General features: G+C 40.8%; 2 protein-coding genes and 1 non-coding gene across 3 annotated transcripts; 2 read left to right on the forward strand and 1 right to left on the reverse strand.

Moving 5' to 3' along the window:
* The first annotated feature begins 39,457 nt into the window (after positions 1-39,457).
* LOC102176868 (TAF5-like RNA polymerase II p300/CBP-associated factor-associated factor 65 kDa subunit 5L) lies at positions 39,458-41,281 on the forward strand. Its single transcript, XM_018043727.1, has 2 exons — positions 39,458-40,094; positions 40,152-41,281. The coding sequence occupies exons 1-2, from the start codon at positions 39,458-39,460 to the stop codon at positions 41,279-41,281; spliced, it is 1,767 nt and encodes a 588-aa protein (XP_017899216.1).
* A 20,242-nt stretch (positions 41,282-61,523) lies between these two features.
* Positions 61,524-98,644, reverse strand: GRPR (gastrin releasing peptide receptor). Its single transcript, XM_005701060.2, has 3 exons — positions 97,834-98,644; positions 63,631-63,982; positions 61,524-62,058 (listed from the first exon to the last, which is right to left on the reverse strand). Exons 1-3 carry the CDS (start codon positions 98,244-98,246, stop codon positions 61,669-61,671), a joined length of 1,155 nt encoding a protein of 384 aa, XP_005701117.1. The 5' UTR covers positions 98,247-98,644; the 3' UTR covers positions 61,524-61,668.
* Positions 92,786-92,857, forward strand: TRNAE-UUC. The gene has a single exon. It is a non-coding gene; the product is annotated as a tRNA-Glu (tRNA).
* Positions 98,645-144,179: the final 45,535 nt, after the last annotated feature.

A 144,179-nucleotide genomic window follows, 5' to 3' on the forward strand; every position in this document is an offset into this window, starting at 1 on the left:
GCTAGTGGAGGTGATGGAATTCCAGTTGAGCTGTTTCAAATCCTGAAAGATGATGCTGTGAGAAAGCTGCATTCAGTATGCCAGCCAATTTGGAAAACTCAGCAGTGGCCACAGGACTGGAAAAGGTCAGTTTTCATCCAATCCCAAAAAGGCAATGCCAAGGAAGGCTGAAACTACCCCACAATTACACTCATCTCACATGCTAGTAAAGTAATGATCAAAATTCTCCAAGCCAGGCTTCAGCAATAGGTGAACCGCGAACTTCCAGATGTTCAAGCTGGTTTGAGAAAAGGCAGAGGAACCAGAGATCAAATTGCCAACATCTGCTGGATCATGGAAAAAGCAAGAGTTCCAGAAAAACATCTATTTCTGATTTATTGACAATGCCAAAGCCTTTGACAATGTGGGTCACAATAAACTGAAAATTCTGAAAGAGTTGGGAATACCAGACCACCTGACCTTCCTCTTGAGAAACCTATATGCAGATCAGGAAACAACAGTTAGAACTGGACATGGAACAACAGACTGGTTCCAAATCAGGAAAGGAGTATGTCAGGCTGTATATTGTCACTCTGCTTATTTAACTTCTATGCAGAGTACATCATGAGAAACGCTGGGCTGGAAGATGCACAAGCTGGAATCAGGATTTTGGGAGAAATATCAATAACCTCAGATATGCAGATGACACCACCCTTACGGCAGAAAGTGAACAGGAGCTAAAAAGTTTCTTGATGAAAGTGAAAGAGGAGAGTGAAAAAGTTGGCTTAAAGCTCAACATTCAGAACACGAATATCCTGGCATCTGGTCCCATCACTTCATGGGAAATAGATGGGGAAACAGTGGAAACAGTGTCAGACTTTATTTTTTTGGACTCCAAAATCACTGCAGATGGTAACTGCAGCCATGAAATTAAAACACGCTTACTCCTTGGAAGGAAAATTATGACCAACCTTGATAGCATATTGAAAAGGAGAGACATTCCATTGCCAACGTAGGTCCATGTAGTCAAGGCTATGATTTTTCCAGTGGTCATGTATGGATGTGAGAGTTGGACTCTGAAGAAAGCTGAGCACTGAAGAATTGATGTTTTTGAACTGCGGTGTTGGAGAAGACTCTTGAGAGTCCCTTGGACTGCAAGGAGATCCAAATCCAACCAATCCATCCTAAAGGAGGGTATTCATTGGAAAGACTGATGCTGAAGCTGAAATTCCAATACTTTGGCCCACTTCATGCGAAAGAGTTAACTCATTTGGAAAAGACCCCTGGATGCTGGTGAGGGATTGGGGGCAGGAGGAGAAGGGATGACAAGAGGATGAGATGGCTGGATGGCATCACCTGACTTGATGGACATGAGTTTAAGGGAAATCCCCGGGAGTTGATCGATGGAACAGGGAGGCCTGGCGTGCTGCGATTCATGGGGTTGCCAAGAGTCGGACACGACTGAGCGACTGAACTGAAGATCCCACATAGAGGGAAGTGGACACACTGGAGCTGAGGCTTATGTGAAATAATCTAAACACATTCTTGATTTTAGTTACAATCTACGTGTTTTATCAATACTGATGCACCCCCATCACCCCATTTTAATATTTCCAAAGTTGAGGCTTTGGCATAGTCAATAAAGCAGAACTAGATGTTTTTCTGGAACTCTCTTGCTTTTTCCATGATCCAGTGGATGTTGGCAATTTGATCTCTGGTTCCTCTGCCTTTTCTAAAACCAGCTTGAACATCTGGAAGTTCACAATTCACTTATTGCTGAAGCATGGCTTGGAGAATTTTGAGCATTCCTTTACTAACATGTGAGATGAGTGGTTGGTTGTATCTTACAAATATTGGCAGCCAGATAGGTGGTCATTATCATGTAGTTATTTATGGCACACCAGCTTCATCATTGTGTTTACACTGTTGTCATTTCAACTGATTTATGCTCTGTTATTACCACACATGTTAAACTTAACTGGCATTTAAAATATCTTCCACAGATTATTCTATGATTTGGTACTGAGAAATGAAGACATTGCAAATACAGTTTGGCAGAAAAGCAGCATTAGGGTGTAAGTCTGATATTAGAAAAAATAGCTGTCATCAAAAGAGTAATGACAATTCCTCCTTTTTTTTTTTTTTTTCAATGCGATGACCAAGTGCTTTATGGGATCTAGGAAAGAAAGATAATCATAGGTAGATGAAACACTGTTACATTTTGTTATTCACATATTTGCAGAAAACTTTACCTACATATCTCAAGAAAGACTTTACCAGCATCAGCATTTGGAGAATTTATTTTCCAAAGTGGCAGCTTGAAATAAAATCTTGAGAATAATAGTGAAGTGTCATTTTAAGAAATGCTGTATTACTAAAGCTCTCAACAGAACTAAGACAAGATCATACATTTTCTATGGTATAATGTAGATACAAAAGCAAAATATGGACACAGAAATTCGGTGTTGAAAATTAACTTAAGAGTTCAACAAAAGATACATGCACCCCAATGTTCACAGCAGCACTATTTACAACAGCCAAGACATGGAAGCAACCTGAATGTCCATAGACAGATAAATGGATAAAAAGAGGTGGTATGTATATACTGTAGAATATTCCTCAGCCATAAAAAGGAATGAAGTAATGCCACTTGCAGCAACATGGATGGATCTAGAGATTATCATATTAAGGGAAGTAAGTCAGAAAGAGAAAGGAAAATATCATATGATATCACTTATATGTATGTGGAGTCTAAAAAAATGATACAAATGAATTTATTTACAAAACAGAAATAGACTCAAAGACACTAAAAACAAACTTATGGTTACCAAAGAGGAAGATGGGGGAAGGAGGAATAATTCAGGAGGCTGGGATTAACAGATATACACTACTACATATAAAACAGATAGACAACAAGGACCTACTGTATAGCACAGGAAACTATATTCAATATCTTATAAATAATAGAAAAACTATGAAAAAGTATATACATACACTGATACATTTACACACACATATATATAACTAAATCACTTTGTTGTACACCTGAAACTAATACAACATTGTAAATCTATACACAATTTTAAAAAAGTTTGACAATTTGAAAAATCTCTATGAATTAAAAGTTTATTTTGTTTGTATGTCCCTTTTGATGTATGCATAAGAGCAAAGCATTCTTAAAATCTATGTTTAAAATCTAAGTCTAAAAGTTTCAAAGTAATTACGAAGTTTTATGTCATAATTTAATTTGAGCCATTTTTTCTTTCATAGTGTTAAATAAATAACTTACAATTGATTACATCTTGGATTCAGTGGCAAAGCCTGGAAAACTCCAGGTCCTCCAACTGTCAAATACTGTGCATTTTGTCCATTTATAGAATGCACCCAGTGAATAGAAGAGCGTTGATGAACAAAGAAGAGGAGGAACAATAACAGTTACAAAATGTGTCTGGCATAATTTTTAGGTAATAGCGCTATCTATCAGGGAAGGGAAGCTGTCCCTTGAGTCTATTTTCAAGTTACTTTGACATTTGCAACTCAAAACTAATCACTTTTTACCCGGTGTCTGAACTTCCGCTGAAAAATTATCAGAGGTATAAACCTGAATTATCTTGATTTGCTGGATGGGATAATTACCTATGATGATTTTTTAATCATACCTGTGAAGACTCTACAGGAGGCCAAATACAGTTATGAGGTTAACCTTCCAATTGCTTTGGTTGTTAAGCAGCAGGTAATCAGATAAAGTGTGGAGGGCAAAGTCAAATTTGCCCTTCTCAGGCACTGCAATCCACATGTGCCTCCCGGCCCAACAGATGGCTGCCAAGTGCTGAAGATTTGGGTCCTCTTACACTACATCCTAAAGGTACTGATACATGCCAGGCCTCCCTGTCCATCACCAACTCCCAGAGTTCACTCAGACTGAACTGAACTGAACACTACATCCTACAGGTACTGATTGTAGCACCTATGTGATCATAAATGGGGAAGATAATGTGCAGGCTTCTAGCGTGTAAATGACTGGTCAGTTAAGACTTTTCACCATAATGGCCTTATTCAGTTACACCACCATTAAGACAATTTCTTTCTTTTCTTTTTTAGAATTATGACTTTTAAAAAGCAAAACAACAATACGTGCAAGTCCAGTACTGCTGCTGCTGTTTAGTTGCTTCAGTTCAGTTCAGTTCAGTTCAGTCGCTCAGTCGTGTCCAACTCTTTGTGACCCAATGAATCACAGCACGCCAGGCCTCCCTGTCCATCACCAACTCCCGGAATTCACTCAGACTCACGCCCATCGAGTCAGTGATGCCATCCAGCCATCCTATCCTCGGTCGTCCCCTTCTCCTCCTGCCCCCAATCCCTCCCAGCATCAGAGTCTTTTCCAATGAGTCAACTCTTCGCATCAGGTGGCCAAAGTGCTGGAGCTTCAGCTTTAGCATCATTCCTTCCAAAGAAATCCCAGGGCTGATCTCCTTCAGAATGGACTGGTTGGATCTCCTTGCAATCCAAGGGACTCTCAAGAGTCTTCTCCAACACCACAGTTCAAAAACATCAAGACTTCAGTGCTCAGCCTTCTTCACACTCCAACTCTCACATCCATACATGACCACTGGAAAAACCATAGCCTTGACTAGACAGATCTTTGTTGGTAAAGTAATGTCTCTGCTTTTCAACATGCTATCTAGGTTGGTCATAACTTTTCTTCCAAGGAGTAAGCGTCTTTAAATTTCATGGCTGCAATCACCATCTGCAGTGATTTTGGAGCCCCCCAAAATAAAGTCTGACACTGTTTCCACTGTTTCCCCATCTATTTCCCATAGAGTGATGGGACCAGATGCCATGATCTTAGTTTTCTGAATGTTGAGCTTTAGGCCAACTTTTTCACTCTCCTCTTTCACTTTCATCAAGAGGCTTTTTAGTTCCTCTTCACTTTCTGCCATAAGGGTGGTGTCATCTGCATATCTGAGGTTATTGATATTTCTGCTGGCAATCTTGATTCCAGCTTGTGCTTCCTCCAGCCCAGCGTTTCTCATGATGTACTCTGCATAGAAGTTAAATAAAGAGGGTGACAATATACAGCCTTGATGTACTCCTTTTCCTATTTGGAACCAGGCTGTTGTTCCATGTCCAGTTCTAACTGTTGCTTCCTGACCTGCATACAGATTTCTCAAGGGACAAGTCAGGTGGTCTGGTATTCCCATCTCTTGAAGAATTTTCCACAGTTGATTGTGATCCACACAGTCAAAGGCTTTGGCATAGTCAATAAAGCAGAAATAGATGTTTTTCTGGAACTCTCTTGCTTTTTCCATGATCCAGCAGATGTTGGCAATTTGATCTCTGGTTCCTCTGCCTTTTCTAAAACCAGCTTGAACATCTGGAAGTTCACAGCTCACGTACTGTTGAAGCCTGGCTTGGAGAATTTTGAGCATTCCTTTACTAGCATGTGAGATGAGTGCAATTGTGCGGTAGTTGGAGCATTCTTTGGCATTCCCTTTCTTTGGGATTGGAAGGAAAACTGACCTTTTCCAGTCCTGTGGCCACTGCTGAGTTTTTCAAATTTGCTGGCATATTGAGTGCAGCACTTTCATAGCATCATCTTTCAGGATTTGAAACAATTCAATTGGAATGCCATCACCTCCACTAGCTTTGTTCGTAGTTATGCTTCCTAAGGCCCACTTGACTTCACATTCCAGGATGTCTGGCTCTAGGTGAGTGATCACACCATCGTGATTATCTGGGTCGTGAAGATCTTTTTTGTACAGTTCTTCCATGTATTCTTGCCACCTCTTCTTCATATCTTCTGCTTCTGTTAGGTCCATACCATTTCTGTCCTTTATCGAGCCGATCTTTGCATGAAATGTTCCCTTGGTATCTCTAATTTTCTTGAAGAGATCTCTAGTCTTTCCCATTCTGTTGTTTGCCTCTATTTCTTTGCATTGATCCCTGAGGAAGGCTTTCTTATCTCTTCTTGCTGTTCTTTGAAACTCTGGATTCAGATGCTTATATCTTTCCTTTTCTCCTTTGCTTTTTGCTTCTCTTCTTTTCACAGCTATTTTTAAGGCCTCCTCAGACAGCCATTCTGCTTCTTTGCATTTCTTTTCCATGGGGATGGTCTTGATCCCTGTCTCCTGTACATTGTCACAAACCTCCGTCCATAATTCAGCAGGCACTCTATCAGATCTAGTTGCTTCAGTTGTGTCCAATTCTTTTCAACCCCATGGACTGTAGCCCCCAAGCTCCACTGTCCATGGGGATTCTCCAGGCAAGAATACTGGAATGGGTCGTCATGCCCTCCTCCAGGGGATCTTCCCAACTTAGGGATAGTACCCAGGTCTCCCGCATTGTGGGCTGATTCTTTACCATCTGAGCCACTAGGGAAGCCCAAGAATACTGGAGTGGTTAGCCTATTCCTTCTCCAGGGGATCTTCCTGACCCAGGCATTAAACTGGGGTCTCCTGCATTGCAGATGGATTCTTTACCAGCTGAGCTACCAGGGAGGCCCCCAAAAGTCCATTAGAAGTAAATTTTCAGCATTACAATTTCAGACAAAAATGTGCCCACTAATTTTATTTGGCATTATAGTGCTTATAGTAAGAACAGGTATGAATATAGTTTCATTGATAACATACAAATTGCATAGTTTAAGTTTCAAATTGTTTTTGTTAGCTTTATAAAGTTGTTTCCATTATGGAATTGATATATATTTTCACCTGTGAAATTGTGTTTGAGTATCTTGATTGGGATGGAAGGCTTTATAATTCTCAATAAAATGAAAATAATTACAGATTTTTAATTTTAATAGCTTTTCATTTGGCAGCAGGTCTTTTGAGGGAACTAATGAAGGAATAGATATGTTGATACTTAAGAGTCCTGGGTTTAAAGAAGAAATAACTGGACTTCCCTAGTGGCACGGTGGTAAAGAATTTGCCTGCCCCATGCAGAAGACAAGGGTTTGATCCCTGATCTGGGAAGATCCCATATGCTATAGAGAAACTAAGCCCATGCGCTATAACTACTGAGCCCATGTACCACAATTACTGAAACCTGTGCACCCTAGAGCCCATGCAATGAGAAGCCTGCAGGAGAAGCCACTGCAATGAGAAGCCTGTGCACCGCAACTAGAAAGTAGGCCCTGCTCACTACAGCTAGAGAAAAGCATGTGCAGCAGTGAAGACCCAGCACAGCCAAAAATACATTTAAAAAATTATTTTTTTAAAAGAGCTCAAAAAAAAAAAAAAGAAAAAATAACCTTGCTATTGAGTATATGATACAAAGATATTTCCAGCTTTGAAGTTTCTGGAGATTCCTCAAGACAATCATGAAAGACTAGCCCCAGGCTTGGTCTTGGCTTGAAGCCCACAGGCTTAATACCAAAAGGCTCAAGTGTGAAAGGAAAGGTGTGCCAGGTTCACTGGGATGCTCTTCTAGACCGTTTGTTTTCTCTTTTGCCATGACTTAAACCTAACTCAGTGGTTTGTCTTCTCATCTTTGTATCCCCACTACCTATTTTAGGGTCTTCCACAGAGTCCACACTAAATAAGTGTTCACAGATTTTTTTTTAAGGCCAAATTTTCCTTAAGTTTTTAAATTATACTTTTTATGTGTAATTAGTAACTCCCAAATTTTCTGCAGAAGAAAACACTGCCAGCATTTGACATGAGAATTTTAGATCTTCAGCTTTAAACAAATTATGTTCATACTGAAGGGGAGCAGAATAACACCGCTAAATATGCCACTTTCGTTTAAGGATTATCTTGAGCCAGTTGTTTTTAAGAAACTGCAGACACAGGAGTTCAGTTCAGTTCAGTTCAGTCACTCAGTCGTGTCCGACTCTTTGTGACCCAATGAATCACAGCACGCCAGGCCTCCCTGTTCATCACCATCTCCCGGAGTTCACTCAGACTCACGTCCATCGAGTCCGTGATGCCATCCAGCCATCTCATCCTCTGTCGTCCCCTTCTCCTCCTGCCCCCAATCCCTCCCAGCATCAGAGTTTTTTCCAATGAGTCAACTCTTCTCATGAGCTGGCCAAAGTACTGGAGTTTCAGCTTTAGCATGATTGCTTCCAAAGAAATCCCAGGGTTGATCTTCAGAATGGACTGGTTGGATCTCCTTGCAGTCCAAGGGACTCTCAAGAGTCTTCTCTAACACCACAGTTCAAAAGTATCAATTCTTCGGTGCTCAGCCTTCTTCACACTCCAACTCTCACATCCATACATGACCACAGGAAAAACCATAGCCTTGACTGGACGGATCTTAGTCGGCAAAGTAATGTCTCTGCTTTTGAATATGCTCTCTAGGTTGGTCATAACTTTTCTTCCAAGGAGTAAGCGTCTTTTAATTTCATGGCTGCAATCACCATCTGCAGTGATTCTGGAGCCCCAAAATATAAAGTCTGACACTGTTTCCCCATCTATTTCCCATGAAGTGATGGGACCGGATGCCATGATCCTCGTTTTCTGAATGTTGAGCTTTAGGCCAACTTTTTCGCTCTCCTCTTTCACTTTCATCAAGAGGCTTTTTAGCTCCTCTTCACTTTCTGCCATAAGGGTGGTGTCATCTGCATATCTGAGGTTATTGATATTTCTCCCGGCAATCTTGATTCCAGCTTGTGTTTCTTCCAGTCCAGCGTTTCTCATGATGTACTCTGCATAGAAGTTAAATATGCAGGGTGACAATATACAGCCTTGACGTACTCCTTTTCCTATTTGGAACCAGTCTGTTGTTCCATGTCCAGTTCTAACAGAGGCTCTGAAAACCCAGCAAAAGTTACTCTTTTGTAAGAGACATTTACATTCCCCCAGGAAGAGGAAGATAAGGAAATCGCTAGAAACCCTTACCAATGGATAAGCCACTGACTTAAATCTGCATAACAACCATAACCTTGTTTACTATGCTTTTCCTGGTAATCTCCCATAAACATGCTGCACCTCCCCACTCCACACCCCCACTCCCTCCCCCACACCCCTCCATCTTTCTTCTGCCTTTAGCTAACAAAAGAAAGGTTTTGAAGGTGGTGGTGGTGGTTTGAGCCATTTCAGGAGTTACTCAGTTTTCCTGGGTCTCTCCCATGTATACAGGAGGTCTACATGTTATAAAACTTCAGTTTTTTTTTTCCTGTTAATATGTCTTTTATTAAAGGAGGTCTTAGCCAAGAAGCTAGAAGAGGAGAGGCAAAATTATTTTTCCTCCTTGTAATATAAACATAGGGGAATTTAATTATCTTTATTTGGTAATTTTTGCCTTCCTCTGGTCACATACACCCTTCTAGCTGGATGTAACTGAGCTTGTACAAAGTCAAGACTGAGAACCTTCAGAATAGAAGTATTCAAGGAAAAGAAAAGTTATCAGTGACACAGGTTAAACCAAAACAGAAAGAAAATTAGTATAAAGACTCATGAGCATATCTCTGAAGACAAATCTCCATATTAGATCAGTAAATAGCACATTAACTCATCAGAATATTTGAAAGTTTGCTACCAAAAAAAGATAATTTTTCATAAAGCAAAAGGAGACAGGTAGCACATGAGCATTTACAAAGCACATGCATTTACCATTACTAAGAGTTTCTAGGGCAGTAAACTGAGCAAGCTGAGGTTGACATGAGACATTTTGAGTAGACTGAAAGGCGTTCAGGTTTGGGATAACATTTTAGAATTTTTACATACCTAAGGTCACAGTCAACTCTAAAACTGTTTAAAGATGTATTTATTCTATAAAATCTGGACCTTCCTATAGTAACAATACCACAAAAGAGTAATATTGATATTTGAAACAAGTGATCTCAAGAGCTGAGTTACTTTATTTTTTTCATTTTTAATAAAATCTATTTTATCGAAGCATAGGTGATTTACAATGTTGTGTACAAAAGTGTGTGTTTTTCTGGTGTATACAAGTGTTTCTGACGTATAAAAGAGCTACTTTTTTCTTGGTTTTATTACGTGAAATGTTTAAATACTTTGGATATAAGCTGCTTTTTCGTTGGCCCCCAGATTTCTAGTTCAGTGATTCTTAACTTGGGGGGGGGGCGTTGACCTTCAGGGACACTTGGCAAGGTGTGAAAAATGTGTGAAGATGTTTTTGGTTACCTCAATTGTGAGAGTGAGGAGAGGGTTGCTACTAGCATCCATTGAAAAGAGACCAGGGAATTTATTTTATTCATTGTTTGATCTCTTGGACCTTTGAACATTGCCTGATAAATTGTTGTTTAGTTGGCTAAGCCTTGACAGAGTCTTTTGTGACCCCGTGGACTGTAGCCTGCTAGGCTCCTCTGCCCATGGGATTCTCCAAGCAAAGATACTGGAGTGGGTTGTCATTTCCTTCTCCAGGGGATCTTCTTGACCCAGAGACCAAATTTGCATATCTTGCATCCTTTACCACCAGGGAAGCCTTGCTTGATACACAGTAGATGCATAATAAGCTTTTGTTGAATAAGCACGGAAGTAACTGAATGAATAAGTGGATGAATAAAGAATGATACAGTTATTCTCTCTGAGCAATTTTCATTCACTTAGTTTATACTGTGGTGTTATTAGCCATCAAAGTTTCTGCAAATGGAATTCGAATCTTAGTTTTCCATAATTCTCTCTACTGCACGAGAAAGATGTGAATATTCCCCATGCACACACACACGCACGTGTCCCCACAATGACAAATCACATGGATAATTCATTCTATTGGAGGGAAAAATCAATCAAGAGTGTTTGTTTTCACTGTGAATATCACCAGGAACATGATTGTTGTTGTGCATTTACTGATGAAATGTTTAAGGAACAGCTATAGATCATCTGAGTCTGTGCCTTCAGATCACAGAAATCGGCAGTCACTTTAGAAACAGCAACTCTATTTTGTTTCTGTTTGCTTTAATTTCACACCTGCTGCACTATCATTTTAAAATTGTTTCCTTGCCAAGGTCAGCAGTTAAATCACTTGGTGCTTGGATCAAAGATTAATCATAGGCACAGCTTTCATTGGGATAGAGGCAAGTATGGCTACTGTTGACTCTGCAGGCATCAGCAAAATGCACTGATCTGGGCATTGGGAGTGTATTAACTATCTAGTGCTGCCTAACAAGATACCCCGAAACCAAGCAGCTTCATAAAACAAATATTTGCTACCCCATAATCTCTGTGAGTCATGGCTTACGGGCATGGCTTAGCTGGGTCTTCTGTCTCAGAGGTTCTCACAGGGTCAAAAACAAAGTCTGCCTGAGACTGAAATCCTCTAAAGCTTTGATGGTTTCTATTTTTTTTATTTTTATTTTTAAAATTTATTTATTTTACTTGGAAGCTAATTACTTTACAATATTGTGGTGGTTTTTGCCACACATTCACATGAATCAGCCATGGGTGTACACGTGTTCCCCATCCTGAACCCCCTCCCACCTCCTTCCCCATCCCACCCCTCAGGGTCATCCCAGTGCACCAGCCCTGAGCACCCTGTCTCATGCATCGAACCTGGACTGGCGATCTGTTTCACATATGATAATATACATGTTTCAATGCTATTGATGGCTTCTAAATTCACTCACAGTTGTGGGTAAGATTCAGTTCTCGGTGGACTGTTGGACTAAGGGCCTCAGTTCCTGCATGGCTGTTGATCAGAGGCAGCCCTCATTTCCTTGTCATGGAGGCCTCTCCACAGGGCAGTTCACAACATGGCCACTGGCTTCATCAAAGTCAGGGAGCAAGAAGAGCCAGGCAGAGAGTAAAAGCAAGACGGAAGCCATAATCCCTTACAACCTAATCACTGAGGGTGCCAGTGCATCTCTTTTACCATATTCTACTCATTAGGAGCAAGTCAGTAAATCTAGCTGACACTCAAGAAGGCAATCACACAAGGGCATGAATACCAGGAGGTAAGGATCTGAACTATGGCATTCTGACCTGCCCTCACTCCCCCGAAAGGTATACTGAGGAGAGAATTATCTAAATTACACTCCATAAGAAGGTTTTAATTTATTTCAGTAATGAAGACTTACGTTTGACTTCAAACTTTCCAATTGACTTTAGCGAAATTGAAACTTTTGCTAACTCTCTGTCGACTTCCTAGTTTGGAGTGGAAGTCACAGCAGACAATTCAGCTTAAGGATAATATGTTTACTCTGGAACGAGAATGGAGAGTGCCTCACACACATACAAATCTCCTCTCCAATTAGGAAGCAATGTTTCTACATTTCCCTACTTTTTCTAAAAATATAAGTTCTTGCTTACAACATAAAGCCTAGGATGTAGATGTGATTCCCATAGAAGACAACTCACTCTTGAATTTCTGCCCTCCAGCCAATCATGTGTTCTCCAGTCAGACATCTTAAGGAAAAAAGTGCCACAAGTCAGCTGTCAGAAGTCAAAGCAGAATGTATTTCTCAAATTTGCCCCTAGCTAATGAATATTTCGTCATTAGACCTTATATTATTTGTACAAATACCTGAGCTTATTGATTATGTATTGAAACTGCTTTGCTTAGTGTCACATTTACTCCAAAAGAAGGATTTACATGGTAAACTTGAGCAAACACTCTAATAAGAGCAGAATTAGCTGCCTTAGTGACAAGAAAATTTACATTTAAAAAAAGCTATTTTGAAATTTCATTATGCATGAAGAATTTATCTTGCCTTTAGCCTTTCCTCTATGGAAAACTGAAACTTATTCAAAGGCTCATGTTGATACTACAGTTGAGTGTCTACATATGAGTATTATTGCAATTTATAAGTCTTAATCCCTTGTCGGCAGTTTAGTCCCTCTAAAGGGCTTCTTGCTACTCCAATAAGATTTTGTTCCAGACTCTTCCTCTGACTGCCCCACCCCCCAAGGCAATATGTTTCTTTTGCATTTAGTATTAATGTAACGTAAGGGAAAGTGTATCCAATGATATTGAAGAAACAAGTAAAATATACTTTTTAAAATTTTTGGCTGCATGTTGTGGTATGTGAGACCTTAGTTCCCCAAACAGGGATTGAACTCACGTCCTCTGCAATTGAAGGGCTATAATCCAATATTGGAATATTAATGGCATGTAAGAGCTTCTTATCCTTCCAAATGAGGTCATGATATAACAGAACTAACAGACCATCTTGAAAAGATCCTACGAACTGGATCTCTAAGCAATGGTTTTCAAACTAGAAAGCATTCACTCAGGATAATTCCCCCCTCAACTTAGGGAACAAATAAATAATTATTTTGAGGGGCAATGATAACACAAGCATTCTGAGGGTTATTTTTTTTTTAAGGGACTAACTACTCACTACTTGTTTTTTAGTTTTCAAATATGTCTACTGTAATCTTGGCTGTTTTTTAAATATATTAAAGTATAACATACATTCAATAAAGTGCATTAATCATAAGTGTACAGCTGAATTAATTTTTATGACACCAGTCAAGACATAGAACGTTTCCAGAAACCCTGGAAGGTTGTCTTACACATGTTCTCAGTCAACACCACTCCCCAGAGCTAACCAGTATTCTGACAGCTATCAGTTGTAATGATCTTTGCCTATGCATGATATTCATATGAAAGAATACTAAACAGTATGTACAATTTGGGGTCTGGCTTCCTTTCACTCATCAAGTCTGTGAGAGCCATCCATATCATTGTGTGCTGTTGTAGTTCATTCTCTTTTGACTGTTGTATAGTATTCCACTGTATGAATATAACACAAGTTACATATCTTTCTCCTACTGATAGTCATTCAACTTGTTTGGACTTTTATGAATAAGGATATTATGAATGAATGTGCACATGTCTTTGGAAGACACATGCATTTATTTCTCTTGGTTCTATATCTAGGAGTTGAATTGCTGGCTCATACAATATATGCATGTTTAGCTTAAGTAAATACTGTCAGTGCTTCAAAATGACTTTGCCAACTTACACTCCCATTGATAATGTATATGAAAGTTCAGTTGCTCCACATCCTTGCCACCACTTGGTATTATCAATCTTACTAATTTGAGGCATTCTACTTTGTGTTTAGCAATATCTCATTGTGACTTAAGTTTGCCTGAAAAAAACTGTGCATGTTTCCATGTGCTAACGGACCATTTGAATATTTTCTTTGTAAAATGCCTCTGTAAATCTTTTGTCCAGTTATAAATTTAGTCACTTATCTTTTTTTGTATTGATTTGCAGGAGTTCTTTATATATTCTGGATATGAGTCATCTTTTGTATACATAAACTTTCTTCCTAACTTACCTTTTTATTATCTTAAAGGTGTCTTTTGATAAATTGTTCTTAATTTTACTGAAGTTCAGTTTATCAATCTTTTCTTTTATGGTTGGTATTTTCTGTACTATTTTAAAGAAAAAAGTTGTACCTTCTCTAGTTTCACTCATAAAACATAAGGATTGAAAACTATAAAAATAGAAGCAAAAAAAGATAAGAATTGAATCCAACATTTTTATTGATGTGGACAATCAGAAAACTTTAAAGTGTTATAAAACCCACTAGAACAGCGAAAAGTTCAATGACTAACAACATACAATGTTGGTGGATGTGAAGCAACTAGAAGTCTCACTGTTGGTTGGAGTGTAAAGTAGTACAGTAATTTTGGAAATCTTATTTGTCAATTTCTTATGAAGTTAAACAAACATTCACCCAACCTATGACCCAAAATTTCTGCTTCTAGGCAGAAAGAAATGGAATACTTAAGAGAAATGAAAACATGTTCATAAAAAAGTGTTGTGCAAAATGTTTATAATAACCTTATCTGTAATAGACTTCAATTAGAAATAACTCAAATACTCATCAACAAACAAGATAAGCAAATTGTGGCATATTCATACAAGAGAATACTACTGAGAAAAAAATTACTACAAGCAATAACCTGGATGAGTCTTGCAAACATTATAAGTGAAAGAAGACACAAAGAACGCATATTGTATTGCATCATTTTACTTTTATAAAGTTGCAGAACTTGCAAATTAATATGGGGGTAACAAATCAGAACAAGCTGACAAGTTTAAGTTCTAGCAAATATTTTTCTTGTAGGGAAAACTCTACAGAGGATATGAACAGTGCCAGGAGAAACACCGTATTGTCGGAAACACAAACCCAAATTCTACTGGCAAACAGCTTCAGTGTCTATTTCAGAGTATCAGGACGGTGATTATTATTATTAGCAGCCCTGCTGCTCCTGCTGATGCCAAGTCACTTCAGTCGTGTCCGACTCTGTGCGACCCCAAGGACAGCAGCCCACCAGGCTCCCCCATCCCTGGGATTCTTCAGGCAAGAACACTGGAGTGGGTTGCCATTTCCTTCTCCAATGCATGAAAGTGAAAGTGAAGTCGCCCAGTCATGTCCGACTCTCAGTGACCCCATGGACTGCAGCCCACCAGCCTCCTCCGTCCATTGTATTTTCCAGGCAGGAGTACTAGGGAACATAAATCAAGTGTCCAGGTCAGACACTTTATTCCCCAGCACAGAGGGCATCTGGAAACTTATGGCTCGAAGGAAACCTGTCTGTGTGGCTACAGTGGGGATAAAGCTATGGGCAAGAGGTGATAGTCAAGAGGATAAAAAGGCTGAAGAGGAGACAAAGCTCAAGTTAAGAGAAGGAGGAGGGTCCCCTCTACTAGTCAAAGGAGAGGCAAGTTATAAAGGGCTTCCAAAGCCAGAATGCAAACTCTGAGAACTGTCCTAAGCAGGCTTCTGCGTTCTCCCTGACCACTTAGCTACAATCAGTGCTATGACACTTACTGATTATTGTTTTTTTTTTAATTTTTAATTAGTTTATTTTTTTACTTACTGATTATTGTAAGTGTGTGCCATCATGTGACCTTTAAACTGTTGCATTTCAGCTTTTACCTTACATTGATCATTACTTCTAATTCTTTAATCTATTTTACTTAGACCCCAGGCCTTGGTGCACCATCACCTGGTCTGTTCAAGGTATGGCTCCAGATGGAATTATTTCTATGTTATGAGGAAATGAAAAACTAAGGAAAGGAAAACAAAGTACCAGTGTTTTCTGTTGCAATGTGGAAAGATCTCTTTTGGAAGACCTAAGCCCCATTATTCAGAGAAGGCAATGGCACCCCACTCCAGTACTCTTGCCTGGAAAATCCCATGGACAGAGGAGCCTGGTGGGCTGCCGTCTATGGGGTCGCTCAGAGTTGGCCACGACTGAAGCGACTTAGCAGCAGCAGAAGCAGCAGCAGCAAGGCCCATTATTAGCATCTTTGAAATACTTTGTCTTTCCCTGAGAGGTCTATGTGCAGGAGAGGTATGCATGGAGATGCATCCAAAAGATGAGACTCAGAAATACCAGCTTAAGGATAAGAAAATGGAGAAAGAGTAAAGTACCCCTAATGGCAGAAGTTGACCTAGAACTGTCAGCTAAGCCTGAGTGTTGCTCGGAGCTCGGCCACGGTGCTCTCCTGGTGAACATAAGCCATCTCAGAAACACCAACATCACATAAGCCCATTCTGAAACTACAACAGATCAAGGTAAAAACAAGACCACCTTATAATCATGTCTGAACAGAGACAAAAGCATGAATAGTGTTCAAATGACAAAAATGACTTCACCCTGGTCTCCCCTCCTTTGTTGTTGTTCAGTCACTAAGACGTATCCCAACTCTTTGTGACCTCATGGACTGCAGCACACTAGCCTTCCCTGTTCTTCACCATCTCCCAGAGTTTGCTCGAATTTATATCCATTGAGTTGGTGATGCCATCCCACCATCTTATCCTCTGTCACCCTCTTCTCCTGCCCTCAACCTTTCCCAGCATCAGGGTGTTTTCCAAAGAGTCAGTTCTTCACATCAGGTGGGCAAAGTATTGGAGTTTCAGCATCAGTCCTTCCAATGAATATTCAGGGTTGATTTCCTTTAGGATTGACTGGTTTGATCTCCTTGCAGTCCAAGGGACCCTCAAGAGTCTTCTCCAGCACCACAGTTTGAAAGCATCAATTATTTGGGACTCAGCCTTCTTTATGGTCTAACTCTTACATCCACGCATAATTACTGGAAAAACCATAGCTTTGACTAGATGGACCTTTGTTGGCAAAGACCCAGGGATCAACCTGTGTCTCCTGTGTCTCTTGCATTGGCAGATGGATTCTTTACCACTGTGCCACCCTGGAAGCCCCTTCCCCTCTTTTAGATAAGATTTATTAAAGTACCCCAGGGGTTCCCTGGTGGTTCAGCAGTAAAGAACCCATATGCTATTGCAGGAGACAGGAGTTTGATCCTTGGGTTGTGACGATCCCCTGGAGGAGGCGATGGCTACGCACGCCAGTATTCTTGCCTGAAAAACCCCATGGACAGAGGAACCTGGAGGGCTACAGTCCATGGGGTCGCAACAATAACTAAATTGTTAAACTAAATAACTAAACAATAACTAAATGACTAAACAATAACAAAATTAAAGTACCCAATCATAGAACTACTCCCATTTCCCGATAGCACCTAAACTAGAATAAAGCCCTATTTCCTGATGTTTGTCAATAACCTCAGATATGCAGATGACACCACCCTTATGGCAGAAAGTGAAGAACTAAAGAGCCTCTTGATGAAAGTGAAAGAGGAGAGTGAAAAAGTTGGCTTAAAGCTCAACATCCAGAAAACTAAGATCATGGCATCTGGTCCCATCACTTCATGGCAAATAGATGGGGAAACAATGGAAACAGTGTCAGACTTTATTTTTCTGGGCTCCAAAATCACTGTGGATGGTGACTGCAGCCATGAAATTAAAAGACACTTACTCCTTGGAAGAAAAGCTATGACCAACCCAGACAGCATATTAAAAAGCAGAGATATTACTTTGCCAACAAAGGTCCACCTAGTCAAGGCTATGGTTTTTCCAGTGGTCATGTATGGATGTAAGAGTTGGACTATGAAGAAAGGTGAGCACCAAAGAATTGATGTTTTTGAACTGTGGTGTTGGAGAAGACTCTTGAGAGTCCCTTGGACTGCAAGGAGATCCAGTCAGTCCATCCTAAGGGAGATCGGTCCTGGGTGTTCATTGGAGGGACTGATGTTGAAGCTGAAACTCCGATACTTTGGCCACCTGATATGAAGAGCTGACTCATTTGAAAAGACCCTGATGATGGGAAAGATTGAGGGCAGGAGGAGAAGGGGATGACAGAGGATGAGATGGTTGGATGGCATCACCGACTCAATGAACATGGGTTTGGGTGAACTCCAGGAGTTGGTGGTGGACAGGGAGGCCTGGTGTGCTGCGGTTCATGGGGTTGCAAAGAGTCGGACATGACTGAGCGACTAAATGGAACTGAACTGTCCCAAGTCACTATTACAAGTCCAAATACTATAATAAATCCTTTTTAACCCCCTCACTGAGATGCTCTATGATTCCCCAACATGTACCTTCATCCTCATTATAATAAATCAATAAATCAACTTTGACTCTAGGTGTGTTTCTCATGGTCTTTAGCTAGAGGACATTAAAAAAACTATAAAGAAATCGAGTGGACTTGCTAAGACAACATGACCAAGAAAAACTGCACCTTGTGTATAACCCTCATATAGGTCAGTATCAAAAGCCAATTATGTACCCCTTAATGAGATGTCTTGCACCTCAATCATTTTTAACCTGAGCTCTTTGCTACTAGAAGCAGAATAAAACCTGTTTACCTCATATATGGCTTCTCAGGTGGTGCTAGTGGTAAAGAACCCGCCTGCAATGCAGGATACATAACAAGATGTGAGTTCGATCCCTGGGTCAGGAAGATCCCCTGGAGGCGGGCCTGACAACCCACTCCAGTATTCTTGTCTGGAGAATCCCCACGGACAGAGGAGCCTGGCAGGCTACAGCGCATAGTGTTGCAAAGAGTCAGATGGGACTGAAGCGACTTAGCATGCAGCACGCACTTCGTATAGAAACCTTGCATAGATTTGTGACCATTCTTGATAAAGATGTCCAGGGGAGAAGTATGAGGTACCTACCAATCTTTAATGGATCTGAGTGCACAGAAATTCTTGCCAGAAGCTGAGGCTCACAGAAGCTGGAAAAGTACAGGAAGCCCAAGCCTGGGGTGATCGCCTTAGCAGAAAAAGCGTAGGAGAAAGGCAGAGTGACACTGAATCCTGGAATGCCCCCTGGTGTTTACTCCAAAGAACTGTTATCTGTGACAGAAAGTTGCCCCAGCAAATTGTCATACAATTGTCAATTTCCTGCTCACTCTTGGTGAACAGCTACATGCCCAAGGCAGTTTTACTAAGACCTTGTCCTTTTGACAGGATATTTATATTTAAAACTACTATGTGGTAGTTAAAAATCAGGTTCTGGAGTCAGAAATGCTCGATTTTAAATCACTTACAAATTGATCCTGGGAAAGTTCCTTAACATTTTGTCCTTAACATTTTTGTTATTCAGACACACAAAATTGTGTCTGAATAACAGACACAATAATAACTGAAGCTAGTTTGTGGGGTTTTGTGGATTTAAGGGGCTTGCATAGTGCCTGCCACATGGTAAGCTTCCGATGAATGGTAGTCATTGTTTATGCTATTAGTCCGTATTCGGAAACACAATGATGTTGACTATTACTAATACTTGAATTTTTATTTTTGGAGAGTTTTACAGAGATGTCACGCATACTCACATAGTTACATGTGTATGTGTACACTCAAATACATATGTATCTGTACCATACATGGGGTTTTTCATGGATATTTGTCCTGGAATGGGCAAATACTATCAAATACAGGGGCCATGTTAGCTCAGGGATGAATATAAACCGGTCAAATGCTAAAAGCGGCTTCGTAAATTTCCAAATCTTAGTGATGATAAATTGTATTTGAATTTTCCCAAATTGTTTCCCTGAGCTTAGGAAGTTTTCTTCCTTAAAGAATTTGTCACCCCCCTCTTGTCATTTTATAATTTCCACTAGTTTCTGAACCAGAGTTATCATGACCATCAATACCAGCTCTCCCCAAAAGTACTCTGGTCCACAGGGACAGAAAAGAGCCGCAGTGAAAAATTATTTAACTATTGCTAATTACCACCTCTCCAACGAGGACCTGTTTTAAAGCAGTCCCAGTAGACCATAACTCCAAAGTCCAAATGGCGATAATGTTTTTCATTAAAAATAGTTTAGAATGACTATTCATCAGTTTACTGTGCCTTCTTAAAGGGGAGGATCAGAGAAGTCACTTAATGCAAAGGAAGTGTGAGGGAAGATTCCAGAGTGGAAAAAGATAGTGATGTCGACAAGCTGTGGTTGAATAGCTTGCATGTGTGAATTTGACAAAAACATATAATCATGAGAATCATATTCAGTTCAATTCAGTCGCTCAGTCGTGTCCGACTCTTTGCGACCCGATGAATCACAGCACGCCAGGCCTCCCTGTCCATCACCATCTTCCGGAGTTCACTCAGACTCATGTCCATCGAGTCCGTGATGCCATCCAGCCATCTCATCCTTGGTCATCCCCTTCTCCTCCTGCCCCCAATCCCTCCCAGCATCAGAGTTTTTTCCAATGAGTCAACTCTTCTCATGAGCTGGCCAAAGTACTGGAGTTTCAGCTTTAGCATCATTCCTCCCAAAGAAATCCCAGGGTTGATCTCCTTCAGAATGGACTGGTTGGATCTCCTTGCAGTCCAAGGGACTCTCAAGAGTCTTCTCCAACACCACAGTTCAGAAGCATCAATTCTTCGGTGCTCAGCCTTCTTCACACTCCAACTCTCATATCCATACATGACCACAGGAAAAACCATAGCCTTGACTAGACGGACCTTAGTCGGCAAAGTAATGTCTCTGCTTTTGAATATGCTCTCTAGGTTGGTCATAACTTTTCTTCCAAGGAGTAAGCGTCTTTTAATTTCATGGCTGCAATCACCATCTGCAGTGATTCTGGAGCCCAGAAAAATAAAGTCTGACACTGTTTCCACTGTTTCCCCATCTACTTCCCATGAAGTGATGGGACTGGATGCCATGATCCTCGTTTTCTAAATGTTGAGCTTCAGGCCAACTTTTTCGCTCTCCTCTTTCACTTTCATCAAGAGGCTTTTTAGCTCCTCTTCACTTTCTGCCATAAGGGTGGTGTCATCTGCATATCTGAGGTTATTGATATTTCTCCCAGCAATCTTGATTCCAGCTTGTGCTTCTTCCAGCCCACCGTTTCTCATCATGTACTCTGCATAGAAGTTAAATAAGCAGGGTGACAATATACAGCCTTGACGTACTCCTTTCCCTATTTGGAACCAGTCTGTTGTTTCATGTCCAGTTCTAACTGTTGCTTCCTGACCTGCATACAGATTTCTCAAGAGGCAGGTCAGGTGGTCTGGTATTCCCATCTCTTGAAGAATTTTCCACAGTTTGTTGTGATCCACACAGTCAAAGGCTTTGGCATAGTCAATAAAGCAGAAATAGATGTTTTTCTGGAACTCTCTTGCTTTTTCCATGATCCAGCAGATGTTGGCAATTTGATCTCTGGTTCCTCTGCCTTTTCTAAAACCAGCTTGAACATCAGGGAGTTCACAGTTCATGTGTTGCTGAAGCATGGCTTGGAGAATTTTGAGCATTACTTTACTAGCATGTGAGATGAGAGCAATTGTGCGTTAGTTTGAACATTCTTTGGCATTGCCTTTCTTTGGGATTGGAAGGAAAACTGACCTTTTCCAGTCCTGTGGCCACTGCCGAGTTTTCCAAATTTGCTGGCATATTGAGTGCAGCACTTTCACAGCATCATCTTTCAGGATTTGAAACAATTCAATTGGAATTCCATCACCTCCACTAGCTTTGCTCGTAGTGATGCTTTTACTACTTGTAAATCTATACTACCTGTAAATAAGCTCATGTTATGAAACTTGAGACAGGGGCAGTTTTCTCCCAGGAGCTGAGGAGTCTAAGTCTAAGTCTAAATCTAAGCCTCTGCTAAGGCTCCAGGCAAGTGCTGAAGGAAACTCACGCATCCCTCGGGCCTTACCACTTAGTCCACTCCAGCTAACTTCCAGCTGCCAGTGTCAACACTGCCTTAGGTGGAAGGCCACTTGGCTTATACACAGGCCAGGCTGGAATTTCCAGGAAAGAATGCCATCCAGGAACAGCTAACCACTGACAACTCTTAGTGTATAAATACCCCAGCTCCCAGGGCCCTTCAGTTAAATAACCTGGGGTATGGGTTTTACACCATTTCTCCAAGCTTTCCTGTAGGATTAAGCTCTCATTGTTCACAATGGAAGCTAGCTTGATAATGGCTTCATGCTTTGTCAGCTGCCTTCTCTCTCTTTTCACATTTCCCCACTCTCCTACCAGTGCTATCTGCACCTCCCAAATAAACTACTTGCTCTCTATGCTTTGCTCAGATTCTGCTTTTGGGGAAGCCCAAGCAAAGACAGGCTTGGATAAATGGAAGCACTCTTGGAGAAAGGCAAATATTTGGCTTCACGCTGATAACTGAACGTGCGGTTTCGAAGGAAGAGGATCAGTCATTCGGATGGGGTTAAGCACTTGTGGTTCATTCTATTAACCCAACTACTAGTTTGCTGATGAGGGCTCACTTTCCCTGCAGTCACTGGTCCTGGAATCACCCCATCTGCCATGTGGGGAGGAGGGGTGTTTGTGTTAGCCAAGACCTATGCAGCTGCTGCTAAAGCAGAAAATAGTGCAATGTCATCAATCAACACCTCGCACATGCTCTCAGCCGAAGTGCAATTAGTGTTACTCAGGACAAAAACTAATATAAGGCTGTGGCTGAATGTGTTATTGGAGAGACTATCAGATCAGCCTGGCTGTAAGAAGTGATCAGAGGCAGTGGGAGTGTTCCTTGCGTGTGCCAGGCAACAGCTAGTGGAGAGCAGCCTTCTGTCTCCAGCTTGGATGGGGTCATACCACTCACTGATAGGAAGATTAGTCATTTTCACTACTTCCATTCTTCTGGATTATCCCTTTAACAGGCTCAGTAAATAGGGCATATCTACTTCTATGGTTGTGGCCATGTTTTCTTTCCTAAAAGCAAGAAAATGAAATTCCTTCAATGTACTCAGGATATTTTTTGCAAGCTTTTTCCTTTTCTGTCTGGCTTCGGCTCTCTCACATTCTCTGTATTCCTCTCATCCTCTTCCTTCTGGCTCTTTCTCCCTGCAACCCGACCATCTCTCTCTCTCTGTCTCTTTCCTTCCTCTCCTCCTGCCCCTGTCTGTCTACTCTGCTTTTCTTTCTGCTTTCTTCTTTTCATCTCCTATATTCTTTCCCTCTCTATGACCCCTTCCTCTGCTCTGGTCCTTCATTTGGTTCTTGGAATATATTTTCATGTTCTGACATTCTTTAAAGTAGATTAATTTACTGAGTCCTTGATATATCTGCCAAGGAAAAGCAGTTATGCCTAAAATCTTTCTATGTCATGAGTAGTCAAATAACCCAACATAAAACCAGTTAGATTCATTTTTAAGTAAACTTCCCTCTTGGGCTTTAAAAATATGACTCCTACAGTTCCCCATCTGGACAGACTAGCTGTCTGCTTCTTTGCCTTTATTGAAGCCCTGCTGTACATGCTAAACATTACTCAGGCAGTGGGGCAGCACAAAGTTCAGTCACCTTTTCAAAACAGGTGCCAAGTGTCATCTCCTCCTGTTTGCCTAGAGAGGCAGAGGGGAAAGGTAGTAAAAGGGTGAAGGAAGCCATAAAGACATGCTGGTCACCGCCACCTAGGGCTATGGTTTACTGCCTGCAGTTCATAGGTGGGCCTGCGAGGGGAGCGAGGGTGGAGGCGGCCTTTACACCAGAATGGAGCCAAGATGTCCACAGGCTAATTCTGGCTGGATTTTGAGATGTCCCTGATATCGTCTGTCACAAGACTGAGAGCCCCCTGGAACCTCCAAATAACTCCTGGTTCAGCATCATCCATCAATCCAAAGGCAGAAGTACTAAAATCTTGCTGGAAAGCAGCGTGAGGAGAGAATTTCCTCTCTAAGTCTCAAAACTATCTTGGAAACTAAAATTCCAAAGAAAGTGAATAAATCGTATGCTAAGACAGACAGCTGAAAAAACCATTGATCAAAACACAAATGCACTCAGAACAAAAAGCTGAAATAAGAAAATAGCTTAAAAAGATTTGCACATAAGTATGCCTAAGATGGGGCTTCCAGGGTAGCTCAGCTGGTAAAGAATTAGCCTGCAATGCAGGAGACCCCAGTTTGATTCCTGGGTTGGGAAGTTCCCTTGGAGAAGGGATAGGCTACCCACTTCAGTATTCATGGGCTTCCCTGGTGGCTCAGACAGTAAAGAATCCGCCTGCAATGTGGGAGACCTGGGTTTGATCCCTGAGTTGGGAAGATCCCCTGGAGGAGGGCATGGCAACCCACTCCAGTATTCTTGCCTGGAGAATCCCCATGGACAGAGGAGCCTGGCGGGCTACGGTCCATGGGGTTGCAAAGAGTCAGACATGACTGAGCAACTGAGCACAGCACAGCAAAGCACAGCACATTCCTGAGACAGGTTAAAAAATAAATTTTCATAAATTAAATAGGAAACTATAAAACAAAGTAGATTAAATAAATAAATTTATTTTTAAAAAAAGAGTAAGAGTCAGGACATACAAAAGAAACCAAAGGGAAAACTTGGAATGAAAAATATGGTTACTGGGATTAAAAATAGGATAGGATAGTTCCTCAAAAGATAAGGTAAACTGAAAGCTAGACACATTTGAATAGAAACTTTGTAACTAGAAAATAGTCAGTCTTAAACAATTCATCCAGAATCTAGCACATAGATTCTGATACCAAATATAAAAGATCAATTATAAAGTAGAAAGATTGAGAAAAAAAAGACGTGGAAATTGAAGAATATTTAAGGAAATACTGATAAAAACTTTCCATAACTGAAGAAAGACTTGAACCTTTAAAACAAAGTTCACTTTGAAATTGAGCAGGACAAATAAAATTATACCTATCTTTAGGCATATTGTAGTGGAAATGAACAGCAAGGATAAAGAGAAAATATCATAAAAGCTGCTGCTAAGTCGCTTCAGTCTTGGCCGACTCTGTGCGACCCCCTAGATGGCAGCCCACCAGGCTCCCCTGTCCCTGGGATTCTCCAGGCAAGAACACTGGAGTGGGTTGCCATTTCCTTCTCCAATGCAGGAAAGTGAAAAGTGAAAGTGAAGTCGTTCAGTTGTGTCTGACTCTTCGCGACCCTATGGACTGCAGCCTACCAGGCTTCTCCATCCATGGGATTTTCCAGGCAAGAGTACTGGAGTGGGGTGCCATCGCCTTCTCCGAAGTTACATAGAAAGAAAGTGAAAGTGAAGTCGCTCAGTCGTGTCTGACTCTCTGTGACCCCATGGACTATAGCCTATCAGGCTCCTCCATCCATGGGATTTTCCAGGCAAGAGTGCTGGAGTGGACTGCCATTTCCTTCTCCAATCATAATTGCTACCAAATAGAAATGACAGGTATAATAGAACAATTAGAGAGTAGGCTTCTCATTAACAACAATACTTGCAAGTCAAGCTAGAAATTTATGTGCGTGTAAGTTCATATTCAAGAGTGAGGGAAAAATAAAAATATTTTCAGATTTACAAAGGCTGAATTTATGATTCATAGACCCTTTCTGAATGAAATATTAAAGTATATACTTTGAAAGAAGAAAAGTAATCACAGAGGGAGTGCTTAAGATGTGTGAAATGACAGTGAACAAGTAAGTTGATAAAACATGTCAGTAAATTTAATTAATGACTTAAAAAATAATCATTTTTTATAAACATGAGTGAAACTAAATCTCAAAATAACAATAAAATGGTGGGGGCTATTCAAGGCTTAGTTACAGAATGTTATCTTCACCTTAGGAAGGAGAATAAGCAAAATTGAGAATTTTTGCTTAGAAAAATTTATACTTAAATATGTTTTTAAAAGTTGATCAGTGACCTCCAAAAAATGAAAGAAAGATATGTCCAAATATAAAATAATAAAAATAAATTTCAATGAGTTAAACCCACCCAATAAAAGATATAAACTATCACATTGGATTAAAATTAAAAACCAAATCCGCTATCCTTAATTTATAAAAGAAACCCTTAAAGTCAAACTACACATAAAGGTTTAAAATAAAGATCTAAGAGAAATTCATCAGATTAATAGTAATCAAATTAAAATTTGGATAGTGGTAGCAATTTATGAAGCAGAATTTAAGAGTGTTGTTAGAAATAAAGAGAAATACGTTGTTGCTGTTCAGCTGCTAAGTCGTGTCTGACTCTTTGCAACCCCATGGACTGCAGAATGCTAGGCCTCTCTGTCCCTCAATATCTCCTGGAGTTTGCCCAAGTTCGTGTCCACTGAATCAGTGATGCCACCCAACACCTCATCTTCTGACACCCTCTTCTCCTCCTGTGCTCAATCTTTCCCAGCATCAGGGTCTTCTCCAATGAGTCAGTTGTTCGCATCAGGTGGCCAAAGCACTGGGCTTCAGCTTCAGCCTGAGTCTTTCCAACGAGTATTCAGGGTTGATTTCCTTTAGGATGGACTGGTGGTTAGGTTGTCTTGCTGTCCAAGGAACCCTCAAGAGTCTTCTCCAACACCATAGTTCAAAAGCATCAATTCTTTGGCGCTCTGCTTTCTTTATAGTCAAAGTCTCACACCTGTACATGACCACTGGAAATATCATATCTTAGGCTATATGGACCTTTGTCAGCAAAGTGATGTCTTTGCTTTTCAATACCCTGTCTAGGCTTGTCATAGCTTTTCTTCCAAGAAGCAAGCATCTTCTAATTTCATGGCTGCAGTCACTGGGGTTCTCTTTTCTTCCTCTTTTATTTTCTGTGTTGGATTTCTACTATTATTATAATAAAGGAGTACAATAAGGCTGTATATTGTCACCCTGCTTATTTAGCTTCTATGCAGAGTACACCATGCAAAATGCTGGGCTGGATGAGTTACAAGCTGGAATCAAGATTGCTGGCAGAAATATTAATAACCTCAGATACAGATAATATCACTCTAATGGCAGAAACCTAAGAGAAACTAAAGGGCCTCTTGATGAAGGTGAAAGAGGAGCATGAAAAAGCTGGCTTAAAACTCAATATTAAACTAAGATCATGGCATCTGGTCTCATCACTTCATGGCAAATAGAGGGGGAAGAAGTGGAAGCAGTGACAGATTTCCTCTTCTTGGGCTCTAAAACGACTGCAGATGGTGACTGCAGCCATGAAATTAGAAGACGCCTGCTCCTTGGAAGGAAAGCTATGACAAACCTGGACAGTGTGTTGAAAAGCAAAGATATCACTTTGCCGACAGAGGTCCATATAGTCAAAACTATGATCTTTCCAGTAGTCCTGCACAGATGTGAGAGTTTGACCATAAAGAAGGCAGAGCGCCAAAGAATTGATGCTTTTGAATTGTGGTGTTGGAGAAGATTCTTGAGAGATCAAACCAGTCAATCCTAGAGGAGATCAACCCTGAATATTCGTTGGAAGGACTGATGCTGAAGCTCACACCCCAATACTTTGGCCACCTGTTGCGAATGGTTGACTTATCAGAGAAGACCCTGATACTGGGAAAGATTGAGGGCAGGAGAAGAGGGTGACAGAGGATGAGATGGTGGGAATGGCATCATCGATTCAATGGACATGAACTTGGGCAAACTCTGGGAGATACTGAAGGGCAGACAGACTTGACGTGCTGCAGTCCATGGGGTCGCAAAGAGTTGGATATGACTTAGCAACTGAACAACAACAACAAATTTGATAAATATCTATTAAAAACCTACAAAAATATCTATTAATTTTTATTATTGTATAATACAACTCATAAACATTGTATATAAAACTCATATACAAAATATATGTACAAATCAAAGAATAAATTCTTAGAGCTTAACATGATTGTTAAATAGACTTCTGCTCTTTGTCAAAGTCAATATGACCTGGAAATATGGGTATTTTATTCATAGAGCTTTAGAACAGTGTTTGCATGCAGACAAGGTGTTTGATTTTCACAAAAACCAGGTAGTTCAAAACTAGTTCAAGGAAACATTTTTCACTTTGCAATCTCAACATCATACACTTTCCATATGGTTTTCTCCTGGCAAATGGATTTTTCCAATTATTTAAAAAACTAATTATCACCTAGTTGAAAGACTTTCTTATTTGTTTAAATCAAGATTTTTCTGGAATGAAAGACATTACATGTAAAATTAATACAAGTGGCTTAGTTGGGAGATTTTTGCAACATCAAAAACTAGAGTCAAAAGATTAGTATCTATAACATACAGGGAAATAATGTAATTAACAAAAAAAAAAGTCAGGAAAGATAAGAAAATGGATGAATTATAAGAAAAGACAAGTCACAGAAACAGAATTGTTACTGAGTAAACAAGAACAAGAAGAGATGTACAACCTCTCTGGTAATCAGAAAAATGCAAAGTAAATCATTTTATTATCATAAAATATGAAGTGTTTGTGAAGAGGTGAAGAAACAGAAAAACTCATGGACTTCCAGCAAGAGTTAAGACTGGAGCAGCTATTGTGGACAAAAATAGTGGTGTTTTAAGTGAAATTACACATATTCCCAAAGAAATGGAATTCCCACTCCTTTGTATAGAATGTAGATATAACTCTCACATGAATTCATGATGGTAACTGAATAGGCTTGCTCACTGGAGCTTCGTTTGGGAAAACAAGGAGTTGGAAGCAACCTAGCTGTTCATTAGTGGTGAAATGGATAAATAAAATGCATGCTAGTCTGGAATTAAAAGCAATTGCATTGTGGAAAGATTTTAAAAACACATTCTCAAGTGAGAAAAAGAAATAGATGAGATCTGTAAGACAATGCTGTGCTGTGCTGTGCTTAATCACTCAGTCGTGTCTGACTCTTTGCGACCCCATGGACTGTAGCCTGCCAGGCTCCTCTGTCCATGGGGATTCTCCAGGCAAGAATACTGGAGGGTAGCCATGCCCTCCTCCAGGGGATCTTCCCAATCCAGGGATTAAACCCAGGTCTCCCGCATTGCAGGCATATTCTTTACCGTCTGAGCCACCAGGGAAGCCCTTATAAGACAATATCATTGTATAAATTTAAAGATACATGGTTTTTAGCTTGCAAAGATGCAAATACATCACAAGAGAGATAACAAACATATTCAAGTGGGCCTGTGAGGGGTGAGAGGGTGCAGCCAGGCTTCACACCAGAATGGAGCCAAGAAGTCCACAGGCTAATTCTGACTGGATTTGGGATGTCCCTGATATCATCTGTCACAAGACTGAGTGGAGATGGAGCCATGGGATTAGTGACTGGTAATGAAGAAAATAAAAATAAAATAAAATAAAACAAGAAAGTGACCACGTACCATCGCAAGGTGATAGCATTCTCTGGTTTGGAGAACGAAAGAACTTAGATTTCTGTGTCTGGAATGAAAAGAAAAGGGATTGTGTTTTGTCTGGTTTAGTTATCACCCTTCATTATCATTGAATTCTTTTGTTAGTACTTTTAATTATACATTGTTTTGTCTTGACTTTTTAAGCAAACATTCATGTTAATTGAGGTTAACTTTAATTTTGCCCACTCTTTTCATGTATAACTTACTTTTCCTGTCTTATTAAAGTGTCTTGCACTTTTATAATGTTATATTTTAAAATATTTACATCCTGAGAGAATAAAAATTCTGTGCCAAAGAACTGTCTTTCGTGCTCAACGTAGTCTATGATTACAGGCTACATAGGGGATGACAGAGTTTTAACTTATAACCTATTATAAGCACATTATAATGACAACACACAGTTCATATTGCTTGTCTATTAAATGAGTCTCTGGATCCTCACTAATAGAACTGCAGGATATTTGAGTCTGAAGATATTGTTTGATCTAGTTTATTCATTCATTTCACAGAGAAGGAAGCTGAGGTCCAGAGAGGGTAAGTAACCTGCCTGACAATACACAGCTGGAGTTGTAGAGCTAAGACTAGACCTATGCAATGCTCTTTGTATTTATCCTCCTTGATCCGGCAGAAGTGCATATATCATGAAGCCAGTGAAGCTTAAGCTTCAGGGCCCCTAACTTGCAGAACCTGTTTCCACATGACTAGCAGTGCTGGGGAAATGCTTTAACAGGGTCACAGGTAAACTTTGCAAAAGCAAGAAGTCTGAAATGTAGTTATCTAAGACCACTGCCTCTTTCCATTCTGACTTCTCCATCACACCTCCCCCTTATGTTAGGGAACACTAGAGTGGCCAAGAACATTGTATATTTGTAAGTTCATATTATTTTTCTTAAGAGTGCCCTCACAATACCTGGATCCACCCAACCTTCATCTCTAATACCATTAATACCTGTTATTGTTTGTGACCGTCCATGAACATCCTACCCAATCCAGGGTTTTGGACATCACCAACAACTTAATTCTACCCTGTGTTCTGCTCCTCTCCCATCCTGCCTCTCTCTGATGGAGTCACTGTATTAATTTTGTGTTTATTGTTCCCTTGTCTTTTTCTTTTGTTTTGTTTCAGGTACTTTATATGCTTTACAATATACAATTATTTTTATTTGCAATGAACTTTGTGACAGGATCTTGTACTTTAGTCTTCACCCAGCATATTGTTGCAAGCAGCTGTGGTTCAATTATTTTCACTTCTGTTTAATGCTCTGTTGTACGAATGTATAAAACTTAGTTTACTCATTCTTTTGTCAATGGCATTTGGGTTGTTCCACATTTTTGCTGTTTTGAATAGTGCTGCTATAAACATTTTTGTACATATTTGTGGAAAACCACATGCAAGAATTTCCCTGGGGTATACATCTAGGAATAGAAACTCTAGTTCATAGAATTTAAGAATGTTTAAGTTTATGGTATAATGTTTTACCATTCTCCAAAGTATTTGGCCAAGATATAATGTATGAGAGATGTGTTATACAAGAGATTCATTGTTTCACCTTCTCAACACTTGGTATTGTCAGGCTTCCTACTTTTCACAGTCTTATGGGTATAAAATGGAATCTCCTTGCCGTCTTCCCATTTCTTCAGTTCAGTTCAGTCGCTCAGTTGTGTCCGACTCTTTGTGATCCATGGACTGCAGCACGCCAGGCTTCCTTGTCCATCACCAACTCCTGGAGCTTGCTCAAACTCATGTCCATCGAGTTGGTGATGCCATCCAACCATCTCATCCTCTGTCATCCCCTTCTCCTCCTGCCTTCAATCTTTCCCAGCATCAGGGTCTTTTTCTAATGAGTCGGCTCTTTGCATCAGATGCCCAAAGTATTGGAGCGTCAGCCTCAGTATCAGTCCTTCCAATGAACACCCAGGAGTGATCTCCTAGGATTAACTGGTTGGATCTCCTTGTAGTCGAAGGGACTCTCAAGAGTCTTCTCCAACATCAAAGTTTAAAAGCATCAATTCTTCAGTGCTCAGCTTTCTTCATAGTCCCACTCTCACATCCATACATGACTACTAGAAAAACCATAGCTTTGACTGGACGGACCTTTGCTGGCAAAGTAACATCTCTTCTTTTTAATATGCTATCTAGGTTGGTCATAGCTTTTCTTCCAAGGAGAAAGGGTCTTTTAATTTCATGGCTGTAGTCACCATCTGCAGTGATTTTGGAGCCCAAGAAAATAGTCTGTCCCATTTCTTGATTACTAGTGAAGTTGTGCATCTCTTCATGTCATTTTCAAATCTTACAGCCTTGTAAGGTAGGGATTATCATCATGACATCATAGAGAAAACCTGACACAGAGAGGTTATACTTAACCTCTCTTAACCTTATACCCATCCGAGGTCACCCAGCTACTAAGTGGTGGTTCAAGGATTCAAACCCAGGTCTGCCTAATCAAAACCCTCATGCTTATCAATCCTATTGTATTAACCACCCCATTTCTTTCCTACAGATTGTAAGAATCTTGGAGAAGTTGCTGTTTTAGGTCTCGTAAGACTGAGTACCCAATCACTGAAAAGGCTTTCTTTCTCAAAGTCTGAATTAGTAGCTGTTGACCCACCAAAGCTAATGTCTGTGCCCTTTCGGTATTAGCATTTATCAGAACAAGTCTTTGCACGCATGGAATGACCTATTCTATCTAGCCCTTTGGGTTTCTGAGGCAGATATATTATTCTGTTTGCTTGGTGATGAACTTTTAGAATAATACTTAAATCATTCCATAAATACAGAGTGAGGGTTAGGAACCAGGAAACAGAGCTGAGAAAAAGTTGGCTTTTAATTTTTGCCATGTAAACTATTACTCTGGCAGGAAAGAGGGGATATTGTATTTTATAGAGTTGCCAATTACAAAGATGTCCGGAATATGCAATTAACCTACTACAGTTTTTGTTGTTGTTGTTGTTGTTGTTTTAATCAGGACCTCTTCTCCCCTGAGCTCCAGTTACCTCACATAGGCCAAGGAGTGATCTGACCGAGGAGGGTGGTGTTGGCTCCAAGTGTTTAATTCCTGGGCTACTGCCAATGAGCCCAACTCCTGGCCCTCTACGAGACACCCTGAAAGGGAGCTGTCATGGGACAGCCAATTCTTATCTATGTCCTTGCCTCAGGGACAGGAGTAGAACAAACACATACTTACAAATGCTTACCTGGGCACTGATTTTTTTTTTATTTGGATGTGGACCATTTTAAAAGTCTTTATTGAATTTGCTACAATATTCTATCTGTTTTATGTTTTGGTTTTTTGGCTGTGAGGCACATAGGATCTTAGCTCCCAGACCAGGGATAGAACCCGCACTCCCTGCATTGCAGGTGAAGTCTTAACCACTAGACTGCCAGGGAAGTCCCCGGGCACTGATTTTTGGAGAGGAAAAAACAACCATAGCAACCTTGATATTTTAGATGCAAAAAAATCATAGCTTTAAGATGTCTAGCATCTCTTTAGTCCACCTAAATGATTTCAGCAACAAAACAAGGGATAAAGAATGGGTCCCCTTGCAGGAATTTTGAAAATAATGCTATCTATATCTTCACCTTGGAATCTCTAGGTAGAGGTGATCACAGGGTTCTTGTGATCTGGGTCCCTTCTACTTCCATTTGAATTTTAGAATCACCTGATCAATTTCTTCAAAAGAGGCAGTCAGAATTTTGATAGGGAATGTGGTGAATCTGTAGATCAATTTGGGGAGTGTTGTCATCTTAACAATATTAGATCTTCTAATTCATGAACATGATTATTTCCTTTTACTTAGGTCTTCTTTAAATTATTCAATGATGCTTTGTAGTTTTTAGTGTGCAGCAGGTCTTGTATTTCTTTTGTCAAATTTATTCTTAAGTATTTTTTTGACAGTATTGGAAATGAAATTGCTTTTTAAATTTCATTTTTGGATTGTTCATTGCTAGTTATATAAAAATACAACTGATATTTGTATATTGATCTTCTATTCAGCAACCATGCTGAACTTATTTTTTAGTTCTAAGTTTTTTGTGGATTCCTTAGGATTTTCAATATACAAAATCATGTCATCTACTAATAGAGATAGTTTTACTTGTTTCTAATCTTGATGCCTTTTATTCATTTTCCTTGCCTAACTGCCCTGGCTGAGACCTCCAGCACAAGGTTGACTGGAAGTGGGGACAGCAAATCCTTGCATTGTTCTTGATCTTAAGGAGAAATTGTTCAGTCTTTCACTATTAACTATGATATAACTTTCATGTTTTTGTAAATGCCCTTCAATAGCTTGAGGAAACTATCTTCTGCTAGTTTTCTGAGCATTTCTATTATGAAAGTGTTGAATTTTGTCAAACGCTTCATCAGCATCTATTGAGATGATCATGTAGTTACTGTCCTTCATTCTATCGATATAATCTATTTAAACTGATTTTCACATGTTAAACCAAGCTTTTACCACTGCTATCGATTACACTTGGTCATGGTATATAATCCTTTTAATATGTTGCTGGATTTAGTTTGCTACTATTTTGTGGAGATTTTTACATCTATTACATTTGGGATATTGGCCTGTAGTTTTCTTTTATTCTAATACTATTTGTCCAATAATGGTATCAAAGCCTCATAGAATGAGTTGTGAAGTATTCCCTCTTTCATTTTGTTAAAAAATTGGTGAAGGATTGGCTTGAAATTTTCCTTTAAATGCTTGGTAGTATTCACCAGTGAAAACATTTGAGCTTGAGATTTTCTTTCTAAAAAGTTTATGACTACTTCAATCTCTTCAGTTGTTAGAAGTCTACTAAAATTTTCCCTTGCTTCTGGAGTCAGTTTCGGTAATTTCTATCTTTCTAGAATTTGCCTATTTTATCTAGACCATCTAATATGTTGGCATATAATATCTCATGTGAAAGTGTTAGTCACTTAGTTGTGTCTAACTCTTTGCGACCCCATGAACTGTAGCCCTCCAGGTACCCTCATCCATGAAATTCTCCAGGCAAGAATACTGGAGTGGGTAGCCATTTCCTTCTCCAGGGGACCAAAGCTGGGTCTCCCTGTATTGCAGGCAGATTCTTTACCATCTGAGCCACCAGGGAATCCTCAAGAATACTGGAGTGGATAGCCATTCTCTTCTCCAGGGTATCTTCCCCACCCAGGGATTGAACCTGCAGGCAGATTCGTTACTATCTGAGTCACCAGGAAGCCCTATAATATCTCATAGAATTCCCTTATGATCCTTTTTACTCCTGCAAAGTTGGTAATAAAGTCTTCTCTTTCATTCCTGATTTTAGTTGAGTGTTCTTTTCTCAGTCAGTATAGCTAAAAGTTTGTCAATTTTATTGATCTTTGCCAATAATCTACATTTGGTTTCAATTTTCTTTACTGTTTTTCTATTTTGTTTCGTTTATTCCTGCTCTAATCTTCATTATTTCCTTCCTTCTGCTTGCTTTGGGTTTAGTTTGCTATTCTTTTGCTAATTTCCTAAGATTTAATATTAGGTCATTGAGATCTTCTTTCCTTTCCTCTTGAGTACTACTTTAGTTACATCTCATAATTTTGCTATGTTGTATTTTCATTTATTTTCTAATTTCCATTATGATTTTTTTCTTTGACTATTGGTTATTTAGGAATACACTGTTTAATTTCCACATATTTGGGAATCTCCTAAATCTTCTTCTGTTATTGATTTCTAATTTTTTTTCATTGTGGTTGATTAATACACTTTGTATGACTTCCAATTCTTTTACATGTGTGGAAATGTGTTTTTGCAGTCCAGTGTATGGCCTACCTTAAATGTTCCATGTGCACTTGACATGAATGTGTATTTTGCTCTTGTTGGGTAGAGTGTTCTATAGATGTATGATAGATCTAGTTGGTTTACAGTGTTGTTCAAGTCTTTTATGCAAGAGTGATTTTTTCAGAGGTCCTTATGCTACCAACTCTGGAAATAATTTTCCACTACAGTTACTTTAAGAGAAAATAGCTTTAGGATCATGCTCTCAAACAAAGAATTTTCTTTAGGTTGACAACATCAGTATTAATAAAACAACTTACTTAGTTTGTATTTGTCAGTCGAAGCTATAATCTTGTCTTTGGTTACTTCTACAAAATGATGTAGTTTGCAAATACTAGTGAAAAAGGTTTTTTTCTGGGCAATCTTTCAAACTATACTTAAGAAGTCAAATTATTTTCCTGGTAGTACTTACTACCAAAGGCTATGATTGAGTCTTTGAAAAAACCATGAAGAGAACAAAGTAATAAGAAAACATGAGAGGCTGAATTTTATTGGGATTTTGTTGTCCAGAGGATGTCTGGCAATTTCTGCAGAGATTTCTGTATGTCTTCACTGGATAGCACTACCAGTATCTAGTGGGTCGAGGCTAGGGATGCTGCTAAATATCCTATAATGCACAGGACAGGCCCCACAAGAGAAAAAGATTTGGTCTGGCATGCTAATGGTACTAAGACTGAGAAACCTTGCCCACAGATTAAATCCAATTTGTTGAGATCAAAATGAAGGAATTATTTAAATTATATTACTATGAAAATCATACTTTTTTTTCATCATGCACATTTTAAGTGCCTTGATTTTGTTTCATGGAGGAAAGGACACCAGAGACATAAGCTAGAATTACATTTTTTAAAGTTAATAGGTGACAAACTTGAAATTCAGGATGTATTACTGAAATCAACATAAGAGATTAGCATAAGATAAATAGCATTAATGGAAATCACCATTTGATAGGAAGTAATTTAGTTATTTCACACAGAAATTAATCATGGAGAGGTAGCATTTCCTTAAGGACTGAAAGGAACTAGAAAATTGATCAGCTACTCTTTCTCTGCAAAGTGGTAAGTACTTAGAATACCTTTAATAAAGTAATTTTGTTTTAGGTTTCATAGAGTTGGTAAAGGTATTTAGGATTTTAGATTTTTAATATATATATATATATATATATATGTATTTTCCTGGTAGCTATGTACAGCATGTGGGATCTTAATTCCCCCACCAAGGATTGAACCCACACTTCCTGCAGTGAAAGCCTGGAATCTTAACCACTGGACCACCAGGGAAGTCCTCTAGGATTTTAGATTTATTTTTTTGTCTAATAGGTAACTCTCATTTTCTAGAATCCATTGGTATATATGCTCCATGAGGGCAAAGATTGTTTAGTATTGTATCAGGTATTCTGCTTTCTAGTTCTTTCTTGTGATCTAGAATAGGAGTCAGCACCTTTTCTATAAATGGTAAGATAAGAGATATTTTCACCTTTGCAGAATATATAATTCACATTACAACTGCTCAGGTAGGGTCTTCAGTTGGTCTTCTAATTGGTTGTTGTCTATTTATATGAAAACTACTGCTGTCTATATTTGATTTTACCACCAAAAATGTACTAAAATTCCAGATCATTTGTAACAGTTTTTTAGTTCATGCTGTTAGGTTTTCTAGCAATAATTTATATTATTATATATACAAAAAATATATAAAATTATACATAAAATTTTATTCATAATAATAACTTTACCTCATCTTTCCCAATTTTTATGCCTTTTGATTTCTCTAGTCTAATTGTTTTGGCTAAAAATTTTAAAATAATAACAACAATGGTAATAAAAACTATCCTTTGTCCTGATTTTAATGGGAAAAGCTTCTTCCCATAAATCGTAATAGTGACTTTTTCGTTAAATTCCATCATGGTAAGAAAGTAAATTAATCAATTCCTATTTTATTAATAGTTCATTTAAAATTGTGAATATATGTTTCATTTATCAAATGCCTTCTCTATTAAAAAAATATGTCATTTTCTTTTGATTTGTTAACCTGCCAGTCTCCAGCTTATTTAGTCTTTCAAACAGATTTTTCAGTTCAGTTCAGTCACTCAGTCATGTCCAACTCTTTGCGACCCCATGAATTGCAGCACGCCAGGCCTCCCTGTCCATCACCAACTCCCAGAGTTCACTCAAACTCACATCCATCGAGTCGGTGATGTCATCCAGCCATCTCATCCTCTATCGTCCCCTTCTCCTCCTGCTCCCAATCCCTCCCAGCATCAGAGTCTTTTCCAATGAGTCAACTCTTTGCATGAGGGGGCCAAAGTACTGGAGTTTCAGCTTTAGCATCATTCCTTCCAAAGAACACCCAGGACCCATCTCCTCCCACAATTATAAGGTAGAGTCAAATATCATGTCTAAGGACCTAGCTTCCAGCCCTCACTGTTCTCTAGTCCCAATCACAGTTCTAGCTGCCAGCTTAAACAAGATGCTCATGGCCTCTTCCACAGGTTAGATCCTCTTGGACAGAGAGTTCCCTGAGAGAGACTCCCAGTGTCCTTTTGTCTTTATTTATTATCCTCTGGAATTATATTTTCTAACATCCACAATCCCAAGGCTATTGTCAGCCTTCCATACTGTCATCCACTCATTCATGGTGGGAAATGCTTATCTAAGAGTATTTACTCCTACTTTCACAAGCAGGATATTTGTGGTGTGTTTGTATTGTGTTTCCCCATTATTTCTTTCTCCAGCACTTCCAGGCTGGGGTTCAGTTCAGTTGCTCAGTTGTGTCCAACTCTTTGCGACCCCATTAATTGCAGCACGCCAGGCCTCCCCGTCCATCACCAACTCCCAGAGTTCATTCAAACTCACGTCCATCGAGTCAGTGATGCCATCCAGCCATCTCATCCTCTGTCGTCTCCTTCTCCTTCTGCCCCCAATCCCTCCCAGCATCAGAGTCTTTTCCAATGAGTCAACTCTTCACATAAGGTGGCCAAAGTACTGGAGTTTCAGCTTTAGCACCATTCCTTCCAAAGAACACCCAGGACTGATCTCCTTCAGAACAGACTAGTTGGATCTCCTTGCAGTCCAAGGCGCTCTCAAGAATCTTCTCCAATACCACAGTTCAAAAGCATCAGTTCTTCAGCGCTCAGCTTTCTTCACAGTCCAACTCTCACATCCATACATGACTATTGGAAAAACCATAGCCTTGAGTAGATGGACCTTAGTTGGCAAAGTAACATCTCTGCTTTTGAATATGCTATCTAGGTTGGTCATAACTTTCCTTCCAAGGAGCAAGTGTCTTTTAATTTCATGGCTGCAATCACCATCTGCAGTGATTTTAGAGCCCCCCAAAATAAAGTCTGACATTGTTTCCACTGTTTCCCCATCTATTTCCCATGAAGTGATGGGACCAGATGCCATGATCTTAGTAGGCTGGGGTTGGCCACAAGAGAAAGCCCCATGAGATTTAGAAGTTAAGAAGTTAAGCAGCACAGGGCAGCAAAGGAGACACAGACATAAAGAACCAACTTTTGCAATGAACATTTATAATAGCTAGGACATGGAAGCACCCTAGATATCCTTCAGCAGAGGAATGGATAAAGAAGCCATGGTACATGTACACAGTGGAATATTACTCAGCTATAAAAATGAACACATATTTTTAAAAATGAACACATTTGAATCAATTCTAATGAGGTGGATCAAATTGGAGCTTATTGTACAGAGTGAAGTAAGTCAGAAGGAGAAACACAAATACTGTATATTAATGTATATATATGGAATTTAGAAAGATGGTAATGATGAGCCTATATGCAGGGCAGCAAAAGAGAGACTTAAAGAACAGACTTTTGGACTCTGTTGGAGAAGGTGAGGGTGAGATGATTTGATAGTATAGCACTGAAACATCTATATCACCATATGTGAAACAGATGACCAGTGCAAGTTCGGTGCATGAAACAGGGCGCTCAAAACTGATGCTCTGGGACAACCAGGAGGAATAGGGTGGGAAGGGGGCGGGGCGTGGTTCAGGATGTTGGGACACATGTGTACCTGTCACTGATTCATGTAGATGTATGGCAAAAAAAAAATCCACAATATTGTAAACTAATTATCCTCCAATTGAAATAAATACATCAATTATATATAAAAACAACAACAGACTTTTGGGCCCCAGTGGGGCATTAGTGCGCATTAGTCAGGAGATGGCTGCCCAGAGCCACAACCTCGGGATGGGGGGTGTGGGGAAAGGCGGTGGGGGAGGAGAGGGATGGGTACGGAGGGACGGCCGGGGGTGGGGGAGAGGGAGGGGCGGCGTGGGATGGTGGCGGGGAGGGGGTGGCTGAGCCTGCCGGGAAAGACGGAAGTGGTTGTGGGGTAACCCCGGCGGCAGCGGCCGGCACAGGAAGCGGAAGCCGCCTGGGATCTTCAGTCATGGAGCAGTTTCGCGCCGAGGAGATGCAGATGGCCGTGTCCTGCTACCTCAAACGCCGGCAGTACCGGGGCGGGGACGGCCCACCGAGGCAAGGCCTGCGACTGTCACAGAGCATCCAGGATATGGCTACCAGCCTCGCAGTCCAGTCAGAATCTGGTTGTGCCAACACAGTGTCTGCAGCCCCTTGCCAGGCAGACCCCCAGCAATATGAAGTACAGTTCGGACGGCTGCGGGATTTTCTCATGGACTCTGACTCCCAGCATAGCGACGAACTGATGCCTCTCCTCTACCCTCTCTTTGTCTACCTCCATCTCGACCTGGTCCAGAACAGTTCAAAGAGCACAGTGGAAAGCTTTTACAGCCGCTTCCATGGAATGTTTCTCCAGAATGCCAGCCAGAAGGTCGTCATTGAGCAGCTCCAGACCACCCAGACCATCCAAGACCTCCTGTCTAACTTCCAGCTGCGGGCCTTCCTGGACAACAAGTACGTGGTTCGTCTGCCAGAAGACGGCTACAACTACCTTCTCTGCTACCTCCAGAGTGACAACAACACCGCGCTGTGCAGAGTCCTCACCTGGCACATCCACCTGGACGTGCAGCCCGCCGAGAGGATGGACTACCAGCTCTATGCCAGCGGTGGCTCCTCCACCGGCGAGGGCGGCTCCTCCAGTGGTGAGGGCAGCTCCTCCAGAGGCCAGGGCAGCTCCTCCAGAGGCCAGGGCAGTGGCCTGGAGCCCACCGACCTGCCCATGTACATCCTGCAGAAAGAGGAGGATCTGGACATCCTTCAGGAGACCATCAAGCGCGTCCAGGATGGCCCCCCCTCCCTCACCACCATCTACACCTACACCTTCTACAACACTGAGCAGCTGCTGAACACGGCGGAGGCCTCCCCCGACAACAAGCTGCTCGCCTCGGGCTTTAACAACTCCCGTATAAAACTGTGGAGTCTGACTTCCAAGTTTAAATCCAAGCCCCATCAAGTAGACGTGTCCCGCATTCACTTGACTTATGATACACTGGAGGTCGACGAGGAGGACAGGACAGCCAAGGAGATGAAGGTTCTGCAAGGACACTGTGGGCCGGTGTACAGCACCAGGTTCCTCCCGGACAGCTCGGCGCTGCTCTCCTGCTCTGAAGACACGTCCATCAGGTACTGGGACCTGGAGAGCTTCACTAACACTGTGCTGTACCAGGGCCATGCCTACCCCGTGTGGGACCTGGACATCAGCCCGCACAGCCTGTTCTTTGCCAGTGCGTCCTACGACCGCACAGCGCGGCTGTGGTCGTTTGATCGGACTTACCCACTGCGAATCTACGCCGGGCACCTGGCGGATGTGGACTGTGTCAAGTTCCACCCCAATTCAAACTATTTAGCCACGGGCTCGACAGACAAGACGGTGCGGCTGTGGAGTGCCCAGCAGGGGAACTCGCTGAGACTCTTCACAGGCCACTGTGGCCCCGTGCGCTGTCTGGCCTTTTCCCCCAACGGTCAGTACCTGGTGTCGGCAGGCGAGGACCAGCTGCTGAAGCTGTGGGACCTGGCATCTGGGACCCTCTACAAAGAGCTACAGGGCCACATGGATGACATCACCAGCGTCACCTTCAGCCTGGACAGCAGCCTGATTGCATCAGCATCCATGGATAACTCCGTGCGTATCTGGGACATCAAGAGCAAGCACAACAGCATGCCCACCGATGGCTCGTCCAGTGAGCTCCTGGGCGTCTACACCAGCCAGATGAGCAATGTGCTGAATGTGCAGTTCATGGCCGGCAACCGCCTGCTGGTGACCGGAATCAGAGAAGAAAATCAGGAACACTGATTTATACTTTTGAGGTAACGGACTGGGCAGTGCGAAGGGTTCCAGACAGCAAGTCTTGGCACAGACAGATGGAATCACTGACTGTAAGACTCCCCTTGTCCCCTCTTGCCCCGCAGATGTCCCGAGGCCACCACCCTCCATTCAGCCCCCAGGTGTGGAAGGACAGGGGGAGGCAGGGTGGTAACGGGGAACAAACAGGAGATCAGAAATCCCGGAGATGCTGCTGTGTCCTCGAGCGGCCCCTTCCTGTCTTTGGTGCCAAGGTGTCCTCGCCTTGCCAGGGCTGCACTTGGCTGGAGGATGTTTGCCAGATGCCCTGGCCAGGAGCAGTGCTGCAGGGTTACTGGGTGGAAGGGACTCCATCCTGGTAGGCATGCAGGGGTGGGATGTAGGAAAGGGGCAGGGTTATCCTGGCAAATGCCTTTCCTTTTCCCTTTTCCTTAATTACAGAGAACCAGGGCTTTTTTTTATGATTACTGTTATAATTATTCTTGAGAAGAAAGCTAGCACTGGCAGAGGGGGCCTTTGCTGCTCTCATCTTTCAGTTTTTACTCCTGGCACTGGTTGTGATACTTGGAATTTAGAGGTGCAGGGAAGTCACAGAACTTGGTCGCATAGTGTATTGGGAGAAAGGGAAAATTTCTGGGTGACAGATTACTCCGGATGACATGTTTCAGGAAGGGGGTGGGTGGGTTTGATTGAGAAAGTCGGGCTCTTGCAGCAGGGGTGGGAAAGATTCTTTTCGTGTCTGCACTTCTATTAACAATTCTCTCTCTTGCAAGGACAGATTGTAGTAAAGAAATGAAAATACTTAGAAATGAGAAGTCAAAAGATAAAATTAGAAAATGTCAAATTTCCAAATGATTCCGAGGTGTGGCTTTTCCAACATCTTTCCTCCTGAGATGGTCCCGCCCACCTTCTGCTTTGCAATAGCAGTTTAATGAACAGTCTGTGAAACACATGCATACAAATACATGCATCGAAAACTATGTTCTGGGGCTGAAGTGACTTCTAATTTGTAGGAAAAGGATTAAATATTTCTGTTTTCTGAAAATATTTTGTATTTTGTTTTTTATTAAAATATATTTAGTTTCTAAAAATGAACAGACTTGGACTCTGGGAGAAGGCAAGGGTGGGATGATTTGAGAGAATAGCATTGAAACATGTATATTACCATATGTAAAATAGATGACCAGTGCAAGTTCAATGCATGAAGCAGGGCACTCAAAGCCAGTACTCTGGGACAACCCAGAGGGATGGGGTAGGGAGGGAAGTGGGAGGGGGGTTCAGGATGGAGGGACACATATATACCTGTGGCCCATTCATGTCGATGTATGGCAAAAACCATCACAATATTATAAAGCAATTATCCTCCAATTTAAATAAACTAATCTTTTTAAAAAAGAAGATAAGCAGCAGCTATTTTAGCTGCTATATTTACAGCCCAGCTGTAGAGTACCAGGAGAGCTGCCACTGATCTGCTGGTTCACCTTGTTGGCCAGGGGCAGTACTCAGTGCTTTGGGTAGCCTTCAGAAGCTGGTTTTGCCATGGCACTGCATCTCCTGACAGCTTCCCTCCTTAGCTTCTCTGGGATAAGCACACATGCAGTGCCATGGCAAAACCAGCTTCTCCTGAAGGCTACCCACAGCACTGAGGCTGGAGGTTGAAAGAGACAGATCCAGCTTCTCATTTGTCTTTGGTCTCATCTATGCCCAGCTCACCTCCAACTGCTGGTCTGGCTAAACTGCCAGCTCAACACTAGATGCAGAGAAAATAGCCTTATGTGACCTGCTCTACCATCCCCACAATAAGCCCCATAATAAACCCTTTACGTTATACATGGTGTTTTTACTTCTCTATTGAACTCTGATTATTCTCCTAGAAATTATTTCACCTGTTCTCATTAATGACTTCAGCAAGTCTGCTGGTACAATCTTATTTGGTACAGAATCATTGAAATTTTATATATTTTATGTCCTAAGTTATACATCAATTTTAAAATGTGACTGAATCAACTTGAAGAATATCTCTTTGTTTCTCAAGTGCTAGTGAATTATATTTTTCTGAGGGAAAATGGTCTCCTGAATGGAAGCCACTGAAATTGTTCATGATGTATACTGACTCAGCAATTCTAATAATCAGATTTCAGTCAAATCACTACATGGGTGTCCTGGGAGACCTTTGGTCAATGTGGAAGTTTTAATTGTTCTGGACTGGACAGAGGAGCCTGGTGGGCTGCGGTCCATAGTGTCACAAAGAGTCAAGACACTGCTGAAGTGACTTAGCTCACATGCCCTGACTTAACCATTTAACAATGGTTAAGTGATTTTTCAACTCTTATGGGAAACAATTAGTGATTTTTCCACTCTTATGGGAAACAGGACTGGAAATTGGGACTTTTTCTTTTTTACTTAAGTAAGTCACACTGTGTCCATGTTCCTAAAGACAGTTTTATGCACTGCAATGACTGAAACATGTACTGCTTAAATATTTCTGTGAACGATTTCTCTCAGCCCAGAGGTGATGCCAGCTTGCTATGTCATATTTTTGCTTTTGGCTGATGATGTATTTTCTGTCACCTACAATTTGAGGAATTCATCCTCTTATGGGAAGAACCTGGGTTCATCAATTCCCAGCATGTCTCAAGCTCAGCACGATACAGATTTGGAGCCAGATAATTCTTTGTTGGGTGGACTGTTTAGTAATATCCCAGGCATCTGCCCACTAGATCCCAGTAGCAGCTCCACCTTGAGTCACCCTAAGTTCTGACAACCAAAACTATCTTCATACTTTGTTCCATATGCCCTAGCAGGGAGTGGGGAGGAGGAGAATCACCCTGTCTGATTACCACTGAGCATTTTGATTCAGACACACCTGGACATGGGTTAGGGAGAGAAGAAATCTCACAAGTGGAAGCTATAAGTCATGGCAGGCACCATATGAATACATTTATCCCTCTGTATTCAAGGGGGATGGGTTCTAGGACCCTTGAAGATACCAAAAATCCATGGATGCTCAATCCCTTACATGAACAGTGTAGTATTTGTAGAATTTGGGCTTCCCTGGTGGCTCAGATGGTAAAGCGCCTGTCTGCAATGCAGGAGACCTGGGTTTGATCCCTGGGTTGGGACGATCCCCTGGAGAAGGAAATGGCAGCCCACTCCAGTACTTGTGCTTAGAAAATCCCATGGACGGAGGAGCCTGGCAGGCTACAGTACATGGGGTCACAAAGAGTTGGACACAACTGAGCGACTTCATTTCACTTACACAATCCTCTCGTATACTACTTTTAATTTTAATTTTTAATTAGAGGATAATTACTTTACAATACTGTGATGGTTTCTGCCATACATCACCATGAATTGGCCAGCCATATACTTTAAATCATGTCTAGATTACTCATAATACCTAATACTATGTAAATACCATGTAAATAGTTGCTGGTGTGTGGCAAATTCCAGTTTTACTTTTCTGGAATTGGTTCTACTTTTCTTTTTTCTGAGTATTTTTGATCTGCAGTTAGTTGATTCTGCAAATGCAGGACCCAGGGATCCAGAGGGCTGAGTATAATGCTTAACACTGTTTGGGGAAGAGAATAAGAGATTCTCTAGGGACCCCTCTGCAAAGTCAAGGGTATGATCTTCATCACTGCCAAATGATGGGCCAGAATGGAGTAGGATACCATCTTGCTTAAGTAGCAGAATATATTAATATATGATTCTCTCTGTGGCTCTGTCTCAGCTTCCCTGGGGAAATAAGTAAATTTGAGCCTGTGCTGTGCTGTGCTTAGTCGTTCAGTTGTGTCCGACTCTTTATGACCCCATGGACTGTAGCCTGCCAGGCTCCTCTGTCCATGAGATTCTCCAGGCAAGAATCCTGGAGTGGGTTGCCATGCCCTCCTCCAGGGGATCTTCCCAACCCATGGATGGAACCCAGGTCTACCTGCATTGCAGGAGGATTCTTTACCATCTGAGCCACCAGGGAAACCCCAAGTTTGAGTCTAAGGGTTGCTAATTATATTCACTGACTTAATGATAGGTATCACAATAGAAAAGTAGTCAGTTGGTCAACTGAATGAAACTAGGACACTTTCTAACACCATACACAAAAATAAACTTGAAATGGATTAAAGACCTAAATGTAAGACCAGGAACTATAAAACTCTTAGAGGAAAATATAGGCAGAACACTCTCCGACATAAATCACAGCAAGATCCTCTATGACTCACCTCCCAGAATAATGGAAATATAAACAAAAATAAACAAATCAGACCTAATTAAACTTAAAAGCTTTTGCACAATGAAGGAAACTATAAGCAAAGTGAAAAGAGAACCCTCAGAATGAGAGAAAATAATAGCAAATGAAACAACTGACAAATAATTAATCTCCAAAATATACAAGCAGCTCATGCAGCTATCAATACCAGAAAAATGAACAGTCCAATCAAAAAGTGGGCAAAAGACCTAAACAGACATTTCTCCAAAGAAGACATATAGATGGCTAATAAACACATTGAAAGATGCTCAACATCACTCATTATTAGAGAAATGCAAATCAAAATGACGAGGTATTACCTCACACCAGTCAGAATGGCCATCATCAAAAAGTCTATAAACAATAAATGCTGGAGAGGGTGTAGAGAAAGGGGAACCCTCTCTTATATTGTTGGTGGGAATGCAAACTGGTACAGCCACTATGGAGAACAGTGTGGAGATTCCTTAAAAAAACTGGGAATAGAATTGCCGTACAACCCAGCAATCCCACTGCTGGACATACACCCTGAGGAAACCAGAATTGAAAGAGACACATGTACCCCAGTGTTCACTGCAGCACTGTTTACAATAGCCAGGACATGGAAGCAACCTAGATGTCCATCGGCAGATGAATGGATAAGGAAGTTGTGGTACATATATACAATGGAATGTCTCAGCTATAAAAAGGAACACATTTGAGTCAGTTGTAATGAGGTGTATGACCAGAGTGAAGTAAATCAGAAAGAGAAAGACAAATACTGTATATTAACAATGATGGTACTGACGATTCTACATGCAGGGCAGCAAAGGAGACACAGAGGTAAAGAACAGACTTTTGGACTCTGGAAAAGGAGAGAGTGGGATGATTTGAGAGAATAGCATTGGAACATATACATTACCATATGTAAAACATGACCAGTGCGAGATCAATGCATGAAGCAGAACACCCAAAGCTGGTGCTCTGGGACAACTTAGAGGGATAGGGTGAGGAGGGAGATGGGAAGGGGGTTCAGGATGCAGGGGACACATGTATACCTATGGCCCATTCATGTTGATGTACGGCAGAAACCATCACAATATTGTAAAGTAATTATCCTCCAATTAATTTAAAAAATTAAACCAGTTATACAATAAAAAAGCAAGAAATATTACCTCTGGACTTTAGTTTCCAGTAATACGGTAGGCAAAATATTTCAGATTGACCCTCCTGCTGAGAAAAATTTTAAATACTGGATTAAAAAAGTTATTAAAAGAGCTGATAGCAGGCAAGAAAGACAGGAAAACATAGGCAATAAGATGGAAACCCAGAGAGGTAAGTAGTGCACCAAAGCAGTCTTTGACATTGAGAGTAGCGGCCAAACTGATGTGAACTTGAACTTCAGTGTCACACTTCTCTGGGGCATGAATACAGGAGAAGAAACCAAGGGCCTGCCTAAAAGGCAGAGTCTACACAAAAGTCCTCATCATAACACTGGGAACCCAAAGGGTTATAGTCTCAAGGAACTGCAATGAAAATTACTCTCTAAATCTTTGTACTGAGAAGAGAGAGAGGAGATTCCCTCAGGAAGATGTAATAATAAGCTGCCCTTTTGGAGCCTGCTGCTGCTGCTGCTAAGTCGCTTCAGTCATGTCCGACCCTGTGCGACCCCATAGATGGCAGCCCACCAGGCTCCCCCGTCCCTGGGATTCTCCAGGCAAGAACACTGGAGTGGGTTGCCATTTCCTTCTCCAATGCATGAAAGTGAAAAGTGAAAGTGAAGTCGCTCAGTCGGGTCCGACTCTTCGCGACCCCATGGACTGTAGCCTACCAGGCTCCTCCATCCATGGGATTTTCCAGGCAAGAGTACTGGAGTGGGTTGCCATTGCCTTCCCCGCTGCTTTGGAACCTAGACAGCCCCAATTCACATTTCTTATAACACATATGGGTGTTCAACAAAACCTGAAACCAATAATCTAGTAGTTTTAGACAGGCTGGATAAGTATCCACAGCTGACAGATGAGAGCAAAAGTCAGTTCTCTACACTAGGAACTCTACTCCAAATCTCCAAGAACTCCAGCACATAAAATTTTTTAAGGAATACAAGCAAGAGACAAAAGAAATCATGAAAAAGAAGGTAGGAAAGTACAGTACCATGAGTGAGAATTTGTAGAAAAAAATAAGAGCAAGGAGAAACAGACCTATAAAGATTTCACATATTAGTTATAGACTAAAAACAGCTTATAAAAGTAAAATAAATAATGAATAACTTTAAACATGCATGCAGGGAACAATAAATTATGAAAAATAGCCATACAAATTTGAAACGGAACTTTTAGGAGTTAAAAATAAATAACTCAAAAGGGGACTTTGGAATATTTATCAGAAGAAATTAATCAGAATGCATGAGAGAGACAAAAGTAAGGAAAATGTGAAAGAGAGGTTATAAGATACATAGAATAGCAGGAGAAAACTAATCAGAATTATAGAGAGCAAAGAGAAAGCAAACAGGCACAGGTAACATCTGAACACACAGTACAATAAAATCCAGTCACAGGACACAGTTCAGTCAGCATGAATTCACAGGACATGCTCATTGCAGAATATAAATACAAAATATCGAATAAGAAACACTGAATTTAATCCAGAAACATAAGACTGTTCTAGTGTTTAGAAATCAAACAATAACAAGAAACATGGAAATATGTCAACTCAGTAACTGCAAAAAAAGCATTTGAAAAAAACCCCCACACCATTCATAATATAAAAAAAAGTATTCCAAATCTTTAAGAAACATCAGAATAGGAGGGAACTACCTTAACCTGATAAGAGCAACTATTATGTTAAAATATATGAAACTGCTGTTTTTGTAAGTCAGAAATGGTCAAATGCCACCAATTTTTATATTTTTCAATCTAATATGAAATGTTATAACAAACATCATAGTCAATGAGGACATCCTAAAAGCCCTGTCTCTGATGTTCAGATACAAGGTGAGGGGCTCACTCATCACTTTCATTTAATACTGTGCTGATGTCTTGGTCAAGGCAATAGGGCATGAAAGAGAAACATAAGGCAAATTGGAAAAAAAGAGATCAAGTATCATTATTTACAGGGGATATGATTTATGTTTCTAAAAAAAGCCTAAACTATGCATGTATAAACCAAAACCAATAAAAGAGTTTAATAACATTGCATGCTAAGTTACTTCAGTTGTGTCCGACTCTCTGTGATCCTGCCTGGCTCCTTTGTCCATGGGATTCTCCAGGTAAGAATACTGGAGTGGGCTGCCATGCCCTCTTCCAGGGAATCTTCTGACCCAGGGATCAAACCCGCGTCTCTTAAATCTCCTGCATTGGCATGCAGGTTCTTTACCACTAGTGGCACCTGGGAAGTCCATTAATAAGATTACTAGACTATATGTACATACACATATATCTCACATATTTTTTTATCAATTAAAAAATGGTTGGGATGGGGAACTTCCCTGGTGGTCCAGTGGTTATGACTTCCCCTTCCAAAGCAGAGGGTGCAGGTTCAATCCCTGGTCAGGAAGCTACAATCCCTCAAGCCTCACGGCCAAAAAAACAAAAAACATAAAACAGAAGCAATACTGTAACAAATTCAATAAAGACTTTAAAAATGATTCACTTCAAAAAATCTTTTTAAAAAATTTGGAGGGCATGAGAGTCCCGTGTATGTGCTTAATCGTTCAGTTGTGTTCGACTCTTTGCGACCCCATGGACTGTAGCCCACCAGGCTCCCCTGTCCATGGGGATTTTCATGATGTGCCCTGCATATAAGTCAAATAAGCAGGGAGACAATATAGAGCCTTGACATACTCCTTTTCCTATTTGGAACCAGTCTGTTGTTTCATGTCCAGTTCTAACTGTTGCTTCCTGACCTGCATACAGATTTCTCAAGAGACAGGTCAGGTGGTCTGGTATTCCCATCTCTTGAAGAATTTTCCACAGTTTGTTGTGGTCCACACAAAGGCTTTGGCATAGTCAATAAAGCAGAAATAGATGTTTTTCTGGAACTCTCTTGCTTTTTCCATGATCCAGCAGATGTTGGCAATTTGATCTCTGGTACCTCTGCCTTTTCTAAAACCAGCTTGAACATCTGGAAGTTCACGGTTCATGTATTGCTGAAGCCTGGCTTGGAGAATTTTGAGCATTCCTTTACTAGCGTGTGAGATGAGTGCAATTGTGTGGTAGTTGGAGCATTCTTTGGCATTGCCTTTCTTTGGGATTGGAAGGAAAACTGACCTTTTCCAGTCCTGTGGCCACTGCTGAGTTTTCCAAATTTGCTGGCATATTGAGTGCAGCACTTTCACAGCATCATCTTTCAGGATTTGAAATAGCTCTACCGGAATGCCATCACCTCCACTAGCTTGGTTCGTAGTGATGCTTCCTAAGGCCCACTTGACTTCGTATTCTAGGATGTCTGGCTCTAGGTGAGTGATCACACCATCACGATTATCTGGGTCTTGAAGATCTTTTTTGTATAGTTCTTCTGTGTATTCTTGCCACCTCTTCTTAATAGCTTCTCCTTCTGTTAGGTCCATACCATTTCTGTCCTTTATCGAGCCCATCTTTGCATGAAATGTTCCCTTGGTATCTCTAATATTTTTGAAGAGATCTCTAGTCTTTCCCATTCTATTATTTTCCTCAATTCCTTCGCACTGATCACTGAGGAAGTCTTTCTTATCTCTCCTTGCTATTCTTTGGAACTCTGCATTCAAATGGGCATATCTTTCCTTCTCCCCTTTGCCTTTCACTTCTCTTTCTTTCACAGCTATTTGTAAGGCCTCCTGAGACAACCATTTTGCCTTTTGCATTTCTTTTTCTTGGGGATGGTCTTGACCACGGCCTCCTGAACAATGTTACAAACCTCCGTCCATAGTTCTTCAGGCACTCTATCAGATCTAATTCTCTGGATCTCTTTGTCACTTCCACTGTATAATCGTAAGGGATTTGATTTATGCCATACCTGAATAGTCTAGTGGTTTTCCCTACTTTCTTCAATTTAAGTCTGAATTTGGCCACCTGATGCGAAGAACTGACTCACTGGAAAAGACCCTGGTGCTGGGAAAGATTGAAGGTGGGAAGAGAAGGGGATGACAAAGGATGAGATGGTTCGATGGCATCACTGACTCAATGGATGTGAGCTTGAGTAAACTCCATGAGTTGATGATGGACCGGGAGGCCTGGCGTGCTGCAGTCCATGGGGTCGCAAAGAGCTGGACACGACTGAGCGACTGAACTGAACTGAACCCCAAAGAGGACTATCTTGAATAAATACATCACCAGCCAAACCCTGTTTCCACCCCTCCGGGTTCCTTTGTTTTAGAGATCTTGGTTGATTTCAATAACTGACCATTTGTACTCTTGTCTTCCTGTGCTTTAAATTCCCCCTTTTATGTTTTAAATTCACCACTAACGAGTGAGCCCTCAAAACCCCAGGCCCCCAACCTCAACCCCAATAAAAGCAGGTATTCTGTGTAATTTCCAGGTCCTGTAAGTAATAAAACTTAATTTTTTCAGCATTTTCTGATGGTTATTGCTGAAGGGCCTCTTGATGGCATAATAAAACCCCCAAGGGCCAGTCCACCCACAGCACTGGTTATTGATAGGCTGAGACTGGCACAAAACAAAATGCTCTACAGCAATGAAGATGAACAAACTCGAAGTGCATGCTTCAACACAGGTGAATATCACAAACATAGTAGAGGGCAAAGAAAGAGAGTCACAGATGATTACCTACAATATTTGGCCAGCTTAAGTCAGGAAGTTTGTTTGACTTTTTCTGTAACATGGAAAAACCCAAGCAAACTTTCTGGCCAACCCAATAGTTCCACTCGGACTTCAAAAGCAGGCAAAAGTGGGCAAAGGATTAAATTCTTCAGGAACACATTCAAAGTTGGGAAAAAGAAAAGTAAGAAAACAAGTAACACAAGATTCAAAATAGCGGTTACCTCTGGGGTGGTGTCTTAGCTTAAAAAACAAAACCTCTATCACTCACTGTTCTGGAGGCTGCGAGGTCTGAGATCAAGGTGCAAGAAGAGGTGGTTCTTGGTGAGGGCTGTTTTCTCATCAAGTCCTCACAAAGTGGAGAGAGGGCCAGTTCTCCTCCTCTTCTTTTAAGGCTACCAATCCCATTAAGAGACTTCCCAGGTGGCACAGTGGTAAAGAACCTGCCTGCCAATGCAAGAGACTCAGGTTCGATCCCTGGGTTGGGAAGATTCCCTGGAGAAGGAACTAGCAACCCACTTCAGTATTCTTGCCTGGAGAATCCCATGGACAGAGGAGCCTGGTGGGCTTCAGTCCATGGGGTCGCAGAGAGTTGGACACAACTGAGGCAACTTAGCACACATCACATAATAACCATCATGAGGGCTCTACCCTCAAGACCTAATTACTTTCCCTAAGGCCTCACCTCCAAATACCATGACTTTCGGTCTTCAACATATGAATTTTGAGGGCACAGTTATTCAGTCCACAGCATGTAGGAAGGGCTATGCCATCAGGAAAGGACCACTGGGGGTTGCCGAAATATTGGCAATGTTTTATATCTTAAGCTACAAGTGGGCACACTGGTGTTCATGTAATTATTCTTTAAATTCTACATACATATTTTATATGCTTTTCTATATGAAATATAGATTTCAGAGTTAAAAAAAGGAGTGATATCAAAGTCCCTCTCGCTAATCTCAATCAATGCATTGATGTCTTGAAATTTATGACTCTGTTTAATAATATTAACCGAGAAAAGAAAGGCACTCCTGATTTTCTCAAGCTCCCATTTTCCCCTGCTAGTGTTATGATTAAGAGTTCTTAATCCTCGGAGAACCTAAAGGCCAAAAGATACTAAGAGGGCTGACAGCAGGGGCAGGTCTGGTTAGGACCCCACAGATATGTATTCTGTCTCTACTGATCTGGATTCTCAATAAGGGTGAGCAGTCCTGCAAGGGTGATATCCTCAACTCATACTTCCAGCTGTTAGAGAGCAGGGGTGGTTCACTGGGGGACCGTGCCAGTCTATACGAACAGAGTTTAGGTCCAAATGACTAAGGTGGTGAACACAGGCCACAGAAGGAAAGGGATTCCAAGGCTCTCAACCCAGATGCTTTGGAGAAATGTGTAGACATCATCAGATGGCACAGAAAAAATATAAAGCCCAATATGGGTTTCTTCACAGTAAACAATATCCTCTGCCAGTCACCATGGGCTTCCCAGGTGGCATTAGTGGTAAAGAACCTGCCTGCCAATGTAGGGGACATAAGAGATGCAGGTTCGATCCCTGGGTGGGGAAGATCCCCTGGAGGAGGGCATAGCAACCCATTCCAGTATTCTTGCCTGGAGAATCCCACTGACAGAGGATGGGTGGGCTACAGTCCACTGGGGCACAAAGAGTGAGATACAACTGGAGCAACTTAGCCACGAGTGCACACCAATGACCACAAGTTGAATATGCATAGGATTCCCTAGGGGTATCTGGTAAAATTCTGGCACAGCAGATGTGAGGCCCAGCATAAGAGTCTGCATTTTCAACTAGCTACCATTTGAGGGCGACAGGGCTGGCCCACTGAGCATACTTTAAGTAGCAATATCCTGGAAACCACCCCCCAAGAGTGGACACAGCAACAGACTGTTCTAGCAAACAGCACACTGGTGAGTCAGAGCTAGTCTAATCCCTCTGACAGGCTCTGAGGTGGGAAGGACACCCTGAGAGACACAGTGGGTAGGTGTCAAGGTTGACAAGTGACCTCAGCTCTGGGAAGGGGGCTGTGCTTTTATAAATTCATCTCTATAATACTGAACAGAGTTCAGTCCATATTCAAGAGACATGACTCCTGCTTTTGTGAGTCTTCTTGACAACACATAATCCCATTTCTCTTGTATTAGAAAGCATTGTTTCTCAATATTGAACCCAATGAACAGTAAGCTTCTCTGCATCATGTGTTACAGGATATGCCTGTGTGAGTCACCTGCCCTCCAGTAGAAGGGCATGATGAACCTCTCCTCATTCACGTCATCTCTGAGATAATTAGTTTTCATTTTCTCAAAGCCTGATGACTGTGTAGGAACACAAGTCATGACACTTTGCTTTAACTTCCTCATTCGTGGGATGTGGGGTTGTGTCTGGGCATTCTCTGGGGTATCTTCCAACTCCAATAATCCACGACTCTAAGAGAATATTAAATTCTTCATACTACAATCTGTGCATGCAACAGAGCTTTCTTTTCTAACATGGTAGGCAGCATGCTTACAAAGACACATTTCAGAGTTTCTAATAGGAAGAATCACCTGGGCTTTGGGTGGAGCCCTGAGCAATTAGCATGGACAGATCTGAAATGTGCCATGTAATCCAAGGAAACTAGAGACACAGAGTCTACTTCAGGCACAAAAGTGAATCATGACTTTCAGCAATTTAAAGCACTGACTCTTTCAGAGAGCACTTACAATTTTACAGGGAGTTGCAAGTGCTATACTTCGTGGTGGTTGGGTGCATGGTAGGGGAAATGGTGTGCCTTCCTCCAGGATGGTCCCATGGTTACACATCCCCTGCAGTCCACAGCCCCCTGGACCTGGGTGTCAATGCACCCCTCCAGGAACTGGCTGACTATACCTGGTGGGCATGCCTGGTTACCCCTTCTCACCTAGGGTGCAGGGAGCATGGAAAGGCCCCACTTGCTGCCAGCTGTTTTGCCGTTTCTTTGCTGCTTTCCTGGTCTCTGATGGTTAGGATTATCCCAGAAAACAGAGGCTCTCAAACTTTGGTATTCAAGCCCTAAAGAGAAAAATTTGGAATAACTGTCAAAATTATTAAGGTACATTGGTCTCTGATTCCATGATTCTACATTTAGGATTTTTTTTTTTGAAGTAACAGTTGTCCATACATGAAATTATATATGTTATTCACTGTAGCAATGTTCATAACAGCAAAATAATGGAAACAACTTCAATGTTCATCAATGATAGACTGGACAAATAAATTAGAAGATACTCTATAGGTGTAAGAAAGAAGGAGGAAGAACTTTATATAATGATATGGAAAGATTGCCAAGATACGGTGTGAGGTGAAGTAAGCAAGGGACCAAACAATGCCTATAATATGAAAGTAAAGTGAAAGTGAAAGTCGCTCAGTCATGTCCGACTCTTTGTGACCCCATGGACTATACAGTCCATGGAATTCTCCAGGCCAGAATACTGGAGTGGGTAGCTATTCCCTTCTCCAGGGAATCTTCCCAACCCTGGGATCAAACCCAGGTCTCCCACACCGCAGGCGATTCTTTACCAGCTGAGCCACCAGGGAAGCCCAAATATAATATGCTATGAAAGAAAGAAAGAAAGTGAAGTCGCTCAGTCGTGTCTGACTCTTTGCGACCCCATGGACTGTAGACTACCAGGCTGCTCTGTCCGTGGGATTCTCCAGGCAAGAGTAATGGAGTGGGTTGCCATTTCCTTCTCCAGGAGATCTTCCCAACCCAGGGATCGAACCCGGGTCTCCCGCACCGCAGGCAGATGCTTTACCATCTGAGCCACCAGGGAAGATTTCTCTAAAATGTAAAATAGTGGTGGGATGCTGGAAAACACACATTTGTATTTATTTTCATATGCATACATAATGTCCTGGAGTATACACATGTAAGAAACTAATACCAGTGGCCACCCTTTGGAGGAAGGTGATGATGGATGCTGACCGTGAGGATAGCGGACTGCGGTAGCCTAGCGTCTTCTCACTGAATACCTTTCTGTGCTTTCAATTTTGAATCATGAGACCAGCTTACTTCTTCAAAAGTTAAATATATATATTTTAGACATTTAATGAAACAAAACTCTTAGGTTCTAAGGAATCCCCTAGGGTGTTTTAAAATGCTGATTTTTAGGCCACATCCTCAGATGTTCCAAAGTCAATATGAGTTGATTTCAGTGCTTCTGATGTAGATAGTTCTGGAACCAAGGAACTCTGGGGCGTATAGCCACAGACTACACTCATGCAACAGCTATGTTTTTATTGAACACTGCATACATGCATCTGTCTATTTCATAAATTATGCTTTATTATATTAAGAAATAAAACACATTTCTTATCTTCTGTGACTTGAATATTCAGCTTATTACATTGGATATGACTTAATGTTATACAGGCCAGGTACAATATAATAGAAGAACTGGGAACATTTCTTGAAAAATAAGAGTACAATTAATGAGCACGCTTCATAGATAGAATTTTACAAGGTCACACAGTTAAGTTTGCACATTTAAAAGGATCTGAATCATTTATATTATTATTGTGAATTTCTTATAAATAATTCATTACTCTTAGGAGTCTAGGCAAAGCCAAGCCATGACATTATTTATACTTGTTCCAAGTTATTTAATACAGTGCACGTTTTTAATGCAATAAATATTTACAGATAAGAGTAACAAGTACAATTATAATTTACAAAATATGAATCTAATATTTAAAACAAAACAGAAAATGACATTAAATAAGTTTGTGCCAGATAGTTTTACAACTCACTGAATTGACCATTTAAACAAATTTTATTACCAAAACCCTGTTGACTCAGATGCAAAAAAGTCATATTTTAATCAGTTAAGCCAAAATTACAGGAAAAACTTTTTCTTTAAGAAAATCAGTTTAACTTTCTTAATGTTGTCAATATCAATAGCTAAAATTGAAGTAAAGTGATGAAAAATTTGGATTCACTACAGGCCCAATTATATAATGCAGTCTGAACACTGAAATCCTGGATTATACCAAAATTTTCAAGCTTGTCTGGGAATTAATCAGGTGTTGAATGTGTGAGGTTTTACTGTCCATTAAAATGGTCCTTTTAAAAGACCATAAAATTATGTGAGTCCTTCCATGGCACTATATGGCTCTGGGAATGAAATTTAAATTTGAGGGGGAAAGGAAAATAATCTTATCTTCTAGAACATGAGCTGAGAGAGAGCAGAGACACAGAGGCATCTGAGATTATAACAGGGCCCTTAAGGTCAGGCACCCAGACACCCCAGGTCCACATCTGAGCCCATGACGTGGTCTCTTAGTCCAGGAGATAGTTTTGTATTCAAGGCTATTCATGTGGCCAGTGTCTCCAGACTTCAGGAAACCATCCACTGTCATGTTTTACTCTTTCTTGGGGGAAGTAAGTGGTTCTTCCTCTTCCTAACACCTTTTCCTCAACTAACCCTGATTTGAAGAAGGATGCCTGGACTGACTACTCTCACTGGGGTCCTCTCTGTGAACATGGCCCTTTGCCAAGGTTTTTCTCCTCCTCAGTAAGTCACAGAACCAGGGCCACCAACTGCAACTGAATTGTGTCTCTGGGGGCAACTGAGCTAACGGACTTCCTTGCCCACTTACTTTGTGCCGCACTTCAGCTTCTATCCTTAACTTACGTGTTTACAAACATCTTTGATGCCCTTATTGTATATTACTTGACATTATCACTATTTCAGGCCTTTAGACAAAATGCAGAGTAGGTCTATGAGGTTCCATGAATGAACTTCTCATGTGGGCTGGATTTGCGGAGCAACACTGAGCAGTTGAATGGATGAGGACATAAGAGAGAAGCAGGCCCAGGTTAATGCTCTGTCATTCAGTTGTGCCATGTGGCCCTGGAACTGTGAATCAATCTCCCCACACCTTGGCTTCATCTTCTGAATGTTCTTCAAGGTGCTGGTGAGGATGAACAGCAATGTGCTCAGCACTGCATGTGACAGATCCTTGGGGCCCGGGGAAGATGAGCCCCTTCCTTCCAGCATGTCTAGAATGGCAGAACTCCATTCAGATGGAGAATGCTGTTCCAAACAGTATGCCTCTCTTGAGGCAACCAGTGATGAAACCACTCACTCCCTTGTGCCAACTTAAATAGACTCACTTGGGCAAGAGACTGTCCTATAAACTAGGTGGCAATGATCAGCTCTGTTCTTCAATAGGCACAGAAAGGGCCGTGAGAATGAATGAGATCACATTACATCGAACCACATGAAATCACCTTTTTGAACATCAGTGTGGTCCAATAGCCAGGTTCATGCTTCAGCCTCATAGTTCCCTAGGCCTTTTAATCTAATAGTGGACGGTCACTAGTCAATGTCCTTTACAAATTCCCACAGGAAAGGATGTACAGCAGCTCTCTGGCCAGCAGCAAAGGCTTGGATAAGATGAGTCAATGAGTGTAAAAGTGCTTTACAGACCATGAACACTAGGTCACTGCAAAGCCTTTTTTGAATTAACTGTGGATATGTAATACTTCAACTGAGGATTTCTGAAACTTTTTAGAAATTTAGATAAATTCCACCGAATGCATTTCTGATGTCAACTTTCACATGAGAAAAGTTTGTTCTCAGTGTGCAATCTGTTGACTGTTGGAGTTAATGCTTAGCCTTCACTTAAAAATGGGTGTTTTTGAAGGCCAAGATCATGGTAAGAGATTGCTTGATATGACGACTGTGTTTGTGTTGGGCCTGTGGGGCAGGGGGTGGTTGCTGAGGTGGGGGCTGAGAGAAATGACCATCTAGATTCAGAATGAAGTAGAGTTTGTTAGGGCTTGGTTTCATTGACTAGCTCACACAAAGTTTGGTCCCACTGGAGTGACTAATTCCTTTGTTTTCATCTGTTAATCCATTTTATGAAAATTCAGTCAAATATTAGACAAATGTGCCAAATGTGTTTCATTCTGCCCAACAACCCAGGGTTAATTCTAAACTACTCTGTGATGACAGCTCCTGCCTGGTGTGGGTGTGAAGGTCACAAATGGCAAGAAAGTTTGCACCTCCCCATCTAATCACAACACAGTTTGTACAATTATACCACTCTTATACAGTTAGGTCACCAGGATCATTGTTTCTATCTGGCTCCTGGGAAAAATGATTTAGCTACCTTGATTTAGCAGTCCATAGATTGAGGATGTCATCCTTGTAGTCCCCAAACAAAGCTAATCACTATTATCAAAAGCTACTTGGCACATGAATAGACTCCGAAAGCAATAACTGGCTGCCACTTTGGGCACAAATGAAGACTTTTAATTTAAGTGGGCCCTGTGGATAAGTTCATTTATTTCTATTCAACATATATTTTCATAACAAGCTGAACTTGGTTTGTGCGAAGGAGTCTCTAAACTTTATTTATCCAAGGTTTCTCCATCCTTCTAGAGGAAACCAAACTGTGGAGCAAAGCAGGGAAATCCAGGGCTTGTTAATGAGGCAGAAGATCATGTTCAGTGGGGGAGTGTGAGGGCAGCTAGAAGAAGAGGATTTGGCCATCCACATTTATGGGGAATCATCGTATCAACGACAAGGCAGGGCCTTGTCTGCGCAGGGCAGGGAGGACCATCTTGCTCTGGAAAATCCCTGCCTGCAGCAGCCTTTGGTGGGAAGATTGCTTTGTTTATTGCTTAATCTATCACTGTTGAGCTGCCTGCCTCAGGAAGGCTCAATTTAAGATAGATTGAAAGGTAGTGTCTGTCAATTGAATAAACACAGATGGTTTTCCACAGCCAAAATTGATTTTTTTTTTCCTCCTCACCAAAGACATAGGGCTAAACGTGATTATCTTTGGAAGCCAGGCGTGAAATGTCTTAGCTCCAGCCCCTGCCATGCTTAACCCTAACACAGACGTGATATCACATGGGGGCTTGGGTTTCTTACACTGTGATTTTAGGTTCTGGAGGTAAAATAAAAATTTGACTTCTCTAGAGAAGGGCCTGGCTAAGTTCATTCCACTGAGAAGGTTGAGGTCAATCAGTTGATTCACAAAATAATGTGACCAGTCCTATAGGTCACTGGCTGGCAAAGACCTCCTCCAACCTTTTCATTTGAGAGTCTCAAAGAGGTGATAAGATTTGCCTAAGAACACATAGCTAGAGCTAGATATCAATCTTCTGTTTATTCAGAAGCTAGAAAGGAGGCCGAAGTCTATGCTTATGATGTTAACTGGAGGCATTAAGATAAGATGCTTGAACAAGTCATGCTAGGAAGCCAGACACTTTAGCAACTAACTAGGTATGGAGTCACTTACACTCAACAGTTTTGAAGAAAGCTAAGGGTAAAACTGTGAGCAGCAGTTCAAGATAGCAGGTGCATGGAGGGTGAAGAACTATGAACAGGAAGAGTACTCTTTGCACAATGAGGAGATCAAGTAATGTGTTTTCTACTGTCTCTTTCAGCTCTAATTACGAAACACAACAAGCTAATGGGACGTCATTCATACAGATTATTCCAAGTGACGGAACTGGCTATCTCCTTCCACTCCACTAATGTGAACATGCATGTAGAATGGCACAGGGTTGGATTTCTCAAGAGGAGTTGTTGCAGAGGTGGCAGAGGTGGGACAAACGTGGGCAGGTGCTTACATAACTGCTTTACAGACAGACCTAGAGATGATGGGCGCAGAGGATCTTAGCAATAGGTGGAACTATCTTCTCATTCTAGAGATTTTAAAAAATGATACTCATATCTATATATATACACACACACATATGACTAGAGACAGAGCTGGGACATCAAGCTAAAAACCTTGGTTCTTTCAGCTACACTACCTGTCTTCTTTTCAAACGGCCCCATGTAATATGGAGTGCTAGGAAAGCAGGTGTGTACACTATATAAGTGCATGTGGCAAACAGAAGTGCAGAGGTTCATTCCAGCTAACACAATTATAGGTACAGATCTTGACAACAATCTTGGTCCCAACTCCTAAAGCTGAAAGAAAAATCTTATGAAATATGCCATGTGGAAAAGAGAGCTGGCTCTTCTATCTCACCTAGATAGAGAAAAACGGAACTAAAACTGTCTTAGTGTGTGAGGGCTACACATGAGGTCACATTTGCAGAATTTGGATTCATCTGAAAGTGGGTTAACACATTTGCAACCTAGCAGAATTGGCCTATTCTTGAGTAAAGAAAAACTTGATTCAGGGTTTCTAAAGTAAGAGAGTCAAATCCTTTTACTCAGTTGGAAAACAAAAGAGATTTAAATCCAGTATTTTCCTGTACATGGGCTGTTTTATAAATACTCTTCATAAGTAGAAACTTAATGTATATATATCTGTCTTTCAGTCAGTTCTTAAACCTGAGACCCCTACAACTTTCTCACACATACTGAGACTGAAACATATATTACTGACATTGAATTCATTTCCTGCCACAGACTTTACCTAAAACAGACATTAAATGTAAACATGTTTCTATTTCCACTCCAATATGATCCCTTTCGTCTCACATTCTTCAGCGTAGCAGACAAGGACAGCCAAACAGACGTCAATACAGTTGGCTGAAAACCTATATGCCTAAAATAAATACTTATTATGCATCTTTATAAATTTTTGATGAATAAATAACATAATCAATCCCACCCACCCTCCAGCCAAAGGATTTCTCTAATATGGTAGGATGGCACCATGGATGATTATAACTGGGTAATAGCAAAAAGGACCTGAATTGAGTTAGAACTGTCACTCCACAGGCACATGTGGATCTTGATATATGTGTCAGCGTGTTTGGTTGTGTTTTGCCTTAAAATGATGTGGTGAGTGTTTTTCCTATATCCTCAGCTATGTCTTTTAAAAACAATAGAAACTCAGGGATTTGTTTGAAATTGGCTTTCAGTGTTATCAATTTGGGGACTGTCCTTTATACACGGGACTCTCTGAGGGTTGGCTTTTCACATTACATGTGTAAAAATAAGTTCCTTGGTTTGTGATTATAAATATTCCTGAAAAATGACTCAAATCACATTCATAAAGCACTAGCTTCTGCTTAAAGAAATGGCAAGGGGCAGTTTTTCAGAAAGCAGTCAATGTGCAATTTCTCTGCTATATAAATCTGGTTGTTCAGACAGTTTCTCTGACTTAGTTGAGCACATCTGTATATCAGGGTTTAATGCTTAAAATAAAGATTTCCTATTTGTTCCCTTTTCTTAAAAAGGGAAAGTTTGTTCTACCTCCGAAGCAGCGTCCACAAGTTGAAATGGAAAATGCAAGCCGTGATAGGCCTTCCAAGTGACCTATTTGGGCCTCTCCCCTACCCACCCAGATCACTCACAAGCCTGCCAAAGCGTCTTCGGAGGGTACAGAGACAACCAGCGACACAAGGGTTCCTCACCAGCCATAAAGCAAAACCAGGGGGGCAGGGTCAAGGGTGAGTCTAGACGTACCCCTCGTGACAGATGTTTCCATTGATGAGGCTGAAGGTGGCGGCGGAGGGGTTGGTGCTCTTGAAGGAGGTCATGCAGCTGGTACTTCTGCCGGCACTGTGAGACCGGCTCATCAGGCCAGGCCGGCAACAGAGGAGCTGGGTGTTGAACTGCTTCCTGAAACTCTTGCTCAGCAGGTAGAGGGCAAAAGGGTTCACACAGGAGTTGGTGAAGGCCAGAAGGCGGGCGCAGATGCTGGTGATGAAGTGGAGCATGGAGGTGTCCACCTCGGAGTAGTGGTAGGAGCGGTACAGGTAGATGATGTGGTTGGGGAGCCAGCAGAAGGCGAAGAGCCCCACGAACACCAGCACTGTCTTGGCCAGGCGCTTCCTGGACTCGATCTGAGGACAGAGTCACAAGCAGAGAGACATAGGGACGGAGGGGCAGGGTGGGGGATGCAGAGACAAAGATCCACATGGGCAGAGAAAAAGAAGGGGAAAATGCATTAGGGAAATGCACGAGCTCACAAGGCCCAGAAAATGAGTTCCATAGGAGAGAGAAGAGGAGAGAAACAGAGGAGAGAAAAGCAATAGAAACAGACAGAAAAAGAAAGCAGTCAGAAACAGAAAGGAAAATGCCAGGAAGCAGAAATGGATGAGCAGAGTACAGTGAGAGCAGCACTTTAAACAAAGCTGATTACACGCTTGAGTGGACTGCACAATGAAATTCTAGTAAGTGCCCTCTTTTTCCTCAGGAGGGCATTGGTGCAGTTATCAGCCTTATGACTTCATGTCTTCCTTGGCTCCACAGTTAATAATTTCTTCTTCCCTCTGATGCTTAAAAAAGGACCCAGCTTTGTTCTTCCCCATTGGCAAAACTAAGATAACTCCCTGTTACTATTTTTTTTATCTCAAGTTATTTCTAGCCTATATAATATAGGAAGAGTCTCAAATAAAAGCGGGCTGAGCTTCTCCTTTTGTTCCCAACTCACTTTGCTACGGCAAGAGGAAACATCATTCTCCTTCAAGAATTTGGGATACAATGAATGTTCTCCACTGAGAGCTCTTTCAAGCAAGGAGAGAGTTTCACTGAGGACTGCTGCTTTCCCCCCATAATTGAGTGGAAAAAAAGAGAATTTTAGAGGTGAAGCCTCCAACTAAGTCGCCTATACATTTTAAATGAGGGGAGAGTCTTTCTGTGTTTTCATCATAAATACCACTCGATCTACATTTGGACTAGAAGGCCAAAATTGCCACAGAGGAGAAAGCCAGAGTCCCTGGTTTCTACCATTTATACCTCAGGATGAGATTATGGGGGTGATGGGGGGACTGGGGAAGAGAGGCTAACACAGATGGAGGGCATCCTGCATTCTGGACCACCTGGGGGTATATATGCTCCTCTTGTCATCCTCCAACAGCCTTCTAATATAAGGGTTATTACCCTCATCATGGGTAAGAAACTCAGAGAGGGTAAATGAGTATGTCAGGAAACCTGGATTTGAACTCAAATCAATGTGAACCCATCTTAATCAAACTACTTCTTTTTCTTCAACCAGCCTCATTTTCCAGCCCTTTCTGCCTTATCACATATGGTGACCCTCTTCCTACCCAAAGAATGCAACTGGAGTTTAAAGCAGGCACATCCCTCTGAGACACTACATTTTATCTTTTAAAAAACACTAACATGTTTTTCAGATTTTTCTCAGAAACAAACCCATACTCCAAAGCTTTCAGGTTCTCAGCACCTCACTAAACCTAGCCTTAAGTAAAAGAATAAGATTCTAAGGGACATCTGAATGCTGAGTCTTCGGCAGCTAGGAGTCTCTGTTTACCATCTGGCCACAGATCACTCACCTCTTCTACTGCAGAATCAGGCAGCAGGACCACCTAAATATGGAACTTGTCAGTGGAGTCCTACATATATGCAAGGGATTGAATCCACAAGGAGGAAATGAATTACTCCTAAGCACCCACCTGCTTCTTGACATGTATATTCCCTTCCACGGGGAGATTGTAGGCACTCTGGATCAGATTTCTGGCGATGAAATAGTAGTAAACAGAGATGATCGACAGTGGGATGATGTAGAAGACCAGGAAGGAAGCCATGGAGTGGATTTTGGGGTGCAGCTCATTAGAGTGTGGGTATGGGGCACAGCTAATGAAGGTCTGGTTGGTGCTTTCCTCATGGAAGGGATGTAGGTCAGAAAACACGGCCTCTGGGATGGCCAGCAGCATGGAGACAATCCAGATCAGTGCAGCTTTGAGGCAGATTTTCAGCAGGGCATGGGAGGCCTGGATATCCATTGGCCGCACGATGGCTTTGTACCTGGGTCAGGAAAGAGGGACGTTGCTTAATATTATTACCAACCGGAAGCCAGGGTCTGGACTAGGGCAAGGCCAGGGAGGCCCCTAAGGTGCAATACTTTAAGAAAGGTCATCCAAAGGCTGACTTTGAACTCATAGTGAGTGCCTCCTTAAATGCTGCCCCCCAAGCTCGTTGCTCACCTCATCCTAGCCCGGCTCTGAAGGATGTCCCCCTCTCCCCATTCTCTCTTGATATTAAGAATACTTCTCAGAAAAGCTGAGGCTTCTTTTATTTTCTTAAATCACAGAAATGAATAACAAAGCATGTTTAACAAAGGACACTGGAACAAGAAGGTTGGTTGTTTTTTGGGTTTTTTTGGCAAAGCCTTCATTTTGAGTATTTAAATGCAGTTTAGGAAACTTTAGTCACTGAGTATTTACAGACACCTCTTTTCTTTCTCAAAGGTTGAAGAACAAATAGTTCGCTGAAAAAGTTATACACAGACGCATCACTGTAATTATCAAACTAATCTTTCCCCTGCCCTCCTACTCTCTTTCAGCCTCATCTTCTCTTGCAGTATTCAGGTTGAGCTCTGGGAAGCAGACACTGAGATGAAGTCAGGAGGACAAGGAGTTTATTGTTGATGAACACGTGTGGGGAAAGGGGAGGAGGCAGGACTGGGCAAAGGGAGCTGTCAGACCCTGAGGCAGACCTGACAATGTGTACATGAGCCAAAGTGACCAACCATCCAAGTTTCCCTGGACATTTCCCAGTTTTAGCACTGGAAGTCCTACATCCTGGGAAATTTCTCAGTCCCAGTAACTGTGACAGCTGGTCACCCTGCACCAGCCCAATGGAAAGCTCAGGAGCAAGGATTGCCCAGTGGGGGAGTCCTATCTCAGTGGAAATGGCCAAGCCCTTGTAGCACTACCTTGCTTGGCTACTGGCTGGGACCACCCAAAAAGTGGGTGATCTCAATTGCTACCTGGTTCTATCACTGGGCAGGAACTGCCCAAGAAGAGCATGACCATAGCTTGAAAGCTGAAGTGGACCCGGAAGGAGCTGACATCTGGAGGTTGCCAGCTACCCATACAACACCTACCACAGTGAGCCCCACACCTATTTTGGGTCCACTTGTTTGAGAACCCACTAAAAGATGAGCCTCTGGTGGGCAAAGACTGGGTCTTTATCTATCTTGGTATCCATCAAGATCTGCACACACTGTACAAACATTTGTTCTACTGCACATGAGCTGCTATAGTGTAGACATTGCCATGAGCTGCTGCTGCTACTGTTAAGTCGCTTCAGTCGTGTCCGACTCTGTGCGACCCCATAGACAGCAGCCCACCAGGCTCCCCAGTCCCTGGGATTCTCCAGGCAAGAACACTGGAGTGGGTTGCCATTTCCTTCTCCAATACATGAAAGCGAAAAGTGAAAGTGAAGTCGCTCAGTCATGTCCGACTGTTAGTGACCCCATGGACTGCAGCCCACCAGGCTCCTCCATCCATGGGATTTTCCAGGCAAGAGTACTGGAGTAGGGTGCCATTGCCTTCTCCGATTACATGAGTTGGAACCATCTAAATGTGAGTGTTCAACGCTAAAAATGCTGTGTTAACACCAGGTTCTGCCTCTGATATTCTTTTGTATCATGGCCTTCAGTGAGAGAGGTACAGTTATCTCCACTTGTTTCCAAGTTGACTAAACCTCCACTGAGTTGCCATCCTTGGCTGCATCCTGACCGCTCACTCACTTTCTGCCTCCCTCCAGGGAAGGGGGTGTGAGTTTGAGAAAAGGAACCTGCCACTGGGCTCAGAGAGGCCTGTGCTTATTTAGGTGTCCTTGACTAGGTGAATGGCACCTCTAATACAGGCAGTCAGTGTCTGCAAGTCCATTATTGCTGTGGACCTAGGTCACAGTCTCCAAACAGCTGTATCAGATGGAGAAGCAATTATTTTTTATCATCATCTATCTCATTTTTATATCTAGTTCTCTGTTCCCACTTCAGGTAGGGAAGCAGAGGAGACTATTTATCAGATATCCCCAACACTCCAGAACAACACTATTGTCCTGCTTCAGTATACCTGTGAGTGATTTTCCATCCATAACTTGCATTACTGCACTTAAAACAATTAAAAAAAATAAACATTTCAAAAGGAGGTTCTACTGTCCTGTGGTGCTTTCTCTAGTCACTAATAATTTCAAACATTTTAATTTCTAGTTTAGAATGGAGGAAAGGAATTGATATTTTTAATGACAGATATGTGAACATCCTCAGCCAAAGATGTATATAATTAAAGATATCTTAGATAAATCAATTAGGGATAAATGGGCAGTCACAAGTACCATTAACTCTCCAAGGGAAGGTGATCCCCTCGTGCATGAAGCAGAAGCCAAAGGGAATGGCTTCCCTCCTTCTCTCTTGGGAATCTTGTATTCCTAAGTGCAAAATGCCATGAGACATTGAGCCACTATTTCAAATTCACAAGACAGCAAAAAAGACACAGATGTGTATAACGGACTTTTGGACTCAGAGGGAGAGGGAGAGGGAGAGGGTGGGATGATGTGGGAGAATGGCATTGAAACATGTATACTATCATATAAGAATCGAATCGCCAGTCTATGTCTGACGCAGGATACAGCATGCTTGGGGCTGGTGCACAGTGATGACCCAGAGAGATGTTATGGGGAGGGAGGTGGGAGGGGGGTTCATGTTTGGCAACGCATGTACACTCGTGGTGGATTCATGTCAATGTATGGCAAAACCAATACAGTATTGTAAATTAAAATAAAGTAAAAATATATATATATATAAGATAGTATAAAACACTTCTTGATTACTTTGTCGGAAAAATAATTTGAATCTAAATCTAAATTAGCCTCTGGATCTATGTACCAGTTTTCAAGAAATGTGGAGATAGAAGAACCAGCTAGATAATGCAGTCAGCCAAATCCTAAAACAGAAAATTCTACAGGAATAATGACCCCATTTTTTTTCAACAAATATATGGCATAACAAAGCAGAGAGAATGGTTACAGACTGACTGATATCAGTAGTGCAATGTGTAGACCCTTATGCATTATTTAAAATTTAGTTTATTTTTCGGCCATGCTGTGCAGCGTGCAGGATATTAGTTCCCTGACCAGGGATCAAACCCAGGCCCCTGGCAGTGAGAACGAGAAGTCCTAACTACTGGACAACCAGGGAAATCCCTTCTTTTGGATTCTGATCCAAATCAAACAACCATAAAAAGATATTTTTGAGCCTACTGAAGAAAATCAAATACAGATTTAGTACTGGTGATACCAAGGAATTATTTTTAATGTAATGGGTTTAATAGTGGTATTGTGATTCTGTGTTTTAAAAAATACTTTATTAAAAACACACCCTAAAATATTTACCAATGAAATAATATATCTATCTAGGGCTTGCTTTAAAATATTCAGATATATTCATATATCATTTGTATTATTTAAAAATAAGTAAAAATGCATTGCAAAAAATTTTGTCATGGAATATTAATAAAATTTCAGAGAAACTGAGGAAATCCCATTCACTAAGCTCTTGCCTTATGCCAGGCAGAGAATAGCATCTAAATGATCTCACTTACGTTTTAACAGGTAGGTGCTATTATCTCCACTCTACAGTGACAAACTGAATGAAATGCAGATGGTTTCAGAAGTGGTGAGGTCAATATTCAATTTAAACCAAGTCTGTTCAGGATACTACAGCTTTTTCAGAAGAATGCTCTGGGTAAATTCTTCCTAGAGATAAACAGATCAGCCATTTCACAAATGTGTATGGAACATACCAAATATTCCCTGGAAGTCGAATGGTTCTGTAGAGCATGGAACATATCAGTCTATATCTTCTGGTTTAGACTGCTCTGGCTGGAGCTCCCAGTGAAGGGAGATCCCCAAGGGGTGGTTCTTGTTTAAGAGTGATGGTCGGTTGGACTAGGGTGGATACTCAATATTGTAAACCAGAAAATAAACTGCCTGGCCAGCTACCAGAGAGTCTCTCTTTGCCTTAAGCATTTAAACTGAAAAATTGAGAGGATGTAATCAGTCATTGATGCTACAAAGAAAAGGTTATGATGTCAAAGAAGCAATCAGGGCAAGATGAATAACTAAAGTAGGCAGAATGAGAGAAAGAGAACGAAGGAAACATAAAAGAAGATGAGATGATGTGGCCCTGAGTCCTACAGAGGGTCCTTGGTTTCTGGCCCATGAACTACTTTTGAATGTGCAAGAGATATCCTGTTATAATCTTATAATTCTCCTGTTCCCTTTTCACTTGAGTTGGTTTAAGTGGCCACCATTCACTATCAACAAAAGAGCCTTATCTAGAACAATTAGACATGCTGGTCATTTAAAGCTATCATCAGATTTTATTTCCAGGATCATTTTGCATAAATTATCTCCTGCTTGCTGTCCTCTGAAAGAATGAGCTGTCAACTTTCGATTGTTCTCAAGACACAGACCAGTTCCTAAATCCACCATTACTTTCTTGCCTCCTTTCTTCATGCTCCATCCCAGAGGCTCCATTCATCTTAAGGCGATCTTTTCAAATTTCAGCTTATAAGTACCATCTTACAGCTTTTGCTGACCAATCAAGACATCGATGATTCCCTTTCCTTCTCCTAACCTGTCTGATTTTACTCTTCTCATTTTATGCTTCCTCTGCATTACCTTCAGTTGCTTCTGGCTTTCTAAGGGCATGTCTTTTCCACATGATTTTCTCATAAGTTCCTGAGGTCAAAAGTTTATATCTTCTCCTCTTCTTGTCTTCTGTATCATTGAAAATGCCCCAGGTCCCCTCTTCTGCATACCACTTATTTCAAAGTAGAGGCTCAGCAAAGACTTGCTAATCAATTAAGATTAATGATAGGTGACTCGCAGATATGTCTTTTATTTTCAACTTCACATAAGTGACAACAGATTCATTTTCGCACACCTAGTAAGAATCATTCTTCCACAGACTGACCAATTCACTCCTCTGATAAGAGGGGGCTGAAAGTGCTTCCCACTTCTGAAAATATCTGCACTTTGTTTTTCTTATGCAAACACTGGGAAGGTAAAAAATGTCCTCTGTGCCAGATTATTGTGTCAAAGGGGTTCTTGGCAAGTGGAAGTAGCGGGCTCCCACACCCATGGTTGGAAACTTTTGCCCACAGAAATGTATGTCTTTTATTCAAACACGGGCAGTTTGTTTATGTTTAAGGATCCAGCAATTCAGCCCTTATGTATTCATAATTACCTACCAAGGTCTGTAGGAATTGTTGAACGACAATATTTTAAAACCTCCATTACAATCCTAATGCACGCTATCTGGAGAGGGCAGAGGTGAAGAGAAAACAAAATGAACTAAAAGGTCTCTAGGGTAACTGACATAGTGTCGGCATTTAAATTAGAATCCTAATACCTAATAAGATTTGACAAGACTATTAAACCTTGGCTTTATTTTCTTAATGTGAGGCAATTATTAGCTGGTTGGTAAAATGACTATAATCCAGAGCAACAGAGTTGTACCTCCGTTGAGCTATTACTCTGCAAATGCAGAGCTTGCTGCTCCTTGGTGCCCATCCAACCGTTATCTTTAAGTATGTAACAGATTACAGTCATCCTTTTCTCTTCTTCTCCCTGGACCAAAAAACTCCAGTGCTTCTTTTCACTCGTTCTTAATATATTTCAGTTTCCTCAGGGCTCTACTGTGAATTGGGGAGCAGAGACCGAGTTCCTAATGGTGATTCTAGCCACTAGTTTTATGATCTCAGACAAATCACACTCTTGAAACCTCAGTATTCTCATCCCTGGATCGGGAAGATCCCTTGGAGAAGGAAACGGCAATCCATTCCAGTATTCTTGCCTAGCCAATTCCATGGACAGAGGACCCTGGGGGGCTACAGTCCATGGGGTCGCAAAGAGGTGGACATGACTGAGCGAATATACTTTCACTTTCACTATTCTCATCCCTGAATAGGATGTAACTCCTACAACCTCCAATGTAATAACTGATTTAGGCAAAAATGATAAAACCACTGAGGGAGAGGTTTTAGGAGGACAAGATACTCACATAGTCTCAAAGAGCTCCCCACACATTACTACTTAATTACAAAGGGAAAATGTACCTTTATGTAGGGCAGGTCTGGGGGTCACTCCTCTAATCAAGTGGTCAAACCACTTGACCACTTGATAAGACTAGACTCCACTTGATAAGACTAGATAAGGTAAGACTCTGTTGCTCTGGATTATAGTCATTATAGGGTGAACTCCATTAGGTGGAACAGGCATAAGTCTGGGGCCCATGATATTTTTAGAGGCTCAAGAGAATATCTTAATTTCTTTTACAATCAGAAGAAAAAATTTAATATAATCTACCTTGGATTATGGTTATCTTTGTGCCAATACAACTATAAAATAAAAATTTTTATGCTTTTTATGGAGAAAGGATCCCATGAAGGTAAAAATGCAAAGGGCCCAGGAAATTCATAATGTGGCCCTGATCAAACTTACTGTCACCAACAGTGGGTCAATCTGCGATTCTGTGCCTCCTGATACAATGCAACGGGAAGGACATGGCATTGCCTACACTTGTTCTTGCCTCCAATTTTTAACCTGAATCTACCATGAAGAAACAATCAGACAAATCCAATTCTGGCACATTCTACTAGATAACTAGCTTGGATTCACCAAAACAGTCAACGTTATTGTTTTAGAAGAATGTGGGGGAGCTACTATTCTACCTTAAAAGGAGGTGAAAGAGATATAACAAGTAATGTTTTTCCACAACATATAGAATACATATGTATAAACTTCTTCAGGAGTTGGTGATGGACAGGGAAGCTTGGTGTGCTGCTGTCCATGGGGTTGCAAAGAGTCGGACATGACTGAGCGACTGAACTGAACTGAAGGAATTATTGTTAATTTCACTGGGTATGATAACAGCACTGAGGTTATATAGAAGAGTGTCCTTGTTCTTAGGAAATATACAACCATACTTAGCAGTGAAAGGTCAGAATGTTTGTACCTTACTTTCTAGAGTTCAGCAAAGTAAAACAAAACAAACAAACAAAATATATATAGTAGATATATATTATTATTATATACTTTACATATATATATATGCTACAAAGAGCAAGAATGAAATCTAGGAAATGTTCATTGTGGAATGTGGGTAGGTATTATACAGGAATTCATAAACAGCTTGGGGAGAAAACTTACATTAAAATGTAGAGTTTTTAAAAGATGAGCTAAGAGTAAAGTAGCAATCTTAAAATATTGTGTTATATATTTTATTAATAGTCCTTTTGTCATTGGAAAGACTTTATTATAATTTTAATGTAATTGATGCATCATATCTAATTAGAGTCTCCACCAGGAATGAAGGAAGCATCTACTCTGTTATGTTCATATTGTTCTCTTGGACTTGCGGTTTTAGTATCATCTACAATCTATTGGATTTTATTTTGCTCTGCTTTGTTTTGGCAGTATTATTTTTAAGCTACATGCTCATTTAGGGAGGTTAATTAAAACTAGGTCATGCACAAGCAGATGTCAGTCTGCCGTTCCTCACCATTATCTGCAAAGTGCCGGGAAGAGTCACGTTGCTGTAGAGACTTGTACACAGTGGCACCCACTCCTGCTGCCTCAGCTGCACATGACAAGGGATCCTCTGATGTGAATTCAGTGACAGGGTGAGCTATTAACTTTTAATTCATCCTTATTTTTAAATAAAAATAAGAGTAGAAGTGAACTCCACTGCGGGGTCCAATGTCCCCAAACACACTTTCCAGAAGCTTTAGCTAAGGTTTCAGGAGATTTTCTAAGGTCCTAATAAGCTAAGATTTTCTAAGTCTGCAGTGAAGACTATCTTGTCTCTGGAGGAAGTGAGCTTTAAACTCAGACCAAGACAGAGGATCAAGATCCATGCAACAAAGTGTAATCACAATTTTTCTTTTTCTCATTTTCTTCCCAGAGACCAAGACACAGATCGTGGATCCACGCAGGACCACCTCTGAGTAAAATCCTGAAGTTACTTCTCTGTGAATCAAAATTTCCCCTCTACTGTGTTCACCCACTGTAGAAGGCCACTGTCTGCCTGACATTAAGCCCTGCTTTGAGGAAGGGAGTGTACATCAGTCATTTGCTCTTTAGTATGGGCTGAAGTCAGTGAGATCACCTCCCTGCATGTAGAGTTCTACCTCTGATTATGGAAGGAAAGCTCTGTTTCCCAATAAAGGTATTTTTGTTTATTCCTCCAGCAGATGGAAGAGATATCTGGGGTGCAAGGGCTGTAGGTAGTTAGACTTCTACATATTCACTTCCTTCAAAGGCTTACTCTGCAACTACCACGTGGGGATTTCTTTCTAGTAAGACTGCAGAGGAACAAGACCATTTTGTACCTGGTTTTCAGTTAGATCAATTATGTTAAAAACAATAATAATAGCTAAAATTTATTAGAGATTTCCTATGGATCAGGTAACTATGCTACGAGTTTTGTTTAAAATGTTGCTTTTTATCTTCACAGCAGTTCTATGTGGCAGGTACTAACATTATTGCTCTTTTACAGATGAGAGAACTGACATGAAGTAAGTTTTCCAAGGCTATCAGTGCTAAGCATTGGATACAAGATTGGAGCCCATGCCTGTCCCCTAAGCCTCTACCACCAGGCCCTACTGCTTCCTATAATGATGGTCCTGTGATTAACCACACAACGTGGGCTTTCAAGTGTGGGAAAGGAAAAATCATCTTCCCTCTACCCTTCTAGGTTTTTGACTAAGAACCTCGTAATAAAAGACAGCTTAACAAGACAAAAACAAACAAGTTTAACAATATGTATACCTCTTTGGGGGCTTCCCAGGTGCCGCAGTGGTAAAGAATCTGACTGCCAGTGTAGCAGATGCAAGAGACACGGGTTCGATCCCTGGGTCGGGAAGATCCCCTGGAGGAGGAAATGGCAACCCACTCCAGTATTCTTGCCTAGGAAATGCCATGGACAAAGGAGCCTGGTGGGCTACTGTCTATGAGGTTGCAAAGATTCGGGCATGACTGAGCAACTAAGCATGCATATCTCCTTGACAACATGGCAGAGACCCAAGAAAACTGAGTAACTCCCTGAAAAGGCCCAAGCGATCGCCTTAAATACCATCTCCACCTAAAGACAAAAAGATGTGGATAGGGGAGCCAGTTATAGGAGGTTATCAGGCAGAGCACAGTAAATAAGAATAAACTCATTATACAGATTTAAATCCATACCTTCTACATTGATAAGTTTCTACAGATTCAGAGTCATCCTCTTTTTCCTGGTACCAAGAGAAAGATCCCCTTAGAATGGAGATTTCCCTCATAAATGTAAATATCTTCTATAACAGGGTAACTTCTACTCAGTTTTTTAGAGCTTCTCCTATATGTGCTATTTCTTAAAAAAAAAAAAAGTCTAAAATTATTTTTATGCCAATGAGGCACATTTGGGGGCAAATTTTGCTCCCCTTCACTGGTACTGGAAATAAGGAAGAAAGGATCAGGGTGTCTGTTCCCTGCCTGCTGTAGCCATGGGGAAAATAGTGTCTTTCTAGACAGACACAAATTTCTTATTCTTCCTCTTCAAGTTGGCTATACCTAATTGCCCGCATTTTCACCCTTATATGTATACCCTGACGTTCTCCACGGCCTGAGGCCAGAGTGAGGCCTGGACTCTTCATATATTGAGAGTCCTCAGGGCCTAAAGAGGCCATCCTAGTGAGATACTGGAGCAGAGGTGAAAAGGCATCAGGGAAACACTAAAAACCAAAGGCTGGAAGGAGGCTACAGAAAGAGCCACGGACATGGGAAGGTTTCAGAAGTGCAGGGTTCTGAGGGATGTAGAAGCTGAGGTATAAAATTGGAAGAGAGACGCAAGTGACTGTTGGATATCTGATGGTGTTTTGGCAGAAAGAGTTGAGCAACTATAGACCTCTGGGCCCAAAAACAAGTTTCAGCGGGATGATCTAATTCCAAAGCTAGGTGCTAATCCTGTAAGGGAGCCCATCGGAAGGGGTATAAACAGGATGAAACATTACAGTTGCCAGTGGGTATGTTTAAAATGACAAAGGAAAGCAGTAACCCAGTTAAATTTCAGTAAGTTTGCAAACATCCTGGCACAAGTTGTTCGAAGGCCATTCCTCAAAAATGTTATGGAGAGAGGAACATATATTTATAACTTGTAAGACTTTTTCCAGCAATTTATGAGCCAAAAAGTTTGAAGAACATTTATAAGTCCCATCTGTAAATTATTCTTAGACATGGCCTGCATTTACTCTACTGTGTGGCATAGAAGATACACAGAGAATTCAGAAAAAAAAATCACCCATGCTCTATGGTAGAGGGTATAATAGGCTCTGGGTCATAAATTACCTGTATAAATTGTCATTCATCCCCAAACAGACCCTGGGACAAGGATTTGGGTTCATGTCGTTTATTTGGGAGGGGGTCCCTGGTAGCATGGGGACGGGGTGGGGAAGTGGCACAGGGAGGGGATGAAAGGCAATGAAGGCACTGAAGGCAACTGAATCACAGGCCAGCTGGGGACCCCCTGAGAGACTATGGTGAGCACATTCCAGAACTTGCCACCAAGGTGTGAGGAGGTTGGGGTGTTTACCCCTCGACTCCTGTCCATCTTTGGTAGAGAACTGTCCTGCAATATTAATTTGGGGACACTCTGGCCTGCCCTAAATCTTACCTTGGACAGGATCACCCTCTGTCAGAGAAACACAGGAAGCCCAGATCTGTAAGTGACCTCCAGGGACCACTAACAGCATTTACTATGTTAATTCTTCCCCTGATCCAGTCAAATCAAATATATATACAAAAAATGAAACAGTTTCAGTTTTTAACTATATTTCAAATTATTGAGAATAAAAATAGAATTTCTACATTTCTAAATTATCTCAATAAACACATTATCATTTTTTTTCTTCTTCAAATAAGAATCATTAAAGCTCAAAAATACCATCATGGCATATGAGTCATTGTGTATAATTACAAAAATATGAGTACTATATTTAAATAACCTTTTGTGAGAGGTTTTATACAGGGGGAAATGGTGGGCCAACTTTGTAGATTAATCTTTTAATTTTTATTCAACCCAAACTTATTAGCCCTGTGTGCCTGGTACAGATCCCAACACTTTTCAAGTGACTGTCCACTAGAACATCAATCAGTTGCAATTTCAACCACATCCTCTCAGCTCCCTTATGAACATGAATGACAATCATGCTAATGGTACACTCACTTTTTTGACTGGGAATTCTAACATTTCATAAAGAAGTCAACACATTATTTCATTTCACTCTTACAAAAATTAGAAGTCTTATGAAATATGAAAAGTAAATACCCTATCCCCTTTTAACAGATCAGAAAACGGAGGCCTATAATTTGCCCAAAGTCACACAGCTGATCATTAGAAAAATCAGGGCTCAAATTCAGACATCTCTTCAACCAAATTCAGTGCTTTTGAATTTATCCTTACTATAAATTGGGCTTCCCTGAGAGCTAAGTTGGTAAAGAATCTGCCTGCAATGCAGGAGACCCCGGTTCAATTCCTGGGTTGAGAAGATCTGCTGGAGAAGGGATAGGCTACCCACTCCAGCATTCTTGGGCTTCCCTTGTGGCTCAGCTGGTAAAGAATCCGCCTGCAATGCGGGAGACCTGGGTTTGATCCTTGGGTTGGGATGATCCCCTGGAGAAGGGAAAGGCTACCCACTCCAGGATTCTGGCCTAGATAATTCCATGGACTGTATAGTCATGGGGTCACAAAGAGTTGGACATGATTGAGCGATTTTCACTTTCACTTTACTAAATAGTGCTCTATTAAATGTAAACCTCCAAAACATAATAAATGAAAAGGAGAGAGGGAGGACAAAAGAGTTTGTAAGTTTGTCACCATGAAATTTTGGGGGTATCATAAAAACCGATTGGAAATTTGCTTTGATTCAACAAAGAAAATGTCAAGGAAGGTGGCCAAGAGGCAGTTAGCTCATTTGAACAACATTTTTCATTTAAAAATTTAATACATGTTTGTAACATGTATGAAAAATGTTGTTCAAATGAGCTAACTGCCTCTTGACCACCTTCCTTGACATTTTCTTTGTTGAATCAAAGCACATGTACACCCGTGGTGGATTCATGCCAATGTATGGCAAAACCAATACAGTATTGTAAAGTAAAATAAAGTAAAAATAAAAATTAAAAAAATAAAAATAAAAATGAAATAAAAATTTAATACAAAAGCACTAACAGCTCATTGTAGACATTTAGTCAGAGAATTCTTTAAAAAAAAAAGGAGGAAAATCATCCATAAATCTTACATGTGATGTTTTGGTATATTTCTTTCCAATTTTCCTTTGTCTTTTGTACAGAGCATACACTTTTGTATCTTTCATTAGGGTCTAATAGCCTTGAGATGCCCATGACCCCTCTAGCCAGCAGGCAGCACTTTGCAGATGCCAGCTGGCCTCTCTGGGTACCATGTCTGTTCAGCTCTGAGGAGCCCTGGGGGTCACTAGAGGACAGTGCTCCAGTCTTCACAGATCCCTCCTAGGGCTAGCTGCAGTGGAACACACCCCATCTAAATGAAGCAAAGCATCCTGACTCCTCAAGCACCAGCACTTTTAATAGTCAAAAGTGTATCTTAAGCATCTACTTTTGCACGGTCCTGTACTAGGTATAGATGGGGTGAAGAAAAGCACAAGCCCTGGACACTCAGTGACATTTTCTCTCACTCCATCTTGGAAATTAAAAAGGCTCATACACCCTGGATCACAGGACTATGAGCTTTCTAAGGGTTGGGTCTATGTCTTATTCATTTTATGCCTATTTTATTTATTTATTTTTTAAAATGTTATTTTTACTTTATTTTGCTTTACAATACTGTATTGGTTTTGCCATACATTGACACGAATCAGCCACGGGTGTACATGAATTTCCAATCCTGAACCCCCCTCCCACCTCCCACCTCCCACCCCATACCATCTCTCTGGATCATCCCCGTGCACCAGCCCCAAGCATCCTGTATCCTGTATTGAACATAGACTGGCGATTCATTCCTTACATGATAGTATACATGTTTCAATACCATTCTCCCAAATCATCCTACACTCTCCCTCTCCCACAGAGCCCAAAAGCCCATTCTAAACATCTGTGTCTCTTTTGCTGTCTCGCATACAGGGTTATCATTACCATCTTTCTAAATTCCATATATATGTGTTAGTATACTGTACTGGTGTTTTTCTTTCTGGCTTACTTCACTCTGTATAATAGGCTCCATTTTATGCCTATTTTATTTATCGAGCAAATATATAATTAAAACTTAAAATCTTGAACTGTGCACCCAATTTGTCTGGCCTGTACTGTCTTACTTTCAGATAAGGAAATGGGTTCACGATGCTCAAAATAACCCACTCCTCCACTGCCATGCTCCCAGCCAAATCTTCCTCTAAAGTTCACTTATCCCCAAACCACTCTGGAAGCCATCTTATTAGGCTTTTGCCAAGATATCTCTTATGACCCAAACACTTCCTATTTCTCTAACCATTTCAAGCCCAGAAGAATCCCTGGGGGTACTGAGGCAATGATTCTCCCTGAGTACAATTTCCCTTTGTAACAATTTTAAGGTGACTTGCTTACATGAGGCTATCATGAGAAGATCTTGGAAGAGGCAGTGCCAAGCATGATGGTAGAATATTAGGAGGAAGTAGTGAGAGGCACAGTGTATGTTTCTATCTTTACTTTCCCCCAAGGAAGGCTCTGCCCCCATGCCCACCTCCCATGTGAGCTGGAACTGACTAAGCCTGGATTTAAAACTCTCATTTTCGCCATTTAAATAACTTTTAGCATCACAGAGGACTCAGGACTTGCTGGAAAAGACACATGGCTTAAAGACGTTGGCTTGATGCTCAAGTTTTTGATGATCCAAAAGCTACTGTGTCTGACATGACGGTGTCTCATAAAGTAAAGCATCACACAGCTGTATGATCTGTCTGTATGATATCCCCTAGGAAATCTATCCTGGCTAACTGGACAAGGGTCATGGATTCCCCAAGGTCCTATTCCATTTAAATTGAAAACTCTCTATTAAATGACCACTTTGGCAAGCATGTATATGTCTCTGTATCAGGAACAGAAAACTAAAGTCAGCTGGCCAAACCTGGCTTTCTGCCTATTTCATATGGCTGACGAGCTAAGAGTGATTTTGACATTTTAAATGGTTAGAGAAAAAAAAATCAAAAGAAAAAGAATACTCCATGATGTGAAAATTACACGAAATTCCCATTTCAGTGTCCATAAATAAGGTTGTACTGAAATTCAACCATGACCATTCGCTGACATCATGTTGATGGCTGCTGCATCATAAAAGCAGAGGTGAGTGGTTGCAACAGGGCCCTGGACATCATGGTCCACAAAGCCGAAAATATCCACTACACAGCCCTTTACAGAAAGTTTCCTGGTCCCTGGCCTGTGTGCGTTGCATGTGTGATCCAGGCTCACATTTCTGTTGCTCTCTGCCTGTCCACATCAGAGCTGTTGGTTCCTTCTTTAGACGGAGGAAAGCCCATCTTCCATTACATGCAGCACTGCCTGTTAGGCTTTATTAATTTGTGATAATTAAAATGACAGACCACTAACCTCTGCCACAGTGGCAGAGGCTCAAGATGCTTAGTCAATTTATCAGCACATTTAAATACTAATTTAGTATCTCAGGCTCTCCTTGGCACTATGGATATAAAAGTCCCTGGCCACTAAGGATTTAAAATTTGCTTGAGGGAGTGAGATATATCCAGGGGAGGCTCTTGTAGAACAAGAGAATGGTACTCACAGGTATACTCCCCTTCATGGAACACTCAGAACAGATGATGTTAGGTCAGTATACAAAGTGTTGTCACCATGGTACAGACATAAGAGAACATGTTTGATTATAGTGATTATACATTTCCCCCCTATTTCTTTACTATATAACCTTTAGCTATCACCACTGGCCAATCGGTCTGAGTACAATACAAAAAAAAGTAATAAAGAAGAGAACTTTAAAGAAGTGTATCTTAGCAACACTTTGGTGCTGTCTTTCCCATGAAATTTCAGCTGTTATTAACCACTGCATAACTACATGTCAGCTCTAGCTCCTGCTTATTGGGGCTAAGAGACCTGGCCTAGTTGAAAGATCCCAGAGGCTTTGATGTTCCTATAATACTTGGCAGTGTCCACTGCTGAGGGCCTCAGTTGAGATTCCTGACTTACTCACTTTGAGGTTAGCCAGAGCTCATTTCTCTGAATCTAAGTTGCTGATTTAATATGAGGCTCTGAAGGCTGATCCCATAGGTCTGACTTGGTAGTTCTGGACTCCTCTTTAGAGAAGCTGGATTGTGGACAGCTTGGTGGGGAGCACATCAGGTCTTTAAGAGAGGGAGTATAGGATTTTCTGTTTCTGATATTAGCAACCTAGCTTGTTGCTGACCAACTCTCCAGAAATGAAAAACTAGAAAATCCCTTTGAAAACATCTGAGAAATACCAAGACAGTAAGGATCTGAGGGACCAGGGTCCTGGAGAGAAGGGAAGTGTAAAGAGATGAAGCTGTTATTCAGCATCATTTTTCAACTGACCAAATTTCAAACAGCAGCAGAGAAACTGAAAGCTAAGAAGAGCTTCTAGCAGTTTCAGGATGAAGGGGAGTAATAAATGGAGTTCAGGGCCCACTAAGGAAGAGAAGCTGAGGTAAATACCCCAGGTTTATAGTTGAGATGTCCAAAGAGGTACATCCTAGGAGTAGGGGTGAATCAGAAATGGACCAGTTCTCACAAAGATCGAAGCCCAGCCTTCAATCTGTTCAATCTTTGATTGGGTCAGACACACCGCCACCTCTACCTGCCCACAAGAAGCAAAAGCTCATCTTTTCTGGAAGATAATACCATCCAGAGCCCCAAATTATCTACACTTCTTCATATACAAAATCAGGTAGTGAAACAAAAATTGCCTTGTATACCAGAAGAGAAAACAAAATGGTCAAAAAACAAGAGGATATATAATAGAGACAGACTTATAGAGTTCCACAAGTTAGAGTTACCAAAGAGGGATCTTATAATATATTGGGATGAATTCAAAAAATTATGTGATGAGATGGAACAAAATGGAAATTCCACAACTGCAATAAACAGTAACTGAAATTAAGAATTAAATGAAAGCTTCAGAAGCAGATTAGACACAGTTGAAGAGAGAATTTGTGAACTAAAAATGGCCAGACTGAAGTACAGTGAGAAAAAAGGATGGAAAATACAGAAAATTTAATAGAAATATATAGGTGAAATGAAATTGTGTTTAAAATAGTTCCCAATCACAGAGGCCTGAGCCAAGTATGAAACTGTTTGCCTCAGTAAAACCAAAACAACCAAAAGGAGAAAAAAATCATGAAGAAGCTTTAAGTAAACCTGCAGTTATTCTAATTATATGTAGATAGCACACAGAAGGAGAGAAAAGAGAGAATATGGCAGAAACAATCTTTGAAGTTGTCATGCTGAGAACTTTCCAAATGTTACTGAAATCACTAAGTCAGAGATTTAAGAAAAAAAGCTATGAATCTCAAGAAGGAAGAATACAAAGAAAACCATACCTAAGTGCATCATAGTAATGCTGTTGAAAACCAGAGATAAAGAGAAACATCTTAAAATGAGTCAGAGAGAAATAAATCAATAATTTTAAATTATTTCTAAAATGAATGAAACTGACATCTGAATTCACAGTGGAAGTCAGGACAGTGAATGGCAACTTCTAAGTGGGAAAGATAAGAATGGCCAGCCTAGAATTTTATGCCCAGTGACAATATCCTCTTCCAATTACATTAAAAAAAGACATTTTTTGGACAAATGAAACCAGCAAGAGAGTTCCAGAAAAACATCCATTTCTGCTTTATTGACTATGCCAAAGCCTCTGACTGTGTGGATCACAATAAACTGTGGAAAATTCTGAAAGAGATGGGAATACCAGACCACCTGACCTGCCTCTTGAGAAATCTATATGCAGGTCAGGAAGCAACAGTTAGAACTGGACATGGAACAACAGCCTGGTTCCAAATCGGGAAAGGAGTACATCAAGGCTGTATATTGTCACCCTGCTTATCTAACTTACATGCAGAGTACATCATGAGAAACACTGGGCTGGAAGATGCATAAGCTGGAATCAAGTTTGCCGGGAGAAATATCAATAACCTCAGATATGCAGATGACACCACCCTTGTGGCAGAAAGTGAGGGTGAAGAGAAACTAAAAAGCCTCTTGGTGAAAGCGAAAGAGGAGAGTGAAAAAGTTGGCTTAAAGCTCAACATTCAGAAAATGAAGATCACGGCATCCGGTCCCATCACTTCTTGGCAAATAGATGGGCAAACAGTGGAAACAGTGACAGGCTTTATTTTTGGGGGCTCCAAAATCACTGCAGATGGTGATTGCAGCCATGAAATTAAAAGATGCTTACTCCTTGGAAGGAAGGTTATGACCAACCTAGATAGCATATTCAAAAGCAGAGACATTTCTTTGCCAACAAAGGTCCACCTAGTCAAGGCTATGGTTTTTCCAGTAGTCATGTAGGGATGTGAGAGTTGGACTATAAAGAAAGCTGAGTGCCAAAGAATTGATGCTTTTGAACTGTGGTGTTGGAGAAGACTCTTGAGAGTCCCTTGGATTGCAAGGAGATCCAACCAGTCCATCCTAAAGGAGATCAGTCCTGGGTGTTCATTGGAAGGACTGATGCTGAAGCTGAAACTCTAATATTTTGGCCACCTGATGTGAAGAGGTGACTCATTAGAAAAGACTCTGATGCTGGGAAAGATTGAGGGCAGGAGGAGAAGGGGATAACAGAGGATAAGATAGTTGGATGGCATCACCAACACAATGGACATGGGTTTGGGTGGACTCCGAGAGTTGGTTTTGGACAGGGAGGCCTGGTGTGCTGAGGTTCACGGGGTCACAAAGAGTCAGACACTATCGAGCTACTGAACTGAACTGAAATGAAATACTGACCGATATTCTTTGGGCAGAAGTAAAATAATCTAAGACGATGTCACAGAGATGCAGTAAGGAATGGTGAATACAGGAATAAGTCTAAAGGTAAACATGTGAGCAAATATAAAAATAATTAACATAATGTCTTATGGGTTTTAAAGTATGGAGAGAATTGAAATATAGAATAACAAGACTCCCCCCCTCCAAAGAAAAAGACAGGAGTGAATTAGAGTGAAGTTAAAGTTCCTATTACCCTTGTCTGGGAAGCAGGAAAGGTCTAATTTATAGTAAATTTAAATAATTCAAGGATACCTGTTGTAAACACAAGGGTAACCCTTAAAAGAACACTGAGTTTGTATACTTTACAAATTCATGCCAGGGGTGGGGGGAAGGATAGAATAATTTATATGTTTAATTAATTTAAAAGAAGGAAAGAAGGGAGGGAAAAGGATTATGAAACAGGTGAAACCAACAAAAACCAAATAATAAAATGGTAAATCTAAACCCAAACATATCAGCAAATTGATGTTATCAGAGTGTCTGACTTTATAGGGCAGAAATCTATAGCCAAGTTACAAATAGCAAAGACATTTCTGTTTAGTCACTCATTTTATGCATACCCACAAATACCAACATTGATGAAAGTAACTTAACATCCATAATGCAAAGACATCCATGGCAAATAGGTTAATGGGCATCATAAAATAAAGAGTATTTAAGATTACACAATGCACAAAAAAACTTGAAAAGCTTTGAAATTTTACAGCCCTTATAGGAAAGAAACTTGACAGTGGCTTTCTCTGATAATCTTAAACATTTGATAATAATCCTAAACACTTATATGACATTACCAGTAATGAGTTATGGAGCTGAAACTTTTCTAGCCTCTCATTAATAAGTCAATTTGAATCAACCATGCTAGAAGACTGAAGTATCTTTCTAATTTCTCTATAGAAAAACATATCACCCAACAGGTACCTGAAAAGATGCTCAACATTGCTAAGCATCAGGTAAATGCAAATCAAAACTGCAATGCCTGTCAGAGTGACTATCATCAAAAAGAACACAAATAACAAATGTTGGTGAGGATGTAGAGGAAAGGGAACCCTTGTACACTGTTGGTGGGAATGTAAATTGATGCAGCCACTGTGAGAACAGTATGAAGGTTTCTCGAAAAGCTAAAAACAGAACTATCATAGGACCCAGCAATTCCACTCCTGGGTATATATCCAAACAAACAAACAAACAAACAAACAAACAAAAACTAATTTTAAAAGACACACGCATCCCAATGTTCATAGTAGCTTTATTTAAAATTGCCAAGATATGGTAGTATCCCAAGTATCCATCACCAGATGGATGAATAAAGAAGATATGTTTTTCTCTGAATATATGCCCAGGAGTGGGATTGCAGGGTCATATGGTAGCTTTATTTTTAGTTTTTTAAAGAATCTTCATACTGTTCTCCATAGTGGCTAAACCAATTTACATTCCCACCAACAGGGTTCCCTTCTCTCCACAACTCTCCAGAACTTGTTGTTTGTGGATTTTTGGATCACAGCCATTCTGACTGGTGTGAGGTGATACTGCATCGTAGTTTTGACTTGCATTTCTCTAATAACTAGCGATGTTGAACAACTTTTCATGTGCCTATTGGTCATCTGTAGTCCTCTTTGAAGAAGAGGTCTTCTGCCCATTTTTTGAGTGAGTTGTTTGTTTTGATGTTTTTAAGTGTAATAAGCTGTTTGTTTCCAAGGTAAACCATTCAATATCACAGTAATCCAAGTTTATGCTCCAACCACTAATGCTGAAGAAGCTGAAGTTGATGGTTCTATGAAGACCTACAAGACCTTCTAGAACTAACACCCCAAAAGATGTCCTTTTCATTACAGGGGACTGGAATGCAAAAGTAGGATGTCAAGAAATACCTGGAATAACAGGCAAATTTGGCCTTGGAGTACAGAATAAAGCAGGGCAAAGGCTAACAGTTTTGCCAAGAGAACGTAGTGGTCATAGCAAACACCCTCTTCCAACAACACAAGAGAAGACTCTATACACGGACATCACCAGTAGGTCAATACTGAAATCAGATTGATTATATTCTTTGCAGCCAAAGATGGAGAAGCTCTATACAGTCAGCAAAAACAAGACCTGGAACTTACTGTGGCACAGATCATGAACTCCTTATTGCCAAACTCAGACTTAAATTGAAGAAAGTAGGGAAAACCACTAGACCATTCAGGTATGACCTAATCAAATCCCTTACGATTATACAGTGGAAGTGACAAATAGATTCAAGGGATTAGATCTGATAGACAGAGTGCCTGAAGAACTATGGAATGAGGTTTGGGACATTGTACAGGAGGCAGGGATCAAGACCATCCCCAAGGAAAAGAAATGCAAAAAGGCAAAATGGTTGTCTCAGGAGGCCTTACAAATAGCTGTGAATAGAAGAGACATGAAAGACAAAGGAGAAAAGGAAAGATATACCCATTTGAATGCAGAGGTCCAAAGAATAGCAAGGAGAGATAATTTTATTTTAATTTTTATTTATATTTTGGCTGCTCCACAAGGCATGTGGGATCTTAGTTCCCTGACCAGGGATTGATCCTGTGCTCCCAGCAATGGAAGTGCATATTCTTAACCACTGGACTGCCAGGGAAGTCCTGCAAGGATAGATAAGAGAGCCTTCCTCAGTAATCAGTGCAAAGAAATTGAGAAAAACAATAGAATGGGAAAGACTAGAGATCTCTTCAAGAAAATTAGAGATACCAAGGGAAAATTTCATGCAAAGATGGGCACAATAAAGGACAGAAATGGTAAGAACCTAACAGAAGCAGAAGATATTAAGAAGAGGTGGCAACAGTACACAGAAGAGCTATACAACAAAGATCTTCATGACCCAGATAATCACAATGGTGTGATCACTCACCTAGAGCCAGACATCCGAGAATCTGAAGTCAGGTGGACCTTAGGAAGTATCACTACAAACCAAGCTAGTGGAGGTGATGGAATTCCAGTTGAGCTATTTCAAATCCTAAAAGATGATGCTGTGAAAGTGCTGCACTCAATTTGCCAGCAAATTTGGAAAACTCGGCAGTGGCCACAGGACTGGAAATGGTCAGTTTTCATTCCAATCCCAAAGAAAGGCAGTGTCAAAGAATACACAAACTACCTCACAATTGCACTCATCTCACATGCTTGAGAAGTAATGCTCAAAATTCTCCAAGCCAGGCTTCAGCAGTATGTGAACCATGAACTTCCAGATGTTCAAGCTGGATTTAGAAAAGGCAGAGGAACCAGAGATCAAATTGCAAACATCAGTTGGATCATCAAAAAAGCATGAGAGTTCCAGAAAAACATCTACTTCTGCTTTATTGACTATGCCAAAGCCCTTGACTGTGTGGACCAAACAAACTGTGGAAAATTCTTCAAGAGATGGGAATACCAGACCACCTGACCTGCCTCTTGAGAAATATGTATGGAAGTCAGGAAGCAATAGTTAGAACTGGACATGGAAAAACAGACTGGTTCCAAATCGCAAAAGGAATATGTCAAGGCTGTATATTGTCACCCTGCTTATTTAACTTATATGCAGAGCACATCATGAGAAACACTGGGCTGGAGGAAGCACAAGCTGGAATCAAGATTGCTGGGAGAAATATCAATAACCTCAGATATGCAGATGACACCACCCTTATGGCAGAAAGTGAAGAACTAAAGAGCCTCTTGATGAAAGGGAAAGAGGAGAATGAAAAAGTTTGCTTAAAGCTCAACATTCAGAAAATTAAGATCATGGCATCCGGTCCCATCACTTCTCGGCAAATAGATGGGGAAACAGTGGAAACAGTGGCTGACTATTTTTCTGGGCTCCAAAATCACTGCAGATGGTGACTGCAGCCATGAAATTAAAAGACACTTACTCCTTGGAAGGAAAGTTATGACCAACCTAGATAGCATATGAAAAAGCAGAGACATTTCTTTGCCAACAAAAGTCCGTCTACTCAAAGCTGTGGTTTTTCCAGTAGTCATGTATGGATGTGAGAGTTGGACTATAAAGAAAGCTGAGTGCCAAAGAACTGATGCTTTTGAACTGTGGTGTTGGAGAAGACTCTTGAGAGTCCCTTGGACTGCATGGAGATCCAACCAGTCCATCCTAAAGGAGATCAGTCCTGAGTGTTCATTGGAAGGACTGATGCTGAAGCTGAAACTCTCATACTTTGGCCACCTGATGCAAAGAGCTGACTCATTAGAAAATACCCTGATGCTGGGAAAGATTGAGGGCAGGAGGAGAAAGGGACAACGGAGGATGAGATGGTTGGATGGCATCACCGACTCAATGGACATGAGTTTGGGTAGGCTCTGGGAGTTGGTGATGGACAGGGAGGCCTGGCGTGTTGTGGTTCATAGGGTCGCAAAGAGTCGGACACAACTGAGAGACTGAACTGAACTGAATGGGAGGAACTGATTCATTGGAAAGACCGTGATGCTGGGAAAGGTTGAGGGCAGGAGAAGAAGGGGACAACAGAGGATGAGATGACTGGATGGCATCACTGACTCTTTGGACATGAGTTTGAGTAAAGTCCAGGAGTTGGCAATGGACAGGAAGCCTGGCGTGCTGCAGTCCATGGGGTTGCAGAGAGTCAGACATGACTGAGTGACTGAAGTGAACTGAAATTTTGAAGACTAATCCCTTATCTGTCACATCATTTGCAAATATTTTGTCCCAATCTGTGGGTTGTCTTTTCATTTTATTATTTCCTTTGCTGTGCAAAAGCTTTTGAGATTAAGTAGGTCTCGTTTGTTTATGTTTGTTTTTATTTCCATTATTCTGGGAGATGGATCGAAAAATATGTTGCTGTAATTTATGTCATAGAGTGTTCTGCCTATGTTTTCCTCTAGCAGTTTTATAGTGTCTGGTCTCACATTTAGGTCTTTAATCAGTTTTGAGCTTATTTTTGTGTATGGAGTTAAGGAATGATCTAAACATGATTCAGAGAAAAACATGATCTGAAAGAATACATGTATGCCAATGTTTACGGCAGCAGTGTTTACAACAGCCAAGACACAGAAGCAACCTAAATGTCCATTGATAGAGGAATGGATAAAGAAGATGTGGTACATATACACAATAGAATATTACTCAGCCATTAAAAGGAATGAAATAATGCCATCTGCAGCAACATGGATGGACCTAGAGAGTGTCACACTGAATGAAGTAAGTCAGACAGAGAAGGAGAAATATCGTATGACATCCTTTATATGTGGAATCTAAAAAGAAATGATATAAATGAAGTTAGTTACAAAACAGAAAGAGACTGACAGACTTAGGAAATGAACTTACAGATGCTAGGAGGAAGGGACAGTTAGGGACTTTGGGAAGGTCACATACCACTGCTATATTTAAAATGGATAACCAACAAAGACCTATGGTACAGCACAGGGAACTCTGCTCAATGTTATGTACCAGGCTGGTTGGGAGAGTGCTTGAGGGAGAATAGATACATGTAGATATATGGCAGAGTCCTTTCGCTGTTCACCTGAAACTACCACCACACTGTTAATCACTTATACTCCAATACAAAATAAGAAGTTTAAGTTTTTTTAAAAAATAAGATATGGTATATGTATATATAATGGAATATTACTCAGCTATAAAAAAGTGAAAATTTGCCATTTGCATGGATAGTAGAACCTACTGGAATTCATTCATTCCTTGCTTCATGGATCCATTTATTCATGTAGTCAGCAAACACTTATCAAGCATCTACTACAGGCTAGAGACTGTCCTAGTGTCAGATAATATACTAATGAATGCCATAGCCTCCCCCGCCCCCCCTTTTGTTTTTTTTGAGCTTATATTCTAATGATAGGAGACAGAGAGTAAGCAAGTAAACCAAGAAATGAACAAAATAATTCTCAAAAAAAAAATAGTGGATGATATTTACCCAAGAAAAATGAAGATATACATCCATACAAAAACTGTATGAGACAGCTTGATTTATAATCACCAACACTGAGAACAAATCTAATACCCATTAACTGAAGAATGAATAAACAAACTGCAGTCTAGCCACACAATGGACTACTACTCAGCAATAGAAAGGAAGAGATTACTGATACATGCAACAACATGAATTGAAAGAAGCCAGACTCAAATAGCTTACACACTGTATGATGTCATTCATATGATATTTTGGAAAAGATTAGTGGCTGCCAGGAGCTTTGTTTTCTTTCTTTCCTTTTTCTAGGAGCTTTATTTTCTGTAAGAACAACTTAGTGTGTAAGGGAGGTTATAAACTAAAGAAAGTTTGGATCTGGAAAAAAATCCCCTCCTGGGTGGAAGAAGAGAATAGACTACAAAGGGACATAAAAGAATTGGGGGCTGATGGAAATGTTCTATATCTTGATTGTGCTATGCTGTGCTCTGCGTGCGTGCTAAGTCGCTTCAGTCATGTTCGACTCTGCGACCCTATGGACTGTAGCCCACCAGGCTCCTCTGTCCATGGGATTCTCCAGGCAAGAATACCGGAGTCAGTTGCCATGCCCTCCTCCAGGGGATCTTCCCAATCCAGGGATCAAACTTGCATCTCTTACATCTTCTGCATTAGCAGGCAAGTTCTTTACCACTAGCGCCACCTGGGAAGCAGGTGATTGTGCTGGTGATGGTTATATGACTGTGTAAGTTTGTCAAAATTCATAGAATGCACACTTAAAAATTTACCGTATATGAGTTACACCTCAATCAACCTGAAAGAAAAAACTGGATGATGGAATAAAGTTAGTCATTCCTTTAGATTGAGTGATCAATGAAGACCTCCTACAGAAGGTGACATTTAATACGTAAAATGAATCTGCAATCTCTACTCGTTCCTAGGCAAATCACTTCATGTAGCAGCAAATACCAGGTATTAGTCCAATACTCAATAATCAGAATTTCAAAGATGACTGTAACAAACAAGATCTCTTGATCTTGATCTACAGGGAAGTAGAAAAAGGAATGGAGAAAAAATTTTTCTTTTATTCTGCAAACCATGTGTTTAATTAAGAGAGAATTTATGCAAACCCCACACATCAGGAGGATTTACAAGTGCAAAAATGCAAATTCAGTCTACTTTCAAAAGGCGGTATTGACAAGCACAGTTCAAAAAACCTCACCAGGGAGCCCTTTCAGTCTATACTCTATGTTTCATGATTAAGTATGCGTCTTTTTTTTTTTTTGCCTCCATGCATTTTAAGTTGCCAGAAATGATAATTAATCATATAAAGGTCTACGACTTTAAAAGATAGTGTGTGAGAGACAAGGTCAGAGTTCTTTGCTGCCCTTATCTCCACAGCACTCCAACTCAAAGAGTCTTGCTGGGAACCACCCCCCCTCCCCCGCCCCCAACCCTTTCCCTTGCAGCTGCCCTCTGAGCACTCCCACAGCCAGCAGCTATGACAGATCCCTCACTGTGGGGAGACACGAGCTGAGTTTCCTTCAGGAGAGGCAGCATATGCTTCAGAAAAATCATACTCTATAGAAGTTTTGGACTGGTGACTCATGTAAACTCCTCCAACAGAGACTTTCTAGGAAAGATGCTTACAAGAGATTAAATTGTCCTCCCTTTTGAGAAAAGGCCAATCCCCTGGGAACCAGTGAAGCTGAGCCTCTAGAACAGTAGAGGAGCTCTGTAATCACTGGGGTGATCCCCTCAGAAGGGGACCAACTTGGAATCACTCAGGACATCTTCCCTCAGAACAGTAGGGTTTTAACTCCCACTGCCCAGAGAAGGGAAATGGAATCAGACTTTGGATGGTTTTTCCAGTTTCCCTGAAGGCATTGGGACCTGAATGTGGAAAGCAGGGTTCTAGTGCGCTTCTATTTTGAATTTGTTGTGACAAGGCCAAATTCCAGCACCTCTTTTGGTCTCTGTGTCAAACAAGGTAAGATATTGTGATTTATAAGAAATACATATTTGGTCATTCAGAAATATATTTCTCATATGCATTCGGTTTTCCTCTAGTCCCTGGCTCACACTCCTAAAACCCTTGGAATTTCCTAAGTGTGTTGAGAGTGATAAAGGCATCTTTTGTTATGTTAATAAGGTGACTTTTGGAAAGCAGCTAAGGATGGGGGCTGGTTTCCAAGTGATTCTAGGCCTGATTAGAAGGCTGGAACTTTCAGTCCTAGCTCCAGACCTCTGGGGAGAAGCTGTATGTTCAATCAGCTGTCAATGGTCAATGGTTTAATCAATCATGCCTGTGTAATGAAGCCTGCATAAAAATCCAAAAGGACAGTGCTTGCTTCAGCAGCATATATACTAAGACTGGAACAATACAGAGATTAGCTTGGCTCCTGCCCAAGGATGATATGTGAATTCATGAAGTGTTCCATGATTTTTGATGTAACCACTATGGAGAACAGTATGGAGATTCCTTAAAAAAAACTAGAAATAAAAATACCATTTGACCTAATAATCCCACTACTGTGCATATAGCCTAAGAAAACCAGAATTCAAAATGATACATGTATCCCCATGTTCATTGCAGCACTATTTACAATAGCTAGGACATGGAAGCAACCTAGATGTCTGTCGATAGATGAATGGATAAATAAGTTTGGTTCATATATACAATAGAATATTATTCAGTCATAAAAAGGAATTTGAGTCAGTTCTAGTGAGGTGTATGAAACTAAAAAGGCTGATATACAGTGTGAAGTAAGTCAGAAAAACAAATATTGTGTATTAACGCATATATATGAAACCTAGAAAGATGGTACTGATGAACCTGTTTGCAAGGCAGGAATAGAGATGCAGACATAGAGAACACATTTGTGGACAGAGCAAGAGAAGGAGAGGGTGGGACAAATTGAGAGAGTAGCACTGAAATATATACATTACCATATGCAAAATAGACAGCTAATGGGAATTTGCTGTATGATGCAGGGAGCTCAATCTGATACTCTGACAACCTAGAGGTGGGGCATGAGGGGAGGTTCAAGAGGGAGAGGACATACGTATACTTATGGCTGATTCACGGTGTTGTAACCAACACAATGTTGTAAAGCAATCCTCCAATTTTTAATAAATACCTTTTTTAAAAAGGACAGGATTCAGAGAGTTCTTGGGTTAGAGAACACGTGAAGATGCAGGGTTTGTGGTGCCTGGAGAGGGCATGGAAGGTCCCTTTCTTCATACCTTGCCTTCTGTATCTCTTCCACCTGGCTGTTCCTGAGGATAAAAGCATTATATCCTTTTACAATAAACTGGTGATTTAATAAATAACGTGTTTTTCCGAGTTTTGTGAGTCATTCTAGCCAATTAATGGAACCTGAGGACAGGGGGTCATGGGGACCTCTGATTTTTAGCCAGTTGGTCAGAAGTACAGGTTTGTGACTGGCATCTAAAATGGGAGTGGCGGGTGGTACAGTCTTATAGGACTGAACCGTCAATGTGTGGAATCCAATGCTGTCTCTGGTTTGATAGTGTCAGAATTGAGTTGAATTCTCAGGCACCTAGCTGGTGTTCCGAGAATTGCTTGTTTGATGTGTGGAAATTCCCCCCGTGTTGGAAATTGAGCCTCAGAACACCATATAGGGGTATGAACTTGTAGCTGCTGCACTTTATTGTTGTGTCACTGCTCAAACATCAACCAAGCTGTAGGTACTGTCCTCATTAGATGGAAGGTGGGCCTTGGTGTTGTAGCAGCTATAGACCCCATGGAACTTCCCATAGGACGAAGGAAGTAAAAAACACATCAAGAGTAACATGGAAACTTACATTACCATATGTAAAATAGATGGACTACAGGAATTTGCTGTATGGCTCAAGAAACTCAAACAGGGGCTCTGTATCCACCTAGAGGGGTGGGATGGGGAGGGAGATGGGAGTTTCAAAACGGAGGGGATATATGTATACCTATGGCTGGTTCATGTTGAGGTTTGACAGAAAACAGCAAAATTCTGTGAAGCAAGTATCCTTCAATAAAAAATAATTTTTTTTTTAAAAAGGACCCAGTAATACAAGGTAGGATAAATTCGATATTTAATTAACAGTACAAGCGAAAGCCTCTTAGGAAGGAGGGAAAAAAATCAATGAAAGCAAAAGGGGAATGCTTCATAAAAGAGAAGGGCTTTAATTGTGCCTTGAAAGATTGGTAGCATTTGGCTAGATGGAGGGAAGAGCCTAGTCATCAGGGAGGGGGGAGTGAAGTCACGAGCAGAGAAGTCAGGTGGCAGGTGCAGGAGGCGATAAGAGTGTAAATAGAGCAGTGTTTGCTCTGGTGAGTTTTGAGATAAGGTAAAAAGATAGGCTGGTAGATGGAAGAGGGCCTGGCAAAACAGAATGGAAGGATCAGACAGAAGTTCACAGCACATACCCGGGAAGTGAATCCCATAGGTATTCTTCAGAAAGTCTCAAAACCTCATAAGTGGGATGCCTGAATTCCCCAAGCCTGTGACTAGTGATTGTATTGGGTTGCCTGTATTCTTTCCTCTTCATCTTTGAGTATCTTCCAACAGAAGATACTTTATAGACAGGAAGAGCCCATGCAGCTTGGAGCATTTGATATTTGCCTGAAGAATTCCTGATACCCTCAACGAACGAGAGCAGCTAACATGAATCCTGGAAAGAGATTTGGACTCCAACGCACACAGCTAATGCTCTTCTGTATTTTTGTCCAACAGAACTTTCTCCAATGATTAAAATGTTTTGTATCTGTGCTGTCCAGTAGAATCACACGTGGCACTGAGCACTTGACATGTGGCTGGTTTGACCAGGGACTTAATTTTTAGTTTTATTTAAATCAAATCTTGAGAGTTCCCTGATGGCCTAGTGGTTAGGATTCAGGGCTTTCACTGCTGTGGCCCAGGTTCAATCCCTGGTTGGGGAACTGAGATTCCACAAGCCATGTGGCACAGCTAAAATAATAATAATAAAAAATTAAATCTAAATTTAAATAACCACATGTGGTTAGTGGCTCCCATGTTGGCTATACAGCTCTAGATGTAAGGAAAACTACATTATCTACATTATCTCATAAATTCCTTGTAATGATTTAAAAGAACCTGCACTTCAAAAAGCTTGCACTTACACATTCCAAATCACAAGGGTGGGAAAAACTTAGGAAAGGTCTTTTCCATGGAATCAAAGAAGAATCACATTACGGTGCTGCACATCAGTCCTTGGGATTTAATCTGTCAGCCCCATTCTAGTGGAAATAAAACTGAATAACAATACTGAAACAGAAACAATATAACTTGGGCATATAATATAAATGCTATTAACCTTAAATTCAGCTTTATTCTTTGCACTTAGCTAGAAAAGAAAACATAAACTCTCCTTACCCATTTCCCGTTAGGTTTTAAAATCCATTTACATAATACTGAGGCACCTAGTACAGATGGACATCTTGTAGGAAAGAGCAGTATGTAAAAAATATATCCATCCATCCCAACAATTCACCTGTCTCTCCAATCATCTGTCCATCTGCCTATCCACTCATCCGTCCATCCACCTGTCTTTCCATCCATCCATCCATCTACCCATCTACCCACTGTATCCCTTTGTGATTTCCTGACGCACAAAGAATAGATTTTCTCTCATTTGCCCAAATAATGAGAGCTTAATAGAGAGGAATAGAGAAGAAATAGGTGATGGAGTGACAGGTTTTTAAGAGTATGCTTTCAGATGATTAATCATACTTAACACTCTTAATAGTATGTTGTTTACAAAGTCAAAGTAATGAATATATGAGAGACTAAAAAATGACAAATGACTAATGCTTCAAAACAGTAAGATGAAAGGCATCACGAGATAATTCATGTCTCAGATAATAAGCCTCATGTTTAGAAGAGGGTCAAAAATCTGGGCTAGAATGGTCCAACTTAGGGCTTTAAGATGGAGGCTTGAACCAGAATCCGAGTGATGGGCAAGATGACAGATGAAAATCATGGTTAAAATTTGGAGGGACCTTAGAAATAATCTAGCTCAAGCATATTATACTAGAGATGATTCAACTAAGGTCAGAAAGTTAAGGGACTTGGTCCAATTCCTTTATATGGGTAGCAATGGCAGGAAACAAAAATGTAGGGCTCTTGATGCTCATTCAACTTTCATGCATCACATGAGATGGGGAGAAGGAATTAGGAAAGGAGAAAGCATTCTGGAGAATGGGAGTGACAGAGCATGAGCAAGGAAGCAGAGCCAGGAACTTGTCGGTGTAACGACTGTGTATGAGGATGTCAATATATGTGAGGAGGGGAAGACAGCTTGGTGGGGGAGCAGGACCAATAGGGAAGGGGCTTGAATATAAATCTGCAGTTGGTCAGTGGTGTGAAACGTAGAATCCTGGGACTGCCTTGAAGTCTCCCTTTCGTGCCCCAGTATAAACATTTCCAGAAAAAATGCTTTGCTTTTCATATAAACAAAGACAAATTCACCTGGGGAGGGAAAGCTGAAGAAAGGTGGCTGGGATGAGTACTTGCATATCTGATCAACCCACAGTGGGCTGATAAACATCCATCCTGAGTCAGGAGATTTACGATGGGAACTAAGAATCTGCATATTTTTAAGCTCCCCAGTGACTGCAATGATTACCAAGTTTGGAGGGTCTTCTGGTTCACCCTTTTACCAGTCCATCAGATACAGACTACCACTTTGGAAAACCCTTTGACAATACTTACGAAATACCTGGCCCCTATGATCCAGCAATTCCTCTCTCAGGCATATACTCACTTATGTTGCCCAACAGGCATGAATAATACCCAGAGCAGGTTATTATCAACCCCGAACTGGAAACAATTCAATATCTATCAGTATTAAAATGAATAAATTAACTGAGGTATATTCATACAAGTCTTCCCTGCTGGCTCAGAGGTTAAAGTGTCTGCCTGCAATGTCGGAGACCTGGGTTCGATCTCTGCATCAGGAAGATCTCCTGGAGAAGGAAATGGCAACCCACTCCAGTATTCTTGCCTGGATAATCCCATGGACAGAGGAGCCTGGTAGGCTACAGTCCACGGGGTCGCAAGAGTTGGACACGACTGAGCAACTTCACTTTCACTTTCTTTCACTTTCATATTCATACAATGGAACACTACACAACAATTGAAAAGAATAAACCATTGCTATCTGCACCAACATGGATGACTATTTCTAACATAATGATAAGCATTAAGAAGTATGACTCTATTTACATAAGATTGAAGAACTGGCAAAAATAATACATGGTAATTGAACTCAGAATAATGATTGCCTCTCTTCAAGAGTGAGGATTAACTGTAAAGGGACATAAAACAAACTCCTAGGGTGCTGGAATTGTTCTGTATCTCTATTTGGGTGGTGGTTATATTGTTATATAGAATATGTGAAAAATACTGAGCTCTATACTTGTTCAGTTTACTGTATAGATTAACCTTGTTGACAAGAAAAAATACAGGTATTGTGTGTGTGTGTATGTATATTTCCTTACCAACCTTATGAGGTTGTTATAAAACTCCAAAAGCCTTTCTTTTTTATTTTTTTATTGGAGTATAATTGCTTTACAATGCTGTATTAGTTTCTGCTGTACAATGAAGTGAATCAGCTATATGTATACATATATTCCCTCCTTGGACCTCCCTCCTTCCCCACCCTTCCAGGTTATCTGGAAGTACTGAGTACTGAGCTGAGCTTCCTCTGCTTTATAGCAGGTTCCCACTACCTATCTGTTATACACATGGTAGTGCATACATGTCACTCCTAATCTCCCAATTCACCCCACCATCCCCTTTCCCACCCTGTGTCTACATGTCCGTTCTCTATGTCTCTGTGTCTATTCCTGCCCTGGAGATAGGTTCATCTGTACCATTTTTCTAGATTCCATATATATGTGTTAAAGATGAGACATATAATAAGTACAGTCATACATTTTAACTAGCTCAATACTGATTCTTATTGAAGTTGGTTACAAGCACTACTTGTGATATAGGTAATCTGTCAGTTTTTTTAAGCCTTAGCAAAACACAAAAAGTTAGTTATATGTAAGCTTACAAGTAATTTCTGAATTTGGAAAAGACATGCAGTAACTGTAAACTTAATGGTGCAGCCCAGCTTTGGAGAGAGCCTTCCTGCTGATCGTGAATTTGGTCTGCTTTGAAACCCTGAGAAGAGTTCCCTGCAGCTGTATCTTTTGTTGCACGCCCTCACTTTCCTTTCCCCCCATTCCCGATTCCACCCTAGGAAGACAGGAAACACTATCTGTAGCACTGCATTCACCAACCCAGAAACCAAAATCTCATCTCACTTCCCATTGCGAAAATGATCGTCATCCTGAGGTACCCTTGGCCACTGGTAACAAGCCACCTACCTGCTGCCACTCCACAGCTTGCCTGCCCTCGCCCAACAGTGAGACTGCCTGTGGTCATGAGGCCCTGGTGGGTACATGCTCAGGGTTACAGCAAGCTGAGGATGAGTGGTGGGAAGTGAAAAACCCTGTGCAGTGGGTGCCATGTGTAAACCTCATTCCTGGGCTATTATTTTTCAGTCTGTGAAAAAGTTGTGTGTACTGAGCAGTGTATTTCAGGCAGCTAAGTATAAACACATGTCTACAAATACTGATAACACTATCTTTATTTGTCCATTACTTCCCAAAGCCACATCACCTGGGGACTGTTTGTTCCTCTACAAAGTGAGAATCCAGCGCCATATGTATTAAAATGTGGGACATTCTTCAGGGTATACGTTTTCAAGAGCTGCTTCTATGCCTTTCTTGGTACACTCTTACATCCCCATGTATCTTTAACACCACAACATACAGTAGACTTTAAAATAAAAGTTGATTATTTCTGGTTCCTTGCACTAGTTTTTCTTAATTTGACCATATGGTCAACTATGTGTCTGGAGCCTATCCATTACTGTGTCCAAGTTCTAGAGCCCAGAAGTATATAAGTTATGTTCAGCAATTTATGTGAACCTGCAGATATTTCCTGACTGGTTATTTCAAGCAAGGGTTTTTTATGTGACAGACATCTGATAAATGCTTAAAGAATAAATATGAATGTTTAAGAATGGATAAATGTGAATTTTTAAGCACTATGTTCACACAAGAAATGCAGTTCACAAGTGTGTATATTTCCAAGAGTAAAACACTGTACTGGCTTCCCTACCCACTCCCCCCCAAAAAAGCCCTAAAGGGATTACATATGAAAGTACATCAATAAACATACTAAAATCTGAAATCAACCTTGAATGGAGCTTTCTCATGAAAAAAAAAAAAAAATCCTAATAATGGTTGATTTCACTTAAGAGATATTTGGAAAAACCAGCACACAAACTGTTCAGTTCCAGAGAACCAAATACAACATCAGCTGTGAGAAACATTAAACTGTCTGAAGAGAATGGATTTCAAGGAAATGCTGCTTATTTTCTCCTCTTGGTTATTTCTGAAAGAATATTTAATGAAGAAATGCAGTGGGACTTTTCTGTTCTTTGAAGACTTTGCTTCCAAGAAACATTTGCCTGGGGTTTAAATTCTATTAGGTGTGATTTTTTTTTTTCTCACCAGTCAATTAATTTTGCAGGGAACAAGAAGTTAGGAAGAGCCAAGGCTAAATCAATTGTCTTCAGAAAATGCACCTCAATCTTATTCTCAGAGATTATTTTCCCCTTTCCCCACCCCTACCCCCCCGCCATGCACTGACTTTTCTTTCTTAAACCAATATATCAAACTCAAGAAGTAATCCCTAGCATAGAAACATGCCCAGAAGGGAACTGGAGTTTGAGAAGAACTCCCTGTGCACAAACAGCCCCATCTCTCCCAATGTGGTAGCTCACCTACTGAGGCATCTACCACCCTCAGAGAGAATGTCACTGTCCTCCAGGACTTACCTGTCTGCCGAGAGAGCCGTGAGTGTGAAGACAGACACCCCTACCGAGGTAAGCTGGATAAAGGGGATCAGTTTGCAGCCAATCCTGCCAAACAGCCATTTGTCAGCCAGGTACCTGCTGGCATCCACGGGCGCACAGGTTACCAGGAGGAGCAGGTCTCCCAAAGCCAGGCTGGAGATGAACAGGTTCGGCACGTTTCGCATGGACTTCACAGTACAGAAGATCTTGATCAGGGTGATGTTGCCAACGAGGCCTATCAGAATGATGACTCCATAAATTGCAGGGATGACATAGAGGATCCCGGGGTGGAACCAGTCGTCATTCATGGGGAGCTCCACACTATGATTAGAAATGTTGCAGTGCACGAAATGGTCCACTTCCAAGTTCAGAAGCAAACAGTCATTCAGAGCCATCCTCTGGATTCCTTCCCACCTAAAAAAGTGCCCTGAATTGCTGTTTCTTAACTTTTGACTTTGCAATTGGGTAAAGATGAGAACAGAATCTATGCTGGGCTCTTTATCTTCTTGAATAAAAATATAGATACTGTGGCATTCAAAACTGTCTGGCACTATTTTGATGCTGGTGCTGCTCTGCTCTTTACCTGACCAGTGTAATACACCTCTAAATTGAGTAAGTTAACAACAAAACAAACACAAAAACTCAGCCCCCAAAAGGCTTAGAATCAGACCCACTCTGTACCAACACCTTTACCTCCGGTCTAGTCCGAGTCCCCCTGGCTGTAGTTTACTAAGAACTTTGGGCCTGCTATTTTCACACGGCATTTGCTGTCTTTCCTGATATTTAAAACCTGAAGGTTTAAAGTGGGTAGAAAAAAACTGCACTGAGAAAGCCTCAAATACTATAGGCGGGAATGCTTTATACGTCACCAACTTCACCAGCAAACGGCAGCTCTGCTGAGCAGAGGCTCTGAAGAGGAACCAGGGCTACTTACAGACAGACAATGCCAGCCCCCTGCTGGACACTTCAATCACTGCCCTGATGCCTGCTCTGCCCAGATGAGACTCGCACAGCAGTCTGTGGGTCCTAGTCGACAACTTTAGCAGGTAAATTTGGGCTTCACTTTTCAGACGCAGCACCTCTGGCAGGTATTTCCTAAGTGTTGCCGGCACTCTGCAAAGCACTGGAAATCCTTCTGATACTAGAAAGATTTTCCATATCCAGATTCACAGCTCATTCTCTCATCTTTTCCAGTACATTAGAATATAACATGTTAAGGTTGCTATAAAATGAGGTCTGTCCCTGAATCAAACTGCACACAGATGTGCAGGGCGTCCACATGTGAGTGGTCCCATACAGCCTTCCCGCTGCCTATTTGAATGGGGATCGTTTCTGAGAGCAAACGCTTAGGACTCCTGCCTTAAACCTTCAGCACCTGACATCTGGGAAAAGTAGAAAGCAGGACACACACACGCTCTGTCCTGTAGATCGGCCAGGCCATCCCTGTTCCCTTTACCAGAGAGAAAAAAAAAATCAAAAGCCAGCTGTTTTTTAACCGTCACAGATAAGCAGTCTTTTCCAGAAGAATGGGTATTTTCTCATTGGATCTAAAAAATACATGAATTGGCATTCTGATGCAGTTCTTTGCAATTTTTAATTAATGCTTGCTGTATTTTCTAGCAAATTCCTCATAAGCTCTGAGTGGGAAATGAACTATGAAGGAGTTACAGATAACATACTGAGGATTTGGGGAGTGAAAGAATAACTTAGAGTTAACATGTGCCAGGAAAGGCTTTACTGAGGAGGTACTATTAGATGTCAACTTTGATCTTTAGCAACAATGTATAAATACAGTACAAGGGTGACTCTTTAAGACTTATGTGCAGCCAACTCTTCCAGATACATCGCAGGAAGCCAGTTACTAGTGGGCACCGTTACCAAAAGTTAGGTTTTTTTAGGATTCATAAGAAAGCCTCCAAGTGTGTTGTCATGGAAATTTCCACAGGCAGGTTACAAAACCAAGGTGGCTACCATGTTCCTTCTATAAACCCAAGGGCTTTTGCTCCTCTCAACCAGTAGTAGAATCTGATGCTACGTGCCCAGAGTGCGGAGAGCTTCTCAGTGGAGATCAATTGAGCTGTTGGCAACAGAGGTTAATAATGCTGTACATGGACTCTGTGCTTAAGTCCTGGCTCCTTCACTCATTACCTTGGCAAGTTAGACTAGTCACTCGGTGTCTTAAGCATCTCCTCATGAGATTAAGTTCCTCATCTGTAAAGTGGGGATAATTTGTGAAGTTAAATGAAATTATCCATGTTAAGACTTCATAGAATTTGGCACATAGTAAGTGCTCAAGTAATATCAGCTGCTATTACTATAACTATTATTATCACTGTGATTGAAAGAGACCATTTTTGTGATTTTACTTTCAGTTCAGTTCAGTTCAGTTCAGTCGCTCAGTCGTGTCCGACTCTGTGACCCCATGAATCGCAGCACGCCAGGCCTCCCTGTCCATCACCATTTCCCGGAGTTCACTCAGACTCACGTCCATCAAGTCCATGATGCCATCCAGCCATCTCATCCTCGGTCATCCCCTTTTCCTCCTGCCCCCAATCTCTCCCAGCATCAGAGTCTTTTCCAATGAGTCAACTCTTCTCATGAGGTGGCCAAAGTACTGGAGTTTCAGCTTTAGCATCATTCCTTCCAAAGAAATCCCAGGGTTGATCTCCTTCAGAATGGACTGGTTGGATCTCCTTGCAGTCCAAGGGACCCTCAAGAGTCTTCTCCAAAACCACAGTTCAAACGCATCAATTCTTCGGCGCTCAGCTTTCTTCACAGTCCAACTGTCACATCCATACATGACCACAGGAAAAACCATAGCCTTGACTAGATGGACCTTAGTCGGCAAAGTAATGTCTCTGCTTTTTAATATGCTGTCTAGGTTGGTCATAACTTTTCTTCCAAGGAGTAAGTGTCTTTTAATTTCATGGCTGCAGCCACCATCTGCAGTGATTTTGGAGCCCCCCAAAATAAAGTCTGACACTGTTTCCACTGTTTCCCAAGAAGTGATGGGACCAGATGCCATGATCTTAGTTTTATGAATGTTGAGCTTTAAGCCAACTTTTTCACTCTCCTCTTTCACTTTCATCAAGAGGCTTTTTAGTTCCTCTTCACTTTCTGCCATAAGGGTGGTGTCATCTGCATATCTGAGGTTATTGATATTTCTCCCTGCAATCTTGATTCTAGCTTGCGTTTCTTCCAGTTCAGCGTTTCTCATGATGCACTCTGCATGTAAGTTAAATAAGCAGGGTGACAATATACAGCCTTGACATACTCCTTTTCCTATTTGGAACCAGTCTGTTGTTCCATGTCCAGTTCTAACTGTTGCTTCCTGACCTGCATACAGATTTCTCAAGAGGCAGGTTAGGTGGTCTGGTATTCCCATCTCTTTCAGAATTTTCCACAGTTTCTTGTGATCCACATAGTCAAAGGCTTTGGCATAGGCAATAAAGCAGAAATAGATGTTTTTCTGGAACTCTCTTGCTTTTTCCATGATCCAGTGGATGTTGGCAATTTGATCTCTGGTTCCTCTGCCTTTTCTGAAACCAGCTTGAACATCAGGGAGTTCACAGTTCACGTATTGCTGAAGTCTGGCTTGGAGAATTTTGAGCATTACTTTACTAGCATGTGAGATGAGTGCAATTGTGCGGTAGTTTGAACATTCTTTTGCATTGTCTTTCTTTGGAATTGGAATGAAAACTGACCTTTTCCAGTCCTATGGCCACTGCTGAGTTTTCCAAACTTGCTGACATATTGAGTGCAGCACTTTCACAGCATCATCTTTCAGGATTTGAAACAGCTCAACTGGAACTCCATCACCTCCACTAGCTTTGTTCGTAGTGATGCTTTCTTTTACTTTGGAAAAGCCCAATAAAGTCAGAATAGCAACTAACATCAAGATCAATAGGCAAAATGTCCTATCATATACGTGAATCAGCTAGTCCTCCATTTACTTGAAAGACATCAAACATTTGTCAGTTTCCAGGCACTGTGTAAGAGCTAAGGGATTGAGGAAAAAAAAGATGAAGATACATGTTATTATGGGTTTCCCAGATGGCTCAGTGGTAAAGAATCCACCTGCAATGCAGGAGACATGGGTAGACTCGGGTTCGATCCCTGAGTCAGGAAGATCCCCTGGAGAAGGGAATGGCTACTCACTCCAGTATTCTTGCCTGGAGAATCCCATGGACGGAGGAGCCTGGCAGGCTGTGGTCCATGGGATTGCACAGTCAGACATGACTAAGCGACTGAGCACATATGCACATGTTATTATAAGATCCGTCATGACCCCAATTATTCAAGCTTAGACTTAGAGGACCTGGTTTCAAAGAATAACTCAAGAAGGGTTTTCACGTAGATACTGCAAATGCTTCTGTTCATTCTATACTATATTAACAATTCTGCTTCTTGAACTTCCTGTGGTGGCTTTCTTCTCTGATCTTCCCCTTAATGACAATGATTGCTTCTGGCATTGTTTTTGTTCATTACTAGAGGGACAGCCTTGTAGGAACAGCCTTGTAGGAACTATGGCAAAACTCAGAGAAATTCACCACTCTTGGACTAGAAGAATTGGTGAGGCATTGAACTGCCTGGGTTCATCCTGAGGATTTTGAAACAAAGGTACCAATAGCCAGAACCTGGCTATATTCTTATATTAAACTTGGGCATCTTTGGGCCTTTTAACCTTCTGAAAGTTAAAAGCTGAGTATTGTTTAAACAGAAATAAACTCCAGCTTCTTAAAAAAAAATCACAACATTTAGACCCCATCCCCTCCCTAGAATAAAGCAACTACCTTTTCTCCAGAGAAAGTGACATTTGATCTTAAAGGTTAAGCGTCTGGCAGAATCCTTTGAACAGAGAAAACAGTATGCACCTAGGATGGAGGTGTAAAGGAAAGAACATGGCACTGAGCAGGGGACAACTTCAAGTCCAAAAAGGCCATCCAGATTGGAAGAGCAGATGGAGAAAGAGCAGTGTGAAAAGCACCCTGAGGCAGGTTTGAGTGACATTGTGATGGATCTTGGATTCTTTTTAAGAAGCTTGGTCTGAAAGGCATAATTTTGGTTCACAAAGAAGACTCCTGGATGTTGTTGTCTCCTTTTATTTCTTTAGACATCCCATATGCTGGGCCAACCTCACCTCTTAAATCCAACTGGGCCCTTAGTGTTTCTCCCTATATAAGCTTATAGTTAGCCGTGATTTCTCATGGCTGCTGGTGGTGTTGAGTGTTTCACAACACGATAGACTGTTCCGGTAGTATTTTAGAAGTGAAGATATAGTAAAGTTCAACACCTAATATTTTCTGGGAGCAAGGTTGTTTTAAAAAGCTCATTAGAAAATTTTGATGTCATTTCAACTAATTAGCTATAATGACTCTCCATCCCGATCATTACGTGTCACCTTCTGGCAGATCACCAAACATACTTAAAAATTTGCTTCGTTTTTTATTTAATGGTGAGCATGAGATGCCTATGACTTATGAAAATGAGACAGAACAAACATAATACAAAGTCCCCACCCTCAGGGACTCCACTTTCTGAATAGGAGTGTGACTCAGCATCCTTTCTGATGTGTTGGAGCAGGAGTGTCACTTCTATTTCAGGCTAAAGAGTCACATTTTCCATTCTTCCAGAAAACTAGATTTTTTTTTTTAATATGGGGGAGAGGCACAGTCCCTTGGTAGAATTTGGTAGGATGGGTGGGTTCAATGGGACCAAAGAGAGTAGAGACAAAGTCTCTTTCCACCAGCTAAGTGCACACCACTGCGTCTTCCAATAGCTGGTATTCTTGGTAGACTGACAATGAATGTACACAGAAAAGGTTTACAGAGTGGGTAGAACTTGTAGGCGGAACCCAAGTAAAGAGAAATGGATGCTTTGGGTTTGAGAGAGAGTCTGTCTGGGACAAAGCTGTACAGGGAAGTAATAAATGAGAAAAAGGAGATTGGATCTGCTGGGGAAGACTTGACATTTTAGGTTTCAGGTTGGACTTTAGGCTATAAAACACTGGCTCTTTTATATATATAAAAAATTTTCAAAAAAAAAATTTCATCAAGATTACCTGGAGTGATTCTTAAAAAATGTAGATTCTGAGGCCATACCCCAGACCTATTGAATCAGAGATCCAGGGATGGAACCCAAGAATCACTATTTTTCATGAGGTCCCAAAGGGATTGCAGCTCTCTGCTATCCCAGAAATCATGGCAACATGACAGTCCTTGTGCCTTCCCTCTGTGGAGGGAGAGGCTGAGCAAGGAAGCAGATTTAGGAGATTGTTATTACAGGCCCTTGATACCCAAAGTATGGGCCTTGAGTCAGCAGCCTGGGTATCACCATAGAGCTTATGAGAAATGCAGAAATTCAGGCAGTATCCCAGATTTCCTTAATCATAATCTGCATTTTAAAAATGTATTTATATATTTTGCTGCACTGGTCTTAGTTGGCACATGGTATCTTTAGTTGCAGCATGCAAACTTCTTAGTTATAGCATGTGGGATCTAGTTCTCTGAGCAAGGATCAAATCTAGGCCTCCTGCATTGGGAGCTCAGAGTCTTAGCCACTGGACCACCAGGAAAGTCCCCATATTTTGCATTTTAAGAAGTTCCCCAAGGACTCATATGCATGCTAAAGTCTGAAAAGTGTTGGTCTAGTGGTTAGGGAGCTCTGGCAGAAAAGGTTAAGAAACCAGGGCAGGAAAAAGGAACAGATAGGAAACTGGAATTTCAAGTTCAGAATGAAACCAGCAAGTGGACCAACTGGAAGCTGAATGAAGAATCCCTGATTTGGGGTTGTTGATATCTCTGATAAGGCTGGGAACTGTCCCAGACTGCAGGGCAGGCAAGTTGTTTTTGTCACAAGACAGGGGGCCAGAATCCCATTACAAATATAGGGAATACAGGCAATGGAGAAGCCCAGGATGATGAGTTTTTTAGGCTTGTGACTCAGTCCAGCAAGAACAAGGGGGAAGCCACTGTGGAGGGAAATGCTGAATCTGGTTTCAGGCATACTGAGTTCACTATATGAACAAGGGGAAGGAAGAAAGCCAACGGAAACAATTGCTGAAGTCTGGAAGCAAAGAGGTAAATAATTAAGAGGGTTGTCTGAGAACCAGGATATCGGATGACAACAGTTTAAACGCATAGAGAAATCGCCAAGAATCAAGTGAAGTTACACTTTGAGGAAAAAGTCATGTGCTGAAAGTTAGTGGGTACTGAACATGACTGCAATAAATGTTTGTGGCAGCACCATGGAGAAGCTGCTGAAAAGACTGTAGCAACCCTTGCTTGAGAAGAATGAGAGATGTCAAATTTTAGTGCTGTAGCAGGAACAAAAGAGACAGATGACTATATCCAGATCCTGTAATGCTGGGATCACTTCAAGTTCCCTTCTCTTTTCTTAACAGTCTGTGACTTTTCATGGTGCTTGGAAACTTAAGGAAAGATGGGGGAGTCTTTTGAAAGAAAGAGTCAAGTTTCATTTTGAGCCACATGAAGCTGCAGGCTGATGCCCAGAGAAGGCCTGGAAGTGGAAGACCAGCCTCTCGGGCCGACCCAAGGCTGAGAGAACACCTCACATGGTGTTTTTAACATATTCCACCATTTCCTGGTACTGTTTCCTTCAAAAGGTGGAGATAAGTTTCCCTCCCTTTGAATGTGAGCTGAACTCAGTGACTGCCTTCTAACAAACAGAGTGAGGCAGCAGTGATAGTGTGTAACTTCCAAGAGTAGAAGACAAAGGACACTGCAGCTCCCTCTGTGCACTGCCTCTGAAGGAAGTCAGCCACCATGTTGTGAGGAGACTCAATGGACCACAGGCTGAAAAACGGAGGACTCCCATCCACAGCTCTGTGAGTCATTTTGGAAATGGTTCCTCCAGCCCCAGTCCAGCCTTCAGATGACTGCAGGCCCAGCCAACTTCTTGACTATGAGTTCAAGAGATATTCCAAGCCAGAACCATCCAGTCACAACACTCTTGAATTCTTGATCCACAGAGACTGTAAGTTATAGCAGCTTGTTACACAGTAGTACATAACACCTGGCAAACAGAATGGATGAAGGGGCCAGGGTGGGGGTGGGGACCACCAAAATGACAAAAGAAAATAGAACAAAAATATCAGAAAAGGCAAGTACTATAAACTGGTTGAATCCTTTTTTTTTCATATTTTTATTTTTATTTTTTTTGCTCTTTTCATATATTTATTTTTTTTCCAGTTTTTCCTTTTTTCATTCATTTAGATTTCACATATAAGGGATATCTTTTTTTTTAATTTTAAAATCTTTAATTCTTACATGTGTTCCCAAACATGAACCCCCCTCCCACCTGGTTGAATCTTGAATAGAGTGTAAAGCAAAGAACAGTCAAATCTAGAAAAGTTAAGGAGACAAATCCATATGTTATTCAGTACCACCAAATTTTCTTATCTGGATAAAACAAATGTATTTTTAAAAAATTATAAATAAGCTGAACTTTCTTGACTAGCCACCATGTACCTGGAAATTAGATTATTTGTATCCCATTTTCCCATCTGCTAAGTGAGCTTGGGCAAGCCAAATCAATTCAGTGAACATTATCTGCCACTGAACTGTTCTGTGCCATAGATTCCTCCTCCATAAAATACAGGGCATTTTACCCTGGCCTATGCTTCAGAACAACTTGAGGCATCAGTATTACCCAGTGGCACCTAAGGCGATGTAAAGTGGCACCTTCCCCTCTGCCTTCAGCCATCTCTCTTTCTAGCTCTTTCTCTCTTGTGGGAGGATCCAAGCAGTGAGACTGCAGGCCCCCTGAAACACATCACTGTGTTATGCCTATATCTATGAATAGATGTCTCACAAACCAACACGTTGCTGGGATGCCCTTCTTCAAGCTTCCTCTATTGTTAACATCTATAAAACTAAGAAATTGGCATGGGCACAAGACTATTATCTAAACTACAGACTTTATTCAGATTTCACCAGTTTTCCTGCCAGTCATTTTCTGTTCCATGACCCAATCCAAGACACCACACTATATTTAGACACCACGATTCCTTAATTTCCTCTCTTCTGTGACAGTTTCTCAGACAGTCCTGTTTTTCCTGACCTTGACACTTTTGAAGAGTACTGGTCAGGAATTTTGTAGAATATTCCTCCATTTGGGTTTGAGTGGTATCTTTTTATTTTGAGACTAAGGATATGAATTTGGGGGAGAAAAAGCATAGAAGTGAGGTGCTCTTCTCATCACATCATATCAGGAAGTATGTATTAGTTGCTCCTATAACAAATTACTGTGAATTTATTTGCTTAAAACAATAGAAATGTATTCTTTCACAATTCTGAAGGATGAAAGTCTGAAATAAGTTTTACAGGCCTGGTTCCTTCTGAAGGTTCTAAAGGCTCCCACCATTCCTTGGCTGGTGGCCGTATCACTCCAATCTATGTTTACGTCATCACGTTACCTTACCTTCTTCCATAGGCAAATCTTTTTTGCCTCACTCTTATAGACTCTTGTGATTACACTGAGCCCACCTAGATAATCCAGAATAATCTCCCCATCTCAACTGAATCTGCAAAGTCCTTTTTGCCAAATAACATAGTCACAGGTTCCAGGGATCAGGACCTGGATATCACTGAGGGCCATAACTCAGCCAATGCTGATATTCATGTGATTTATCAGTTGGCCCTGTTAATCTTGATCCCTTGGTTAAGGCTGTGTTGGCCAAGATTCTCCTCTGTAAAGTGATTCTTTAGGTGGGATAGTAAGTAAAGTCGCTCAGTCGTGTCCGACTCTTTGCGACCCCATGGACTGTAGCCTACCAGGCTCCTCCCTCCATGGGATTCTCCAGGCAAGAGTACTGGAGTGGGGTGCCATTTCCTTCTCCAGGGGATCTTCCCAACCCAGGGATTGAACCCGGGTCTCCTGCATTCCAGGCAGACACTTTAACCTCTGAGCCACCTAATTACCAGAAATATAATTGTATTCACACCCAAAGTAAAGATGTTGACATTATGTAACCATGCAAAACTACTTACATTAAGTGCCATTCACTACCAGACCCAGTTCTAGACCTTGGAAATACAAAAATTAACAATGGTCCCTACCCTCAAGGAGATAATTGCCTAATTAGGACAACATTTCCAATTTCTTTAAAGAAAGCAAGTCTATAAACATAAACAAGCTTTTCGTTTAAACAATCTGGACACCATTTTGGTGATGACCTTTAACTGTATAGAGAATTTTGGGTGATGTGAAATGGAAACTAATTTTCTTATAGCTTCTGAAGTTCACTTGGACATTCTGTGACCATTTTCCACTTTGATATTCTCTCTTGAATTTTCTCAAAGATGAAGTATAATATCATGGGCAAAACCAGTAAGAATGCCATCAAGCTTCTCATCAGAAAGTCTGGCTTTTATTTTGTATCCAGACAGCTTTATGGGACAAACAAAGCTGAAATGCACCCCTAGACTCTAAGCACTCATGTAACTAAAGTGAATCTCTACACCTCACATTTCACCCTTTTCCTTTGGGCTGTGAAATAATACAGCATGTTCTTCTCTAAGGAAGATGCTAAGAAATAGGATTATCCATAGATTTTTCTCTAGATGCCACTATAGCACTTCAGACTCAGACTGGTTCCATGGGAACTTTCACTCAACATAAAAACTCTGTTATTTTTACTGTTTGAAATGGACTCACCTCAAATTAACCCCAAGTCATGTCTGAAATATATATCCCATACTAGGTTCTTCAAGTCAAATACTCTCAAAATGGAACAACTGAGAAATACATAGGGCATTTATCATTCACATACCACAGAATTCAAGCTTCCCTTGGCCTTACCGCAATATATCAGAGGCAATATCTCACTCAAATTGTTTATTAGCTGCCTACCTTAGATAAAGTCACTTTTAAATTCTCTGTGCTTACAATTTTTTTCATGTATAAAAAGGATTTACATGGCATTAAGGCTTTCCATCTTTATCTCTGAGAGCTGTTGTCAGATTCAAATGAGATAACAAATATGAAGACATTTAAAAGGTATAGATTCCTAAACAATTTTAAGGTACTGTGTATATTGTTCATTCCTGAGGTGTGATAATGGTATTATAGATACATTTTTAAAGCCTTATCTTTTAGAGCAGGGGCAGCCAGTTTTCTCTAAAAAGGCCAAACAATAAATATTTTAGGCTTTGTGGACCATCAGGTCTCTGGGAAAGCAGTCAATAGAAAACAGGTAAAGGAATGGGGGAGGCTATGTCACAACAAAATGTATTTGTAAAACAGGAAGTTGATCCACGGGCCAGAGTTTGCCAATCTTTGTTTCTGAGAAACTTTTGAAATTGTTATGGGTGAAAGGATATGACAGCCAGGATTTCTAAATCATTGGCAAGTGGAGAAGTGAGTAGGGGCAAAAATGAAACAAGATTGGCCAAGCAGATGATTGTTGAAGAAAGGTTAGGGTAGGTGGGGATTCATGTTGTGAGTCTGTTTTGTATATGATTTAAATTCTCCACTATTTCAAATAGTATAAAAATGTAATTTATTATTGACATGATACGGAGAAGGCGATGGCACCCTACTCCAGTACTCTTGCCTGGAAAATCCCATGGACAGAGGAGCCTGGTAGGCTGCAGTCCATGAGGTCGCGAAGAGTCGGACACAACTGAGCGACTTCCCTTTCACTTTTCACTTTCATGCATTGGAGAAGGAAATGGCAACCCACTCCAGTGTTCTTGCCTGGAGAATCCCAGGGACGGGGAAGCCTGGTGGGCTGCCGTCTATGGGGTCGCACGGAGTCGGACACGACTGAAGCGACTTAGCAGCAGCAGCATTGACATGATAAATAATGCCAAACAATTAACTATACATGTATCTCTGAGACCTTGGCTGGATGGCATAGAGGGGAGCTTCCCAGAGGATGGCAGCATCATTCTGGCCATTCATGCATTTCGTCTCTTTCCACCTTAATCTGGAGACCCAAATTGAAGCAGCATGGAGTACACATGATTTGGGATGGGAATGATTTCAGAGTGGCTCTTGGACTGTCAGTCTAGGAAAATGGCTCTTAGATACAGTGGGGAAATGGACCGATTTCCTTTTTTTTTTAACTACCCTCTCCCCCTCTCTCTCTCACACATCCTTTCTTAGTCCACTCCGTGGCCACATTAGTGTATTTTAAATTCTGCTTGTGTCCTACAGAAGTAAAAAATGCGAGATCAATTTTTAGTCCAAATTTCTTTTTAAGACAAGGTGTCCTAACCTAGGTGGTTTTTTTTCTTTTTATCAAGACTATATCCCTATCTTCCTGTATGAGTTATATCAGCTCAAATGATTGTTTTCGACGCTTATGCTACAATTCTCCAAAGGACCTTCCTATACTTTAATGACAACTAAACACTTTCCCCCTGCTTGAAAGCTACTATCAGCATTCACCTTTCTACTTCTGTTAGCGAGTTTTCTCATCCTTTTCTTTTAAATTGCCAGATAATGAATAGTACAGGATCTATACGAAGGGGCAAGGACAGAGGATACAATATTAGAAAGAACCAACACTGACTCTGGATGTTTTATACATGTTCCCTCATGGAGTTCTTACACCCACCCTACAATATAGCACTGTTAATATCCCTTTTATAGATGAGGAAATGAGGTGTAGGGAGGGGAAGCAACTGGCCTAAATTTACACAGTTAATAAATGTGTTCCAGTAACTGGGTGCTTAACCACTAGACTACACGCCTCTCGGGTGACAAAGGGTAGTGGCAGAGAGACAGTCATACCTTGGAGTTCTCATGGGAGGTAAAAGAGACAAATAGGGAAGAGGGAAAACGTGTGCTGAAACACAAGGAAGTAAAAACTAGGGATAATTAGGGAGCTGAACAACTAGTGGAAAAAAACCACAGAGAGGCCAGCAGCTGTGCTTTCTACTTCTTCCTCGGCAATAGTGTCTTGTGTTTTTGTTTTCGTGTTTTTTGGGTTTTTACCTCTAGGGAAACAAACAGGATGCTCAGTTCCTGTCTCATGTCTACAGTCACATTTCTTTAATATCAAAGTAATTTAAGATGCAGAAAAGAAACTCACTGATTCCCAACGGTGACAGTACCTTAACTGTGCTTCCTCTTTTAATAAACAAGATGAAACGTCCTCATGAAGCAAATTATGCACCATTTTGCTGAAAACAATGCTAGGCTTTGGGGTGACTCTTAACAGTGAACATGCCCCCATTTCTGATCTCCTGGCAAAGAGGCTACTTGTGCGCTCAGAGCAAGGCTTGAAACATCATTTTGTATTCCCCTCTCACATACCCGACTCTCCTAATAGTACCAATTCCACTTCTGAATTCCTTTGCCAACAGTGAGGACACCAACTTTGAAAATGAACAGTTTCAATTGTACTGCTGGGATGAGAAAGACCTCACTCGACTCATTAAAAAACATCCACTTCTCTTCCTTCATGTGTAAATTCTTTTTTTGATGATTATGACCGACAACAGTCTTGCTCTTTGGGTTTTCTACTATTGGAATCAACTCTCCAAGCACATTCTCTTTCTTCAATCAAAGGTCTGAAAGTACGGGAGACCGCCTTCGAGAAGAGATTGAGCAGACCTCCCCCACCACTACCAATCCCCTAGTTGCAAGGCTGACTTAAGGGGGACATCTCATAATGCCTACAGTAAAGACAGTCTGGTTGCCAAACATCCAAAAAAATAAAAGAATAGACAGTTAATAGCTCTGAGCAGTTTAGAACAAACAATGGTGTTTATGGGCTTCTGAAGCATTTTGTTTGAGATACAGTGACTTCAAATGGTCAAGGGAGCAGAACTCAACAATTTTTTTTGAGACCTTCCATTAAAAAAAATTGTTGAGTTGTAAACAATCAGATCAGAAAAAGAGTGAGGAAAAGCTTTTGTTACTATGCAATCCAGAAGCATCACAAACTGCACTCTGGAAGAAAACTACTTTCTACACTTTCTCAGAAAGGAGATTTAAAAAAAAAAAAAAAGCAGAGCTAAAGTTTCCCTTAGACTTAGCTGCTGCTGGGCCTAACTTGGACCCATTCACTCCTTAAATTCTCACACTAATGTCTGGGTCCTTTCAAGAGTATCTGTATGTGGGAACATGTATAAACGGAATGGGAGTTCCAACTAGCATTTGCTGAGCATTCATTCACCATGTGCCAGGCACTATTCTAAATGCTCTCTTCTTTTTGGATTTTCAACCCTATTAGGTAGTTACTAGTATTATTACCATTTTAAAGATGAGGAAAGCAAGGTTCAGAGAGATTTTATAATTCACCCAAGATTATACAACTAAAAGAGGAGAGTGAAAAAAGTTGGCTTAAAACTCAACATTAAAAAAATCTAAGATAGTGGCATCTGGTCCCATCACTTCATGGCAAATAGAAGGGGAAAAAGTGAAAACAGTGACAGATTTTATTTTCTTGGGCTCTAAAATCACTGCAGACAGTGACTTCAGCCTTGAAATTAACAGATGCTTGCTCCTTGGAAGGAAAGCTATGACAAAGCTAGACAGAGTGTTAAAAAGCAGAGACATCACTTTGCCGACAAAGGTGTGTAGAGTCAAAGCTATGGTTTTTCCAGTAATCATGTATGGATGTGAGAGTGGGACCATAAAGAAGGCTGAGTGCCAAAGAATTGATGCTTCTGAATTATGGTGCTGGAGAAGACTCTTGAGAGTCCCTTGGACTGCAAGGAGATCACACCAGTCAATCCCAAAAGAAATCAACCATGAATATTCATTGGAAGGACTGACGCTGAAGCTGAAGCTCTAATACTCTGGCCATCTGATGCGAAGAGCTGACTTACTGGAAAAGACCCTGGTGCAGGTAAAGATTGATGGCAAAAGGAGAAGGGGAGGCAGAGGATGAGTTAGTTAGAGAGTGTCACCGACTCAATGGACATGAATTTAAGCAAACTCTGGGAGACAGTGGGGGACAGAGAAGCTTGGCGTTGTGCTACAGTTCATGGGGTTGCAAAAAGTTGGACACAACTTAGCAACTGAACAACAACAATAACACAACTAAAGCCGGATTTCAAATTCAGGCAACCCATGCTCTTAATACCATGGGATTTCTCCTTCCATAGGATTTCTGATTAAGAATTCTTGCTATCTGGAATCAAATACATTCTAGATTTCAACAATAATCTCCTCACCTTCCTAGCTGAGAAAATTAAAACCAGCAATAGTTAAGAGGCTGTGACAATAAACTAATGTTGAGTTGGGGTCAGAAACTAGGTCTTCTGGGAGCTTACTAACTTCTCTTCTTCTACCTCCCATTCACGGTGCTCTCTTAGGAGATACTTCATGAAAGGAACCATGGCATCCATCCACAGAGATGCATTTCTCTGATCTTCCCTGTTCAGCTACCAGGAATATAGTTAGTGAGAAATTCCAGTTGATAAGTATCTTCAAGATCCAACTTAACTTTTGATCTGAGGGCATGCTCTTCTCAGCAGCCCTCAGCCAAACACCCAGCATGGTGGGAACACTAAAACCTGTCATTTCTGCCCAATGAAGGACTCTTCTAATGGGCAATCTTTGACCCAGAACTCCCCACTGGGTTGGTGGAGACTTTGTGGGAGCTGCATCATGGTCTGAGGCTCTCACAGGTCATTCCCTCTTCCTTCCACTTGTATTTTTCACAGGTATTACCGCCACAGCACATCTTCTCCTCACCTAATGTTGTTTAATTGTCACCATCTGGGGAGGACCCACAAGGAACAGGAACCAAGTCAACTTCTTTGATACTTCCAACATTGTAAGTGGAAGAAAACAATCAAAATTAGGAGTCAATGTTCTGAATACTGCCTTTGCTCCTCTCTCTCGTCTTGCTTACATGTAAGATCTCTCAATACTAAGTTACAACACTGTGCTTTCAACAGTATCTTCCATGGTGATTCTTAATGTAACATTCTCCTCTTAAGAAATTCTTAAAACAATTAAGAATGTAATGAATTTAACCACAGAGAAGTTCTTGTTCTTCTCTAGGTAGGCTCTTTTACTGCCCTATAATTTTTCAAACATGCTGCTTGAAATGCCCTGAATCCCCTTCATTCTCTCCTCCAGAATATCAGTCCTATAAAACCTTCCTGGAGTCCCCCAGGCAGAACTGTCCCAGAGCATCATCACCACTCTCATGCATCATCACTATTGACATCTATTGAATACTACTCATTGCCAGAACTACATCTGAATATTCTATTTGATCCTTCAGTTCAGTTCAGTCGCTCAGTCGTGTCCGACTCTTTGCGACCCCATGAATCGCAGCACGCCACGTCTCCCTGTCCATCACCAACTCCCGGAGTTCACTCAGACTCACATCCATCGAGTCAGTGATCGTTACAACCACACAATGAGGTAGGTAATATTTTTGTACCCATTTTACAGATGAGGAGTCAGAGGCACAGAGAGGTTAAAGTCACATATCTGGGAAGGAATGGGGCTAGGATTGAAGCTCCAGATTTTAGAGGACTATTCCATGAAATAGCAGGTCCTATTCTTGTTTTTTCCTAGGCATCTCCTCTTAAGAAGTAAATGACTTGAAATTAAGTCTGAGCAATACTTTAGAGGCCTGCCAGGAGAAAGAGTGAGAAGGAAAGACTCTCTGCTTCTGCTGCTGATAAAGTTAATTCTTCAAATTTCCCAGGGCCCTCTTAACTTTTACTACCTTTATTTTTCTCTCTCCTCAGTCTTCCCCTTTCTACTCCTTGATTCTTTGAAATGTAAAGTGGAAAACAGAAATTACTGTTATAAGGGTCTGCAGATGGGAGAGTGAAGGACAAACCTATGCCACTTTTTCTCTGTTTAAAGCTTTGGTATAGGAACAATGTGATTTCTTCTTAGTTCTTATTGCTGGGTGCCCATGTTTGCATTTCACTGTCATGAGGGGGAAAGAGCAATGAGTCTGAGCTACAGTGAATTACTGCTATGTATGAGATATGTGAACTTGGGCAAGATTGAAAACCTCCACGTAGTTCTATTTTACCATTTATGAACAGGAATAATAATTTCTAACCCACAAGGTAGTTGTGAGAATTAAATGACACACAGCAATGCTCAATAAACACTAGCTCCCTTTCTCAAGATTACTGACAAATTTTGTGTTTGAAATTCAGTCAGCTCCACTATAGTCTCTTGAATCATATTGTATACAATTAACTAATTCCTATATTTTATGGGAAGACTTGATTTTTTATCTATAAACACACTGCCTTTATGTCATTATATAATATAAAGTATGTGTTGTATGTTAATTGCTCAGTCATGTCCGACTCTTTGTGACTCCATGGACTGTAGCCTGCTAGAGTCATCTGTCCAAGGAATTCTCCAGGCAAGAATACTGGAGTGGGTTGCCATTCCCTTCTCCAGGAAACATAAATTACATATATGATAAAATATATCATAATCACTATTGTTACTTTTGAACACACAAATCAAATGATTTTATAAGGAAGATTATGTGTACATTTGACAGTGAGAAGTAAAGCTTATTGGTGAGTATGAGAATTTTTTTTCAAATTTTTGATATGATGAGAAGGGGTGATAGAGTACTAATAAGGCATGGAATGGCAAAAGAATTATTGATTGAATGTAACTCCTGGGTAATCTATGACTATGAAGGACTAAAATATTAGGAAAAAATGGGTTTTTTAACTGCTATAACATTTATTCACACATATATTCACTCATCCATGTACTAATTCATCTACTCATCCATTTATTTTTCATCTATCCTCCATCCATGCATCCATCTTTCTATCCATCTATTAATTTATTATCCAGCCATTCATTCACCCATGCATCCATCCTTCTATTCACCCATCGATTCCACTAATCCTTGAACTCAAGGGAGTAACACTGCAGTACATATAAACACATATTAAGAAATGGTCCTTGCCATATAAGAAATTTCCATTTAAAGGGGAAAAAAGAAAAGAGAAAATATGTGAGAAAGGCTCCTGAGAGTTGTATGTCTACAGATTTGCGAAGCATGAGAACTCATATCTGACAGAAGAGAAGGACAAACCTCTTCAATGAAAGAGACAGAATTTATTAATATTTTGGATTTTGTAGATTCTTAAAGAATTGGCAGGATACCATAAACAGAAGAGAGTGCATTTTCGGGAAAGAGGTTGCTAGAGAGGGCAAATCAAAACTCTGGGAATGATGAATATTCTGTTTTAGTCAGATGACAGTGAAAAAAGTATACTAAATATAGTATCAGTTCAGTTCAGTTCAGTCGCTCAGTCGTGTCCGACTCTTTGAGACCCCATGAATCACAGAACACCAGGCCTCCCTGTCCATCACCATTTCCCGGAGTTCACTCAGACTCACGTCCATCAAGTCAGTGATGCCATCCAGCCATCTCATCCTCTGTCATCCCCTTCTCCTGCCCCCAATTCCTCCCAGCATCAGAGCCTTTTCCAATGAGTCAACTCTTCTCATGAGGTGGCCAAAGTACTGGAGTTTCAGCTTCAGCATCATTCCCTCCAAAGAAATCCCAGGGATGATCTCCTTCAGAATGGACTGTTTGGATCTCCTTGCAGTCCAAGGGACTCTCAAGAGTCTTCTCCAACACCACAGTTCAAAAGCATCAGTTCTTCCGCACTCAGCTTTCTTCACAGTCCCACTCTCACATCCATACATGACCACTGAGAAAACCATAGCCTTGACTAGATGGACCTTTGTTGACAAAGTAATGTCTCTGCTTTTCAATATGCTATCTAAGTTGGTCATAACTTTTCTTCCAAGGAATAAGTGTCTTTTAATTTCATGGCTGCAATCACCATCTGCAGTGATTTTTATACTAAACACTAAAAAGTATGTTGGTGGTAGAGGGGAAAAGAATCATGAAAGAATACATGAAAGGTCTGCAATAATGGTCTCAGAAATTTGGTGTTTTCTTGGTAGGCATGAGAAGACACTGAGACTTTTAAGTAGTAGGCTGATACAAAGTTGCATGTGCCAAATATTTTTAATCAAGTTCAACTTTCAATTAGCTATCTAATAGACAAAATATCTAAACCCAAGGTTTCAAATCTTTCTTAGTTTACAGCAATCTGTGTCTATACAATTTTTTCATGTGCTCCCTGGCCCATAAGAAACACCTAACAACTCCATTCATTAAGTAGTTAAGTTCAAATGACTTCCTGAATATTTGTATCTTAACAACTTAGTAGTCATCTGAAAAAAAACAATGCATGGAAATAATATATATGTGTGTATATATGTATATATACACACATATATATATATATGTCATAGACTTTCATTCTTAAATAATCACAATTGCTTCCCAATGGGATGGGTGTGCCTGCTGGGCACTGTATAGTTTCTCAAACCTTGGAGTCAGATTGGCCACCACCACCCTCATGCTCTGCTCTACACTGATTTTCACTTAGTATTTGTTTTCTACCACAGCAGCTGCTGAACAGCCAGTTTCACAAAGACATCATGCTATCAAAAGTACTGTCACTAGATCTAATGTTGAAACTGTGAACTACATCAAGAAATTAGTTTGCATAGTGTCCAAAAGACATTGCCCTATGTTTCTCTAAAAAAATTAAAATATCCTGCAGATTCCACTCCTGGGTATATCCAAAGGAAAGGAAATCAGTATCTTGAAGAGACAGATGTGCCCCCGTGGTCACTGCAGCATTATTCACAATAGTCAAGCCATGGAAACAATCTTCATGTACTCTGATGGATGAATAGATAAAGAAAATGTTGCATATATACACAACACAAATGAAATATTGAAATATTGAAATATAATGAAATATTATTTAGCCATAAAACATGGAAATCCTACTATTTGTGATAACATGAATGAGCCTGGGTGGCTCTATGGTAAGTGAAATTAGCCAGACAGAGAAAGATAAATACTGTATAGAATCACTTACATGTGGAATCTGGAGAAAAAAAATAAAAACCAAAAAACTGATTTCATAGAAACAGAGAGTACAGAGAATAGAACGGTGGTCATGAGGGGCTGAGCAGAGGGGGAAATAGAGAGATACAGGTCAAACGGTACAAACTTCCAGTTCTGAGATGAATACATTCTAAGGATCTAATGTACACCATGGTGACTAGAGTTAATAAGATGGTACTGTGTATTTAAAAGTTATGGAGAGTAGATATTAAACATTCTTACCACACACACACAAACACAAACACACATTAAAAAGTTAATTATGGGAGAGGATAGATGTGTCAGTTATCATGATCTTGGCAATCATTCCACAATGAATATATGTATTAAATCATCACATTGTATACTTTAATCATATACAATTTTATTTGTCAATTTTCCCTCATTAAAATATTCTGCCTCACCCTTGAGAATTTACTAGAGTGCCCAAGGTGGGTACGTCAGTGTACGACTTGAGAATTTAGTGTTCAGCCATTACCATTTGCCAGGTGGTCCTGCCCTAGGCAACTTATACATATTGTTTCATTTAATACTCACAATGGGGTAATTACTATTATTACCTCCATTTTTCAGATGATAAAACTGAGGTCACAGGTCTGGAAAGTGATGAAACTGACCTTAAATCCTATGCAGCACCTCTGTTAATACATATCAGAAGACTGTACTTACATGCTTTGGTCCATGTTTCCCTACTTGACTAACAATGTAAGAGGAAGAACCATATCCTACATATCTGTATATTCCTAGTGACCAGAGTTTCCTACTCAAAGCTATTCTCAGGATGTAATGCCTTTGTTGATCTTATGTGACCTATTTAATTTCCCAAAAGCAGACCCTAAGACATGAATTTTAATGCAAACAATTCATTTGTGAGATAATTCAGAAAATTCTGGCACATGAGTAGGGAAATGTGTCAGGGAAGGAAGGAATGAATAAAAAGTATGCTACCAGCCAACTTTCCACAGTGGGCAACTGGAACTCAATCACACTAAGGAGTCCAGGAACCATGTATAACACATGGCTCAGAACTATCCTACTACAGGGGCAAGGGAGCTGGGTATTCACACACCTGTTCCCATCTGACACTGGTTAAGGACAGCTCTTGGGAGAGGGGGCATTGATTTCCTGGCATTTTTGGCCTGCAATGTACATAGACAGAGAGGGCTTCAGTGGCCAGAGAGAATCCTCAGAAACAGAGATAAGATTTTTGCAGCTAGAAATCAGATCTGCCCACTAAAATGGTAAGGCCCAGCTAGATATGGGTGAGGCATATCTGCTTCATCAGTAGAATCTTCTAGGAAGCATTTATAAAGTGATTTGTGGGAGGGCCATGCTTTTCTATGAGGGTGAATCAGAATATCTGGTAGAAATGTATAGTCTGTAAAACCATACTTAATACAATTTTACATTTAGAAAATAAAAATATTTTTTGTTTTTATCTCTTTGGTGAATATATTAGAGAAGACAGTATTTTTCAAGACAGTTCAGCATAAAAGTACAGCACTGGGACAGATGAGCCTCAGAAGCATCTTAGGCAAAGTAGTACCTAAGGAGGAAGGCATTTGCTACCATGGGCTTTCCATTTTGTTTTTCTAAACAAAGGAAGCAACATGCAGATTTCTCAGCTGAAAAGGAAAGCTGAAGTTTAAATTCCCATTTCATATACATCTTTAGGGCCAAGTTGAGATTTTATCTTAGCAGGAAAAAAGTGACCTTTGGGAATATGTACAAGAAAGACTCAGTTTCTAAATGCATTCTCAGTAAAATTAAATGGGTTTGTCATGTTCCAATTCAATTTAGCTATGCCCCATGAAACTGAGAAGTTCCTTACACACTGCATTTTAGGAACCATTTTAAAAATGTCAAATAGTAATTTCTAAGGGGGAGAAATAAAATAGCTACAAAGCAAGCTACTAAAATCAGCTGTTCATCATTAATTTCCCTTTTCTAATGGAAATGACTGACTTACACCTTTGCTGAATTCCATTTTGGGCTACAATATTTTTAATGCTAATCTGAGAGTTCATCTTTTAGTTTAGGCTTTAACTGTGGTTCAGGTATGTCTGGTGAATTTATATTTATAAACAGATTACATCCTTAGTTGAAGGAAAAGGAAGTTAGAGTCAGAAATTATCTTTTGAATATAGGTCCCTAGCCTGGCCCTTTGTACTCATGTCTGAACAATCTGAAGAGATGGGATAACAAGGAAACTTAGGAACTCATTTTTATGAGAAATTCTGAACGTGCAGATCCAAGCCACATTGTATTACAGCCCTACTGAGGACTGTGAATGAAGGCTACAGGGAACACAGTGTCACTTGGGCGACTTGAGGGTTCCTAGTTCTGGGGCACCTGGGACATCAGCACTCTCCTAGAGGGGCTGGTGTAGCAGTGAGCAGTACCAAAAACAGATATTCTTGAGGTGTAAAGGGGAAGAAGATGAGACGGCCTCTCATGAGCCATCAGAAAGAGATTTTGGAAAACCAGTGACATTTGGACTTTTCTTTTTAATGTGACCAGTTTAGCACTCACAGGCTGGAGAAACTTGGGTTGACATTGAATGAAGACAGGGCCATGTTTAACATGCATCAATGTGTCATATGCCTTTGCGGATAATAAGTATAGAAATCTATGAAGGGCTTTTAATTATGTGGCTGGAAAAGAGAAAAATCCAGGTCAAATAAATAAGTAGTTATGCAGCGTAGTAGAATTATAGTCTCCTAACTGAGACATTATGTAGTTTTTTGACTTTAGGCAAATTTTGCATGGGTGATTAAATGATTGGCCCTAATTCTTCATCCCACACTAAATCCATACCCTTGGCAGGGTCTCATTGTGGACACAGAGTATTTCCCTGCCTTTTGAGTTTGAGCTTGGCCATGCAACTTACTTTACGCAATGACACTGGGTAGAAAGAAGTGTTTCATTTCCAAATCCAGACATTCAAATGCCTTGTGCACATCCACTTGCTCTCTTGTGCTTTCACCACTCAGCTCAGTTCAGTCGCTCAGTCTTGTCCCACTCTTTGCGACCCCACGGACTGCAGCACACCCGGCTTCCCTGTCCATCACCAACTCCTAGAGCTTCCTCAAGCTCATGTCCATTGTGTCAGTGATGTCATCCAACCACCTCACCCACTGTCATCCCCTTCTCCTCCTGCCTTCAATCTTTCCCAGCATCAGGGTCTTTTCCAATGAGTCAGTTCTTCACATTAGGTGGCCAAAGTATTGGAGTTTCAGCATCAACATCAGTCCTTCCAATGAATATTCAGGACTGATTTTCTTTAGGATGGACTGGTTGGATCTCCTTGCAGTCCAAGGGACTCTCAAGAGTCTTCTCCAACACCACAGTTCAAAAGCATCAACTCTTCAGTGCTCAGCTTTCTTTATGGTCCAACTTGCACATCCATACATGACTAGTGGAAAATCATACCTTTGACTAGATGGACCTTTGTTGGCAAAGTAATGTCTCTGCATTTTAATATGCTGTCTAGGCTGGTCATAACTTTTCTTCCAAGGAGCAAGTATCTTTTAATTTCATGGCTGTAGTCACCATCTGCAGTGATTTTGGAGCCCCCCAAAATAAAGTCTGTCACTGTTTCGACTGTTTTCCCATCTATTTGCCATGAAGTGATGGGACCAGATGCCATGATATTAGTTTTCTGAATGTTGAATTCACCATTACCACAAGAAAAACCTACTCCAGTTTGCCCACTGGGACAAAGTCATTTGGAGTAAACCCAAGGACCTAAAATGTGATACAGAACTACCCTAAGCACAAAAACCTAGATCAGGGAAACCCCAAATCAGCAAATGCCCACAGGGGCATTACCTATATATATGCTTGTTCTAATCTGCTAAGAGTCTGAAGTTGTTTGTTATGCAGCAGTGGCTGACTGATACATCTTGCTATCTTTCTGGGCCTCAGTTCAGTTTCCTTGTCATTAAATGGAATAGGTTTACTAAAAAACCTCAGATCTTTTCTGGTTTTAACCTTTTTTTTCCCCTAAAATAAACTCCTCCTTCATTTCTATGTAACTGAATATTTTTCTTTATTTTTTTAATACTTCTAAAGCATACAGATTTCAGAAGTGCTGCTCCTATGGCTGGATATGTCAGTTCTACATTTAATAACACTCACTGAGCAACAGAAAGTCTTTCAACTGTCACCAAAGAGCCACATGAAAAGTGCAGAATTGAGCCTCAGATAAATAGTATACACTTAATTTCTGATTTTCAAAGTTTCAGAATGTGCTCCTTGTTTCCTTATTGACTGAAAATAAGTATGTCTCCTGGACAGACAGGTGTGAGGGTAAGAAGGGATAGCATCTTCTAGACTCCTGGGAAGCATTTATATTTTGGCTTATGGAATTCCACCCGAAAAGGATGAATCAAGGCTTACCTTTGGAGACAAGTGATTATTATTAGCTTCTTCCCTGGCAAGATGTCTCTGTACTCATTTTTTTTATAACAACTTCTATACCATGCAATTTCTTCACATAGCAAAACAACACTATTTAACTTCTTTCAATACAGAAAGTTAACTTTATCCTTTGGTTTCTTCCTTTTCTTTGCTGCATTAGAAGTATATACAAAAACCTACTGCACCACCAGCACTGCCACTACAGGTAGAATGCATACACAGATCTGAGCTTGCCAGGCTAATGAAGGCTAAAGATTTGGGTCATCAGCTCTATCAAGAAAGAAAAGTTCAAGAGATGGAGAAAGAGGGAGGGTGTGTGTGTGTGTGTGTGTGTGTGTGTGTGTGTGTGTGTGTATAGATAAATAGGTGGAGGGCTGAACCCTGGAAGGAACAGGGATGGGACAAGATATTGGGTGTGGTAGGCTGAAAAATACCACCACCCCAAATTTGTCAGGTTCTAATCTCTGGATCCTTGTAAATATTACCTTATAGAATATAAGATCTTTGCAGATGTGATTAAATTACGAATCTTGAGCTGAATAGAATATTCAGGATTATCAGGGTGGGCACTAAATGCAATCATATGTAGAGGGAGGTAGAGGGAGATTTGATAGATGAAAGAAGAGGAAATAATGTGACCACAAAAGTGGTGACAGGAATGATACAGCCACAAACCAAGGAAGCCAGCAGTCTCCAGAAGCTCTAAGAGGTGAGGAATGGACCATCCCTAGAGTCTTGTTCTGCTGACACCTTGATTTCAGCCTAGTGATATTATCAAGATCCTTAGCTCAATCACATCTGCAATCTGTCTCCATACAAGTTAACACTGCTCTCTTCTTCTCCACCCCTACCCCTGCTGCTGAAGCAGATGCCAAACTGGGGAATGAAATAATGGCTTCCTCTCATTGTAAGGGAATCTCTAAGAATTATTTTTCCCAGTGCTTCACATGGCTTCTAATGTGGAAAAGAAAAAAAAAATATATATATATATATATATGAGAGAGTATACATATTATATATATTATAGTTATTTATGAAGTCATATTTTTAAAAACAAGTATAAGAATATAGACATATATATTCATCAAGCAGTGGAACTTTATATTTTTCCTTTCCTGAAGAACCATTACCCAAGTCCTAGCCTAGGGACCCTCAGGGGATCTGGTGTAATCTGACCCTTTTCCCATTGTCCCAGTGGCTCTGAACATTGCCCAGAACCCAATTCAGTTCTTCGTGGTTTGTTTAAGGAAGATTATAGAGTTCAGGCTGATCTTATCTCCCTAATTGTTGGTGAGCACAAAGAGTCCTCAGGCTGTCTCCAAATCTAACAGTTTGCTTAACAATCACTCCTCCCTGGCTTCTAAGAAAGGAGGAGATCAGTCTCAGACATTACCAGTTACTGTGTTGTGAATTCATTATCTCAGCCCCTTTTAAGCACTCAGTCAAACCTTGGATACAAAGAAGACTTGTCAAGAGTTATCAAAAAAGCTCTATAAGGTGTAAGTTGTCAATAAGACTATTAAATTCATTTGCTTATTCTTTTTCTGCTTGTCTTTAAAATCCTCTACTGACTCTTAGAATTCAGTGTCACTCAGCTAGGGCTGTTTCTAGCTGTTGGCAGGGCGTTCTCAATGAAATAGCAGTTGTTTGGTGGGTTTTTATTCTTTATGGTAAATTTAACAAGTATATCACACAAAAGGGAAAGCCCTCCCTCGACCCCAGTTTTTCTGGGGAGGTGTGTGTGTGTGTGTGTGTGTGTTTGTGTGTGTGTGTGTGTGTGTGTGTGTTGGCCAAGTTCATTTCTCCTGTTCATTCCCTTCTGGTTGTGCACCTGCAATTTGATCACACACTATAATAACTCAATTTTGCTTAATCTAATTATACTTGACTGGAATGAAAAGCAGTGTTTATATGATATATTGGAGGATTTGTAAGGGGAAAGTGTTTAAAATTTTAACAGACTGTAATAGCTTAAATGCAGGGTTTCTTTGCCTTACCTCCATTGATATTTTGTGTTGAATAATTCTTTGTTATGGGGAAAAGTCCTTTGCATTTACAGGATGTTTAGCTGCACCCCTGGCTTCTACTCACTAGATGCCAGGAGACAAAAAAAATGTACCCAGACATTGCCAAATGTCTCCAAGAAGGGGGACTGATAACCTCTACTTTAAACTGTTAATCTATTTTGAGAAGATGATTGGAGCAGTTTGAGAAGATGTTTGGAGCAGTCTGAGAGAGACTGTGTTGAAAAACATGTATTAGAAAGTGTGGTAGCCAGCCTCTAACATGGCTCCCCATGATCCTGCTTTCTGGTATTCCTACCCTTACAGAGTCCTCTCCCATACTTAACAGGTCTGACTGGGTAACCAATAGGATACTGTGGAACTGAGACAAAATGATTTTTTAAATTAGGTCATAAGACACATTGCTCTCTGAGATTTCTTGTTTGGGGGAAACTAGTTGCCATGACATGAGGACACTCAGTAGCCCTATGATGAGGTCCACATGGCAAGAGCATTATGAGTAAGGTGGAACTAGAAGTGGATCCTCCAGCCCCTGTGAAGCCATTCCTGGAAGTTCATTCCTGGATGACATCTTGACTGCAACCTCATGAGAGACCCTGAGCCAGAACCATCCAGCAAACCACTCCTGAATCCCTAATGTACTGAAACAGCTTATTGTTTATTGTTATTTTAATCCTCTAAGTTTTAGGATAATTTGTTACACAGACTCAATGGACATGGGTTTGGGTGGACTCCAGGAGTTGGTGATGGACAGGGAGGCCTGGCACGCTGCGGTTCATGGGGTCACAAAGAGTCGGACATGACTGAGCAACTGAACTGAACTGAACTGAATAAAAATTAATAGAATTTAGAACAAATATTACTTTCAAGCAAAGAAAACATTTCTCTGTCCAATAGTTTGCTTTTGCTTGTTTTATAAAAGAGAGGCTTTCTTTCATCTAGTTAAACAAAGATTTAAAGAATAGGTACTATTAATCACAGCATAACAGAATAAGGACAAAAGCAGATCAAAAGAATAAAGCTAAAGTTTTGGTGAGGAAGAAACAGAACATACACTTTACCTGGCTAAATTCAGGGAGATACCTAGTTCCTGAAGTAATGGGACTAAGCAAATAAATAATTTAATGAGTAAAAATATGTCTTTGTAAACACTGGCTTTTAATTTATTAATAAATAGGGTTCCACTTACAATGCTGTTGGGCTTCCCTGGTGGCTTAGCAGTAAAGAATCCTCCTGCAAAGCAGGAGCTGCAGAAGATGTGAGTTTGATCCCTGGGTGGGGAAGATCCCCTGGAGGAGGACATGGCAACCCACTCCAGTATTCTTGCCTGGGAAATCCCATAGACAGAGGAGGCTGTTGGGCTACAGTCCATAGGCTTGCAAAGAGTTGGACATGAGTGAGGCAACTTAGCATGCACATAGAATGTTGTTATTGGAGAAGGTGATGGCACCCCACTCCACTACTATTGCCTGGAAAATCCCATGGGCAGAGGAGGCTGATAAGCAGCAGTCCATGGGGTCACTAAGAGTCGGACACAACTAAGCGACTTCACTTTCACTTTTCACTTTCATGCATTGGAGAAGGAAATGGCAACCCACTCCAGTATTCTTGCCTGGAGAATCCCAGGGATGGTGGGCTGCCATCTATGGGGTCGCACAGAGTTGGACACGACTGAAGTGACTTAGCAGCAGCAGAATGTTGTTATAGGTCATTACAATACTAATATTTGTTTAAAAAATTAAAATAACTATAGTTTATTCTGTGAGATTATGCTCTCAGGGTTGTGTATCAGTTAGCTACTACAATAATGCTGCATAGCAACCTCCCTCAAAAACCCAGTGGTGTATAGTAACAAATATTTACTTATTACTCATGCGTCCTGAAGTCAGTAAGAGTTTGGCTGGGCTTGACTCTAGCTCTCGGTTCAGTTCATTTCAGCTCCACATATCTCTCATCCTCATTAGATCAGCAGCTTACTCAAGGTATGTTCTTCTCATGGTGAAGACAGAAGTGCCAGAGTGTAGAGCAGAAATACCTGATATCTTTTAAGGCGTACACTATGGCTGTCACTTCTGCCCACAACCCACTGACCGAAGCAAATCACATGGCCAAGTTTAACATCAATGTGGAAGAGAAATACACTTTTTCCATGGAATTTGGGGACATGGAGTGGGAAAGAATGAATATATCGTGAATAACAGTCTAATCTACAGGCCGTTCTCTTCTTTTTGTCTGTTTCTGTGCATTTATCATTCTTATACTGTTGTGGATACATAGAAATTTATGTTTCACAATTTGCGAGCATGACTTGTGCTTCACAATTTACAAAGCTGATTATACATTACAAAGCTTCACTCTCTATTGTTTTTCTGACAGGTACAATATTTTTTCCTTTGGTTCATCAGGCTATTATATTAAAACATCATGGGGGAAGGTGAGGTTTCTCCCATGGATGGGATGTCGACTTGGAATGCATTCAATAGTAAATAACAAGAAACTCAACATACAGTTGCTGAAACAAATAGGAGTTCATCTTTCTCATGTGACAAGCAGTTCAAAGGCAGGCAATGTGACGCAGATGGTATCATCAAAGTCCCGCTCTTATCTTTCTCCACTCCATGGTTGTTAGTCTCTTCATGGTTGTAAGATGGCTGGTGCAGCTTCATATGTCAAGTCTACATTCCTGACAGGAAGAAAGGATAGAGGACCATGGCAGCTGATGTTCAGAAAGCAAAACTTTCCCAGAACCACCCTAAGTAGATGTCCACTTATATCTCATTAGAAAAGATGGTTTCAAGCTCTATAGCCTTGATAACAAAAGAAGGCAAGGGTGAAAGCTACTGGAAAGGGGTGTTGAGACAATCTATGTTATATACCACAGAGGGACACAGGTGATCCCTATACCCAACCATCCCTATCTCTAAGTAATCCTTACCTTCAGGAATCTATTTGTAATAAGTACAAAATACCCATCCCCTGGGTACTCCTAACTAAACAATAACCTTGACCCTGAGCCTCTGTTCCACTTAGGAACTTGCCTGTCTGAGCTTTTCTTTAGGCCACATAGAAATTAGTCCTGAATTTTCTGCATTGATTTAGAAGTTTTGTATTCTTAAGCAATGTTATAACTTTTGATGTTTTGAACAGTACCAGGCAAAGTTATTATTTTAAGGTGGTGTCCTTGGGCAAGTTAGTTAACTACTCTGTGCTTACTGGGGGGAAAAAAACTATGTTGCAGAGTTGCTGTATAGATAAAAAACAATATTTGAAAAGGATTTCACACTTTACCTGGTATTTAGAAGTTGAGTTTTGTTAAGTGCAGTCAATGTAGTCTTAAATGGTATACTCACTATGCTTTCAGCCTTGCCATGCATTACAATGTTTCAGTGTAATACTCCGAGGAACCAAAGGGGTAAAAAGGCACTTATCAAAAAAGGAACACAGTCAAGTCTTATAATCTGTGGCTGATATTATTACCATTATTGTTCTAGGATACTTCAACTCATTCTGATTGGACAGTTCATTCTCCTTTAAATATCTGGTAACTTTGTAAACAGTTTCAGAGCATGATAAGGCTACCAATAACATGTTTAGAATCTGTACCCAGTATTGCTTTCACCAGGATGCTAAGTCTGCATCATCATTGTGTTTCAGCCTTCTAGAATGGTCAGATACTAAGAGGATGAGTAGGTAGGATTTTTTTTAAATACAAAAGGGAAATGCAGAGTAATAGACAAATATATTTCCTGAAACATAATATCTATGCCAGGCAGAAATTGTCTTCCTCCTTTCCTTTCTATCCCCTCATCACCAAAGCTCCTCTCTGCTTCTCCTTAGAGTGGAGGTAAAGTAATGGGAGAGAGTAAGACAATTTCTGCCTGTGCCACTCTTTTCTAGAGAGAAAAGCATTTGCTTTTTTCCCTTCCTTCTTATTCCTCAAATTCACTGGTCACAAAACTTACACATATGATATTTTCTACTCACTGTTCTAACTGGGATTCAGATCCAACTATTCAGCCTAATGGTGATTGCAGCAATGATGCTTACTCCTTGGAAAGAAAGTTATGACCAACCTAGATAGCATATTCAAAAGCAGAGACATTACTTTGCCAACAAAGGTCCGTCTAGTCAAGGCTATGGTTTTTCCAGTAGTCATGTATGGATGTGAGAGTTGGACTGTAAAGAAAGCTGAGTGCTGAATAATTGATGCCTTTGAACTGTGGTGTTGGAGAAGACTCTTGAGAGTCCCTTGGACTGCAAGGAGATCCAACCAGTCCATTCTGAAGGAGATCAATCCTGGGTGTTCTTTGGAAGGAATGATGCTAAAGCTGAAACTCCAGTACTTTGGCCACCTCATGCGAAGAGCTGGCTCATTGGAAAAGACTCTGATGCTGGGAGGGATTGGGGGCAGGAGGAGAAGGGGACGAAAGAGGATGAGATGGCTGGATGGCATCACCGACTCGACAGACGTGAGTTTGAGTGAACTCCAGGAGTTGGTGATGGACAGGGAGGCCTGGCGTGCTGCGATTCATGGGGTCGCAAAGAGTCGGACACGACTGAGCAACTGAACTGAACTGAATCACTCTGAATGTGAGAGGACTTAACTTTAATAATAGTCCTTAAGTCAAGATGTCATTTAAAGTTTTTCATTCTGTACATACTTCCATGTTTAGATTAATTTTCATAATCCCAGTAAGTAGAAGGGTGGATACACATTTGACCCTCTCACCAACTGATAGGTATGAAGAAAACGGTAATGATGCTGGTGGTGGGGTCTTCTAAGTATCATTAGCATTTAAACAAGAGAGAGGACAATCCTGCTACTTCAGCAAGATTTACCCAGACCCTGGATTTGCTTAAATCATCATAAAAGATCAGAACTTGCAGGTGCCTTTACAATCACACCATCATTTTACAGATGGCTGTTTGTTTGCTGCTTGTGTGTATGTCTGAGAACCACCATGTGCTAAATGTTATCAATGCTGTCCACCTAGCCATGAATGAGTTCCCATTAGACATTGGGCATCAAAAGGATAGCGACTAGGGATCACCAGTGCACCTCCAGCAGTGGAGCAGCCTGTCATGCAACTACTTAGTATATACTGCTTGACTCAATAAACTATTCTTGTTTGAGAAGAGTTAAGTCTTTTTCATTACAGCAAAATTTAATATAATAATGCCAAGTTGGAGAGAATATAGGAGAAGGAAGTGTTGAAAGTGGGGTGTGTGAAAAGAGTATCAAATTTACAGTTTGGGGCAGCACAGTCTCTTCCAATTTATTTTAAAAAAACTCAGAAATATCACTTTAAAAGTAGGTTCAAAGTATTATAGAATTAATTTTACTATCCTCTCTCCTTTTTATTTTTCACTTGGGCAACAGGTTAAAATAGCAATTCATATGATGTTTAACCTATTATGCAGTTGTTCATCAACACTTCTGATTCAATACCCTTTGTGTTTCTGTTCACAGAAAACATTAATTTACATGGGAAACAATAATTCCATTTGAGGGCTTTTTGAAAATATTTTCCGGTTAAAGTATTTGCTTTGAATAGTTTTCTTGAGGCTGTCATATTAAGAGTTCAGAAAAGACAGAAGTAAATAAATGTATTCTTGATAGGTTATATTTTAGCATTTTGTGGCAGCCTGGTAAAGTCTGGCTGACTATTGTCAAGTTCACTGTCTAGAGCAGATGTTCTCAACGAGGGTGATTATGCCTCCCAGGGGACATCTGGCAATGTCTCGAGGCAATTTTAATGTCATAGCTGGGAGATAAGCTGCTACTGGCCTTGAATGGGACTCTGCTTACGATCCTTCAGTGCATAGGACACAGCCCCTGAAAATGAAGAGCTGCTGCTGCTGCTGCTGCTAAATCGCTTCAGTTGTGTCCGACTCTGTGCAACCCCAGAGATGGCAGCCCACCAGGCTCCCCCGTCCCTGGGATTCTCCAGGGGAGAACACTGGAGTGGGTTGCCATTTCCTTCTCCAATGCATGAAAGTGAAAAGTGAAAGGGAAGTCGCTCAGTCGTGTCCGACTCTTAGCGACCCCATGGACTGCAGCCCACCAGACTCCTCCGTCCATGGGATCTTCCAGGCAAGAGTACTGGAGTGGGTTGCCATTGTCTTCTCTGAAATGAAGAGCTATCTAGCGCCAAATATCAATAGTGCCATAGTGGAGAAATACTGTTCAGAGTCAAGAGACCCCGCTCCCTACAGTAGAGGAACCATATCATTTATCATCTAAATCAGGACATTGCTGAATTGAAGGGGGATACTATTAGTAGGAGCTGCCCTGGTGGCTCAGATGGTAAAGTGTCTGCCTGCAATGTGGAAGACCCGGGTTTGATCCCTGGGTTGGGAAGATATCTTCAAGAAGGAAATGGCAACCCACTCCAGTACTCTTGCCTGGATAATCCCATGAACGGAGGAGCCTGGTACAGTCCATGGGGTCTCAAAGAGTCAGACATGACTGAGTGACTACTTAATTAAGTATATTAGTAGGTATGCCAGGACAATAGGCATAAACAGGGACAGTCCCAGGCAAAGACCCTGTTTCCATACCTAAAGGCTATGTGAGCCTGGGCAAACAGCATCCTCAGTTGTAAAGTGTGGAGGTAAGATTAGCTCCAGATCTGTTTCTGCTCCAGCATTTTAGTTCCAACGATGTAAGCCTTTAGTGTCTCAAGCTCACATTATTCTTTATGTGTTACCTCTGTCAGTCCATAATCTCTTCTGGAGCAGTCCTCTATCCAACTCATTTTTCTGTCTCCTTTTCTCTCTTCACACAAGCCCCACAGAAACAATGTTTGTTGAACTGCATAGTTCCAGCAGATTTACAGCTTCCCACAGAAGCAAAATGTTAACATGAAAGATTTTAATAACAAACATATTTTGGTCATACTTCTCCATGGGGAATGGATACGGGGCTTGACTTTCCCTTCTTGAGTTACTACCATGGCGGTATAATTTGACTGCTAACTTAGGGCACTTTTGAGAGCAAAAGGGCACGCTGTTAAAAACTACAGCAGGATAATAGGCATGAACTGGGAGGCAGGGTTGCCTGAATCAGATTAAATGCCATTAGGATTCAGACTGCCACTCAAGAGAAGTGTGAGCCTAGCAGACATATTATGCCCGCCCCATATAACCCCTGACCCCAATTATATGGCCTCTTTGAAGATAAAACATAGCTAGTTCCTTTCATCCACCTTGGGTAGTATTTGAATTTTTCTTTCATTCTTGTCCAAAGCTCATTTTTCCCTACATGTATTCCACATTAAACTCGCTGACCTTAGAAAGCAAAAGGAAAAAGTCCAGGAACCCGGCTCACATTAATTCCACTGAGTTTTACCCCATACCTCAGCTTATATGTTTGAAGAGCACATCCTTTAGAGAATGCTGAGGCCCTTCTTGATTCACTTGAGCATTTGAGGAAAGAGAAGGCTGTGAGCCTGTGTTCTCCCACCTTCTGATGAAAACGGTAAAAGCATTTAATCTCTAGGCTGGGAGGTTGTAGAGTGAAAGCAGCCTCTACTCCCCTATATGCATTTACTTACTGATCTGATTCCCTCTTCTGAAATGTCCTTGTGGGTATTATTTACCTCTTCATCCCAAGATCTTGCACAAAGTGAGCATTTAATATATGTTTATTAAAGGAATGGATGGATGGGTGAACCACAAGGAAATTCCACTTGTCATTGGTAGGATCAAAATCAATGACCCCCTGCTGCACTCACAACAGTCTTGAGTAAAGAATACTTGAGCTGGAAAGTCCTTTTCTCTCCCTCTTGCCCCAGTCCTTACCTTCTTCACCAAGTTATAAACCCTTGCACAAGCCATGTAGCATTGTTCGAGGCAGAGAAATCAGCTTGATGAAAGCCCATAGCCAATGAGAACCAAAATAAAGGAAATGTAAATAGAAGTACCAAATGTAAATGGAACTACCCAGTTCCACTTCTGGGTATCTATCTGAAGAAAACCAAAACACTAACTTGAAAAGATACCTGCACCTCTATGTTCACTGCAGCATTGTCTAGAATAAACAAGATGTAGAAGCAATCTAAGTGTCCTTTGATAAGTGAATGTATAAAGGTGTGGTCTATAAACACAATGGAAAACTATTAAGCTATGAAAAAGGGAAACCTTGCCATTTGTCACCACAAATGGATCTTGAGGGCATTATGTTAAGAGAAATAGGTCAGACAGAGAAGAACAAATACTGTATGATCTCACTTATTCATGGAATCTAAAAAACCAAACCCACAGAGAACAGACTGGTGGTTGCCAAAAGTGGGGGTGGGCAAAATGGATGAAGGGGGTCGATATGCGCAAACTTTCAGTTATGATGTAAATAAGCTCTGGGGATGTAATATATAGCATAGTGACCATAGTTAATAATACTATAGAATATATTTGAAAGTTGCTAGCAGAATAGATATTAAAAGTTCTCAACGGAAGAAAAAATTCTGTAACTATGAATGGTAATGGATAGCAACTAGACATTGTGGTGACCATTTCACAATATATACAAGTATCAAATCATTGTATTACACACCTGAAACTAATATAATGCTCTATGTCAAGAAAAATAGAAAGGAAAGGCCATACTCCCCATCTGGGATTATAATGAGCGGATGTCTATAGAGGGTTTCTCTGCTGTTAGATACTGTGATTACAATAATTATCATCGTTAAAATTATTTTAGTCTATTGGCAGAATCAGGTAACCCTTCTAGAATGTTATTTTATGAGCAGAGGAAATGAAGCTGGAAGGATGGAAAGTTCAGTGCACTGGTCCTGATGAAGTCTTCTCTGTGGTCCTGGGCCTTTAGTGCACAGCCTTTCACAGTGCATCCCTGGCCTTGCATCTTCATTCCCCAGATGGAGATTGAGAACTTTGTATATTCTGGGCACTGCAGTAAGTGCAAGGATTAAAAAGTCACTAAGTAGTCAGGATCCCTCCCGTTCACAAGTCATAATATTCAAAATTCAACTGCCATGTCACTTAAAAGAAGTTTGAAAACCCATGTAACTTCCTCGCCCATTTTTAAGTTGACATCTCACGTTTTTCATCACAAATTTAAATATTTACAAAGGTTAGTTACCAAAGCATTATAAATATGCCAAATACCATTTGATACCTAGCACCATTTGCTTTTTTTAGGATACAAAAAATTTTTATATTTCTTTTTCTCCTTCATCTCATATTTCCATTCCATTTCTCCCACAGAATTTTATCCTGTTGAAATTTATTTTTATGTTTGAAAGACTCCAGTCATCCTATAACACAGAAACACACACTTTTTTCCATGTGACCATCCAGTTCAACTTCCTCACCAAAGCATAGGTCAACTATAGCACTGCTTGTTCAGAATTGCAGAGCAATTACACAGCTCTACTATGTACAAAAAAAAGTCTCAATGATCCAAATAACCACGATGGTGTGGTCACACATCTAAAGTCAGACATTCTGGAGTGTGAAGTCAAGTGGGCCTTAAGAAGCATCACTACAAACAAAGCTAGTGGAGGTGATGGAATTCCAGCTAAGCTACTTCAAATCCTAAAAGATGATGCACTTAAAGTGTTGCACTCAATAGGCCAACAAATTTGGAAAACTCAACAGTAGCTACAGGATTGGAAAAGGTCAGTTTTCATTCTAACATCAAAGAAAGGCAATACCAAAGAATGTTCAAACTATCACACAATTGCACTCATTTCACATGCTAGCAAGTTCATGGTCAAAATCCTTTAAGCTAAGCTTCAACAGTACGTGAACCGAGTATTTCCAGATGTTCAAGCTGGATTTAGAAAAGGCAGAGGAACAACAGAGCAAATTGCCAACATTTGTTGGATCATAGAAAAAAAAAAAGCAAGAAAATTCCAGAAAAACATCTACTTGTCCTTCATTGACTACGTTAGAGCCTTTGGCTGTGCGGATCACAACAAACTGTGAAAAATTCTTCAAGAGATGGGAATACCAGACCACCTGACCTGCCTCCTGAGAAATCTGAATGCAGGTCAAAAAGCAACAGTTAGAACTGGACATGGAACAATGGACTGGTTCCAAACTGGAAAAGGAGTTTGCAAAGGAGATCAAACCAGTCAATCCTAAAGTAAATCAGTCCTGAATATTCATTGGAAAGGCTTATGCTGAGCTGAAACTCCAATACTTGGCCACCTGATGCAAAGAGTCAACTCACTGGAAAAGGCCCTGGTGGTGGGAAAGATTGAAGGTGGGAGAATGGACTGGTTTGATCTCCTTGCAGTCCAAGGGACTCTCAAGAGTTTTCTCCAACACCACAGTTCAAAAGCATCAACTCTGGTGCTCAGCTTTCTTTATGGTCCAACTTGCACATCCATACATGACTACTGGAAAAATCACAGCTTTGACTAGATGGACCTTTGTCGGCAAGGTAATGTCTCTGTGTTTTAATATGCTGTCTAGGCTGGTCATAACTTTTCTTCCAAGAGCAAGCCTCTTTTAATTTCATGGCTGCAGTCACAATCTACACTGGTTTTGGAGCCCCTCAAAATAAAGTCTGTCACTATTTCCATTGTTTCCCCATCTATTTGCCATGAAGTAGTGGGACCGAATGCCATGATCTCAGTTTTTGAATGTTGAGCTTTAAGCCAACTTTTTCACTCTCCTCTTTCACCTTCATCAAGAGTCTCTTTAGTTCCTCTTCACTTTCTGCCATAAGGGTGGTGTCATCTGTGTATCTGAGGTTATTGATATTCCTCCTGGCAATCTTGATTCCAGTTTGTGCTTCATTCAGTCTGGCATTTCGCATGATGTACTCTGCATATAAGTTAAATAAGCAGGGTGACAATATATAGCCTTGACTCCACTCCTTTTCCAATTTGGAAACAGTCCGTTGTTCTATGTCTGGTTCTAACTGTTGCTTTCTTGACCTGCGTACAGATTTCTCAGGAGGTAGGTAAGGTGGTCTGGTATTCCCATCTCTTGAAGAATTTTCCAGAGTTTGTTGTGATCCACACAGTCAAGGGCTTTGGCATAGTCAATGAAGCAGAAGTAGACGTTTTTCTGGAACTCTCTTGCTTTTTTGATGAGCCAACAGATGTTGGCAATTTGGTCTCTTGTTCCTCTGCTTTTTCTAAATCCAGCTTGAACATCTGGAATTTCTCAGTTCATATACAGTTGAAGCCTTGCTTAGACAATTTTGAGGATTACTTTGCTAGTGTTTTAGACAAGTGCAATTATGCGGCAGTTTGAACATTCTTTGGCATTGCCTTTCTTTGGGGTTGGAATGAACACTGACCTTTTCCAGTCCTGTGGCCACTGCTGAGTTTTCCAAATTTGCTGGCATGTTGAGCGCAGCACTTTAATAGCATCATCTTTTAGGATTTGAAATAGCTCAACTGGAATTGCATCACCTCCACTAACTTTGTTCATAGTCATGCTTCCTAAGGTCCACCTGACTTCGGACCCCAGGACGTCTGGCTCTAGGTGAGTGATCACACCATTGTGGTTATTTGGGTCATTAAGATCTTTTATGTATAGTTTTTCTGTGTATTCTTGCCACCTCTTCTTAATATCTTAGTAGAAGGAGCATTGCTGTCCACAAGGGGGAAAAAATATAAATACGTTCCTGGGAAATAAGGAAATTTAATCAATCTTCTCTTTCAGAAATATGAAATGTTTAACCTTTCTGATTTTTGTTTTGTTTTCCAAGAAAATAGGGCAAAAAACTTTATTGGATACACACTGCTGCTGCTGCTGCTGCTGCTAAGTCACTTCAGTCGTGTCCAACTCTGTGTGACCCCATAGACGGCAGCCCACCAGGCTCCTCCATCCATGGGATTTTCCAGGCAAGAGTACTGGAGTGGGGTGCCATTGCCTTCTCTGGGCACACTACTGAGTATTAAAATTATCTTAATTTCTCACTATGGTGCTACTGGGTAAGGAGGAGAAAGAAAGGAAATAATTAACGAGAAACCCAAAAGGTGAACCACATACAAATTGGAAAGATTTGCACATTTACAGGTTTCCCATCTTCAAAATAATAATAGCTCCCATTATCTGAATGCTCACGATTTGCCGAGCACCTCAGAAGGATTCTGTTGAGTCCTCTATTATTGTTCCCACTTCACAAATGAGGAAACTGAAGCTCAGTGAGGTTAAATTACTGACTCTCTAGGGATTTGTACCCAGACAGTATACATAGTGAACCTGTACTTTCCACCACCACATTCTACTGGTTCTAGGCCCCAAACTCCAACATATCTCAGTTACGGGGAACACTAATGTTTCTTCCAAACATTTGCAAGGAAAGATATGATCAGAAACTGTCAAATCTCTCAAAGCAAAAGAAAGTAGTATCTCAAAGTAAGTTTTTAACCTTTATGTATGCCTATGGATACATGGCAAACAATGAAAGGAATCCAGGAGTTTTAAAAATTATCAGTTATACTAAAAGCAAAATAAAAGAGCTAGCGTATTTTCATCTTAATCTATTTTCCTGAGTTTCTGTTAGGTTAGAACTGTCAAGTAATAGTCTATTTTAAATTCAAAACTGACACAGACTTTAAAGTTAAAAGAACCCAAACTAAAGGTTGTGGGGGTGGGGGAGGAAGCATCTGGCTGGCGAATCGCTCAGGTCAGCTCTTTGTCATGTAACATCTCAGCCCTAGTACATCTTTCTGATGTTCACATTTGCATCATTCAGAACAGCACTGTTTGGACCTACTGTCTATCATCAGTGACTAGGTGCTCTGGCTGTTTACCTCTAAATCTTCCAAATTTGCTAACGAAGAAAAAGACTTTCATGTTGAGTTTTATTTTTAAAATTCTTTCTCAAAGGCCTCAGTACTCCTCCATAATGTATACTTTAAACGTTAAAAATGTGACTCTTATATAAAGTGAGCACATATCACAGATTATTTCTCTCATTAATCAGAAAATAAAGCAGGTTCAAAGGATAATGTGAGAGATAATATGAGATAATCTGAATATATATAAGAACAGAAAGAAAGAATATAGGAATGGGATTATAAAATTTGATATAAAAGTACTTTCTCCTACAGAGCAAGTAAAATGTAACCATCTATTTTACTGGACAGAAATTATTTACATACATCTCAGTTCAGTTCAGTCATTCAGTCATGTTCGACTCTTTGCGACCCTATGGATTACAGCACTCCAGGCTTCCCTGTCCATCACCAATTCCTGGAGCTTGATCAAACTCACATCCATTGTGTCAGTGACGCCATCCAATCATCTCACCCTCTGTTGTCCCCTTCTCCTCTTGCCTTCAGTCTTTCCCAGCATCAGTCTTTTCCAATGAGTCAGTTCTTCACATTAGGGGCAAAGTATTGGAGGACTGATTTCCTTTAGGATTGACTGGTTTGATTTCCTTGCTGTCCAAGGAACTCTCAACAGTCTCCTCCAACACCACAGTTTAAAAGCATCAATTCTTCGGCACTCAGCTTTGTTTATGGTCCAACTCTCACATCCACACATGACTACTGGAGAAACCATAGATTTGATTAGACAGACCTTTGTCAGTAATGTCTCTGCTTTTCAATATGCTGTCCAGCTTTGTCATAGCTTTTCTACTAAGAAGCAGGTGTCTTAATTTCATGGCTGCAGTCACCATCTGCGGTGATTTTGGAGCCCAAGAAAATAATCTTTGTCACTATTTCCGTTGTTTCCCCATCTATTTGCCACGAAGTGATGGGACCAAGAACTTCCAGATGTTCAAGCTGGATTTAGAAAGGGCAGAGGAACCAGAGATAAAATTGCCAACATGCACTGGATCATAAAAAAAGCAAGAGAATTCCAGAAAAACATCTACTTCTGCCTCATTGACTATGCTAAAGCCTTTGACTGTGTGGATCACAACAAACTCTGGGAAATTCTTCAAGAGATGGGAATACCAGACCACCTGACCTGCCTCCTGAGAAATCTGTATGCAGGTCAAGAAGCAACAGTTAGAACTGGACATGGAACAACAGACTATTTCCAAATTGGGAAAGAGTACATCAAGGCTGTATATTGTCACCCTGCTTATTTAACTTATATGCAGAGTACATCATGCAAAATGCTAGGCTGGACTGAATGAAGCACAAGCTGGAAGCAAGATTGCAGGGAGAAATATCAATAACCTCAGATACACAGATGACATCACCATTATGGCAGAAAGTGAAGAGGAAATAAAAAGCCTCTTGGCTCTTTCATCAAGCCTCACTTGATGAAAGTGAAAGAGGAGAGTGAAAAAGCTGGCTTAAAACTCAACATTCAAAAAACTAAGATCATGGCATTTGGTTCCATCACTTCATTTACATCTGAATCAGACCAAAAAAATGTGAAGTTATCATATAATCTCTCAGAGGCTAGGCCTCAGTCAAGAGCAAATAGTATATCAAACAAAGGTATATTTCCTTCTAGAATTCAATAATCCTTAGATGGGCCTGTAGAAAAAGCTCCTGTATGTCACTGAAAGGATACATAGTTATCCTTTTGTCTAATTTCCAAGTTTTAGATAAGTTTTCTGAACAAATTTTATACCTGAAAAGCATCTGATTGGCAACAGGCATGGCGTTTCAGTTTCACAGTCTTCAAAATTCCCATGAGCAAGAGTATTTTTTGTAGTCTATTGTGATTTATGATTCTCATGAAGGTATTAGTCATTTAGTCATGTCTGACTCTTTGTGACTCCATGGACTGTAGCCTGCCAGGCTCCTCTGTCTATGGAATTCTCCAAGCAAGAATACTGGAGTGGGTTGCCATTCCCTTCTCCAGGGGATTTTCCTGACCCAGGGATCAAACCTGGGTCTCCTGAATTGCAGGCAGCTTCTTTACCATCTGAGCCACCAGATTCAGCCTGGTGATTCCAGACTTCCAGCTTAATCTCTAGCAATCAATTTATTCCAGATGGTGTCAGGTAAATGCACTCCCATCCTGTGACTTCATCATCAAATTTGGTACTAGAACCAAATCCCAATCTACTTCTAAGCTCCCTCCCTTCTCTTCCCCAGCAGATTCTAAAGCGTGAAGGACACTGAGAAACTACTATCAAGAGTCTTCAGGGGGAGGACACAATCTATTTTTGAATCACTCTGCCTTAAGTTCCACTGGGTTCACTGTTGAGGTACTGTCATCTGTCTTCTTCAGGAAAGACAACCGAAACTGGGGGCTCTGGAAGGCAGTAAATTGGTTCCTGCTTTCACAGTGCCTTCTCTCAATTTACCTTCACCCTTACACAGACTCATGTGGCTCAGAAATGCTTCAGGGAGGACCTCATATTTGACTAGGCTCTTGGAGTATGTGTAGGACTTAGAAGCATGGAAAGAAGAGTTGAGGGCATTCCACACAGGAATACTAAGGTGAGCAAAGACATAGAGTGAGAACAAGAATGCAGTCACTGTGGCTTCACTAGAGCCAAGATTTGGAGATGTGAGAAATAAAGAGTGACAAGTAAGGGTTGTGGGGTATAGGATATAAGTAGAAGGTAACATTTGTTGAGTACCTACTATGTGTCAGGCATTTTTGAGACTCAATTTGCAATGTCAATTTCAAATATTATTCCTTATTCCCCAAGTCAATACGTTAGAGAGAGACCTTTCACAATTAAAATATAGAAGCAGAGTAGTCCTTCTCCTAAGATTACATATATATCTTCCATTTCCCTTAGCAGTAAACCACCATCAGATGCCAACTTTTTCTAGAAAAATTTGTCCTGAGTGTGGCCTCAGCTGAAAGCTAAACACAACCTATTCTCTGATGCTTGTGTCTTACATGACAAGTCATGCCTGAAATTGATATAGCTATCACAATAATCACTATTCTGGCTAATGTTTACTGAGCAGTCATTATGTGTCAAGACTGTTCCATGCAATCCCCACAACAAGCCTTCAGGGTAAGCACTACAATCAATTTCCAATTTGTAGAAAAGGAGTCTGTGAAATGAAGACAGAAGCAATAAAGGCAAGGCCCCAGAGTCGATAAGTGATGGTACTAGGATTTGAATCCAGGCCTCTGACTCCACACTAAAGAGAAATCTACAAAAGAAAAGCTGCTGCAATGGCTACATGGTGACTGTGGCTCTTCCCAGCCTTCCAGTTTCATGTGCACCCATCTCCGGCACTCTCACATCTCACCTCCCCCTTTCCAGTCTGCCCAAAAGTCAAGAGCAAACACGCTGACAAAACTGCCCCACCTGAAATAATAAAGGCAGAACATCACCATCAAACATGGTAGTGAAAGAGAGAAAGTAAAGGAATGAAGAGACAGGTTAAGGGCAATGGACACAGTGGTTAGGCTGGTAATCTGGAACTTGACTTTCTGAGTTCAAATCCTGGCTTCATGACTTACTAGTTATGTGACCTTGAGGAAGTTACTTACCTTCTCTGTGCTTTACTTTCCCCATCTGCAAAATAAGGATAATGATACACCCTACCTGTAGGTCCTTATAAGGATTAAACAAGTGAATATTTGCAAAGCATATAGAACAGTGCCTGAGATGTTTAAAAACAGTATATAAAATAGAGAAACAAATGCAAGACTAGATTAGCAGCTCCTCTTCAGGCAAGGAAATAGGGTTTCAAAAGGCCATCAGTCAAAAACTTTGCTCACAAATCTAAAGCTAAACTACACCAAGGGTAGCAACTGGCATGCAGTGGGGGCAGGCATGATTAATTTGCTTTGGTTCCAACACAGCAGCACTGCTATGTATGATAGCATGTGTCTGTCAAGCTCAAGAACAGAAAAGCTTCTGAGTACAAGTGTTCAGTAAAGAGGGCTGAGTATCTCCCTTCCGTAATTCAATTTTCCTAGTGGGTGATCCATTCATTGTGCTGACTGAAAATGGCCAGTCAGGCACTGTGTGTGTGTGTTCAGTCGCTCAGTTGTGTCTGATTCTTTGTGACCCTATACACTGTAGCCCAACAGGCTCCTTTGTCCATGAGGATTCTCCAGGCAAGAATACTGGCATGGGTTGCCATGTACTCCTCCAGGGGATCTTCTCAACCCAGGGATTGAACCCAGGTCTCCCGCATTGCAGGTGGATTCTTTACTACTGAGCCACCAGGGAAGCCAAATGATACTGAAGTGGGTAGCCTATTCCTTCTGCAGGCGATCTTCCCGACCCAGGAATCAAGCCAGGGTCTCCTCTATTGCAGGCGAATTCTTTATCAGCTGAGTTACCAGGGAAGCCACATGAGATACTATTTGCCAACAATGGGAATTATCCCTATTTGGATAACATCCCATCAAAACTCTGTAGTGGAAGTCATAAAATTGCCAAATTGTACATAGCTCATTAAGTAACTGAAGAGGGGCAAGATTGGTGGGCTGAGTCTTGCCCATTAGCCAGATCCTCCTATTTTTTCCTCCTGAAGATTTTTGCCTTCTATACCAGCTAGATTTTGTCCTTTCCCTTTTAGGGCCCTTTTTTTCTATAAACCTCACCTCATTATGGCATCATTTTATCAAGCAACGGACTTAATGACACATAATGACTTGCACAGCTGATGCTCCTGCGAGTCCCTTAACTGTGTATCATAAAAGGACAAGTCCTCTGACACCCTGCATAGTCGTTCTGTTGCTCTGCCACTATCTATCTTTTTTTTTCCAGCAATAATGTTGTCATTTCTTTTATTTATTTTTTAATTGGAGGATAAATGCTTTACAATGTTGTTAGTTTCTGCTGTGCAACAACGTGAATCAGTCACATAGTATACATATATCCCCTCACTCTTGAGGCTCCCTCCTACCCTCCCATCCCACCCCTCTCAGTCATCACAGAGGATCCTGTGCTATACAGCAGCTTCCCACTAGCTATCTGCTTTACACATGGCCATGTATCTGTGTCAGTGCTACTCTCTCAGTTAGTCTCACTCTCCCCTTCTCCCCACGCCCATGCCCACATGTCCGTTCTCTATTCCTGCCTGCAAATAGGTTCATCTGAACCATTTTTCTAGATCTCCATATATAGGCCTTAATATAAGATACTTGTTTTTCTTTCTTACTTCATATGGATACTGTTTATCTTTTCTTTTCAGTGGTTGCTTACACTGCTTTTCTTCATCAATTCCTTTCTTCCCAGATCACTGCTAAAAGTCAATGCTTCCACCTCATGCAGTAAAATAGGTTCTAACATGTATAGCTGTTACAAAATATTGAGGAAAGTAGATCGATAGAGAGCAAAATAATTTTTAGTTCCACAGAGTTTGTCTTGATGAAATTTAACATTTGTGTCAAACAAGCAAAATATTCTAGCAAAAGATGAAGTTTATAGAAATACTAGCTATATTTTATCAAGTTATCTTTTTTTTCTAAAACATAGATTTTGCTGTTAAAACTTTTTTCTACACCTTTCAATGTGATGCTCTTTGTTTTTTAAAACCTTTTTATTTTGCATTGGGGTATAGCTGATTAACAAACAATGTTGTAATAGTTTCAGGTGAACAGCAAAGGGGCTCTGCCATACATATACATGTATCCATTCTCCCCCAAACTCCCCTCAAATGCAGACTGCCACATAACATTGAAAAAGAGTTCCATGTGCTGTACAGCAGGTCCTTGATGGTTATCCATTTTAAATATAGCAGTGTGGACATGTCCATATCAAACTCCCTAACTATCCCTGCTCCCCATCCTTACTCCCCACCACCCCCCTCCCCCAGCAGCCATAAGTTTGCTCTCTAAGGTTGAGTCTCTAAATGTGATAGTCTTATCTTAGGGGCAAAATCTTCTTCAGATACCTTAATTTTAAAATGTATCAAACAGCAAATTAAGGCAGATTCATTTTTCAGACTGGTAACCTATTAGAAATGCATTTACTTCTTCCCTGGGTTCTGTTTTCCCTAGCTTTCTTTCCCTTTTCCCTTTAGAGTTGGGCTATTTGCATAGGAAACCCTCCTTCTTGCCAAGGACCCTCACTTCCCCTCAACACACATAAAACACAAAGGTTCTAAACAGAACATTTAATTTGGTTATAACCAAAGAATCCCAACAGGAAATTATGTATAATTTCATGTTCTACTCATAAACACCAGGTGTTGCTTGTCTTTTGTTAAGGGATTATTTGTACCTCATGTTTTACCAAAATTACCGTATGTGACGCTGTTCGGTTGCTAAGTCCCTTCTTAATATTATGCCACAAATATCCAAAACAACTAACTATAGCCCTACAAAAGATACAGTTCTTTGTTTTTGACTATCATGCTGCTGATTCATCATCAACGCACTTATTTGTATTGTCCTGTTACTCAGTCCCATTTGCGATAAAGATATACAGATGTGCCTATTGGCTGACTGACATCAGAGGAACAGGCTGTGTCCATTTGCTGTTTTCAAGGAAAGCCAAATGATCTATAAAACTTTCTAGTAGAACCTTTGCTTTATCTAATAAGCAGACTTAATGATTATTAGTCTCGAGTTTTCGAATCTCTGTGTTTCTCCAACTCACTCAAGGTGTGTCGTGAAAATGTTTAATAAATTAGCAAATAAGAACAATAAAAGAGAAAATAAAAGCAAATGAAACAATTGACAAATAATTAATTTCCAAAATACACAAGCAGCTCATACAGCTCAATACCAGAAAAACAAACAGCCCAATCAAAAAGTGGGAAAAAGACCTAAAAAGACATTTCTCCAAAGAAGACATACAGATGGCTAACAAAGATGGCTTTTCACCTTTATATGAAAAGATGCTCAACATCACTCAGTATTAGAGAAATGCAAATCAAAACTACAATGAGATAGCACCTCAGACCAGTCAGAATGGTTATCATCAGAAAGTCTACAAACAATAAGTGCTGGAGAGGATGTGGAGAAAAGGGAACCCTCTTGCATTGCTGGTGGGAATGTAAACTGATACAGCCACTATGGAAGACGGTATGGAGATTCCTTAAAAAGCTAGGAATAAAACCACCATATGACCCAGCAATCCCAGTCCTAGGCATACACCCTGAGGAAATCAAAACTGAAAA

This window comes from Capra hircus (genome assembly GCF_001704415.2).
Source record: "Capra hircus breed San Clemente chromosome X unlocalized genomic scaffold, ASM170441v1, whole genome shotgun sequence".
In the NCBI taxonomy this organism is placed as follows: domain Eukaryota; kingdom Metazoa; phylum Chordata; class Mammalia; order Artiodactyla; family Bovidae; genus Capra; species Capra hircus.

Coding starts and splice junctions, on each gene's coding strand:
- LOC102176868 (XM_018043727.1), top strand. CDS start 39,458: ATGGAGCAGTTTCGCGCCGAGGAGATGCAGATGGCCGTGTCCTGCTAC. Junction 40,095..40,151: donor CTACCAGCTCTATGCCAGCG/GTGGCTCCTCCA, acceptor GCTCCTCCAGAG/GCCAGGGCAGCTCCTCCAGA.
- GRPR (XM_005701060.2), bottom strand. CDS start 98,246: ATGGCTCTGAATGACTGTTTGCTTCTGAACTTGGAAGTGGACCATTTC. Junction 63,983..97,833: donor ACGGCTCTCTCGGCAGACAG/GTAAGTCCTGGA, acceptor TTCCTGACCCAG/GTACAAAGCCATCGTGCGGC. Junction 62,059..63,630: donor ATATACATGTCAAGAAGCAG/GTGGGTGCTTAG, acceptor CTCTGTCCTCAG/ATCGAGTCCAGGAAGCGCCT.